This window comes from Culex pipiens, chromosome 2 (assembly GCF_016801865.2).
Source record: "Culex pipiens pallens isolate TS chromosome 2, TS_CPP_V2, whole genome shotgun sequence".
Classification (NCBI taxonomy): domain Eukaryota; kingdom Metazoa; phylum Arthropoda; class Insecta; order Diptera; family Culicidae; genus Culex; species Culex pipiens.
The window spans coordinates 76,126,102-76,266,621 of NC_068938.1; the positions used below are offsets into that span (position 1 = coordinate 76,126,102).

Here is a 140,520-nt window from a genome sequence, read left to right on the forward strand (position 1 = left end):
CTAATAACAGGCACAGTTTGGTATACATTTACGAAATATGCTGATTTTTGCCAATTTGCAAATATTTTATGAAGAAAAAAATGTACTGAAAGGCTCAGAAATATTTTCAAAATACTGCAAAAACTTTCAACATGTTTTCTTTTTGACCTTTGTTGATCAAAAACTGGGTTTCCACTATCACGTAATAAGCCTTGAACTGACAATAAACAATATTTAGAAAATAAATGGTTCGACTTTAAATGTTCAAAATTTAAAGATTCTTTTTCGTTCAAAGGAAATTTTATCCATTGATTCTTCAATATTTATGTTAAAAAAACCCTTTTGCCTATTCACAAAAAAAAACAAAAAAAGCAACAAACCATCCACTTTCACGACCCCGGGTCTTTTGTGGTCTCTAGTGCAAGTTTCTGCTTGAACCTAGGAGTCCAAAGGCTTGAATTGGGAGAGCACCTATTCAATTCCCCATATAAATCTCTATACAAATTTTGGGGCTGCCCAAACAAAATTGCTATGAAAACCATAAAAATGTGTCCCTATTGAATAAAATGTGAGCTTCCAGATCACGACTATCAATTTAAAAGGAACTTTATCGAATTTAATTAACATGTTAACGTTTTAGTCTTATTTATGGTATTATGAAAAAATGTTTTCCAAAATTAGAAAAAAAACACAAATGTTGCATAAGATTGCAAAAAAACTCAATTTTCAAAGTACCGTTAGCCAACTTGACATTTACAGGACATTTATTGTTTAATTTATTTTTCAAATATGCTTCAACCGGCAACATTTATATCAAGCTCATTATTTTCAAAACATGCATATTGAGGTAGAACACACATTTTCCATAAAAGTATTTTTAAGTGCTCTGAAAAAGTCGCGTTAATATCGTTGTTTGAAAATTCGGGGTTATTCTTACAAAGCTTAAAACACGGTGTGTTTCCTAGAACAAACCTAAGATAAAAAAATTGGCAAGAATGATATTTGCACCATGAAAGAAGGTCTCTTTCCCGACATTTTGCGGGGTCCGGCGAAATATTTCGTCGGGGGTCTAGAGCAACTTTTTTTTGAAGATTTTTTTTTCGATTTTATAGGATTTTTCTTCAGAAAAATCTATGGAAATCAATAGGTTTATGTTCATATCCATCAAATTTCTTATGAATGTGCCTCAAGCGACTCTAATTTACATATTTGACCTTAAATCAAAAGTTTCCAACCCAAATTTACCAGATTTCTAGCTTTCTTTGAAATAACCCCAACATCCAAGCTGTAAACCTGAAAACGACCAAATAAAAATCTTTTCTGTGTACAATTTGTCATAAAAATACATCAACAGATTGCCTGGATACAAATTCAAGCTTAAACCATTGCTAAACTTAGAGTATTTCATTTAAAAGCTGTTTATTATCAAAAAGGCTCCCAAAATTATTTTTTTTCAATCCTCTGCCATAAAACACTGAACTATTTTAAAACATTTTCGAATCAATCACATTGTAGAGAACAATTTTCTGAACAATTTCCATAAAAAAGTATCAGTTTTGGTTCAATATAAGCAGAGATTTACCCAATTCCGTAAAATAAAAAGTGACTTTCTCCAAAATTTCTGGATTTAATTCCCATTTAAACGATGAACACTGCCTACTGTGACATTTTTAAGGATGAAAACATTTTGCTTGCCGAATTTTTTACCCTTAATGTTCTCGGAAAAATAAACCGTGAAAAGTGTGAAAATTGAATTGATTTGCCAAAGGGACCATTGGTAAGATTGCTTTGATTTTCATTTGAAAAAACAGCTAAATGTTTCTTAAGTTTTAATAACATTCTTATAAATTTAAGTCAAAGTGATTTTTTTCCATTTTCATCAGAATAAGAATTTTTATCTGATTACCCATGTTTTTGACCAGAGGAGCGGCCGTGGCTGACTGGTTACGGTGTTCGCTTTGTAAGCGAATGGTTCTGGGTTCGATGCCCATCTACTCCCAACGAGAAAGTTAAGAACACATAAATTTGAAATGATGAATATGAACGAAAAATCAAAGTAGCTCAAGACGGGGTTCGATCCCCCGTCCTTTGGATTGGTAAGCAAAATGCTAACCACTAGGCCATGACGACTTGGTGAGCGTGGATAGGAATTAGGAATACTGTTACAGAGAGCGAGTTGTGGCGCTATAACCACGGCAAATAGTGTCCAGGGCATTCGTGGAAATACAATGTCCCATCCCAGAGGGTCCCGGAGTACCAAACCTTCTTAGCATGGTGCTCCCAACGAATACAACCAAATCACGGAGCGTATGGTGGTGTGTCCCCACGCTTCTTCCTCCCCTGTCGATTAAGAATTGTCGTTCGAACACTCAGTGCTCAAACTCAACCCAATTACGAGTCATCTCTGCGATACGGCTTTACGCAGTAGGCCTGGCCGCTTTAACGCTTGTGATGTTTCAATGCATTCTAATGCAATGGCGCACTGCAAATGTTAATAAATGACAAGAAGAGTGCTAGGCGTCATCTAACCTAAGGCACTCTCCAGGATCCCTTCGAAAGATTGGCTGCGCTAGGGTCTGATTAGATTAGATTAGATTAGATTAGATTACCCATGTTTTTGACCATCAACAATAATTTTGTAGCATTAATTATATATTTATTGCAATTCCGTCGTGAAACAACATACTTTTCCTGTCATTCTTGAACGACGAAATAGCCTACTTTTCTGTACCAAAAATAACAGAATCGAATAGCAACTCTTTTCAAAATAAATGCTAATAAATTCTACTTTTCAGCACAGAAATGGGTGCTGAAAAGATGAACTTTTCAGCACATGTATCGAAAAGTAATACTCTTCAACATTTTTTTTAAGTCAAACGATTTATTGACAAAATACATGAACATTTGACTTATAATTTCACTCATCGGGTGTTTTTCTGAAATGCAAAAAAATAATGTATGGAACTCGTTGCAAAACTTGTTTTTTTCAGCACTCATCGTATTTATCCAACTCGGTGAACCTCGTTGGATAAATGTACGACTCATGCTGAAAAAAATCCTCTAAAATGAAATTTGTTCAACTGAAAATGCCTGTAAATTTGAAGAAATTTTCAATATGGCCTCAAATCACTTTAATTTTGTAACGAATTTTAACTGAATCCGAAAATGGATATCCGCCAACAAGTTTTAAAATTATATTGAAAATGTCAAATGATCATAATGTCATTTGAAAAAATACAATTAGTTATTAATTTATTAGTACTTTCATTAGTAGTTTGTTCAAAATAAATGATAAGATCCAATTTTGATCAGATTGAATTGAATAATGGTAAATTATTAAAAATATAAATTTTCTGATGTCACTAAAACAAATGTGAAACCATGATTCAAAGCAATTCGGAAAGAAAAAAAGAAAAATGCACAAAAAAAACATGATCTACTAAAATATATCTGAACCTATAAATTTGAAGAAAATTTTTGAATTCTGTTTCAATAACACTTAAAACTTATATCTAAAAAACTAATGTAAACTGTTTTTAGTGTAAAATTTTCCACAGAATCCGATAATGCAGTTCGTGTTTCGACTTGAATTCATTTTCATGGGGTAAAACATGGCACTTTGAATGTATTTAAATAATTCTATTTATTGTTTGTTTTCATGATTAAAGTCAAATAACTTTCAAATTATGGTTTGATTGAGCATTTCAGCAGGATGCATAACTGTAAATACAAATAGTCGAGTTGTTCATTTTTATGCCGCTTTATACTTTTAAAACTTTTCAAAGTTTATTCAACACTTCTATATCAAGCACAGTACAGTTCGATACCATTCCGTTTGCATTTTATTTGTATTTTTCATTTTGATATCAAATTTATAACCTATAAATCAATCAAATATCAATGTCACACTATTTGGGATTTTCGCATAAAAAAATGAAAAAAGAATAAGTAAACCTTTAAAAGAGTGTAGCAACTTCTTTATGAAAAGTCTACATTATAACCTACAACTTTGCTAAACACACCAAATCTATCGGAAAATCCAGAATTTGGTTTTTCAATGACACTTATAGCTACAGGCGGAATGATTCAACACATCGTTCTTCCTGAAATGCCCTGCCATGCCCAAACACTAGCTATTATGGACTATGCCTGTAAAGGAATTTGTTTAGCGGACATTGAACCATAGACTAAACTATAACTTGAAAAACCAGACCATCACATTTGAGTGACTTTAGTATGTTTGTAACGTGCATTTCTAAAAAATTCTAGAAAATATCCTGATCTGTCATTCTAGCGGTGAGCTTCATGATTTTGACCACTTTTTGATTTTTGAGACGCCCTAATCTATGATTTTTTATACAACAATTTAGTGCTTAAAGTCCTTCAACGACATTTTCAATTTATCGAAGCCACAACACCAAATAAAAGGACTTACATTCCACTGGCCGATATTGCTTTCCAAGAGCTGGCATATTTCCAGTCACGTCTGCTGCTCTGCAGTGGGTGGTGGGTGGTGTTGGTTAGCATTAGCAAAAAAAAAGTGTATTGCATTGTTTTTCAAACTCGTTTGCTTACAGCAGGGCTCACATTCAATTCAATAACTTCAATTTAATGTTTTAACAGTGTGTCACCGAATAGAACGGTATTTTAAAAAGCTTCAAATTTTTATACTAATATTTAGAAGTTGTTCAGCTAAATTTCAACATAATTGTCCCCAATTTGTGAGTGAACCATTCATTCCCACGACAAAAAGGAAATATTTCTTCATCGGCACGTGAGGAAATGCCTCCCACTTCCAACCTCAACTTTGGGCACTTTCCCCAGCAAGAGGGTGGTGAAAAATAAATCGACCAAAACGGTGGCACACGTTGTGGTGGAGGATCGTCATGTCTGGGTGTCTACGGAACGGGCCTTGATGGAATGTGAAACGTGCCATGAATAAGTGTCTATGTGTGTGTGTGTGTGTGTGTGGTTCGGTCTACATGGGCTTTATCAGTCAGTCAGCTGGCCTTGTTCAGGTCGTTCAACAGAAGTGTAGCACCCACCAGAACCTTGCACTTTGGAAGGTCGTCCTGAAGTTGGCTCTTCCCGGCAATAAAGATGCCTCTGTTATATTGCAAAACAATACCAGGTCGCCGGAAGTGATGGGCATCCTTCGGCATTGATGAAGGTGTAAACTTTATGATATTACATGTTGACGACTTTCGATTTTTATCATTAATACCTTAATAGTTTTATTCGTTTCGATTATTGGCAATGGCGATTGTTAGAAATTTGAAAGATAACTGGAAATATGCAAAAATAAACTTAAAAGTCGACACCATGTATGCGTACTCCAACACACCTCACTGCAGAAGCCCCGAAGGATCTTTCCTGCCCGAGAGTCGATACGGTGTGCTGTCAGGATGAATGACGGTTGAATTATTAATTGTTGAATTTTCCGAACCCTAGTCTCGCACAGGGATGACAAATTACGAGGGCTGCTGATTAAATCACGGCGAGAATAAGAGGTTATTTTTAGTGCGCCAATATTCTCGAGTACCGGTGCGAAAGTGTGTGTGTGCGATGCTGGAGAAAATCAGTTGACGTGGGATGATTCAATTTTCCGGCTCGTTGATCATGCTGAGCGTCAGTTTGATTGCCAAAATGGGGCAAGTGATTTTGAAGGGGGAGGTCCCCAAGTCAGCAAATTGGACGCAAATATTGCGGAAAATAGGGCGAAAGTTGAAAGAGGGAGAAGAAGCAGCTCAAGAGGGGGCTGAAAGCCGGTCAGGAAATAATCTGTCTAGCTTACGATAAACGTAATTAGATTAGTCTAAAAGTTTGGGAGCAAATTGAACATTGAGACACTGAAGCAGATTGAAGTTTCCAGTGTTGAACAAATTATAGAGTGGTACTGAGATCCGAAAAAAATAACCCGGAGTATGATGATTTTAACACGATTTTCTATTTCTGGTTGTCGATCTTTCTTACCTCAATATTTATCCATCTGCCGACAATTTCTGCAGTTCCTTCAAACTTCATCAACTGCACTCAAACTGATTCGATTCGTATCTTTTAAAGGAATTTTTCGATCGGTTTGGTGTCTTCGACAAAGTTGCATTGATAAGGACTATTCAACAATAGTAAACGGAAAAAAATATTTTGTAATTAAACTTTTATTCACAAAAAAAAACAATTTCTTGAGATCATCTCAAACTCTAAAATTCCAAATTGGCTTAATATTGAATAAATAACCTTTTGAAATGTTAGTCTTGATTTCAAAATTTAAAAAATGTCAATTTATTCAAAAGGATCAGAAAATTTCCAAAGAATATGGACCATCAGTTTATAAATAATTGGATTTAAAAAATAAAAGGCTATTTGGATGAGACATAAAAAACCTAGATTGTCTTGTAACTTTTTCTTTTATTAGCTGTATTTCAGCAATCAGATGTCAAATCTTCAATGTCTCTTAGACATTTTTATTGTAAATTTGCTCAACTTTTCAAAAAAAAAATTTTTACGAGCTGACAATCGTGGACACTATTGGATACTTTTTTTTGCTTAAATTAAACTTTAAGCGGCCATATATTAAAAACATTGCCCTTTAAAAAAAATCGGTAAATTTCTTTTCGATTGCAAGTTTGATTTTATTTTAAAATCTGAAGTGATTTTTTAGGCAAATCGGTCAATCTCGGCGGCAATAATTTTGTTTATGCTTTTCAATGGCTCAAAGGTGGCGTTTTTTTGTCCCCTGAAACATATTAAAACAGCAACGTTTTTTCCTGGTACCATATTTTCTGTATAGTCCAGAATATCTTCTTACAACTTTGCCGAAAACACCAAACCGATCAAAAAATTTATTCAAAAGATACAGATTTTTGAAAATTTACGAACTATTATTGTATGGACAGCTGCCAAATAGTATGGAGCCTTGTACGGGTGACCCAACGACACAAAGTGAGTCATAAATTTACCAAAACATTCAAAGTATGTTTACATGACAGCTGGGAGTTTGTTTGCATCAGATTTGCTATCTCTCTCAAGCAAAAGTTTTTGGTCAGGCGAGTTCTAGCTGGTTTTATTTCACCGACCGCCCGATATGTCAGTCAACGCAGGGCTAAGACAGCTCGAGTTCGATTATTGTTTGCATCAAGACACTGTGACGAGAAGTTTATAATTTAAGGGTTAAATTATTACAGAGTGACCACTCAAAACTCATTTTCAAATTTCCGACTTTTCCCGACTTTTCCAGAAACTCAAAAAATAGGCATTTCTCATCTAAATAATGATTTTAAACAAAAAACTCTTTGTAAAAAAATAATATCAACCATAGAAAAAATCTAAACAAATTAAAAAAAATCAAACTATGTAAAAAATTTGAAAAAAAAATTCAACGACAAACTCATAAAAAATACATTAAAAATGGAAGAACTCATTATTTTGATTCAGAGTGTAAACATAAACAAATATTAGTCTTTGAAAAACAACCGAAAACTAAAAATACATATAATTTAAAAGTAAATTTCTAAAACTAAAGAATTACTGTACAGTAAATAAGTAAATTACTGAAGAAAAATTGAGTGAATTTAATTTGAAAATTGCACAAAATATGACAAAATTATTCAAGAGTTAAAAAATAATTTTCAAAAAAGTATGCTTGAAATTCCCGACTTTTCCCGACTTTTTGACAAAAAATCATAAATTTCAGACTTTTTCTAGATTTTTTGCGGTATTAGTTAGTTCCCGACTTTTTCTCGACTTTCCCGATTTCCCGACTTGAGAGGCCACCCTGTAAGTTAAATTATATTTTTCACTGGGCCTAGAAAGCCTTATTGCCTCTTTGGTTTTATGAAAGACTCGATTAAATGAATACAAATAAAATCCATTTTCGGTTTTTTAGAGAATTGCTTATCAAGTTTCTTTCTTGGCCAAAGTTGTAAGGAAAATAAGTGACGATTAAAAAGGATTGATACATTTGACAATTTAAGGTTATAAACAACAAATCATTTTGCAGAAAAGTTCTATTACTGATTTTTCTTATTTTGTTGGAGTTTGAGATATTTTCATGCAAGAGAAAAACATTTTAACATTCCCATCGCCTCAAAAATGTTCGAAAGGTAATTTCAACTTGCTGGGAGGACGATTCTTTTTTCAGTGACAGTGACCAGAACTTGATTTGATCAAATCTGTAATGAGTGCGATCAAAGCCATCGCTCCAACTATTTTTTTTTTGCGCGTGAATAAAAAACAATCCACGGAAGCAAGCGCGTCAAAAAAAGTTGTTGTTTTTGCAATTTGGAGAAAACTAAGTTTATTGAAAACATCGAGAGAAAGCAGAAAAAAATGGCGCCCAAAATTTGGTTAAACTACGCAATTTTGGAGGTTATTACATCAATATTTCCAGTTCCAGTGAGCAGGCTTGGCCGAATGGTTAGGTTAAGTCATTCCACGTATGGGAGTCATCTTGCTGCTATAAAAACAAACAACATACCAAACTAAGCCTGCTACGGTGGAATCGTTGCTAGCGGTTGGAGTCGCAATCCAAAGGTCGTCAGTTCGAACCCTAGGGTGGAAGGGTTCCTTGGTCTTTCCAAGGGCTTGGGTGCTTTCCCAATTCAAGCTTTTGGACTCCTAGGTTCGATCAGAATTTTGCAATAGAGACCGCAAAAGATCTGGGTCTCGTTAAAGTGGATGGTTTGATTTTGTTCCTAAAGCACTATTCACTGAATTTCAAAATCATTCAAGTATTTTCCAGGATTTCGTTACCGCAACCAAATGTACCTGATTCCAATCAAAATTCGATTACCCTACCTCTCTTTCCCGTTCCTCACCTTATTGGAAATCCCGTTGATGATTTCGGTGCTGTTGCCGAGCACGGACAGAAACTTGGACTTGATGGCACTCGGCGTTTTGCCCATAAAGGACTTTAGCTTGTTGGCCCGGACATCGCTGTTGGCGGCCGTCGCCGCAGCTGCTGCCCCACCGTTCATCGAGCCGGACATTTCACCGCTGGCACTGGTCAGGTCGTGGTGCGGTTGGCTCACCCGGTCCCGGTTGCGGTCCCGTGCGGCGGCCTTGGTGGCCATCGTCGATGCGAACGCGGCAATATCCATGGCCCGCAATCCCGGCGTGGTGTTCGCTTGTGTGGGGTTTAAAAATAGTTTGTTCCTGTTTCTTCTTTTTTTTTTTTTTTGGTTCAGCTATTCATTTACTGTAGTGTACACGAGACTGGAGTACCACGAGTCGCAAACCTTCACACTGCTTGCTTCATTCCGAAGGTAAATTTATGTAATCTACTCAAGGCTCATAACATTGAACTACTTTTCATCGCTCTTCATCACACTTTAGCACTTTTCCCTATGCTCTATTCTCACCTCTTGGCGCCCCAAGGGTTCTTCACACACACACTCACACAATTACACCCAGGTTCCAGCCCGTTCTTTTCGTCACCTCACGTCGCTATCATATTGATTTGGGATTAAGAATTTTCCGAAATAAGCTACCCTTAATTAACTCCCACCCTAATATCACACACCACACAAAACCTTGTCCAAGTACACTTGGCATCAAACAGAGCGGAAACTTTAACCAAAAGCCCTAAAACACCAAAAAACCTCCAAACAACCCCCCCGGTTAGTCTTGTTCCCCTATTAGTTTTTGGATGGACATTTAAACACACACAGAGCGAGAGATAGAGAGAATAAAACAACAAGCCACCTAACCTACGACAGAGCTACGGAAAAACTGACCCCACAATGCGACGTTTTCCTCTGCGGAGGCAGCCAGCGGTGAACCGGTTCTGGTGGAGGGTGGTGCTGAACGACCACAGCCGTGCGTGAAAACTGACTGTACGTGTGACACGGTTCGAAACGGGGAAAGTTGGGAAAGATTTTCCCGAAGACGATTTTCGACGTGGCGTAGAGTTGACGAGGTAGAGTTCGGAGCCGATTCGTTTAAAATGTGAGAAATAAAATAATTATTTAAATCATAAAATCAGCATAGTTATGTAATGCTCAGTATTGGGACTGATTGTTTATTTAACCAAACAGCCCGTAATTCCAATAGTTATGTAATATTAAATAAAATATTAACAACAAGTAGGTATAAACTGACCTATTTATATCTTTGTTGAATTACGTCCCATTTAAAGATGTTTATTGCGATGTAACAAAAATGAATTTTGGCGGACATTCAGGGGTTTGTTCCGGTGGGCATACTGAGCCCAAATCCCAAATATGAGCTTAATTGGACGTAACAGTAGCTGGTGCTTTGCATTTGAATTTTAATGGGATCAACCCGTAAAAAAGATTTTTTCAAAAATGACACTTTTTGAGGCATTTGGCATCTGGCGTGATGACCCTTGGTAGCAGCCTGTGCTAACTAACATTCCCGTCCCATTCCCTCGAGATCTACAAACTGACATGGCGGGCGCCGTTGGTGGCCAACGACTGTTTCCTATTCGCACCGGCTCTAGTTTTGATGATCGTGATGTTTTATCTTTTCAGCGCATTCATGCATGCTGTTGATAAGGGAAACATCATTTGATCGTTGAAGCGTGTGACCGGTTGTGCTGATGGGATATTATGGTCCTGTTCAGCAACGGAGAAGGACAACCATGGGTGGTCTCTCATGCTCATGCTCATTTGGCATCTGGCGTGATGACCAGATCCTTGCACATCTTTTGGTATACATAACATTGAAGTTTGGAGCACCCTGGAACTCGGTACAGTACATTTTGAAAAAGTCTTTTTAAAGGGTTAAACCCGATTTAAAATTCAAATGCAACGCGCCAGCTCCTTTTACGTCTAATTAAGCCTATATTTGGGATTTGGGCTCGGTATGCCCACCGAAACAAACTCCTGACTCCATTTTTGTAACACTCTAATTTTAATAGAACTATTCTAAAGAATTTCACTCCCGGACTATTTTTTTTGGTTATTTTTATTTGGCTAAAATTTGTCAGTCAAAATTTTTATTTTTCGCTTTTTGAGTGTTTTTCAATACCCTTGATTCAAGGCGGTTTTAAAAATACCCACACAGAAAAAAAGTCATGGTAATATTACATCTTATTAGATATTAGATCTTAAGTACATCTTTTATGTCAGAAAAAAATGTGTAATTTTAACTCTGAAAATGTGTAATTTTACCTCTGAAAATGTGTAATTATACCACTATTCTGGTGTAATGTCGCTTTTTCAGTCTGAATTGAGGTAAAATTACATCATAAAAGATGTAATATTCAACCTACCAAAATTGCACCTTCCAAATTTACACATTTTATTGGAAAATTATTGGACCTTTTCAAAATAACTCGAGAATAATTCGAGAAATATTATTGAACAATTATTGTTTATTTTGCTTGGATTAACCTTATTCCTACGATTCGTTTTGTCCAAATAAATCCAAATAAGTTTCTTTTTACGAAATTGGGGACATGCCTTACGAAAGTGCACTAAAAATATTCAAAATTTCATATATTGAGATGAAATAGTCTAATCTATTTAGTTTCTTGGTTAAAGTTGTAGCACTTCACAAAAATGAGATACCTAAAAAATGGGTTTTGCCTTCCTCCATTACTGAGGAAAGGCTATAAAATCACTCGAAAAATGAACTTCTCAATTAGACCTCCTAGACCCACCTTCATGTATACCTATCGACTCAGAATCAAATTCTGAGCAAATGTCTGTGTGTGTGGTGGGATGTTGATCAAAAAATTGTCACTCGATTATCTCGACATTGGCTGACCCGATTTTGTCCGTTTTGACGTCATTCGATCCGTCTTGGGGTCCCATAAGTCGCTATTAAAAATGATAAAGTTAATTTAAGTACTTCAAAAGTTATGCTAAAAAACGATTTTAACAAAAGTCCGGAAGATTGTAAAAAGGGTGGTTTTTGTAAGAAAACCCGTCATGCTATACATTTTTAGAAAGGTATTTAAAAGACCTTTTAAACGCGTCCAAGACATTGAAGATCTGACAACCCTATCAAAAGTTATAAGCACTTAAGTGTTATTCACGCACTTTTAGGAGGCCGGATCTCAGATATTTTGATGGAAACGTTGTCTGGATCGCTCATGCGACCTATCGCAGGATGGGAATTCAAAAGACATCTAACGCGTCCAAAATATTGAAGATCTGACAGCCCTATCAAAAGTTATTTACGCACTTTTTGCATTTTGGAAAGCACCCTTCAAATGTGAGGAAGGCGCCAACCACCTAAAGGTGGATTAAGTAACGTTTTTTAGATTTAAACGGTTAATTTGCAAAGTAAATGATCATTTGACTTATAATTCCACTCAAAGGATGTTTTTCGGAATTGCAAAATATGTTGTATGGAACTCGTTGCGAAACTTGATTTTTTCAGCACTCGTCGTATTTATCCTACTCGGTGAAACTGGTTGGATAAATGTACGACTCGTGCTGAAAAAATCATGTGTTTGCAACTTGTTGCATAAACTACTATTTTATCACAACACCAGATTTAAAAAAAAAACTTCGCCGTATTCTTTTATTTCAATTTGAAATAAAATGTGTTATGCCCTTTAAAAATTTTAGTCTTAATTTTGAAATTCTCATCTTTTTTAAGAAATTAATATGTTTTTTATGAATCGAATGAATTATTACCAACCTTTTTTTTGTTTACACTGTATAAAACATACAGCAAAATAATATTTTGGATGTATTTTCGAAGATTGAAAAACTAATTTTGAATTTTAATCCAACCAGGGGAATCCAAATTGTCAGCTCTTTCAATTTTTTGAAAACAAATAGGGTATTTGTCCCTATTTTGGCTCTACCAAACATAATTCAACGAAATTGAGCATTTCACCAAATCTGGCAGAAATCTGCCACTTGATAATGATACGTGCAGTCATTATCTTCATTTTGGTAGGCAAGAATTAGAATTAGAAATAAAGCAATAAAAATAGCACTCTTCACTTTTTTCTTGGAAAATCGCTAATTGCCCATTAGGGCGAAAATTTTCACCACTATTGCAAACCGCTTGTTGACACTCAGCGCCCGGCTTTCATCGCTCAGCACACGATTTAGTGCCGTCCACCGAATCTCCAACCACCGGCAATATGTTTTTTTTTTTGGTCCCGTTGAAAAAACAAACACCAAACTGCCACCAAATCAATAAAATAACTGATTAATAACTTCGTCCATTTCGGAGAGAATGGCTCTATATTCAGTCCATTTGACACTTCTACAAATTGTGACAGTGTGTGTGCGCTTTTCACAAGTTACAGTGTTTCTTGCATATTACGGGCTTGTTGTTTGGATACGCAACAAATGTTTTTTTTTTAACTCGTAAAAAATGATATAAATCATGTCCGAGCTAATTATGCACGTAATGCAAGTGAAATCAATCGTTCTAATGTTGATTTGTGGCTTAAACCATCACAATGATTGAGTATGTTTGCCGACCGAATTTGTGCGGCTGTACTGTACGAGCTGGGGCTGAACCGTACGTCAAAAAAGTTCGCCACGTGCTTCGAGATTTCAACCAATCAGAAGATAGGCCGAAAATATGTACAAGAAGGTCGTATGCTAGAAGCAATATCCCCAAAATAGGGACAAAAAATGTTTCAGTTTCTCGGGCTTATACAGAAATATAAAGTATTTTCGTCAAAAATGTGATTAAGTAAGAGCATTAGCATTAAAAACCAACTTATTCATGTAATAAAAGCAAGGCTGCCTATAGCAGCCTTTGAGAATACATCAAATAAAAAGAGCGCTCGGCTTATTAGGCCCAAAATAGGAACAAATACTCTATTTTTTTTTGGAAAATCACTAAATTTTGCTTGAAATTTGTTTTTTCTTTGTTTAAAGATGTTAAACTTTATTGGGAATCAAGAAGTATCTCAAAGAAATTTATGAAATTTATCACACTCGAATTCAACCATTCAAAAAATTACAATAGTGATTATGGTTTACTATGCCCAAGTCGGAAAATATCCTTTAAAAAAGAAAAAATATAAATAATGTGAGACTTCGGATAATCGAATCACGAAAAAAAAGTTTTCCAATTTTTTGTATTTTCTTACTTCAAACAACAAATTCGTGTTCTCGACCCCATTTCAGTCAAGTTTGAATGATTGATCGACTATAAAATTAAAAAATACATTTTTTCAATATTTCATCGCCGCCATTTGAATTTAAAAATTCTAAATCTGTTTAGAGTAGTTTAAGGGTCATACTAAATCTCAGCAGTCAAACATAAGACAACGAAAAAACATTTTTTTCGTGATTCGATTATTCGAAGTGAAATTTTGCCAAGGCCTTTGCATATTCGAGTCTGGACTGTAAATAAAAACTGACATTGTTAGAATATTGCTTTTTGAAAAGGTAACTTATCTCGATAACGGTAGACTTTATCACAATTTTCTGTATGTGATGATTTCCTATTTCTTTTATTTTCAAAACTATTGTGTCATAGCTCAAAAGTTGTCTTTTTCGATTCTCTAAAATCATGATTTTTGTTTCCTTTGGCGTCATCCCTAAAGTATTTCACGCTTAAATCGGCCAAACCAGAGCTCTTTCAACAAGATTTTTGTAAAAGACATTTTAGTCGCTTTAAAACTTCGGGAACTATCGACATAATGTTTTATTCGATCCCTTAAGTACTGCCCACAAAATAACTTACAACAAAGTTTAACTATTTGTACAATCAGATTGTTGCAGGATTTGGTCCGAAAGATTGACAGTTTCGGAATGAGAAGACAACAACTTCCTTTGGTTGCACCCTTAAATATCACAAAATGAAATACTAGGGAGATGAAACATTCATTTTATATAAAAATGAAAATTATGGACAGTTAAATAGTCACCTGATCACTGAAATAGAAGTCGTACAATTATCCATCGGGGTTTACCGAGTAGGATGAATACGACGAGTGCTGAAAAAATCAAGTTTTGCAACGAGTTGCTTACAACATTTTTTGAAATTCTGAAAAACGCTTTTTTAATGTAATTTTTTGTCAAACATTCATGTGTAAAGAAAAGTACCACTTTTCAGCACTTTTGTTGAAAGGTATTAATTTTCCATTCTGTTATTTTTGGCAGGAAAAAGTAGGCCGTTTCGTTTCTCTAGAAGGACAGGAAAAGTTGACAGCTTCACCGCGGAATTGCAAAAAGAACTTTAATGAGTTACCCCATCGATGAACGACCATGCGGCTCCGTCCTCTGTCGAGGAAAATCCGAAAGTTTGCTGGTGAAAGCACGACTACACCCGTACCCGTGAACCGGTTCGCTTGCACAATAATGTCAACGATCTCACTAATACACGCGCCCTCAATCCGGCTGGCTGTTGACACTGCCGACCGTACGCTCAGCTGTCAGAGCGGTGTCGAAATGCCGGTGGGTGGTGTGGGTGGAAAAACTCTAATACCAAGCACACACACACAGAAGCAGAGTACCCGCCAAGCTAACACCCACACTATCCGATCAACGGCGTGGGAAGTGGGACAAAAACAAAAACATTAAACCGATTGCACGTAAATGGCACACACTGATAAGCGTAAGAAGGCAATAAAAAGCCCAAGAAGCCTCCTCGTGTCGGCTGGGTGGGATTGGGTGGGGGGTGAAATCGCCTGCGGGAAAACTGTTGTAAATATCAACAGTGCACCACGTGGTGGCACGCAAATTGACTTCTGCGCCATGAACTCTCGGTGGAGCGTTTTACAAATCAGAGCTCTGATTGAAGCTGGTGGGCAATGTGTTACGGCAGCAAGAAAATGCAAATCGGTATCTTTTTACCTCACACCAATCCTTCGGAATTTGAAGTAGGGGTACGAAGGTCTCTTCGAAAAATATCACTCAAAGAGTAAGTAAGGAAATCATGTATTATGTTGATACATTGAGAAAAATGTTTGTATTTATTTTTTGATCTTTATTTTTATCATGACATTTAAAAAGGAGCAAAAAAGGGGATGACAGATCTAAAAAGAATTCATCATTGACAAAAAAAATACCATTCGTCTCCTTCAAGTGAGTATGACCTTGTTGAGTTCATGTTAGCAAAATTTTCAAGAGAAAACTTTGACAAACAATTGCCAAAATTGTAATCACTGGTAAACAGAAGTCTTACAAATTCATTTTACTTGACACACGAACACTACTTGATTTAAGTTCATTTCATCCATTTCGATACAGTACGAGCTTTTTCAAAAGAAAAACGTAAGCAAAAATGAAGTATTTTTGAAAAAAGTATTAAGCACTATTAAACACTGGCACAATCGACACGAAAGCATTTTAGATGAAACAAAAATGTTCACGGGTCATTTGGACCGTTTTTGAAGCCATTGCACACTTAATTTGAAATTTTTACTTGTTTGATTTATTCATTGTTGCGTTGCTCACGCGCTCACGCGCTCGTGAGCGCTAACTTTTCGCTCATTCGTGAGGAGGAGCGCTGCGCGAGCTAGCTCACGTTTGCCCGTGCTCACGTTTGCTCCGATTTTTTCAGCTCGCGTTTGCTCCACGCTCGCGCTCACGCTCATATTTCGCTCACGGAGCGCTCATTTTGGACGTGTCGCTAATCATTTAACGTTTTTGAGAAAGTTTTTTTTTCAATTCTAGATGGATTTTTTTGCGTAAGGTGCAGTAGGGCTGTGGAATATGACTTTGTGAACAAATTTTATGATATATGAATTGGAATAGCTCATTTTTATCAATCATGTTTTTAAATAAAAGGTTGGATTCGCAAGGGTCAAATAATTTTTAGACATACCGTTGAATGTATAAATATTTTTAGAATTTAAAGGCCTTATTGTAGCAGAGAGGGGAGGAGGGGTATAGACGCCTAATTAAAAGGTCCTGTAAACCTTAGAAAAACTTACAAAACAATGAATTGATTCAAGAAGATTTATGCTTTGGTAATTTCGATTCAAGGTTAAATGCTTGGTTGATTAAAATATAACATTAATCTGTTTTCTGTAGGGTAACATTTTTGAAACAGTTCAATTTTAAATATATGCCTCAAAATTCCTAAGGGTTGAAATAACCCTTTTGGCTCAAATCAAATGAATTGTCAACATTTTTCACCACGAAAAGGTTGGCTCTTCTTCCAACAAGTGGATTTTATTCAACACTTTCGCAACCAAACCTCTGAAAATATTCAATTACAAGTTATATATGATTTTTTGAACATGGATGATTGTAACTGTTTAAAAGATTATTTAAAAATTGAAAAAATATACATAAATTGTCAATATTTTTGTTCATAACAACAATACAATATGGATATGATTTGTGAACAAACAGTGCATCTCTTCACGCCAATGAATGTTTACATTATGAATTTAGTTTTTTGTTCCTTGTTCGAAAAATGTCTATATTTTAAATAGAACGTAAATTTCGGTTCTCTGATCAAATCCATTTCATTGCCTACTTTTGTTTGTTCGACCACTTTCTTGTTTGTTTTTGCTGCCTGTGCTGAGATAGTTCTAGAAACCTCGTTTCAAACAGGCAGATGCTTCAACAGGAAAAAACAAATACCTACTTTGGCTCACCAGCTCACGTGAGCGCAAAACGCTCCGGTGAGCGTGAGCGAGCACGAGCTACCTGATAAAAACTTAGGCTCCAGCTGGAGCGAGCAAGCTTTCCGTGAGCGCTCGCTCATTCGCAACCCTGGATTAATTTTGCGACTTTTCCAAAATGGTGCAACAAAGCACCATTAAGCATGAGAAGAACCAAACTTCTTGAAGGCTAATTTTTCAAAGTGCGATAAAATCAATAGATTTTTTGAAAATAAGTTAGAGGGGAGCGTTCTTTTACTACGTAACGCAAAACAAATTGTTTAGACCTCCACGTAACAAAAAAAAATGAATGAAGCGAAACACGGCCTCCGCATTTTTTCTATATTTTAGTTATGCTTGGACTTGTGTGCGAGTATAAAAAAAATCATTGAAATAAGTTTAACTAATTTTTTTATAATGAATAAATTGTAAGAAAAAAATGGTGTTAGAGGTAGTGCCAATCTGCTATATTAATTTTACATTCATATTGAATATTAGCCATGAAATCTTGTTTTTGAAAACATAGAATTTTTGCCGGTACAGAAAAAAAATCTTTGTTTTCCTGGTGGAACGCTCCAAATTTTAAAATTTTGCATGGATTCAATGTTTGAGGGCCAAAGTAATGCTATTCCGTTGATATTGGACCAAAATTTATCCATTTACTATTTTTTAACAGGTGGAAATCTCTGGGTATTAGAGGGTTAAGTAGAGAGGTTTATTTCAAAAATACGAACAATGTTGTCCCTAAACAATAAAATAATCTAAAAAAGTGAGCAATTCTCTACGAAATCGGTCCTGAATTTTCTGATCAACTTGGTGTCTTCGACAAAGTTGTAAGTATTGATGAGGACTTTTTTTTAAAAAAAAGGGAAGCGAGAAAAAATTACCGATTTTTCAATTAAGTTTTTAAAAGAAAATTATTTTTTTTTTATTTTGTTTTGTTTTTTTTTATATTTTTAGGGGACCAATAACTGCAACTATTGAGCCATTGAGTAGTATTGCCTAAAAAAATGCCACCGAGTTATTCTTTTTTTGAATAAAAAAATATTTTTTGAAAAAAATTAAATTTTGATCAAACAAATTTATTCACTTCAGTTTTGAGGACGCTGTATCATTTGACAGGAGGGTAACTAATTCTCCACCAACTCACACGAAATCGGAAAAAGTTGCCCCAACCCCTCTTCGATTTGCGTGAAACTTTGCTCTAAGGGGTTATTTTGGTTCCTGATCACGAATTCGAGGTCCATTTTTCGATATTTCGTGACGGTGGGGCGGTACGACCCCTTTCATTTTTCTGTTTTTTTACTAAAACACGTTTTTCTGTGAATACAAAGAGACGAGTTGTTCCTTTTAATTCCGCTATATATTTTTAATATCTTGACAGATACGTATTTCGTCTACTACTTGCAGACTTCATCAGTGTTCTGTTCTCGACTACTCGACGTTTTTCAGTGATTTGTAGCTCGCAACCGTGAAGAGATAGAAATTTGGTGTCAAATGGACTTTTGTGTAAAATTACACGCCCGATTAGATGGCGTACTCAAAATTCCGAAAAAAAACGTATTTTTCATCAAAAAAAAGTTAAAAAATAGTTTTAAAATCGCTGCCATTTCCCGTTACTCAACTGTCATAAATCGCGAGACATGTCATTTTATGAAAAATTTAATGTACTTTTCAAATCTGAAATAACTCAGAAGGGTCATTTTTTTCATTTAGAACAAAAATTTTCATTTTAAAATTACGTGTTTTTTAACTTTGCTGGGTTATTTTTTAGAGTGTTACAATGTTCTACAAAGTTGTAGAGCAGACAATTACAAAAAAAAATGATATATAAACATAAGAAGTTTGCTTATAAACATCACGAGTTTACGTGATTTTACGAAAAAATGTTTAGAAAAAGTTATTTTTTTTAATTAAATATGTCATTATTATAAGAAAGTTCAAAAAGACATATTTAATTTCAAAAAATATTTTTTTCAAAACATTTTTTCGTAAAATCGCGTTAACTCATGATGTTTATAAGCAAACCCCTTATGTTTATATATCAAATTTTTGTAATTGTCTTCTCTACAACTTTGTAGAATTTTGTTACACTCTAAAAAATAGAGAGGTTTATTTCAAAAACACGAACAAAGTCGTCCCTAAACAATAAATTAATCTTAAAAACACTAGATAACATTTAATAAAATCAAACTCATAATATTTTTAGAATTTCATACTTCTGCTTTCCAATACTTTTTGAAGACCAGAAATTTGTTCATTATTTAACGTCTTCGACCGGACTGAATAACATACAAACTTACTTGACAGTTAATAGTAAGCGATTCTCTAAGAAATCGGTCCTGAATTTTCTAATCAACTTGGTGTCTTCGACAAAGTTGTAAGTATTGATGAGGACTTAAAAAAATAGGGAAGTGAGAAAAAATTACCGATTTTTAAATTATGTTTTTAAAAGAAAATTATTTCCCAAAATTCGTAATTTTTTTTTTTTTTGCTATTTTGATTTGTTTTAGGGGACAAATAACTGCAACTTTTGAACCGTTGAGTAGTATTGCCAAAAATAATGCCACCGAGTCATTCTTCTTTTGAATAAAAAAAATGTTTTTTGAAAAACGAAATAGAAATATTAGTCAAACAAATTTATTGACTTCAGCTTTGAGGACGCTGTATCATTTGACAGGAGCAAGATAGCACCATACTTTCTTGGGGAAAGTTTTAGAGAAACTTTAACGGTACTGTGTTGGTTTGAAAATTCAATTCAAAATAAGAATTAAAGAGATCGAAATAAATGTTGGTTTTCCCATACAAAACTAAAACGAAATGTGCAAAGAATGGACGCAACCAATCTGTTCCATATTTTAGGGGGTTGTTTTGAAGCCGAAAAGGCACCAAAAGAACTTTGTTCTGGTTTGATTTGATAATTTTTTTTTTAATTTTCCATATAATGACGAGCCAGTCTAATTTTCCAAATATTTTCAAAAAACACATTTCGGCGTTGCAATGTCGCGAAATTTTTAAGTTTTTTTTGTAAGGCCGTTGCAAATATTTTTCAATAGCGATGGAGAATGGGCCAAAAATATTTTTTTCGAAAAGTTTAGAAAATTTCCACTAAATTTGCCCAGCAGACATTGAAGATTGGACCTCTGGACAATAAAATTTAAGTTTTTAAGTCTCATCCAAACATTCACACATTTCCTTATGTCAAAATCTCAGCAACTACAAAGTAAAGGTCCAATTGCCAAAAATTTTGGAATCAATACTTACTTTTCAAATTGGCGTAATATTGAATGTTTGGCCCTGTTTTCGTGATTTTCAAATATTTGCTTGATATGGAAAATTGGGTGGCAGTGCGTGGCCGAATGGTTACGCTGTCCGCTTTGTAAGCGGATGATTCTGGGTTCGATTCCCATCTGCTCCAATCTTCCATCGGATGAGAAAGTAAAATGTCGGTCCCGGCTTTGGTTGTTAGGCCGTTAAGTCATTCCAGGTGTAGGAGTCGTCTCTATGCCATAAGTACAAACAACACACCAAACCAAGCCTACTCCGGTGGAATCGCTGGCGGCGGTTGCTCTCGCAATCCGAAGGTCGTCAGTTCAAACACTGGGGTGGAAGGTTCCTTGGAGTAGAAAGAGGTTTGGGTGCTCTCCCCATTCAAGCCTTCAAACTCCTAGGTTCGAGCAGAAACTTGCAATAGAGACCACAAAAGACCCGGGGGTCGTTAAAGTGGATTGCTTTTATTATTATTATTATTTTTTTTTTTTTTTTGAAAATTGGTGTCAAAGAGACATTTATATCGAATTGGACGCCTGATTTGGTGGTATGCTCATAATATTTTGCATCGAAAAGAACACAAAAAATATTTTAAAAATTCTGCCGTTTTTCGTTACTCTATTTTAAACATTTTTCTGACATGTCGCAAAGGGTCGTTGTCCGCAATAACCCAGAAAGATTATTTTTTAAATTAGAACAAAAAATTTCATTTTAAAATTTCGTGTTTTTTGCAACTTCGGAGTGTAACAATGTTCTAACAAAAAATATGCCTAAATAGTTATAAACAGCAATTGGATGGATGGTGGAAATATGAACGAATCATTAATCAAACAAACACAAACTTCCTCAAGATCATAATACTTTCTTTTGGTTACATTTGAGTTTTTTGTATGACCCAATCTCACCCCTTAGACTTAATGCCACGCCTGATGACGGTATCTTTAGTTTTGACTGTGAGTTATGTCTTTTGCATTAAAAAAAAACTTTTAAATTTCTAAATGATCGATTGAATAGAGGTTGACGATTCTCGAGATTTTCAATTTCCCGGAAATCGAGAGTTGTATTTTGCTATTTCCCGGGAATTCCCGGGACCCGGGAGTTTTTTTAAAGTATGCAATAGTGTCAAAAATTTAACAGAAATGTAATAAATTTGTTACTTTTCAACCAATTCAGTTAAAATTAATTCAAACTTATTCAATGAAACGTTAATTTAAGTAGCCTCGTTTTCTGGTTCAAAGTTCTACATTCTGATAGATTTATTTTTGAATTCTGAAGCTTTTTGCATGAACTCGTGATTAGATTTTTAAAAAATTAAAATAAGCTTATATATAATTTCCCAGCATCTTTATTTTGCAATATGATAAATAACGACTCAAAACAACAGTTTAAAATTGTTTTTCCTTCTAGGGTTGACTGTAAATATTAAAATAAAGAGATATTTACCTGGAAAATATTAAATGAAGAAATTTTAACAGTTATCCAAAAACCAGCATTTTAACGATTGTCGGACCTTAACTTTACAAAGAGCTGCAGAATTATTTTTCTAAAATGTAATTTAATTTTGAGGTTGTTGCAAAACCGAAAACAATGATTGACAGGAAATTACCTTGATACAGCAAAATTAACTAACTTATAGAATAATAAAAACAAAATTTTAAGGTTTGCTATGCTCGAGATATGATATGAAAATTGAACTTATCTTGAAAAGGCTTTTCCCTCTTAGAAATAACATCAAAAAACCATCCATATTTAAAAAAAAAACTTGAGTTTTTTTCATTTCTGGGGCGTATCTGCTAAGTATGCTTTAATGTAACTTTTGGCTACACTTAATTATAGTTATTGGAATTTTTGACACTTTCTGAATAAGAAGTTTATAAAAGCATTGGTTTATTCAAACTTGAATATCGATCATTGAACACTCAATGTGCTGAAAAATTTCGATTTTTTCAAATGTTTTTCTGATTAGTTTTTTCATAATTACACTTTCATATTTATAAGAATAAAATTTTTCCCGGGAGTCTCGACCAAATTTCCTGGGAATCGAGAGTTCCAAAAATGATCGATTTCCCGGGAAATTTTTCCCGGGAATTCCCGCTCGTCACCCTCTAAATTATTAACCAAGTAACTCGTTTTCGTCAGACATTTAAACAACTTCATGATGCAATCCCACATTGCACTACTGTCAGATTATGTCAGCAGAAATTCTTGCACAACGAACCCGCCCTGGAATTCCACATCTGTCCCAATTTCCAGCCAACATAAACACGATCCCTCAACCACCACAACCATCACACACCGCCGGGCCGGAAAATCGCAACCAGAACAAAAGGAAAAATCGTCTCTGCCGGCAAACTGAACGAACGATCTGCCAGTTTTCAGCTCTTTCGACAGGGCCCACTCAACGATCGTCTTTGCACGACAGACAGATCAGTCAGTTTCGAGACGTCCGGCCGTGCAAACCGTTTTTCCGTCGAGCTCGCGCACGCGGTCCAAACCCACCGGGGGGTTATATAAAAATTTTCCTGGGGAAAAAGTCTGCTGAAACGATTTTGGTGGCCTCAGGCGGGAAGTTGACGGTGTGTCTTTTGGACCGTTGTGGCCACGTGCGTAGTTGGGCTCCAGTTGGGGGTGGAAATCGACTGGGAAAAGGGCGATCTAGGGAGGTTTTCCCAGCGATTTAGTGAGGAAAATCGGCGAAATAGGAAGAAAAAAGTTATTTTTATTAATATAGTGCTCCCGGGAATGTACTGCAGGTCTATAAGATGAGTGTAAGTGTCTCTGTGTGTTTGTTGTGTGATTGTGTGGGGTTTATATAAATAGAAAGGCGATTTTCACCAAAAAGACGGCGGTTTAGACGGCGCGCACCAGTGGAAAACGCAGTTTCAAGAGAGCTATTTTGCGGCGGCTCCCGTGGCCGTTCTGGAATTGAGATCTCAACCACGGCCACTCCCGGTTAGATAGGTTATGTTCGGTGGTGGTGCCGGAAAATTGCCGGACCGATCACATGTGCGAACGAGTATTGGGAAGAATTTTTACAAGAGGTGTGTTGAAACTGGTGGAGAATGCGGAAAATGTGTGTGTGTGATTCCCAATTGAGATGATGGAGCTATCACATGTGCACGATCGCGACCTTTGATCTCGACATCGAAAAATTCTTCACTGAACCGTGATGATCCGTGACAGCTGAACCAATATTGCATAATTTCGAAAAACCACCGAGATTGCGAAGCTACATATCTAAACCGAGAAGAAAGATGCACAGTTGGTTTCTTTTAGAATAAAATGCAACGAAATAATTTACCGAAAATAAGCAAAAAAATCAAGTCTCAACGTGTAACAATATGAAGAAAATTGCAATTTTGACCACTTTTGATCTATTTTTCCCACTGTGCGTCACACCGTAACGAGTTCGCCGGTAACCAATCTCACCAAGTAAAAAATCAACAAGAAACCCCCAAGAAGAGTATCGTGAAAATGCCATTTTCATCACGCCGAGGAAAATCGCCGGCAAGAGTCTGTGGCGAGTCCGCTGGCTGTATGTGCGTGAAATTATTCACGAAAATCGGCGCGACCAAAAACCCACCCAACTGGGAATGTGACAAAAGTCATAAAGAGCATTGTGCGAGTGACACGTCTGAGTCTGGTGACCATTAAGGCAAGGAGGAGAAGCAGCGAATTTTGCCAGAAGAACGACGACCAATTCTGCAGTTCGTCCAACCGTCCGGTGCTGAACTTCTGCAGCAAAGTGCAAGGTTTAGTTCAAACGAAAGATTGAGTGCGAGTTATGCGAGACCGCGATGACGGTGTCTGGCTCAGTATTGCTGATGTTGTGAAGAATGGCATGATGTGAACGAAACTGCTAAAATTAGGTGGTGAAGATTGTTACGAGAACACGTGGAATTGGCGGATAGTCTTAAAGATAAGTTGATGGATTGTTAGGAAACGTGACGCATAATTTGACAGATGAAGGTGCATATAAATATTTCTGATTTAAATAAATGGAAACGCATTGTAGATGATAATTCTTCGCCCATTTTGGTCGTGAGTTAGTGATTGATGACGTTTTGTTACACTCAACAAACTATACAACACAGAAAAAAAATAATGGTAATATTAAATCTGGGAAGGGGTATATCTTTTATGTCAGAAAAAATGTGTAATTTTACCACTATTCTGGTGTAATGTCGCTTTTTCAGTCTTATTGAGGTAAAATTACATCATAAAAGACGTAATATTCAACCTTCTAAAATTACACCTTCCAAAGTTACACATTTTTTTGCTGTGAAGATGATTAAACTGATTTTGGAAATTTATTAGGATCTATTTTTTTAAGCACATCTCTTGTTTTTGAAAACAGTTTCGAGAAGTTGGTAAAACCATGGTTAAACTCATCAAAATGTGTTGGCCATTTTTAGCCTCTATGGACAACAAATTGATTTTATTTATTATTCGTCACCAAATCCATGAAGATGACGTCCCGTACCCAAGTACAAATTACTTTAAAAAATGCTATCTTACAAGCGTTCCCAGATTTTATATTACGATGTTTTCACTGTGAGCATGACCATGAGCATGGTTGACTGCCAAATGAGTTGCTACACTCAAACCCCGATCGATGGTTTGACACCAACTGCTGTCAAACGAACGGGGTTACTTTTTAGTTTGACACCCCTTTTACACGGAGTTCACACACATTACCAAACGTTTGTTTTAATAGTGTGCGTGAGCGCCATGTAAAAAGTGACAGTTTATCACTTTTTAGATTGACTATGATCAACCAACGGGGTACAAACTAAAAAAGTGTCAAGCGGAAAAGTGACCAACCACCGGAGGTTGAGTGTACTCCGTTATTGCCAAATCAGCTGAAGTTAAACAATGAAGCCAAAATGAACAGTGGGAGCCAACCGTTCGTTCACTTATTACAATGTTTTTACTGTGCATAAAAAGTGTAGGGGAAAGTGGTCGTCTTTCCCCGCTTTCCCATACGCATGGATTCATAAACATCAAATTAACTTTTCCTTAAAAATAGAATTCGAATTTACCTTCAAAAATTTATATATAACTCATTTAGGCCTGATGTGTCATATACCCAATAATCAAAATTTTTAAAACTAGCTTATAATTTTCGCAATTCAATTTCCCATTATTAATTAAACAAATTTAGAGGCCTGCTTGCCGCTAATTACTGAAGTAAATTCTAGAGCAACTCTCTACGAAATCGGCCGATTTCGACCATTTTTATTTTTTGTATTTTTTGATTTGGTTCAAACTTTGTGGGGGCCTTCCCTATGACCAAATAAGCTGTTTTGCGTCATTGGTTCACCCATACAAGTTTCCATACAATTTTGGTTGCTGTCCATACAAAAATGGTATGTAAATATTCAAACAGCTGTAACTTTTGAGTGAATTTTCTGATCAATTAGGTGTCTTCGGCAAAGTTGTAGGTATTGTTGAGGACTATTGAGAAAAAAATAGGTACACGGAAAAAAAATTTGCAGATTTCATTTTCAACTTTTTTTTTACTAAAACTCAATTTCCCAAAATACGTATTTTTTATTTTCGAGATTTTTTCATATGTTGTAGGGGACAAAAATCCGCAACTTTTGAGCCATAGAGAAACATGGTCAAAAAATCTGCTGCCGAGTTATGAATTTTTGAAAAAATAGTGATTTTTGGAAAAAATCGAAGTTTTACGCAAAAACAAATTTGACATTATTTTTTAATGCAAAATTGAATTTGCAATCGAAAAGTACTTTACATATTTTTTGATAAAGGGCTCCGTTTTCTAGATATAGTCACCGAAAGTTTGATTTTAGCGAAATATTTGCAGTTTTTCAATTTTTAAAAATAGTGACCATGAGTGACCATTTCTAAAAATATATTTTTTGAAAAGTTCAGAAAATTTGCTATAAAATTGTCTAAGAGACATTGAAGATTGGACCTCTGGTTGCTGAGATACAGCGGCTTAAAGAAAAAGAAACACGAAAATTTGAAGTTTTCTAAGTCTCACCCAAACAGCCCACCATTTTCTAATGACGATATCTCAGCAATTAATGGTCCGATTTTCAATGTTAATACATGAAACAATCGTGAAATTTTCCGATCTCTTCGAAAAAAATATTTTGAAAATTTTAAAATCAAGACTAACATTTTAAAAGGGCCAAACATTGAATATTACGCCCATTTAAAATGCTAGTCTTGATTTAAAAATTTTCATAATATTTTTTTCGAAAAGATCGGAAAATTTCACGAATGTTTCATATATTAACATTGAAAATCGGACCATTAGTTGTTGAGATATCGTCATTAGAAAATGGTGTTTCTTTTTCTTTAAGCCGCTGTATCTCAGCAACCAAAGGTCCAATCTTCAATGTCTCTTAGACAATTTTATAGCAAATTTTCTGAACTTTTCAAAAAATATATTTTTAAAAATGGTCACTCATGGTCACTATTTTTAAAAATTGAAAAACTGCAAATATTTCTCTAAAATCAAACTTTCGGTGGCTATATCTAGAAAACGGAGCCCTTTATCAAAAAATATGTAAAGTACTTTTCGATTGTAAATTCAATTTTGCATAAAAAAAATAATGTCAAACTTGTTTTGCATGAAACTTCGATTTTTTCCAAAAATCACTATTTTTTCAAAAAATCATAACTCGGCGGCAGATTTTTTGACCATGTTTCTCTATGGCTCAAAAGTTGCGGATTTTTGTCCCCTAAAACATATCAAAAAATCTCGAAAATCAAAAAATTCGTATTTTGGGAAATTAAGTTTTAGTGAAAAAAAAGTTGATAAAAAAATCCTCAATTTTTTTTCCGTGTACCTATTTTTTTCTCAATAGTCCTCAATAATACCTACAACTTTGCCGAAGACACCAAATTGGTCAAAAAATTCACTCAAAAGTTACAGCTGTTTGAATATTTACATACCATTTTTGTATGGACAGCTGCCAAAATTGTATGGAGACTTGTATGGGTGAACGAATGACACAAAATAGCATATTTGGTCATAGGGAAGGCCCCCACAAAGTTTGAGTCAAATAAAAAAATACAAAAAATAAAAATGGTCGAAATCGGCCGATTTCGTAGAGAGTTGCTCAGGGGTCTTCGTATCGATTGAATTGATTTTTCGTTGAAATTTCGTACCAACCCGGAATTACGTCCACGATTCACATGTCAACATATGTGCCATCGTTTTTAAATACCTAGGTTAAAATGTTGTTATGGTTTCGTTTTAGCAACCTGCCAAAAAGGCAAAACAATGTATGGAAAAAGAAAACTTTCTGTAGTTTTTGTTCTCGTGGATCTAACTTACTTTTTGCTCAGGTATTTTAAAACGCGGTTTTAATAGTAAAATCAGATGTTTGGGTAATGCCCAAGGGGTGTTAATACTTTTTTACATATTTCAATGCTTTCTAAATTCTGTTGATTTTCGTAATAAAACTCATAATTAAAAAACTATCCAACTGTTGTTCATAATGGGCCCTATCTGAATGCAATTTCGAAGAGGACTGCAAGGGCACTGCTGATTGCTGTTTTGAAGATATTTATGACCCATTTCATTTGGTTAGAAAAAAGAGGAATTTAGTAGTAATTTTGATAATTGGTGAAGTTTTGCAATAGAATGGTGTAGATAAGGTATGTGAAACCTACCAAATGTCTCAAAAGTGTACTGAACAGCAGCCGCGGGAACATAAAATTTTATTTTCCAGAAATCCTTGTTGTAAAGTGAAACAAACTTTGTTTTGAAGTGAATTAGTTTTGAGAATGTATGAAAAGTTCACTTTATAACACAAAATGTTCCGACGAAACTAACGAAAAAGAAAAGGGCACATTTGAACTTTTTTGGAGTGCCCTTATATGTTTTTCATTTTTTTCAAAAGGAAATTGTCAGACCGATAGATTCAGACTGATAGATTTTTAGACGGCATATAGGGAGTGCACTAAAGAAAGAAATAGTGGAATAATCACGAATGTTTACATTTTGGTTTTGTGCCCTGATAAAATGTTTGGCTCGAAATTATGTAACTCAAACAACAAGACTTGTTTGACGCAGTGTTGTGTTTTGCAGAATATAAATATAACGATAGCAAGCAATCTGTTGAGTACAGAATATGATTCTTGATGAAAAGGAGACCCGAAAACATGCACGACACAACTCGAAACGCAGTTTTGAGGAAAATACAGTTACACCTACGAAGTTCTGTTTTTTTTTTTTTTTTTTTTTGCTTGCGATTACTAGGACAATAGTAACATGATATAGATTTTTGATGATCCCAGTTTTAAACACAAACAAGCTTGAACACACAAAAAAATCATATTTTGAGGCATAAATAAGTTTGGGTAAAAAACATGAAAACTTCACCTTCAATCAATGGGTAAATGTTGTCCGATTTTGTTCATTTTTGGCTCAGAATCCTATAATAGCTCAAGAAACAATATTCAGCTTGTGGAAACCATCAGGTGCTCATTGACTACAGATTGTTTTCTAATGGCTTTATTTTCTGATTTAAAAAAAGTAATCGTAGGTTCAATCTATTAGTTAACCAACAGCACCTTGATAAACAACAATAATATAAAAAATGGAAATCTAAACTTTTAAGAAGCTACGAAAGCTAAAAAAATATATATTCTGAAAACTGAAACTGTTTTTTTTTTTTTGGACAACATTTGTACATGGAACGACTATCTAAGAATATCAAAATGGATATTGTTATTTAAGGTGACTTTAACCTCTACATGATCATTCGTCACCGGAAAAATGGACGAGTTTGTTAAAATTGACCTAATGCAACCAAAAAGTTGAAGTTTACTTTCGTAAACATAACAGGACGAAAATTTTAGCTTTTCGTTTAGGAAATTTAATAGTTGTTATAAAACCGTCGTAAAACAATCAAACCTGATGTGTTTTAAGAAAACCAACATTTAGTTATTACAGCGATGTAATTAAAAATGATAGTTTTTTTAAACGGCGAACACTAAAACCAAAATCCTAATCTTCGGCTATCAAGACCCCCGCCACGCAATCATAGCCAAACTCTGCCTACGTCCGTTCGATTCAATCGTTTATATTTAAATCCGTTTGAATTCTAATTCAATCGAAAGGAAACCCTTAAAAATAGAAACGCCACCGGAAAAAACGCGCCAAAACAAAGAAGAAAGCGGTTCCGTTGTGTCACCACACTTTTAAAGCATAGTATAGTCGTGCCGGCCACTAAACGGATCATCACGTTTGTATCACGGCGAAGAAGCGCGGGAAAAGAAGAACTGAGAGAGAAAAAAGGAAAAAAAGAAAAGTTTCGTCAAGTTTTTCGTGCGTTTTTCCGACCACTCACGATCGGGTGTTTGTGTATTTTTTTCGTGTTTTTTTTTTTTTTGTGATGCCACTCGAGCTGGCGAAAATTGTAAATAAATGTAAACGATTGCCACACATCCGCAGCAAAATAAACAACTTTGAAGAGTGTACATTAGTGTAGGTTCGGAAGAGAGTGTGTTTGGGAGAGTAGCATCACGCGCGCATCGTCAGTTCCGATGGACAGTTGCCAATGTTTACGAAATGCTGGGCGGTGTCTCGTGTGCAGGTGTATTCCGTCGTCAACATCTTTGTACACGAAGACTGCACATCTCGAAAACATTTCGAGTACGAGACTGTAAACACACTGTTGATACTGTGGCTGCGTTCTCCACTGGTGCTCGAACCTCAACGAGCCGCCACTTGAAAAACTGCAAACGACCTTCCCATCGGGATCTTTAACTTTCAATGCACCATGTCCGCTCTTATCTCCCCCCCTTTCCCACAGGGTAACGTGCCGCTGCGATCACCAACGCCTCCAAGCATGGCCAACAATCTGGCCTCGTCCAGGTTCAGAAGCACCAGATCGATGCCATCATGGGTGGTTAGTATCGGGGTCACGTGGCCCATTAAAGTTGTACTATAACTACTTGAAACTAAAATGCTTCCCGATAATTGCAGACTGAGACTCACGATCGGGTAGGCCCGGAACCGCCACCACCACCGGGCAATGCCGATCCCGAGTACGAAGTCATCGATGTGGCCAACCAGCAGCAATATTCCAACGCGCCGCCACCGATTCCACTCAAGTCACCGGGTGAGTACCATGATTAAAAATCAAATTACATTATTTTCATTCAACACATACATACCAGCTGTTTTTTCAATTAAATTGCAAGTCTCTATAACATTTTAGCGTCCATACAAATATTCAAAAATCTCTATCTTGAGAACAAATTTGTTGATCGATTTGGTGTCTCCGGCAAAGTTGTAGGTACTATTTAGAACAGTTTCACTCTAAAAACAATTTACCCATTTTTTTCATTGGATTTATCGACGATAACTCAGCAAATGTGCATAAGGGTTTCAATTTTAATAATTAAAAACTATAAAAATTTTTGATCCCTCGAGAAAAAATATTTTCAAGATTTTGCAAATCAGCATCCGAAAATATCCAAAAACATTTGTTTGACCTAAAATAAATTTAAAAATTTTTCGAGAGTTCGCAGAATTTTAAGATACTTCTTTTTTTTTACATTGAAAATAGTTATCGTCACTTCAAAATTCAACGCTATTTTGGTGATGCATAGCAAACCTAGATTTGTTGTGCTGTTGTCTTCAATGCCTTTGAAACAAATTTATTGGAAATTGTCATAATCTATTCACAAAATATATTTCCAGAGATGGTAAATGTTGTTTATGACTTTTACTGGTAAAAAAAGTCACGATATCGACAAAACATATAGAGTGGATTTAACTCGTAAACTGTGCATAGTATTTAAATTTATCTAAAGTACTTTTCATTTGCAATTTTGATTTTAACATCTGACAAAATGCATGGTTGTTCTAAAATTTACCCAACTTGTGCCATAGCTCAAAAGATGGCATTTTTGTCACCTTAAATAAATTCAAATATTTCCAATGCAATCCAGTTGTGTGAAATGTCTCATAAAAGTAAGTACTTTTTTGTTTAGAGTGTAACTTTTTTTTTGAGTCCTAAGCAATACATACAACTTTGTCGAAGACACCAAATCGATCAGAAAATCCGTTCTCAATATACAAAATTTTGAATATTTTATAGCCTTTTTGTATGGACAACTTTCAAAATTGTATGAAAGCTTGCATGGACAAAATTAAATATCAATGAAATTTTCAAAATAAACACTTGTTTCACTTGTTTTACCGATTCAAGATCCCGAAATTTAAAAAATAATGTGAAAATAAACATTAAAAACAGTTTTTTTATTGCAAATACAAAACAATCGATTAAGCAAGTTTTTCAACGTAAATTTCAATTTTAGCTGCAAATAAAATTTGCAATGGCCTAAGTAATAAATGATTTTTGAAAAGTCTTTCCAAATGCTACTCAAAACCCGGAAAACTATTTCTAAATTGATTCTAAGTCTTTATGTCCAGGGTCACCTACGCCGTGTTAGGGTGGTCTGAAAAATTGCCTTTGCATCGATTTTCACAAAAACCACATCAAAAAAAAGAAAAATGTTCACTCCGCGCCATTTCAACCGATTGAAATTTTAAGGAATAATAGTTTGATGACCAAAAATTTAATAACATTCCAACGCCCAAGGCTCCACATAACTCACCCAATCAAGATGATTCTTTTTTTCAGTGATTTGTTAGGATGTCTAGATGATCCTAGAACTTTGCAGAACTCAATTTGATCAAATCTGTAATTTTTGCGATCAAAAACATCGTTCCAACTTTTTTTTTTCGCGTGTAAAAAAAAATCGCCAAAAATTCCGCGGAGGCAGTCTTTTTGAAAAAGTTGGAACGATGTTTTCGGTCGCAGAAATAACAGATTTGTTCAAATCAAGTTCTGCAAAATTTTAGGATCATCTAGACATTCTTACAAATCCCTGGAAACAAGAATCGTCCCGATTGGTTGAGTTATGCCCGAGAACCAGCGAGTTGAAGTTACCGTTCCAACTTTTTTGGGAGGCTTGGGCGTCCGTGTAAGTTGGACATGCGTTGGGCGTTCCAGTGATAAGAAATGATCTAATGAAACTTTAAAATGTCGTTTTGACTGTGTCTACATAGAAAAATGTTTAATTTTTGGATGGTTTTAATTTTGCTTGGTTGAATATTAACTCTTTTTTGAGTAATTTTACTCAAAAAATGTGTGAAAATGTGAACCTGATGAAAATTCATAAGAAACTATGGAGGAAGCAAACTATTTTAAATCGAAAACACCCATGGGAGATTTATACGATTTCACCTTCCTGAATTAGAATATGTTCGATTCTAAATATTCTACCGGTGAAAATTGCGTTTTTCAGAAAAAAAAAATTTCCCATATTAACTACCATGAGTGGAGGCGCATGGTGGTTCAAGTCAATTGTAATAATTTGTTAATAATACTTAGTATTATTAAATTCTTTTACCTTTGATTAGCAAAAACTTTCAAAAAATATATTTTTAATCAACATTTTTAAATAGAATCAGGCGTCTTCATAAGCATGAATAAACTTTTTTTCTGAAAACCGCAATTTTCATCGATAGAATATTTTGAATCGAACATATTTTTAATCAGGAAGGTAAAACACAACTTTCAACGTATAAATCTCCCATCCCGAGCAGGGGTAAATAACACGGGAATACCAAATTTTGGTATTACTTGAGCAAATAACAGCGACCAAAATGTGCCCTTGGTTGCCCAGTAATAGATGGTAAAATACCATGAAATCATACCAAAGTCTTGTATGTGGAAGGGCACAACAATACCAAACCATGTTATTCCAAGGGTAAAATAATACCTCAAAATAAAACCATTTCAATACCAAGTTGAGGTCTTCTGGATTTTTGAACATTGCTTGAATACCAAAATTTGGTATTGCCATGGTTTAAATTTTAGGTATTCCCGCACCATTGGAAAATCATATTTTGGTATTCCGTGGTCTTCCACATACATGATTTTGGTATGATTTGATGGTATTTTACCATCTATTACTGGGCAACCAAGGGCACATTTTGGTCGCTGTTATTTGCTCAAGTAATACCAAAATTTGGTATTTTCATACCATTTTTAGTGCAGCAGTTGCAGTTAGTGAAAAAACGGAAATGATCCATATGCAACAGCCAAATCTACTCACCTGATGATTCCATGTTGTTCTTAGTGATATTCTTCACCACACCGAATGCATTTGTCATTGATGAACGGCCTGTGCATGAAGTTCTTGAAGCTTCTGAAAAATAACAAGATTGAAAAATAAGTGTTATTAAAATAAAACTGGATTGAAATTCACCAAAATTCAATAATCTTTCGATTGACTCGTTTTTCAAAGTATTTGGTTTTTTTTTTTCAAGTCATTTTAGCGCAAAATTTATTATCTTGTCCAAATTGGTAAAAAAATCCCATAGTTTCAGAGAAAATTGATGAAACCTTTCAATACCAAAATAATACCAAAATGTGCCATCCTGACTTAGAAAATTTTCCACAATTTCAAGTCATTTCTGTAGGGGGTATATCAAAAATGTTTAAAATCAAGTTTGAAATTTCCAGTTTTCAATGAAAGCATTCGCTTTGAGACATCATTTTAGTGCAAAAATGATTATTTTGTCAAAATTGGTCAAAATTTTCCCATAGTTTCAGAGGAATTTGATAAAACACTTTAATACCAAAATAATACCAAAATGTGCCATCCTGACTTAGAAAATTTTCCACAATTTCAAGTCATTTCTTTAGGGGGTATATCAAAAATGTTTAAAATCAAGTTTGACATTTCCGGTTTTCAATTAAAGCATTCGCTTTGAGACATAATTTTAGCGCAAAATTAATTATTTTGTCAAAATTGGTCAAAATTTTCCCATAGTTTCAGAGGAATTTGATAAAACACTGTAATACCAAAAGAATACCAATATGTGGTGTTCGACCATTGACAAATTCTGCAATTTTGCAATATCAAAACAATACCTTAAATTGGTATGATACCACATTTTGCTCTTGCATAATCCTCAAGACAAATTTTAAAGGGTCCAGGAATACCAAAATTTGGTATTGATACCAGAGAAAGGTATTATTACGCATTTCCCTTGTTACTTACCCATGCTCGGGATGGGTGTTTTCGATTCATAATATTTTGCTTCCGCCATACCGTTCACCAATGTAAGTATATAAGTTCCATGATTGAAGTAAGTTATAGAAGTTCCATGATTGAAGGGTAGATTTCTCGAAATTAATAACGCTGACGAGTTGAGTTAGACTGTCCAAAACGTTCTGAATTTATTGTAATCGTAAAAGTACCCCAGAACCTCACACATGAGGTACTGAGGTTTTGCTTATTGAGCAATAATCAGGTTACTTGCTTTAATCGCGGCGAGGTAAACGAAGTTTAGCTTTGTTCGCAGTTTGGATAACTGGTGCCGGCTGTGCTGATGATGTTGGTGGCGTCGATCAATTATGCGGAAAGCAATTTCCGTAACTTATAATATTACGCTTGTTTTTTTTTCTTTTTTTTTTTTTTGATACAAAAAGAGTATTATGATCATATTTTTCTGTGTCAATATTTTGAAATTATTTTTTGGCCGATTTTTGCGTGACATACTTTATGGTAACGCCTAATTGTCTGCTCTACAACTTCGTAGAAAATTGTTACACTTAAGGAAAATAACCGTACAAAGTAACTAAACCACTTTTTATTTATAGTTGTTTTTTTTTTTTGGAGTCTGTAGCACACCGTCAAATTGAACGTATATTTTATTTATTTTATAAACAAATTTTCAGAACTGTCATGCTTTATGCTGTGCCGATCTGGACAAGCTGCTGCTTAACCTGGAAGAAAAAACTTCAGAGGATTCAGCAAAAAATTCTGAAAATGATTCTGAAACTTCCTCCCTGGTTCAGCACCAGTGAACTTCATCAATTAGCCGAAGTTGACACTTTGGATGCTATGTCCAATCAGATAATTGATGCATTAGGACAAAAATCATTGCTTTGATCCGCTCTTTATACAGTTTACAAGTTAGTTTGAAGGTATCCCTTTTGTACATCTAGGACCTTCTACATTTGAAATCACTGAATAGCGAAAGTTACAATATTTCATGAATAAAAAATTGAGGTGAAAAGTCATCGATTATGATTGGACACTCAATAATTTTTTAACTGAATGAATTTACATAAAAAGAAAATCTAAATGAATAAACGTTTATTTTATTTCAAATAATAGTCCCAATCATATGATGTTTCATCGCATCTTCATTTGAAGCTACAAATTGTAAAAAACGCGAAAAAATAATTAAAATTATCTTCAAACGATTTCGTTTCAACTGTTCCACTCCCCCTTCACAGATATCAAACGCATGACCGTGATGAAGTGCGACCTGTGCGGCTCCGGCCAGCCGACGGTCCGCTGCGAGCAGTGTGACCACAATCTATTTTGCGCCTCGTGTGACGACCGCTACCACCGTCATCCCAAGCGTCAAACGCACACCAGAACGGTAAGTTATCGTGTTTTCGAGGTTTTCCTGGACGACAAAAAATCGTTGCGCTTCATTCGCCTTTTACGCAAATCCACCAAGCTTGACCTTATTTTTTCGCAGCACAGAAACTGCCCAAGCCCATTTTGGCCAGTTGCAACGGATCATGGACATCCCTTGGCAATGAACTCACCTCACATTTTAAAAAAGGAAAAAGTGAAAAATTTGGCAAATTTTTTGTGCAGTTTTCACTGGATCGATCATGATCATCGTCCGCAACATTTTGCTGCTTGACATTTTCATTTCGAGTGTCGACACCATCGCTCTAACGCGGCGCCGCCAAGTCATACCATTTCGTGCTGCCAGATCGTGCTTCCGATGAGCATTTCGCCGGTTTCGTTTCACATTTCGACCATTTTAAGCGCTAAACTGCTCGCTGCCCGTAAAATTTATAACCACAGCAAGTGTTTTTCTTCTTCTCTTCGTCGCAGCCCGTTGAAGTTCCAAATGCCGCGGCGTCCACTCCGGCCACCCCTTCCGCCGTTAAGCCCCCGTTGCCACCGAAGGGTGAGGCCGGCGTGGGTGGACCGTTGCCGCCACCCCGGCGGAACAAACGTCCCGGTAGCTTCCACTTTCCCAGTCCCCTGCTAGGCCGCAAGCAGGACCAGGACCAGGTACGCTGCTGTAGCATATCTTGAACGGTTTCGTTTTTGACTTCAACTCACACCCTCAAACAAAAAAAAAGAAAGTTTTTTTTCTCTTTATTTCGTAACAATCTGTCTCGAACGCTAAAACGCATCATCTCTTGTATAGTGGATTCATTGCAATTAAGGAAATAAAAAAAAAGCATATACAATTTGCCAAAAGTAACTTTGCTCTCTGTCACAACTGCACAAAACTGCTTCCTAGGTAAAATGACCGTTAGAACGCTGCAACTCCCTTGCCTTTGTTTGTCTATGATTTCTTCTAGTTTAAGTTTGAGTTGGCAAATTGACCCCACTATATAACACTATATGAATAACTAAACTTACTTTGCTTTTACCGTGCAAATCGGCGCAACCAGTGTAAACTATTGTAAATTCGAGATTGTTACAAATATACGTTTTGTTCAAAACTAAACCGCATGTGTTTTATTTTCAAAACTCACCTTCCAAGCCCTTGTTTTGCTTTTGAGACTAACCGTATTTTTAAGGACAAAAAAGTAAAGGCTCATCTACTATATATAAAGTAAGACGCTTCGCAAATATTTTTAAAAGTGTCACACATTGACCAAAGCCGAGGGGGAACAAAAATAAATATAAAAACTTAAATTATTAGCACACAAAATAAATTTAACCATCCCATTAGCGATGGAAGAATCTTCATCAAAAGAAAATTATTTAACGCTCTTCAAGAGAGAAAATCGAACGGGAACTTGGCTCTCCTTTCTCGCGCACAAAAAATCGATAAAAGGAAACTGAAAAAAAATCACCACCAGGACAAATGACCTGTCACTGTTTGTAGATGAACAATGTTTGTAAATACAATTGTTTCATCTCCGCTCTCTTTCGCGAGTAAAGAAAGTTCGAACGCGAAACATATTTTTTGCGATTGGAAAACATTTGCATCGAAAAACTAACTTAATCCACCCATGTGGTTAATGCTTTCCTCACTACTTACCAAAAATGGGTCATACAAAAAATCCTGATATAAATTTCATCTGAACTATAAATGCTTTGGAAGTCACATCATAACTTGAGACAGGAATGCAAGATTTCCAAAATTTCATACTCGTTTCAAAAGTCCCTAAATACCTATCAAACGATAGCGGGAACAAAGCCAGAATTTTGGTCCAACAAGGAAGGGGAGGAGAAGTAGAAGAGTATGTTTTCTTCTTTTTATCAGTTGCAATTATGCAGAATGGAATGTCTCACCTAAAAAAATAAATAAAACCATTTAATAAAACTGTCTTTTTTAAGTGGTCTAAACGTCAAAGTTTTTAAAAGCCGATTGTGGAAATTGATTCCCTAGACAATTTTACATAAAAGTCTCCATATTGACCATTGTCCTATGTTTAAACCTCAAAATTTCAGTGTATTTTTTTTTCAGAAAGCCCGTCCAATTTCCTACAAATTTGTCTTTTACCACTTTTTGATACGATGCAACGGCTTCGAGATGCAGGAATTTTTATATTACAAAATACAAAAATATTTAATTAACTTACGCCCTTCTCAAATGTTATTTTCGAGTACAATTGGCTCCATATACATAAAAATGGCTTAGTTGCAATGAAATCAGAGAGGGTCGGGTACAAAAGTACGAGAAAAATTTATGATTTGAGCTGGAATTGCTCTTAAGTGATCATAACTTGAGACAGCGTTGCCGAATTTTCGATATTAAAAAAATGTCCTTAGCTTACTCTATTCATGCTATGTACCAGGCGTGCCTACAACTACCTTCACGAATATTATTAATAAAATTAAATTGATACAATATTGTTGATTTAACCTGGAATAAAAATTTCATGATTTCAAAAAGTTTTAAAAAGTATCTTAAATTTTTGTTTTTATTTTATTATATTTATTAAGAATTAAAAAATATAACCAGGTTAAAATATTCATTTTATTTAAAAAAAAATCGATGCTTAGTATCGCAAAAAACCATTTTTCGCTAAAATTTTTGGTTTCGTCGAGGGACAAAACTTTGAAAAATATTTGCATCGGCTTTATTATCGTGAGAACAATTGTTTACATCTAAGTGACACAATAAAATGAAAAAGAAAGAATTGACACTGGGGTTTTAATTTTTTTTAATTTTGGATTTTGATAAATCTTTTAAAAAAAATGATCAAAGAAGATAATATTGTTCTAAATGTAATAAAAATATGTTTGTTGTGTTAAGAGCATATTTTTATTTCAATGTTTTAATCTAATCAAATCTAATCGAACACAAGCGCAGCCAGTCCGAAGAAAGCATCCTGGAAGAACTTGCGGTTAGATTACGCCCCAAGTCCTTTCTTGTCAATATTAATGATTGCAGTACATCCGAGTTACCCCGATAGTGTATAGCAAAAATTAAACCCTCCTACTCCTTTCCCAATTTTTCCGATTTCCCATTCCTTAATCCCGATTTCCCCAACATTAAATTTCCCATTTCCACTTCCCCCTAAAAATATAATAATTTGCCAATTTACACTAACACACCACACCTAACTGATTCGGAGCGTTTGGTACGGTATGTCCACGCATCCTTCCTCCCCTGATGATTCTGTGAAATGTGATCCGTTCACAGAATCTGTCTCTGCGGTTAATGCAACGCAGTAGGCCTGGCATATTTTTATTTCAATGTTTTGGATAATAACTGTTTTTTTTTTCATGGATATTTTTTTTCCCAAGAAAATGTAAAAGAAAAATAAAACAAAAATTACAGTTTTTTTATCATTTCAAAATATTTAACAGAATTTTGTGAATCATGACACATAAAAACATGTAAATTTACATTCCCAGATGTAATATTACACGCTTTTTTATCAGGTTATTTTTAATAGATTTTCAGGATTTCTTGTTAAATTCTGGGCATCTAATTAAAGAAATTAAGTGACGCACTTCTCCTTCAAACCAGAAATCCAGAAATTCTTTGTAGAGAGATTACGAGCATATAAATCAAATTAATAAAAAAAATACATCGAGGATTGCTGGAAATTTTTATGTTATCCTTTTGTTTTTAGGATACTAAAAAAATCCTTTGCCAAAAATAAAATCTCCGTGTGTTAACTCAGATAATTTGTTACAACAAATCAGAACAGAAAGTAAATTGAAAAAGTTTCGCGAAAAAGGATCATGATTTCCTGAAAAGCCCCTAATTCTGATCCTATTCTGATGCACCTCGTGGTTTCATACAAAGGCCTGTATTTTCAAGGGGACGCATGGTCGTTCAGAATCGATGGAAAGTTTATGATACTGAAAAATTGTGGTTTTGGTCGAGCGTTTTAGCAGAATGCATTACTATGAATTAGAGCTGGGACTTCGGATATCCGGATAATTTGCAGAATTAATAATTCTATTAGAAAATGAACTAACTTATACAAGCCAGCTTTGTCAAACGACTGTGGGGTGACATAAAGATGAAACAAAATAATTTTACAGGTTTTCAAAAGACCTCTTATTTTGTATCACATGATTTATGGCCGAATACTATTATCCGAAAAACTATCCGATCCGTTACATTTTTATTTTTAAATCTATTTTGGGTTCATCAAATCTTTTTATCCAAATAATTTTCAGTTCTGATACGATTTTCGTAAATCTCTTTTGATTTGGTTTGATTAAAAAGATGATATCTGATTTAATATAGAAAAAAATGTAAATTATCCGGATATCCGAAGTCCCAGCTTTACTATGAATACATGCTCTTTGAAAAAGTTATTAAGTTAATTCTTGATAGTCGAAGACAAACTTAAAAAAAATGCTATAAATGGCTTAATGACCGAATACAGTAGTTGTTCGGTAACTGGGCGTTGTTTAACTGGGCTGCTTTTTAACTGGGCGCTCGATAACTGGGCCGTAGCCCAGTTAAAAAGCAGACAAACGTCAAAAAACCAAAACAAACCGAAAAGACCGAGGGGTTAATGGATGCAAAAATCATGTTCAAGAAATAAAAAATCTTTTTTTAAATTTTTATTTAATTTCAAATCACAATTAAAGAAATATGAAAAGTAAGCATTGCAAATAAATTTGATTAACTTTTATTGTTATATTTCATCTGGAAAATATTATGCATTGGTGGTCCCCTCGTTACTTTTCATTCAGCCCAGTTAGCGAGCAGCATTCGGTGACTGGGCTACGTTCTCAGCCCAGTTACCGAACAAGTACTGTATTCCTTGCAACCGCTTTTGTATGATTCTCAAAATTATTTTCCTATCATTATTTCAAATTATCTTTTAATGAATTCTGGCCTGAAAAGCTTCCCGCGAATTTCCCGGCAAATGCAAAAAACACCTGCATTTTGATTTACCTACTGAGCATTCACCCTAATTTATTCGTTGTACAGTTTAAAGTAATTAATGTTATTTTAATGATCGATTAATACTAATTTCTAAAAGCAAGTTTGACGACTCTCCCTTTCTATCAAACTCTATTACATGTTGCCGCAACAACTGCGCGACTTTTGACTTTTGTTGAAAACCAAAGACCCGGGTCGTTTTCGTTGGAACACCTCGGCGAAACGAGCACTATGTTGCCTGCTTTCTAACTCCCCAAAACAGCCTGCAAAGTGCTGTCTGCACTGACCAGACAGTAAGTAGATGTTGAAAGGGACACGCCCTTCTCCCAAGTCATGTGGATTCGATGACCGATTTTTTTTCTCTAAATTCTAACAAAACAGTTAGGTTAAGTCCGGTATGGCTTTGTTAGAGGAATCTCAAAATAATGCTCTTTTCTACACCCAGTCTATCTCCAGTATGGGGTCGCACGGATCGACAACTAATCTGCAGAAGCCACCACAACCTCCGCCAAGCCCAGCGCTATCATTACGTGACAAGATGAACTCCCTGAAGCGATTCATCCATCCTTCGAACCGCCCCCTGCCGGATCCTCCGGAGCAGAAGATTCACTGTAAGTTCATGATCATTATTAATCTTGGCAAGATATTAATGCCTTTAATTTCAGCGTCCAACTCATCTCTGGACACGATCTCCAAGCGATCCACGTCGGTTGGTGCCAACAAGTCCGTGTCGAGTACGATGGAGAAGATCCAGAACAACACGGCGGCCACGTTGGACCGCATGACCATGCTACAGCAACGCTACCGACAGCATCAGGAAACGATGAAATCCGAAGGCGATCGAAGCCGACGAGCAAGTCTCACGTCCAATGCCGATCTTCAGGTATGGTGTGATTGGTTGAGAGAATGTAGCTTTGTTTCAAAGAGTTCAAAATTTTATCTTGCTTTTTTACTAAATTGGATTTTTTGAGTTTAGGGTTTCGTGTTCCTTGAACTTGTCACAATTCGTTCTAATCTCTCATACTGCTTTTCCAGTCAGCGCAAAATATTCGCACAAAACCACCATCAGTCTCATCAACACTCCACCACCAACAGCAGTTCCACCAACAACACCACGCAATGCAATCGAGATGGATCGAACCGCCGACACCCAGAATAAGATCTGGCAGTGTTGCTTCGGGTATCAATCTGCTACCCCAAAGTGTTTCTTCCTCGGCAGGGATGCCTCACGAGAGCAATCCTCCCAGCAGCCCTATTAACCCCCCGTTTGTGTCCTCCTCGCAGCGTGCAGACTTTGGTAGTAGTCCGGATTCGGCCGTTGGCCCGATGAATCCTCGTAGTACCTCAGTCTTTAATCTAAACCAAGCCCATCAACAGCAGCATCAGCAGCAACCGCAGCCCAACATGTGGGGATTCAACCCGTTGCAGCAGGTAAGATCACCCTATCGTCCTCCAGCAAACTTGAAATCTCTAATCCCAACCCTCCTCTTCCAACGACAGGCTCAATCGATGGCCCACATCAACTTCAACCCGATGCACTGGAACCAGATGAACGCGTGGATGGCAGCGGGACAGTCCCAGAATGGGTCCAACATGAGCCTCAACATGCCCTCGTCGCAGGGTGGCTACCCGCACGATCACCCAGCTGCTGGTTATCCGTGGGGTGGCATGTACCCACCACCCTACCCGATGGGAATGATGCCAATGATGCCCGGTAAGAATTTATTGCATTCTTGGAATTTTTGGGATGATCACTTCTTGGAAAGGATCTTTTTATTTAGTAGAAATGTTTTCTACATAGATCAATTCTCCACAACAAGATTGTCAGATTTTCAAACTATATATTACTGACAACATATTATTTAGGGTTGAAACCAGATATTCACTGTTATTTGGTCATCAGGAAAAATGTTTTAAAAAAATTGTACATCGATTGAAATTGGAAATAACAATTGCGTTTTAAAATTTGAAAAAATAAGCGACGGAAATATTTGTAAAAATGTGGTTTGTCAGCACTCTGACGTTAAATTGAAACATTTAACATTCCAAAACTCATGGCTCCGAATTAGTTGGAACTGTAACTTCAACTCGTTAATTCTTGGCCTAATATATGACAAAAGGTAGAATGACATAAGATCGAAAGATATAAGGTCGAATAAACAAAAGGTCGAAAGACAAAAGGCGAGTGGATAAAAAATCGAAAGGGAAAAGAAATGTTGTTTTTTTTTCAAGTGAAGCATAATGCCAAAGTACAGCAGATATTTAATAGAAAAGAAATTATCACCATTTGTTCACTTGTCATCATGACTAAGCTAGAAAAGTTTTATTTGTTTGAACCAAGGGTCCTGATTGCTCCAAAAAAATATCACTCGCGATCACATATCGAACGCGACGAAAAAATGCTCTGACTGTTTCCTACCGTTTGTCACTTCTACACGAATCGCTACTGAATACTCTCTCTTTGCTCTTCCTCTCACTCCGATCGGGTAGTACATCGAATGGCTCAGAGAGACCGATTGAGTTCTATCGCTCAAAGCTGACTCGAAATAGTCGGCGATCGGCTTTGTTTTGCTTATTTATTGTTTTGCAATTTTGTTGATAACACAATATCAAAGACACATTTGACAGCAATTTCCATCATTCCAAATATAAATTCACGGTAAACTGTGATAGGCAGACCAAGTAAGCGCCTCGCTGCTACTTTGTTAGATTCTCTCCTCTCTGAACATATTCGTTTGCGACTCGGGTCAACGGACCGAGTAGGCTAAGAAATTCACGACGTATTTGTGTCACTGAGAGATGCGATTGAGCAAGTTTCTGGCGTCCTGAGTGTCGTGTTTGCTCGCGTCGTGTTTCGGGATCTCCGAAAAATCAGATGCTCATAATTTTTGAAGGTTGGAAATCTTCGCTAAAGGCTAACCGGCAAGTTTTAACTGAAATTCAATGGTAGATTTCAAGGTGGTTAATCAATAATGGTTATCGTTATCGTCGGGACGATAACGATAATCTAACGTTATTGTTATCGTTATTTCGATAATTCTATCGGCGATAATCGACGAAAAGTTATGATTAAGAACTTTCTAAAATCGACACAATTCGACCAAATAATGTTAAATTTTCAATGTTTTCACTAAGAAAATTTATTCTTGAAAATTTAGTAGATTTCAAAGTGTATTTACACATCAAAAATTGTTCACAAAATACCGTATTTTTTCGAAAGTACTCAAATTTTCATAATTTGCTTTATGGGTATCAAACGAAGCAAATTGTTTTATGCTTTTTCACTTCATAAGAATTTTTTCATTGAAAACTATTTTTTTTTCCGAAAATATAATTTTCACAAAATACCGTATTTTTTCGACAGTACTAAAATTTTTATAATTTGCTATATGGGTACCAAACAAAGCGAAATTTTGTATGCTTTTTACTTCATTTCAGTTCTTTTTGAAAAATACTAACAGTTTCACAAAATACCACAATTTTTCTAAAATACTCATATTTTTAAAATTTACCCCGAAAATGTATAGCAAAAATTAAAACGGCCAGGCCTACTGCGTTGCATTAACCGCAGAGACAGATTCTGCCAACGGATCACATTTCACAGAATCATCAGGGGAGGAAGGATGCGTGGACATACCGTACCAAACGCTCCGAATCAGTTGTGGTGTGGTGTGAAAGTGTAAATTTGGCAGATAATAATATTTAGGGACGGGGGGAGGTGAAGGGGAGGTAATGAGGATAGGAAAAAGGGAAGGTGGGAAAGGGATAATATGGATATATCATTTGATCAATAGAATATTATATAAAATAAGGGAATAAAATCATCTATCAAATAATGATAGATAAAATGGATAGATCTCACCAAATCAAGATTTAACAGCTCCAGCAGGGTTTGAACTTATCATCAAATGCCACTTGAATCGTAATTCTTCTAAGACTTCTGGACTTGAACAGGACTACAGTAATGTAGCGGGCAGCAACAATCAAGGTTCCAGCAGCGATCCTGGTACTGCTCGACCGGCAGCAAAGGCATAAGACGCCGCAAGTTTGTACTGATCACAACACGATGCACTTAGTCTGCTACTGCTGGCCGGATTGGTAGATTAGAACAGGAGCATGATGACCACTTCATAAAGTGCTCCAGCTGTTGCTGATCCTGCCTTCTTGTTCGTGTAATCGTCACCCCCTCAACCACTACCACCATTTAAATTGTACAGGAACTCCGGTTTAAAAATTGAAATCGAACTTTTTTTTTAATACAAATTCCACAGATATGACAGCGGAAAAAATATACGTCTGTTCACACTCCCAGATTACTTATTCGCTGCCAACTTTCAAAATTCTTTGGTATATAACTCATTCCTGTAATCGTAGTGCGCCTTTGCATTAGAATGCATCGAAACATCACAAGCGTTAAAGCGGCCAGGCCTACTGCGTAAAACCGTATCGCAGAGATGACTCGTAATTGGGTTGAGTTTGAGCACTGAGTGTTCGAACACAATTCTGAATCGACAGGGGAGGAAGAAGCGTGGGGACAAACCATCATACGCTCCGAGATTTGGTTGTATTCGTTGGGAGCACCATGCTAAAAAGGTTTGGTACTCCGAGACAATCTGGGATGGGACGTTGTATTTCCCCGAATGCCCTGGTTATAGCGCCACAACTCGCTCTCTGTAAAAACAGTATTCCTAATTCCAGTCCTAACTCATCAAGTCGTCATGGCCTAGTGGTTAGCATTTTTGCTTACCAATCTAAAGAACGGGGGATCGAACCCCGCCTCGAGCAACGTTGCCATTCAGCCACGGCCGCTCCCTCTAAGCACCTTTACATTTTCCTAGTGCACAAAAACGCAACAAATCACTAACATTCGAATCTCTTCCCTCTTTCCCAGGAATGGCAATGCCACCACCCCGCTCGCGAGCCCAATCGCGATCCCGTGCCGCCTCGCCAGCGCTCAGCATTAAATCTCGCAAGTCGACCATGTCGATGCGGAACCTGCAACGCAACAGCTACATCAACGACCTCACGGACGACGAAGACTCGGACGAGGAGTTTACCCGCTCACGAGGACGTCGCGATCGCCACCGTCGCGTGGACTCCAACAGCAGTCTGGACTTTGACGAGCCGGAACCGAATGCGTTTGTGCGTGCTTCCAGCGTGAAACACTCGCGCTTCAATCGGGATCGCCGCGGAGCTTCTTCGGCACGATCGTTGATTGATTATCCCACGGGGAGCTCAAACAGGCGGGATTCGATGCCAAGACCGCGGTATGATCGCGAAGAGTTACTGCGGGATCGATACGAGAAGATGTCGCTCTCATCGCCGAGGAAGGTCACTTCCGATTCGATGACGAATGATTCGGACGGGGAGTCTAACCGTAGATCGAACAGGTCAAAGTCGAACAACGAAAGCGTCAGTTCACCGCGCAAGATCGCGTCCGATTCGCTGACCAATGATTCCGACGTGGATGTCCAGAAGCGTCGACTCGCGAAGGGCAAGGCTTCCAGTGGAGTTTCGTCGCCGCAGAGAATTGCTTCGGATTCGTTTACGAATGATTCGGATGCGGAGTTTATGCGACGGAAGCAAAAAATGAAGGCAGCCGCGGTTCCACCGAAACGGATGGAGTCGGACTCGGTTACGGGTGATTCCGATGTGGTGAGAGAACGAACCAAATCGGTTGGTAGCAAGAAGACGAACGAAGCGGAAAAGTCTAAATCTGCAAAATCCAAGACAAGTAAGACGACCGCTCCGAAGAAAATTCCATCAGACTCTCACACCCCGGACACGGATGGAGAGCAGAAGCGTGGCAGATTCACTAGCAAGAAAGTTGTGAAGAAGAATTCCAGCACGGAGTTCCTGCCGACCGAGTCGGACATCGAGTTCGAGCGACGCAAGGAAGCTAAACGGAAGAACTCCAACATCAGTGGTCCGCCACCGGCAGCCAAATCTCCACCGAAGCAATCCGAGGACGAACAAGAAGAAGAGACACACGCCAAGACCGTCGAGCTGAAGAACCACATCAACGAGTCCAAGCTGGAAGACTTCGCCACGGAAGAATCACCCCCGCCATCGGCCCCGATCGTGGCCCCCGATTGCGAATGGGAGTGCACGTTCTGCACGTACGTCAACGAAGCCGGCGTCAAGATCTGTGCCATCTGCTGCAAAACCGCAACGGTGACCGCCAAGCTGGATGAGGAGCAGCAGCCCCGTTCACCGCCGCCGGACGTCGTCCAGGAGCCACCCTGCGAGAAGAGAACCGTTCAAAGTCCCGTCGAGGCGAAGAAACTGCTGCAAACAACCATTGCACCTCCTCCGCCGCCGCCCCTAGCCAAAGAAGTCGAAACCAAGAAGAAAGGTAGGATTCGCAAAATATCTTTTTGGCCCGGCACTAAAGCGAAATAGTTGTGTTGTTGCACCAAAGTTTAAAAACTTCCCTCCCTTTTTTTTGGTTTTGTTCTCGAAAGATCCACCTCACTCTGTATCTATATAACCATTTATACCTAGCCACGGGCTAAGAATCCTTCAGAACGACTTCTGTACAGTTACAAAATCCAATAAACTCCAAAATGCCTTTTTACCCCAAACCCAGAAGAGATTAGTTTCGTATAACTAGAGCGTGTTTGTGTTCCTCAGAATAACAGTCACACATTTTTGTTCTGTTCTGTTTTTTGTAATTAAAAAAACCCAAAATTTGTTTTGCAATAAAAATATTGTTTTGAAAAACCAACCCAACCAAACCCAGAGTTTTAATGTGCCGTTGTTTTTCTATGTTCTCGTTATAGACTATGATGATGAAGAGCAAATTGGTGTTGTTGGTGATGGTGGTGGTGCTAATCGAATAGTTGAACAATCAGAAAAACCAAGTAAAAATTATCAAGAGGAAGAAAATCAGTACGAGAACCATGAAATTCAAAGTGGCCCCGAACTCGAATGTCCGAAAGGTAGTGGTGAGATTAGGCAAAATCTAGACAGTGAAGTGGTCAAGGTAGTCACAAAGGTCGTTAAGGAACGGGTCTCCACCGGTTGTGGTCCGTCGCCACCGCGCGAGGTCGAAGTTAGTGGGCGGCAGGGTCATGATCAGGAGCCCGTCCGCGAGAATGATTTCCAGGAGAGCGGCAGCAGGCGGCAGCACTCCACGATTGGAACATCGCCCCCACCGCAGGATATGTCCACGCAGGTGAGTTAATGGTCTAGCGCTCGAAATATAATAAAGAACAGTTCTTTTGCATGGTGTATTTTTCTGGCACCATGACAGAAGGGCTCTTTGCCGATATTTTGAAGGGTAGTTAAAATAGGTCTTGGAAGGGTCCAGAGCAGCGGTTCTCAACCTTTTTCGACCAATTCCTCCCTTGGATTATGTTCAAGACCTTCATTCCCCTTTCAATCATAAATTTGGTATCAATTAACAAAAATCATAATTTTGGCTTTAATTTATGGAAAGATAAAACTTTGCATTACAATTATTTTGTACTATCTACCCTTGCAATAAAAGAACAAATTCTCAACGATTTGTTTTAACAATTTTTCATAAACTGCTCATGGTCCATGGAATGCAAATGTCTAAAAAAATTTAAACAGCCAACAAATCTTAAAGGAAAATCTCTTACAAAAAAACATTAAGATTAGCTCCTAACCGAAAAAACAGAACTCGAGGAAACTATAAAAAAATGCACTGCTCATTTTTGAAAGAATGTCAAAGAAATTTAGTACAGCGAATTTTTGAAAACTAAAACAAAAATATTCAAGAACTGTTCATGTTTCAAACAATATGAAAATTCAGAGAAATTTATTTCTTTGAAAAAAACATTCATAATTTTTAAGTTTTTGGCCGTTATATTTTAGACATTTTTAAAAATAAATCCGAAAAAATGGCAAGGAAATTCACATCTTCACAAGCAATTTAAAAATAATTAAACTTTGATGAAAGTGCCTTAGTTTTTTTAAGTTTAAGGCTGACTCAGAAACACGAATATCATGAAATTATTACCAGAAAATTTGATCTAAGGGGTCCCCCGAGCAAAAATTTACAACCAAAAAAATCACTTAAAGAAAAAGTGTTTATTTAATACGTTAAACTGCCTTACCCAAAGCGTTCTCAGTCTCAGATGGTAGTCTCAGATGTCCCCTACAAGCTGCAGGTCGAAGCGAGTTGATATCTGGATGGAACATTTTTTTATTTGAGTTTGAAAATTATGCTATTTTTCCACTAAAATGCCAATTGGGATGCTTTTTCCTGCATATTATTGCATTTTTTAAGCCCTTTCAGATGCATTTTGAATTTTGAAATTAAATTGAATTTTGCCTAAGTTATAGCCTTTTTAAAATTTTTAACGTTTTTGAACCACCAAACTTTGTGCCCCGATTTGCCCCACTTCCCGTTGACCTAGAGTGCTCATATTTTGGCCAGATGCTAGTTTTATATGTACAAACAACCCCTTATAATTTCAGGCAGATTGGTGAGGTCAATGCGAGATGGGTATGCCTTGCTCGTGGACTCGCTCTTAAGTAAAAACGTTAAAAACAAAGAATTTCTATTGCACTCTCATTCCCCTCTCATTGGCCCCCTTCCAGGAATGGCTAAATCTCATAACTTTTGGTAGGATTGACCAATTTGGATGCTTCCGATTGCAAAAGATCCAGATTTGTTTATAATTTAACTTTTGGATGGGGGACAAATATGGTCCACTTTTACCGGAGATATTCCGAATTCCGTTGGGGTACCACGGCCCTCCTGACTGGGGTTTTGGTAAATAGAACAAGAACCATTGCACAGTGGGAAAAAAGGACCCAAAAAATTACCGCAACATGATTTCGCGCAAACCATCGATTAATCACGGAGAAAAAAGCGTTCCTAAAATCGTGAACAATGTGCCACGAAATCTGGAACAAGGTGATAATCTACGGTACGAAAACGTACCATGAACAATTTCCATGAACAATAAGCAAATCGTGAACAGGTGTTCACGAAAAATCGTAACGCCAGCAGCATAACGCTTAGCTTGTTATCGAAATCATGAACACTGTTCACGATTTCAGGGAACAACGTGGGAATGTGTTCACGATTTAAAGAACACTTTTTAAATGTGAAAAAAGGATTTGAAGCTAATAAAAAATGTTATTTAAAAGTTTTCTGGATTGTGTGTTAAATGTTTTAAGCATATCGAACAGCCGTAGTGGGCAAAATGCAGTTTTTAACTAATAATTTTGGTAAGAAGCCGTTACTTACTGTGACGGCGGCTTAGGGATTGCCTTTATTTTTAAAGACCAAAAAGAATTAAATCAACCCATTTACGGTCATTATATTCACACTTAACACCATGAAATTTAGCAGAGTGTAGTTAAAATGCTACTGTTCAATTTGAATGTTCAGTCCAGAATGTATTTCGATTCTCAAATTGTTAAAAGGTCACTTCGATTGTCTTCAATCTTCAAATATTCCAGGCTTCTTCGATTCGGTATTTCTTCAATTATTATGTTTAAAAACGTAACGTAACGCTTTTTTACAATCGTGAACTTTAGTTCATGATTTTTATCACTTCTGTTCACGAAAACGTAATTTTTTGTTCATACAATCGTGCACGAGTTCACGATTACATGAACAAATATTTTACGCAAAAACATGCACATTTGTTCACGATTTTCGGAACGTTTTTTTCTCCGTGTTGCTATACACCAAAAGCTTCGTTTTTGCACCAGGAACAATAATCCGATGAAAAATCGCACTGCACGGACCGGTGGCCGGAGTACAGGCCACCGTAAGATACGGATTTTTTGGAAAGAGTGTCAGATTTATCCAATTGTGAACTGATAAGCTTTCTTCTACCATGAATAGTCATGCCAAACAATCCTAGAGTAATATTAAATACCATATGACCCATCCGAACTGGTTCCACCGATCTCCGGTGGCCACATCCGGAACCGCGTTAGGAAACAGCGTAAACTAGTCATGCGACGTATCAAACTTCTTGATTTTGCAGTTGCAAAGTAATTACAAATGTTCCAATAGAACAGTAAATCAGAAAAAAATAATTTGAAGTTATATTTTTTCCATTTTCAAAATTAGAACTCAAATGTTCTTGTTCTCCTCGGTCTAACAAGATTTCGGATGCTAAAACTTATATAGATATAAATTATATTTGATCATACAGTCCAGACTCGATTATACGAAGGCCCCGGAAAAAATCTGTTAGTACAATCAAATCTTCTGATAATCGAATCACGATTTTTTTATTGTCTTATTTTTGAGCTTATGGTCCCTAAACTACACTAAAGTCACTTAATCCAAGATGGTGGCCAAAATTTCGGTGATAAATGTATTTTGTTATTTAATTGGCAATCAACTATTCACGTTCTACTAAAATGGAGTCGCAGAACTTGAATTTAATTTAAAAACATGAAAATTTAAAAACGCGATATTTTTTTTCTTCGTGAATCGCTCATCTGAAGTCCCATACAAACCTTCGGATGATCGAACTACGTATATCGAAACATTGGATAATCGAGGCTTCAGATAATCGAGTATTGAAATTACCCAAAAACAATACTTTTCTGGTAAATAAAAAATTCCAAGTAAAACAAGAATCACTCAGAACAAAAAGTGATTTGGCTCCAATTTGGTTTGGCATCATGGTCAAAGACCAAACCGCATTCTGTACAAGCCCATGCGTTCTCATTACAGTAAGGTCAAATTTCATTTAGCTGGAGACGCATGGTGCTTATATTATTAAGTTTCTAGCAGCTCCCAAGGAATTTTTTACCGAAAAAGAAATATTGAAAATTGTGCGTAATGAGCTATTCTTACGCAAAGAAAAAATGCTTTTAATTCTTTCATAAGGAAAACCGCTGATAATCTTGCTAATAATAACCAATGCTTTTCCTCCCCAAACCCCCAGACCTACGACTCGTTCGAACAGGTGCGCCAAGAAGTGGTCCAGGATAAACCAACCAACAACCTCGCCCAACCCTCGATGAGCGGCAACTACCAGCGATCGCACTCGATCGCCACACCCCAGCTGCTCGAGCCTCGTCCCGGCAGCCGCCACAGCTTCTCGAGTGACACACAGGTTCGTTCAGAAAACCATCATATCACATCCTACCACCACTACCGCCACCGCTAAAGCTATTTTTGACCTCGAAATTCTTCCTTCATTCAGCTTCTGCTTGCTGGTGGGCAGTTCTCTGGGAAGTTGAGTTTGAATTGCAGTGTATTTCCTGTTTTTTCTGTAACAAAATCTTCACTTATGACAACCATCTTTTAGTACTTTTCGAAATAAAACTATTATTGAAGTTTGATGGTAAATATTTTCCAAACTATGAATGATAAAATCAAACTTTTATAAGCAACTGGTTCAACATTGGTTTGAGACATCTGGTAGGATTTGTTGAATTCAAAACGTCATAAGCTCACTTTAGACAAAAACCGTCGTTGCCACGTGAGAGCACACAAGCGACGAATATCAGAATTAGTTTGAGATAATCAGTTGAAATTTTGTCATTGAAAAATGCAATTTGACAATTCTGTTGTCATAGTAAAGCATAACATTCTCCCTGAATCCCAGAGAATTGCTCTTCTGCACTTAAAATGTATCATCGCTTATCTTTTTTCTTTGCTTCGTCACCCAATCTAAACAACCGCCAAAATCTGACGCCATCTTCATTCATCACCGCCACCTCTCTCGGCCGGTAGTTGCTATTACCGAACTTCAAACCACGCCAGCGACAAGTACCGAATAAGTTGCATAAAAAAAGAGATTGCGTGTCTTTCCTTCTAATTATAACATGTCGTGTGTGACACCACGGTAACATCCGCCGCGTAACACTCCCTCCTCAAGTCCTAATTATAAATTTGTGTCTCTCTGACTGATGTTTGTCCTTGTCGACGGTTGGCTAATGAGCTGACGTCGACGGATCAATGGGCGGATCGACAGAATCGATGACGGCACCACGTGTCAATTTGAGGAAATTATAACTAACGATTCGTGAAGAATCGTGTCACACGCCGGGTGATTATATCTGGCGTGGGACTATAAATTTACGACTGCATTACACCTAATTAGTTGGTCGTTAATGGTTCTGTGCTAGATTCCCTGTTGTGTAGTGTGAAAAAGAGTTCCCACTTGATAAGACTGAGCCTTTTTAGGGGCAATTACAGAGGTAGTGTGACAGGTATAATAATTCTATCAAAGTGGGTGAATAATCTGAAACTTTTATTTTTTTTTCTCTGAAATCAAAGAGGCAAATAAAAAAATCTTCCACTTTCCAATTCCAATATTTTAAAAATATTCAATTTTTCGCATTTTTTTATGTTGTGCTTAAAATTTAGAAGTATTTTTTTTATGAAAAAAGCAGAAACAAGAAACACTATAACAGTAGTCCGGTCAAAAAAATCTAAATAGGAAAATTTAAAGAAATTTTCTGATTATTTCAAAATATTCTAAAATAGCTAAAACACTGAAAATGTTTGAAAACTTTAAACTTAACATGAAACGGAGAACTCATTCGAAACAAATGCCAGTTTCAAATGCGAATTTGATTCTGTATGATTTTGTTTAAATATGAAACAACATATTAATTTGCTAACAATTGAACTGTTATCACTTAGACACATCAAATTAGAATGTATTTGAAACGTTTCTTTCAATTTTATATTAAATAATAATATTTTACAATAAATTTGATAATTTTTACGAAAAAAAAATTATTACTTAAATGATAAATAGTAAATTTTCATAATATCACTATATTTTGTATGGACAATTTTTTTAACAATTGTTTATCAGTTTTTAAGTACTTTCATGTGTTTATTTCCGAAAAAAATATGTCGTTGCAGCAATTCGTATTATTTTCCATACTAAAAACCCATATGGTACACTTGTCCCACCTGAACAAGATTTTTCAAAAGCTCTTAACAAAAATAACCAAAAGTTAAATCATACTTTATATTAGGTGCAAGTCATTGGTAGGGACACTACTGATCTAGGAATAATGGAATTTTGATAAAATGAGCCTTAAAACGAACTCTAAGCCTTATTTTGTACTATCCAAATATTATAAGAAAACAAAGGTTTTGAAAATAACTTCATTAAATCTTATGCCCCGTGGCATTTACGTCGTTTTGGCGGTTATGTGGTAGTAGAATCAGCTAATTGCACTGCTAGCAACAATTCCTCATACTGGAAATAATCAAAATTGTAAAAATTACGGCCGTACGAGCGATTGTTCCTCTTGCCCATAAGGTCGTCTTGCCCCACCTTCCCCTATCCTTTTTTCTGACAATCGATCAGAAAATTAATTTTCAAGATACGGATTTTTGACGTTTTCTCATTTTGTATGACTAGCTTTCAAAATAGTACGAAGAATTGTATGGAAAAGCATATGTTGCAAAAAGGCTTTTTTTAATGTTTTTAATTTTTATTGTTTTGCATGAGCAGTTTTAAACAATGCAAAAAATGCACATTTTTCAATCTGGAAAAATCGCAAATCGGAAAGAGTTAAAAACATATCAAAAAGAAGATTTTCACGAATTCGCAGATATTGTGAGATTTTTTGACCAGCAGCATAAAATTATTGATGTCTTGAGATTAAGGCTTGCACTCTGCACTTTTTTTTTAATTTCCATATAAACACATGGTGCCCTAACTTTGTTCGATTCATTTCTCTATCTCTTAGCAAAAGTATTGATTGAAAAATGATGATAATTGTAATTGTACGATTTTTTAAAAAAGGTATCATTTTTGATCCCATGATTTTTTTCATATTTTTGTGGACAAAAAAAAACAAGAGAACGATTTTGGATGAAATAAAACAAAACTGGAACAATCGAAAAATTTAAACAAAAAAACATCCAAAATTCGTTCCGATATCAATTTTACTTGCAGTTGATTTGTTTATTCTTAGTATAGAATATGTCAACGCTTTTTTGAAATTTGAATAATATTCTCTGTGTCTTGCTTGTTAAAGTTGCTGAGATGGCATTTCGTATATCAAAACGCAATTGCATTCAAAAATTGGTTTGCTATTTTTATAATGTTAGTCGTTATCTTGATTTTTTTCTGTGACAGAAAATGTTATCACTTTTAGAAAATAGCTTTTTTTACCTGCGACATTTTAAAGTTTGGGTAACAAAATAAAAAAATAATAAGTTATAAGCCATGGATTCAACATTTAAATGGAAAAAGTGTTTTAAAATACGTTTTATGCCAGTTGAGTTGTTTTGCAATTATCAGTTTGCATAATATATAAGAAAAGATGAAAAAAGCACTTTTTGCAGTACAGTTCAAACATGCTTGATATGATTAGTTTTCAGTTGATTAGAATTCTAATTCTATAAAAAAAAAATTGAAGTCTTTCGATTTTTATGAAGAGGGAGCGACATTAAGGGGTTACATACATGTAAATCGACTAAAATGTCAGAGGTTGGTATGAGCATACATTCAAACTTTTTTTTTTTAAATCTGTTTTCAGGGCATTAAAATATACATTTTTATCTATTACCAAAACAAGTTTGAGGACATTTGGTTGTATCATTGCCGGGATATAACTATTTGAAGTTAGCTGTTTCTAAAAACGGGTGCCAGAATATCTCAACATTGCTCTGACTTAATCGGCTTAAAATTTTGGTGAAGACTCGTTAAACCGATCCTGTGTGCATGACGAAGGCCGATTTTCAAAAAAAAGGATAAAAATATTTTTGATGTTTTTCGTATAAAAAATCGTCAATTTTTAATTTTTGTATTAAAATAAAAGCAAAATTTCAAAATCGGGCTTCGTCATGCTCACGGGATGTATCTTGAGCGTCTTCACCACAAATATAAGCCAATTGGGTCCTAAAATGAAGCTTAGATTGCTGATATTATTGTTTACAGCAATAAAGCTTATTTTTCTGAGTACAATGACCCTTTGTACGACCACAAAGAGTTTAAAAGGGATTTTTAAATCAATTTTGAACAATTAACCTCGCGGTCCTTCTTGACAGAAAAGTTCCTTCTTGACAGCTCGTTCCAAGGGGACCATAGTTGATTCATAGAAAAAAATGTAGTCTTGACAAAAAAATTGCATTAAAATGAAAAAAAAGTGATCAGAAATGGTTTTTAATCGTGTTTTTACCGTTGTTCATAAAAATTGACATAGGGCTTTAGTACCCAATATATCATGGCACCCGTAAATCAAATCGGTGTTTAGAGAAAACCGTTCACAAAGTTTGACAGTTCGCTTTGCGCATGGCAAAATTTTGAACTTAAATCGTCTCTAACTCAGCTCAGTCACGAAATATCTTCATGAAACTTTTAGAAGTAATTAAAATTCATTTTTTTTAGTAGATTCATTGAATTTTCTGTACAACCAAATTTTGTGATTTTCTACATGTATATAACCCCTTAACTATGAAAAATGACGCTTATCAAGAGAAAACAAAATCGCAAAAGAACATGTCTCTCCTCTCTCGCGCACGAAAGATCGGTAAAAGTAATCTAAAAAAATCATCGTCTTGATTATTCGGCGGAACATCTATTTCACTAATATACTTGTAGATGTAACGTCACACGTCGAAAAATGATCTGTCACTGTAGATGGGCAATGTGTGTAAACCTAGGGGTTAATCACTTCGAGTATACTACATACGCGTATCATACGCACATAATATTCGCATTGTCTGCATAATACTCGCGCAGTATTCCTTGACTGCATACCGTATCGACTCCAATATTGGCTTCATATTGGTGCAATATCAGAAGTGAATTGCCCTTTGGTGTTGACAAAACGAAATAAAGAAATTTAAGTGGTGCTAACATGGAAATTCACTAAATATCTTCAACTGATTGATTTTATTCGAGGAGTTCGGGAGTGATTTTTTTGCGTGTAATCGCCTTTTTCTTTTGGAAGTGAAGAAAGTTCGCAAACGAAAAAGATTTTTTTGCGATTATTCCATCCCTGGGATATTCTACTCTAAATATTGATTTAAATTACCTCCTTATGAACTTAGAAATATTTTCTGTTAAGAGCATGTCCTGCATCGCAAATGCTAACCTCCTTTTATAATGTTTACTGTTTTTCATCTGACCGTGTTCTCACTCGCCCTAATAACCACTCATCCGCACTCCGTAGAGTCTTCCACCGACTCCGCACGAGCTGAGCCCACAGCCCCGTGACTTTCACCAGGCTCCGCATGATCAGCAGCAAAATGTCCACCTTCATCAAAACGCTACTCCATCAACCGCCGCCGCAACTACAACCTCGACGCCACAACGCCCGCTTCCGTATCATGACGAGCACCTGTCCTACCTGGACCGTGCCATCCATCAAATCATTCAGACGGCCGCGGCCAAAACCACGTTCAGTACGGCCCGCCCGCTGGACCAGCACAAGTACCGTGCGATGACCGACTTGAGGCGGATCGACCAACAACCGCGCAACAACAGCAACGTCAGACCAGCGGTTTGTTGAATGTTGCTTTCTACACTTGCTGAGGCGTTGGGGATTTTGAGGGTTTTTGAGTTAAAAATGTGCTTGTTTTGTTTCAGACGACCAACATGACGGAGAGAGTTGAAGAAACTGCGCAACGGATGGAGAGTTTGGTCCTCTCGGAGCAGCAGAACTCGACGGATCCGGCGGTGATTCTTCTGAAGGTTTTTGTAATATTATTCAAAGAAGAAGATGATTGTAACGCTTGCAAATTCACAGGAAGCGGAACGCTACAAGTTTACAGCTGAGGATCTGCAAGCAGCGCTGGTGCACTGCAAGGACAAACATCCGGTGCAATGGCTGCGGGATAACTGGCTGAAGCTGGTCGACACTGTCCAGACGTTGGCCACCAAGTACGGTCACGAGAAGCGCGAGAACACGATCGGTACGATCTCGGCGACGGAAGCTCGCGAAGCGCTACGTCTGCACAAGGGCAACATCTGGCACGCCATTACCGAGTGTATCGAGCAGCGCCAGAAGAAGTACAATGAGATCGCCTCCAAGGGGAACTTTACCCGCGAGGACATTGTAACGAGCCTGACGGCACACCACGGTAATCTGGAAGATGCGTTAGTTGAGCTTAGCAAGACTCAGCTAAAGCCGTTCCTCATGAGGATCTGGGGTCCTCCGAACGGGGATGACAACGATTCGGGTAACTTGCTTCTGCAGCAGGCACTGCAAGAGGATCGGAGTGGAATTAGTAAGAGAACTCGCAAACACTAACAACAATGAACCCATTTTAATTCGATATACTCTTTTCTTCCCCCTTTCCGGAAACTCCTGCACACTCTACCGTCCTTGCCAACCTGCACCTGATCCCTTCCAGGCAGCGAGATTCAGGAGTTTATTAGCGCCCATGTCGAAAAAGAGCTTCTCTCGAACGGCAAGACGAACAATGTCGAGGAGGTGGAAGCGGTGAGTCCTCCAGTTATCGTACCGGAAGAAACTACTAACCACAGTGCGACGACGAACGGTCACCACGAGGAGCCGGTGCTCGAGGAGACGATTCCGTCCAACACCGTGATCCTTCGCGACATCGAGCGGCTCATCGATCAGATGGAGAAGAATCAGGCGACTCAGAACGAGGACGTGCTGAAAAACATCCAGCACCTGCTGACAAAGCTGGCTGAACAGAATGGCGTTTCCAGGCCGGCATCGCAAGCATCGGTACGTTCAGAATCATGCGAACGAATCATCGCCAAGAGTCCGATTCCACACCAACGATCGAGTCAGTCATCTGTCGACGAGACGCAACCCATCTACGAGGACATTCGCAAGTTCATGACGGAAAACATCCAGGAAATCCTACCGAGCCTGGTCGACCAGGTACAGAACGAGTTGAAGAACGCTCCCATCAGAACAGAAAAGACACTCGAGGACGACATCAGGGAGACGCTGATGAACGCCGAGTACACCGAGGACGACTACGCATCCATACATACCTTCCCATTCAAAAAAGACCCACCAAAGACGGAGACTTCCAACGAATTCCCCGACGCGAAGAAACGATCTTCGATGGGATACAAGGACGCTCACGAAGAGGAGAGCGAATACGCCAACATACAAGACTTCCTACACCGAGCTATACGAACCGAACGACTGACGAGCGAATTCGAGCAGTTCAAACACCAGAACTACCGAGTTGACAGCAGCTCGGACGAAGCCAGGATGACGGCGGAGTCCGATTACTACGACATTGTGGCGGTGAATCAGCGCATCCAGGACATCCTGGACAGACAGCGTGCGAAGCACGAACCGACACCAAACCTCCCGGAACCGGCAGAACCTCCACCGGAAACGGTGGAGCAACCTGAAGAAGCAATATACGTCAACACTGCAGAAATAGCCGCCATGCGGGCATCTGCCGAAGCCGCGGAGAAGAAGCAACCCAAGAAGCGACGTGTTTCTCGCATCCCCGTCAACAAGAACAACTATCTGCAGCGACGTCCGGTGAAGAGCTCGTCGGAGAGCGACTTTGAAGTGGTAGCGCAGAAAGACTGGACGCACGTCCCGGCGGCACACGTGGATCACGTAGAAGAGCTGCGACACGTCGTCGACAACATTGAAAAGATCGAGCACGAGCTGGAACTGGAAGCGGAAGCGGCTGAAACGCCAATCTATGACAACGTTACCTCAACGACTGAAGCTACCGTCGTTGAGAAAGTTCCTGTTGCGGAACAGTCACCGAACCAGCAAGAACAGGTCCCCGAAGATAGGGCAATAGAAACGCAAGTCGAAGAAAGTCACGACCAGAGCACCCCTAGAATAGAGGTTCCAACTAACGAAGTAGACGTAGTCCCTGCAGCTTCTACTGACGAGCACGTTCAAGAAGTAGCTAGAACTCCTTCCCCTCACAGCAATCCAATTGTTGAAGCACCACCCGCAACTAACGACTCAGTAGAGCCCAAGACAACCCCTACCCAATCACCTCCAAAATCCCCAGTTCATGCTGAAGAACCGCATCAATCTCCCCCGAAAAGTCCGACCATCATTGAAATCGTCGATTCCACCGAGAACCAGCAAGATCCAACGGCGGAAACCTCTCCAACCCAATCCCTGTCGTCGAAGCCACAGAACAACCTGTCCGACCTGGTGCTCGACACGAAGCGGCTGATTCAGCAGATGAAGGACGAAATCGCGTCCGACATGGCGACCATGGCCGACGAAGACGAAGTGTACGACGACGAGTACTACGAAGAGGGTGACGACTACGAAGACTGGAGCGAAGGGGACGAAAACATGGAAGAGTGGGACTCGAACGAGGAGTACGACGTCGACGAAAACGGCGAGTACTACGAGTACGAGGACGAGGACGACGACGGGTCGGTCATGTTCAGCGAGGTGGCGCCCGAGGATGTCGTACATCCGGAAGTACAAGCCGACACACCAGCCACTCCGAGCGGGGACAAAATCGTTGAGGATAAACCGGAACTGCCGAAAATGAACGCGGCTCTCGTGCGGGAGATCGAGCGGAACAGTGCCTCGGAAGTGAGCGACCTTCCGCTGGACAGCGACTTCAACGACGCACTCAGTGTGATCGAACAGTCTGTCGGTGAAATCCGAGACATTCTAAGCCTGGCGGTTGGTGCACTGACGGAAAACAATCCACCCACTGAGTACGACGAGTCGTCCAGCGCGGAAACCATGCAGAACAGCCCGGAAACGAGCGAGTTCAGCGAACTCACGCTGGTGGCCGACGTAAACGAGGCGACTGAACCGACACTGGTCGCGGAGGAGAACATGCCAATGACGATGAAGAACGTGCAGTCTTTGCTGTCGGCAAAGTCCGTCATTGGGGAGTTTATCAAAACTGCACAGTCGGTTGAGCATGCAGATGGCGATGTAATACCAGCTCAGACGAGTGCAGCGCAAGCGCCCGCACAACCACCAACCGAACAAACGGACGTGATCGACGCCGCGAAGCAGATTCTGCACGATGCTATTGAGATGCACGCCGAAAACGAAACCGCTACGGCTACGCAAGCGCTGGACGCGACAATCGAAATGTTGAGCACGGTAGCTCGCGAGCTGAACGAACAGCTGCGCCAGGTATCGCCGGTGCCACCGGTGGAGCAGACGGACGAACCTGCAGCAATTCCTGAGTATGCTACCGTAAACAAGAGCAAGGACTCCGGACGGTTGGACATTGCGCCAGAGCAAGCTCAAAGCAGTGTAGACGACGAAGGACCAGAGTACGTCAACGTCACGGAACTGCGAGCTATGATGGAGCAAGCCAACGATTCAGCGGAAGAAGGCGGTGCCGAAGCGTACATGCTCAACGGTTACAGCGAAACGGTTGATACCGCGGACGAACCTGCATTTAATCAATCTATTCCAGAGTACGCAACGGTTATTAGATCGAGCAGAAAGGGAACACCGAGCAGTTCTGCTGTGGTGCTGGAAACAGAATCGGAGGTTACAGGTGCGGATCAAGCGGACAATACTGAAACCGCTGCAACTGTGGAGAATGACGTACAAGGAACACATATCTTAGAGGAGGCTACGCCATCCGATGCTCAGCCTGCGGTAACTGTAGAACCAGAGATCGTATTGAATGTCAATACTCAGGCAACTTCCGAAGTTACGGAAGCAAGTACAGAGGAGCCGCTGACTGAAGCAACAACAACGGATATTGAGCTTGAAGTTGCTTCAACAGATACGCAACAGTTGGAGCCACCAAGCCAAAACGAACAGGGATCTGTTCAAGGAGTGCTACCGACATCAACTGAATCGACTGCAGTGGAAGTAGTCGCTACGCCTGTAGATAACTCTACAGATAGCCAATCTAGCGCCTCAGAACTTATCTCTACCGTCGAAGTACATCCTGCCCAGCAGGAAACGGTAGCGGAAGCCACCAGTGAAGCGAACGTTGAAGACACGGTACCACAGAATACGTCCGAAGAAATAGCTATTGAGAACCTTCCCACACAGCAAGTAGAACCAGCTACAACCACAGCTCCTGAAACACAGGAAGCTCCGACCGATGAGACCGTGACTACAGAACAAGTCACGAATCAGCAACCCATTACGAACGGGGACGCTCATCACTCATCCGAATCTCGCGAACCATCCGAAGAACCATCAAGTTTCATTGAAGTCCATCCATCGGATGTCATCGTTCATGCTCCTTCCACTGAACCCGGTTCAGAAGCACAATCATCCAACATCTACGAGAACGTAGAAATCGCTGCTCCATCCGCTCCATCATCCCAACTCGCCCTCAAGATTCCACCTGCTAACAATGCTGAACAACCAGTAAGTACTGGAAGCAAAAAGTCACCTCCATCCACACCCACCACTCCATCCGTAAAGAAAACAACCAAAATCGTAAAAACTAAAACCAAAGCCAAAACAACCACGACAACCACTGCAAGCACAACAGACACCAAAACGAAGAAAACGACCACAACCACATCCGATCCCTCTAGCCGCAGAAACTCTCTTCGCAAGAATTCCGTCGGCGGTGTGTTCGGCCCGGTCCAAACCAACACCGTCAAGAACATGCAGAAAGAGTTCCTCAGCAAGTCACAGAAAGAAGCATCCAAATCAGGCACCTCAACCACAGTCACCACACCGAAACCGAAGCCATCCAAGCTGGTCCAGCCGAAAGCGTTCACTAATAAGCTTACTACTAACTCACCCACTCAGCCGAACGTAGCGGCGAGCACAAGCAAGGCCTCGACCCCGGGACCATCCGCCGAGCCGGGCTCGTCCCGCTCAACTCCGGGCCCGAGCTCCTCGATCGGCTCGCGCGAAGGTTCCGTCACGTCCGAGCAGAAGCGCAAGCTGCGCAAAAAGTACATGGAGACTTGCTTCAGCGACGATTACATGACCTCGGATGACGACGAGGACCTCACCACGGTCACCGAAAGCGAGAGTCGCACGATCATTCGGTCGCTGGTGAAACCGTTCGAACCGAGCGAAGAACCGCTAGAAGTAAGTTTCGGTCGAATGGCGTATTAACCCCTCTATCTAGCTACAGATCCGCTTTGAAGACGATCATTGCAACGTCTTTTTGTTTCCCTCCCCAAGGTTCAAGCCCGTCGTCTGCTGGACAATGGACTGGTCCAGAGCTACCAGCAAGCGGAGCTTGCGGTCCAGCTGATCGAGATGCGCTACAACCACGACAACGCGATCTGGGCCGCGACCCAGTGCCACACCATCGAGGAGGCCAAGGATCTCCTCCAGAAGGAGTGCGAGCTGTGTCTGGGCGTTTACCCGATGAACGAGATCATCTCGATGCTCAAGTGTACGCACACGTGCTGCCTGGACTGCGCCAAGGTGTACTTCACCGAGGAGATCACGCACCGCTCGATCACCAACTGCAACTGTCCGTACTGCAAGGAGCCGGACCTGAACAACGCCGCCGTCACCGAGGACGACGTGCTGGAGTACTTCTCCAACCTGGACATTCTGCTGAAGAACATCGTGGACGAGGAGGTGCACGACCTGTTCCAGCGGAAGCTGCGCGATCGCACGCTGATGCAGGACCCGAACTTCAAGTGGTGCGTCGACTGCTCGTCCGGGTTCTTTGCGCGACCCCGCCAGAAGCGGCTGATTTGCCCGGACTGTGGCTCGATCACGTGCTCGTCGTGCCGGAAGCCGGTGAGTATGAGGGGACTGACTTGATCGTTGAAAATTACAAAATTACAAAATTACAAAATTACAAAATTACAAAATTACAAAATAACAAAATTACAAAATTACAAAATTACAAAATTACAAAATTACAAAATTACAAAATTACAAAATTACAAAATTACAAAATTACAAAATTACAAAATTACAAAATTACAAAATTACAAAATTACAAAATAACAAAATTACAAAATTACAAAATTACAAAATTACAAAATTACAAAATTACAAAATTACAAAATTACAAAATTACAAAATTACAAAATTACAAAATTACAAAATTACAAAATTACAAAATTACAAAATTACAAAATTACAAAATTACAAAATTACAAAATTACAAAATTACAAAATTACAAAATTACAAAATTACAAAATTACAAAATTACAAAATTAAAAAATTACAAAATTACAAAATTACAAAATTACAAAATTACAAAATTACAAAATTACAAAATTTAAAAAAAAATACAAAATTACAAAATTATAAAATTACAAAATTGCAATATAACAACATTAAAACTTTTTTTAAACTTGAATTTATGTCTAGACTCGAACAAAAACATTTTTTTTTTTTACTTTAAACGTCAAATTCGAGTTCTGCGACCCCATTTTGGTCAAATTTGAATGGTTGATTGCCTGTAAAATTAAAAAATGCATTTTTTCATTATTTCATCATCGCCATTTTGGCCGTCATTTTGGATTTAAAAATTCTGAATCACATTAGAGTAGTTTAAGAGTTAAACTAAAGCTCAACATTCAAAAATATGACAACGAAACAAAATCCCAAATTTTGATTATCCGAAGTGAAATTTTGCCAAGGCCTTCGGATAATCGATTCTGTAACTTACTTGAAATACCTATTAAAAATAGGAATTCTTAAAATACTTGAATTGTATTGTTAATTTCAAAATCCAACCCATTTAAATATTGGAGCAATTCTCTACGAAATCGGTCTTTTTATAATTTTAATTTTTGTATTTTTTAATCCGACTGTAACTTTTTTGGTGCCTTCGGTACGCCCAAAGAAGCCATTTTGCATCATTAGTTTGTCCATATAATCCTCCATACAAATTTGACAGCTGTCCATACAGAAATGATACATGAAAATTCAAAAATCTGTATCTTTTGAAGAAATTTTCTGATCGATTTGGTGTCTTCGGCAAAGTTGTAGGTATGGATAAGGACTACACTTAAAAAAATGATACACGATTTTTCCGATATGTTTTAGGGGACATCAAACGCCAAGAAATTTCCAATACCGATTTTTCAGAAAATCAAAATATTTGTCGCAAAAAAAAATCAACTTCATTTTTCGATGAAAAATTGAATTTGCAATCAAAAAGTACTTGAGTGAGATTTTTATAAAGTGCACTTTTTTCAAGTAACTTTTTTGAAAATAGCTATTATTTTTCAAACAGTGCACCTTCGAAAATTATTTTTGAAAAGCTGAGATAATTCTCAGACTAACATTTCAATAGGGCGCGTAATATTGAATGTTGTGCCCATTTCCCATTTTAAATACACAAAAACGATATCCACGGCGATCTACCGCAATCATTTTTTTTTTTTTTTTTGCGATTCCGTCATGGAACTAATTACTTTTCCTGTCATTCTTGAACGACGAAACAGCCTACTTTTCTGTACCAAAAATAACAGAATCGAATAGTAACCCTTTTAAAAACAAATGCTGAAAAGTTCTACAATTCAGCACTGAAATGGATGCTGAAAAGTTGAACTTTTCAGCACTTGTTTCGAAAAGTTATACTTTTCAAATTTTTTTGAATTAAACGATTCATTGACTCAATGCATGGACATTTATCCTATAATTCTGTTCAAAGGGTGTTTTCGGAATTGCAAAAAACGTTGTATGGAACTCGTTGCAAAACTTGATTTTTTCATCACTCATCGTATTTATCCAACTCGGTGAACCTCGTTGGATAACTGTACGACTCATGCTGAAAAAATCCTATATTCGCAACTTGTTGCATAATAGTAGTTTTTGCAACAAGTTGCAAAAAGAGGATTTTTTCAGCATTTATCCAACGAGGTTCGAAGAGTGCTGAAAAAATCAAGTTTGGCAACGAGTTCCATACAACATTTTTTGCAATTCCAAAAAACACTCACTGAGTGAAATTTTGTATCAAATTTTCATGTATTTTGTCAATAAATCGTTTAAATCAAAAAAATGTTGAAAATTGTTACTTTTCGAAACAAGTGCTGAAAAGTTCAACTTTCGGCACCCATTTGAGTGCTGAAAAGTAGCACTTTTCAGCATTTATTTTGAAAAGTGTTGCTATTCGATTCTGTTAATATTGGTACAGAAAAGTAGGCTATTTCGTCGTTCAAGAATGACAGGAAAAGTAAGTAGTTTCACGACGGAATTGGAAAAACTACTAACACTTAAAATTCTTAAGATATTTGAAATACTTGAAATTCTTAAAATATTTGAAATACTTGAAAGATTCTTGTAGTGTTTCAATACTTGAAATTATTAAATTATTAAAATATTTAAAACACTTGAAATACTTTAATAGAAAAAACTTGAATACTAACTTGAACAATATATACTTGAAATCATTAAAATACTTGAAATATTTCGTGAGTAAAGAAGCTATTACACTACGGCAAACAAACAAACAACCTCGCACTTTTTGACAGTTTGCCAGTTTGCCTGCTTGTTTGCCTGCTTTGTTCGTTTGCCTGGATTTGTTTGTACAAACGTCAGCCTGCATACATTTTGCCTTGTTTGCGAGTTTGGCAAACTGTCAAACACGAAAAAGTGCGAGTTTGTTTGTTTGCGGGAGTGTAATGGCTACTTAAGTGATCTTAAGATATGATCCATAGATCTGTACGTGATTGGGTTTCCAGGAGCATATAAAAAGAGAGATGTTGGTAACCCTTGGATACGATCCATATATAGATTTAAAACATAATAGAAGCAAGGTAGATAATAATAAGCTGTAGATCATGTTCAAGTAGCTTCAGGAAGTATTCCAGAGATTCCCAAGAAGTCACAACCAGAGAATCAAGAGCTAATTCCGAATCTTCCCCTTCCCCAGTGGGAATCCCAGCACGAGGGCCTCACCTGCGACAAGTTCGCCGAGTGGAAGGAGGCCAACGATCCGGAGCTGCAAGCACTCGGTGTGGCCCGCCACCTGCAGGCCAACGGCATCAGCTGTCCGAACTGCAACTTCAAGTACTCGCTGTCGCGGGGTGGCTGTATGCACTTCACGTGCACCCAGTGCAAGTTTGAGTTCTGCTTCGGGTGCAACAAGCCGTTCATGATGGGCGCCAAGTGCGACGTGTCGCCGTACTGCGCCAAGCTGGGCCTGCACGCGCACCATCCGCGGAACTGTCTGTTCTACCTGCGGGACAAGGACCCGCGCGATCTGCAGTCGCTGCTGATTGTGAGTTTGGTTAGGTTGGTGGAGTTTGGCCAGGTTTAGTAACGGAATTCTTTTGCAGATGCACAACGTGACGTACGATACCGAACCATCGGAGCTGTTGAAGCGCGAGTTCCTGCAGAGCGAGGCCACCTCCATGCGGTGTCCGATCCCGCTGCAGAAGGAAACGCCCGGCGGCCTGATGGACACCATCTGCAACGGGGACGTCCCCGACGGACACGCCGGATTGTGCAGGTAGAAGTTCTGTTTGCTTTGTCTTTGTTCCCAAATAGCGGTATAGATTCCGTTGACGGCTCAAATCTCAAATAATCGTGGTTTCCGTAAAGATAAGTTTGTTCCACAGGGTTGATCGCTACAGATCGTAAGGGGTTGATCTGTTGATCTTTTTAAGCGGCTCTCAAGCCAAAATTTTGTACAAGCTGGGCCAAACCGACACATTCTGAATGATCTGTATTTTGTTGCACGCGTCTGTTCTTCTAGACCCCATTACATAGAATATTTAAGCGCACTGGTGACGAACCACAGCATCGACCCGTTGACGATACTCAGCGCGGACGATCTGGAGTCGCTCGTACGGCGGGCTAACCGGCGCATGCCTCCGCGTCCCCAGGGCCTCGTGGACGGAATCTATCGCGACTATCTGGCACAGGTGAGCTACGGGGGTCACGGACCGCATCCACTAAGAGTGCGTTTTTCTTTCGATTACCTCTTCCAGAACGCATTATGTTGAGTATTTAGTCACGGCGGTATCCAAGGCACAGATCGATCCCCTGCCAATCCTGGACCTAACCGATTGCGTCCAGGAGTTGCGCAGGAGGGGCCTACCACTGCCGGAGCGCGGTCCCTGGGATACCGACGAGATCTACCGGGGAATGTGCCAGAAGGTGAGCGGACGGGGAACGGAGACTACCTGTCTGAGACTAACACCGACTAACCCACAATCGCTTCATCCCATAAACAAAGTCATTTTTGGACGCGTACCAGAAAACCGGAGACGACCTCGAAACGGTAGCGAACACAAACTAACCCAAATCACTAACACCGTTTAACAGAATGCGCGTTAGAAACACTAAAACAAGTAACGCCACCTCTACTATCTGGATGTACGACGCAAAACAAAACCGACAAGTAAGTCGAATGTTGAGACTAGCAATGCCTTTTTTCTGTTATGATGTTGTACGATTTGGAAGAAGAAATCCACTCCAGAAACCGTGACCAAGAAAAAGACGAAACGTAACGCCTGTAACGTCTTTGATCGTGAATAAAATTCTTTTATTCACGTCAAATGGATAAATGTCATTAAATAATATGAATAACATCGGTAGGATCAAAAATGCTGAATACGATTATTCACGATATCATGAACAAATGTTCAAGGTAGCTGGAATGGATTCATCCCGCGTAGATTTTCCACCAACTGACCATAACCTTTCTCGTTCACAGATCGTCAAGGAGCAAATCCCGCTGAACTAGGAGTGCGACTACGCCTTCGGGGAACCTTCAACCTTCGTTATCCCTAATTTTAAGCATTATCTAAGACTATTTATGCTGTCATCTCAATAAACTGTAGGCTACACACAGAAGACGCTCACACTCTGTTTGCTTGTTACCTTATTCGTTACATCATTTATTCTATATAACACTCATCATACAACACAGCGTTACACTTTATTACATCTTTACTCCGCTATTGAATCTCTTTAGAAAACCATCAGTGATAAACTTACTGTAGCGACTCTATCCACTTTAGTTTTTAAAAGTAAAGTAAATAAACTACTTTCCAAAAAAAACAACAATTAGTATCACTTTAACATGAGTTTCAACCGATCCACGGGTTCGCCAGCTTTCTTCTTCTTGAGTGCCGCAGCCAGTGCCTGGAGTTGGCTGGGTTGTTTCGAGCTGAACGTTGCGGGTTTGCCGGTGCCGATCGCCTGCGACATGTTTCCCTTCTTTTTGGGTGCGGCGATGGTCAGCCCAGCTGTGGGGTCCTTTTTGCGCTTCCGGCTCTTCTTGGAGGCGCTGGTAGGGGTGACCGGAGGTGGTGTGGCTTTGATTGGTTCGACCGTTGGTTTAGGAATAGCGTCACCTCCTTTTACCGGGATGCGCGTTTTGTACGAGCAGATCGTGCACGTAAATTTCTATAGAATGGAATTTTCTGAAGTTGTTTTACACAGTTTGGTAAATATAATATTCAAGAAAATAGTATCAAATTCTACAATTCCATCAAGTTGTTAACGATAAAATTATCGAGGTTCGATAATGATAACGATAGTTCTAGCAAAACATTGTAATAGGGCCGAAGCCGAAGTGTAAACAAAGAGTCTATCCTGCTCGTTCCAAATGTAAACATCAACTGACGTGAGCAGCATAGACTCTTTGTTTGCACGTTGGCTTCGCCCTATTACAATGTTTTACTTGAGTTCTATATCGTTATCGTCGGGACGATAACAATCGTTATTCCAATAATTATATCGGCGATAACGGAAGATAACTTATATTTCGAGCCAAACATTTCATTAGGGCCCAAAACCAAAACGTAAACATTCGGGATTATTCCACTATTCCATTCTATAGTACACTCCCTACATGCCCTCCAAGAATCAGATTGATAACAAACAATTTCCTATTGAAAAAATCAAAAACTCAAAAGGGCCCATAACAATGTTCACTCCGAACCAGTAAAAAAGTTCAATTGTGCCCTTTTCTTTTTCGCTAGTTTTTCGTAGTTGAGGAACTTTCTATGTTATGAAGTGCAGTTTTCATACATTCTTAACACTAATTCACTTAAAAACAACGTTTGGTTAACGTTTCACCAAGGATTTCTGCAGGAAAAAACTTCGTCGAACCACAATATTTAACACGGTCCCGCGGATCCTGTTCAGTACACCTTCGAAGAATTTTATATTTCACATGCCCTATTCTCACCATTTGATCACAAATCTTCACCAATTAACATAATGTTCGCTGAATTCCTCATTATTTCTAACTGAACAAAAGGTCCCATAAACATCATTCAACACAACAATCGGATGACAGCGCTTTAGTGCCCTTTCAATTCTCTTTGAAATTGCATCTAGAAAGGGCCCATTATGAACAACAGTTGGAAAGTTAAAAGGGCCTAATAACGATTTTTTTTTAAATTATCAGTTTTATTGCGAAAATCAACATAAATTAAGAAGCATTCAAGCAGAGTTGAGGATAATGATGTGTTTTATCGTATCATAAGTAAAAATACCATCAGTGAAGCTTCTTTTTAAAATAGGAATTGAAACAAGTTGTGCACTTTTTGCAAGCGATTTTCTCGAATCGCGGATTTTGGTTTTGTGCCCTAATGAATTGTTTGGCTCGATTTAATATATTTCTAAAATTTACTAAAACCAATAAAATTGTGTTGAATTATCAAGCTTCCTCTTTAGCAAATATTTTTTTGATAATATGGGAAGTTTCAAAGTATAAATACCAAAAAAAATCACAAAATATCACTGTTTTAGAGTTTTTTGAATGAAATACTCAAATTTTCACAAAATACCTTATTTTCTCGAAAATACTCAAATTTTCATAATTTGCAATATGGGTATCAAACGATTTAAAATTATGCATGCATTTTTACTGTTTTAGAGTTTTTTGAATGAAATACTAAAATTTTCGCAAAATACCGTATTTTCTCGAAAATACTATTTTTTTTATAATTTTCAATATGGGTATCAAACGATTTAAAATTTTGCATGTATTTTAACTGTTTTAGAGATTTTTGAATGAAAAACTAAAATTTTCACAAAATACCGTATTTTCTCAAAAATACAAATTTTACAATTCGCAATGATTCGAAGCGAAATGTTACCTGTTTTTTCACTGTTTTAGTATTTTAACATTCCAACGCCCAAGGCTCCAAAAAAATTGGAACGGTAGCTTCAACTCGCTGGTTCTCGGGCATAACTCAACCAATCAAGATGATTCTTCTTTTCAGTGATTTGTTAGGATGTCTAGATGATTCTAGAACTTTGCAGAACTTAATTTGATCAAATCTGTAATTTTTGCGATCAAAAACATCGTTCCAACTTTTTTTTTCGCGTGTAAAAAAAAAATCGCTGAAAATTCCGCGGAGGCAGTCGTTTAAAAAAAGTTGGAACGATGTTTTCGGTCGCAGAAATTACAGATTTGTTCAAATCAAGTTCTGCACAATTTTAGGATCATCTAGACATTCTTACAAATCACTGGGAATAAGAATCGTCCCGATTGGTTGAGTTATGCCCGAGAACGGGCGTGTTGAAGTTACCGTTCCAACTTTTTTGGGAGGCTTGGGCGTCCGTGTAAGTTGGACATGCGTTGGGCGTTCCAGTGTTAAAGAAAATACGGTATTTTTTAGAAATTTTAGTTTTTCATTCAAAAAACTCTAAAACAGTTAAAATGCAAGCAAAATTTCGAATCGTTTAATACCCATATTGCGAATTATAAAAATTGGAGTATTTTCGAGAAAATACGGTATTTTGTGAAAATTTGAGCATTTCATTAAAAAAAACAGTAAAAGTACATGCAAAATTTTCATATCATTTGATACCCATATCGCAAATTATAAAAATTTGAGTTCTTAAAAAAATACGTTATATTGTGAAAATTTTAATATTTACTTATCGTTATCGTTTCGACGATAACGATATCCGTTATCATTATCGTTAGACGATAATATTATCGACGATAATTCTATCGATTAACAACCTTGAATTCCATATTCTATGGAATTCTGTGGTCTTAATTATAGGTTGCTTAAGGTGAATCAGATCAACTCCTTAAAAAAATTAGCAAAATCTCAATATCTCAGCTCTCTGCGGCTACAATTTGCATGCGTGAAAACTGACCCTCCGAATTTCACTGTACTTCTTTCCATCCCAATTTCTTTCAGTGGCGAGAATCTCGTGGTTACACACTCCCGATTCATTCTCTTTTTCTCTCTTATTCATCACACTCAGCCGCTCTCAACCATGCTGAGAATCAGAAGACAAAGGGAGAGAACTCGCAAACTGTAGTGACGGTGTCTATACTATCTGATATTTTGGTGCAGGAATCGATAGTTTTTTCTATCACGTATTTACAACACTGATGAAGAGTCTATCTCTGCCCAATCATAATCAATATTGATGATTCTTGTTGCGTTTTATTTTCCAAAATAAGTACCAGCTCAAATATTTTTGTCAACGAGCATCGAGCATAGGGATTTTTCAATCAAATCCGACAGCCTATGTACGCTAGTAAGGAACAGCGAGATGAAAATCCCCAGAAAATCGGTTTCTCTCTTTTGATGCACTGTTTGTATAGAGTTATTTCTTAAATGACGTCATCGTTTAATACTTTTGTTTTGAAATGTATTTGTCTCTGCCCCTAAAGCACCATCCAAAAAAGGATTGTTTTAATGATGTTTGAAGATTTTTTGACAGATTTTTTTTAAATTTCTATAGAAAGTAAAATAAAAAACGGTTTGCTCTGTAGAGCTTGGCGGTCTCTATTCCATTTTTTTTTTTAATTTCCCCATAAAAAATATCCTGATTTCAATTTATGTATTTTTTTTTTATTTGTCTGAAACTTAGTCCATCGATTCCCTATATCTAAATAAGCATTTTAACACAATTTTCCATAGAAAAGTGCTATGAAAACATTCGAAAATCTTTACCTTGACAAGGAATTTTCTGATTGCTTCTGATTATCTTCAGCAAAGTTGTAGGTTATGATTAGGACCTCAACTCGATTTTATTCAATTCAATTCGGTTTTATTAGTGAATAATCATGTAACAATCAGTTCATTCGCAGTACAGAGTTTTGGAGTTCCTTTCAGCTGTGTGTTAAATCTCAATCCTCAATTTGGCACGATTATTGCTTATCACTTAGAGATTACCAAGAGTAAGAAAAAATTTAGAAAAAACTTACTGAAATTGCAAAGGAAAGGGGATAGAAATAGAAAAAGCTTAAACTAAATCACAGTTTTTTTTTATCTATTGTAGATGTGCTTAATCATTAGCTCCCCGAGGGCCAGAAATTGCTCCGCCTTGTTACGGCAGGTCCGAAACCGCGTCATCATCTCACCCGCTAGAGCAAAGAACTCCGGCAAGGTGAAGAGATCTTCTCCGGTAACTTCTTGCTGGGCCGCATCGCCGCTACCGGCAGCGACCACGCTGGCGAACGATCGCCCCCATCCAGGAGGGAACGCTGGGTTGTCCGCTGGAACCGTACGCTGTCCAGCTGCAGGAACGGTAGAGCTCGTATTCCGCTGAGAAGGGTGGGATGCTGCTGCTTTCTTCTTCCTCTTTTCCTGCTCCTCGAGGTAGGCCTTGCGCGCGACGCATCCGCGGTAATTACCGGTATGGTTGCCGTCACAGTTGGCGCACTTAATGCGCGCCTTGGTTTGCTCTGCCTTGTCCCCCAAGTCCGCCTTGCACGGCAGTGCACACTTCTCCGAGAGGTGTGTTTCACCGCACTTCACGCAGCGGGGCGGGAGGTTGCAGTTCCGCGAGCCGTGGCCGAACTTCTGGCAACGGTGGCATTGTGCTACGTCCATTGGGTTTTTGGAGTAAAACCGCCAGTTTACCCAAAAACCGTCTAACGCCTTAGTCCGACGCAGGTCTTGGATTTTGACGGTGCCGCGGTCGAAGTACAACAGGTACAGAGTGTGCGTACCTGTGACTGTTGTCTTGCGCGAGAGCACTTTTATCTCCCGTGGCGTTATTCCGGCACCCGAGAGGTGTCCCTTCAGGTCGGCGATTGGGCGGTCTTGGTAGCCCTGCAGGACTACCTTAACAGCGGTCTTCTCAACTGGATCGAATGTGTAGAACTTGAAGTTGCTACGCTTCAGTTCTTTCACCACCAGATCGAAATTCTTTTTGGTGAAAGTAATCACTTGAACTTTCGATTTGCCAATTTTCAGACTATATTGGAGGCCTTCCAGCAACTCGTCAACATCGTCCGCCAACGTATCCAAAACAAAAATTGGAGGTGGTCGCCGTTCCTTCGGAGAATTAACTTTTTTTGTCGTACTACCTTTTTTGCGTGCACGTCCATCGTCGTCGTCGTCATCGGTAGTGCTGCTACCGTCGGTGTTGTTGTTGTTGGTTTCCTCGTCACTCAGTCTCGCGAACTTGTTACTGGTGGGAATGTTGGCGGATGTTGATGCGCCACCGGTCGACAGATTGCCGGAAGTACCTGAGCGGAGTCTGCTTCTTATAGGGCTGCGATCCTGGACACGGTAATTAGCGTGTAATAACTCCGGATTGAATCCATCAGCGCACACGCTCCCCTGCGCGATGGCGGACGACGCGGCGGCGTTGGTTTGTTTACCTTTTTGCACTCGGCCGGTAGACGAACTTCGCGGGTTTTTCGAGGCCGCACTCGAACTGCCACGGCCACGGCCGGCCTTCGGCATGCTGGTGAAGCAAACTCGCGGGTAATCACGGTCGATTGCGGCGGAAAATTCGAAAAAACTTTTAGAGCTCTGAGCACTTCACTGCTGCTTGCTCTGGAGGATACACGCAGAATGAACTCGATTTTATCAAACTTTGAACGCTTCGTTTTCGATTTTGTTTTTCGATATTATAGAAAACAGCCAACTTAACAGACGTTTTTTGCCAAGTTACGATTTTTTGAAAAAATGTTTTTGAATGCATCGAAAAATTCTAAAAATCATTTTAGATGTAAAATTTAATTTTAAATTTAAAAATACCCTTGTAATTTTTGTATAAAATTCACCGTTTTTAAGTTAAATTCTTTTTAGGTTAAATTTCTCAACAAATTTGTTTTTTTATAATACCAATGTTATGCCCAATTGACATTCAATTTTCAATCGATAACGATCTTGGAAACCATTGATCAGGTTTTCACTGTTAAAAAGTGAAACTTGCTTGAAATTTTCTGAACTTTTTGAAAAAAAAAATGTTTTTATATTTTTGAAATCACAACTTACATTTCAATAGGGTCCAAAACAATTATTTATTGTCTTTAGTTTTGAACCTTTTTCAACAAAATCGATTTAAGAAAAATGTCATCAATTTTCTTTACAAAAAATTATGTTTCTAAATATTTTTATATGCTTTTAACTCATTCTAGCAACTCCAGAAAGTAAGTTTTAAGAGGATTTAAAGTTTAACTAAACCTGAAGACTACATCATTTGGTGAAGACCTTCCTTTTCAATACAAGCAATTCTTTAATTTATTTCGACATATTTTAAAAAATCATTAAAAATTAACCACACCAATTTTAGTGCATCGGTACGCAGAAGGGGGGTTCCCTTGGTCATTTGCTATGAGTTGTGAATTGCCTGCTTCTCTATTGAAGGGTCGGCTGGGGTGCATGTTTATTAATTTCTCGTTGCTCCACCCTCAGTGACGTGATGGGAGCAAGGCCGTCTATGCGAAGTGTCCCTACACCCGCTAAAAATACAACTACGGCGTTTGAGGAGGGAAGGTGGAAAACATGATGTTCTTTGTGCTGGTTCAGAAATTATTTTCCGTTGAACAGAGGTTGTCCAAGAACTGGCGTCTCGTTTCTTAAATCATCATGCTGAAATTTGTGCCCAGGATTGTAAATTAAGAAGAGAAGCCAGTTCCGGGCTTATTTTCAACAACTTTGTTTTCCGGAGTAAATTAATGTGGTATCTGAAGTTTCAGTCGAATCTATGGGTCGTAGTCGGTGAACCTTGCAGAGTTATAGATTCAGTACTTACCGCCGTCGTCGCCTTCCGGCTTTGCATGTACTCGTAATGCTTTCGTTGCTCCCGGCTTCGCTGCTCCACGTCACTATGCTTCTCAAGCAGGGCATCGTATCTGGCCGTACCGGCCACCTCGTCAACCTTGAAGCAACCGTGCATCCACAACGTCTTGCACTTCCGACACATCCACTTTTCGTTCGTCTTCCCAACTTCAGCCCTTACCGACGCGGTCATTCTGCGAATTCATTTGGGATTGTCATGATTGAAGGTAGTTTAACGAGTTGATTAACTTACGAAAGTGCCGACTTTAGGAGCAGCTGGAACCGGTTCTCACTCGGAAAGGCCTGCGCAAATTCCCACAGATATTCGTTCATGATTGTTCCGATTCAGTTCCACCGCGTAAACAAAAACAAACCGAGTGCACGTGCGACATCAAACAAAAAAGTTTGATGAATTATTTCAGGCGACGTTTCGCGCCGTCGCACGCACACAAACGTAGTGTGAAATGTTTCACGATGTGCGCCGCCAAGAGAACTGTCACGCTTCTGTCAGTGGGTGAAAAAACAGTGCGCTTCGTTCCCAGAACGGATCGTCGGGATTTCTTGTGCTAGCTCCCAGAACCAGGTTGAGAAAATCGTTCCCCGGTTCCCGTTTGGTGTGTGTGCTTACAGGTCTAGTCTGCTGTTGCGCTCCAGAATGTCGTTTATGGCACGTACAGTGGCCAGAAGCCTGGTTCAGGTGAGTGTCCAATCCGTCGTCGGAAGTCGCAAGGGGAAAAAAGTGGCGTTTATGTAACCACCTTTTTTGCTGGGGAAGTTTTCTGTGCGTTTTGTCACACGGTCGTCCTTGGCCGATACGGCGGAGGTCGTCGGTTTTAATGGGTTTGTTGCGTTGCAGGCTTCTTGCCGTGGGATCCACTCGACTGGAGCCGTCCAAACGCCACCGCCACCGGCTGCGGCGGTAAGTTGACTTGAGATATGACGTCCGCCTCTTGATTAATCGCTAATACAATTTGTTTATCCTCAGGTCAAGGATAGCAGCAAGGAGGGTCGCATCACCTGCACCATGATTCCCGGTGACGGCGTCGGTCCGGAGCTGATGTATGCCGTGCAGGAGGTCTTCAAGGCCGCCGACGTGCCGGTAGACTTTGAGACCTTCTTCCTGTCCGAGGTCAACCCGGTTCTGAGCTCGCCCCTGGAGGACGTGGTCCGTTCGATCAACAAAAACAAGGTCTGCCTCAAGGGAATCCTGGCCACGCCCGACTACAGCCACACCGGCGAGCTGGCCACGATGAACATGAAGCTCCGCAACGAGCTGGACCTGTACGCGAACGTCGTTCACGTGGTCAGCCTGGATGGCGTCAACACCCGCCACAAGGGCATCGACACGGTCGTGGTGCGCGAACAAACCGAGGGCGAGTTCTCCGCCCTGGAGCACGAAGCCATCCCCGGGGTGATCGAGTGCCTCAAGGTGATCACGGCCCAGAAGTCGGCGCGTATCGCCAAGTTCGCGTTCGACTACGCGACCAAGCACAACCGCAAGAAGGTCACCTGCGTCCACAAGGCCAACATCATGAAGCTCGGCGACGGTCTCTTCATGCGCGAGTGCGAGCGGGTAATTTGCGCTAATCAACCCCGTCAAGTCACGACTTCTCAAACGTTGCTCTCTTGCAGATTTCCAAGCTGTATCCGCGCATCGAGTTCGAGAAGATGATTGTGGACAACACGACGATGCAGCTGGTGAGCCACCCGCACCAGTTTGACGTGATGGTGGCGCCGAACCTGTACGGAAACATCATCGACAACATCGCGTCCGGACTGGTGGGCGGTGCCGGCGTTGTGGCCGGTTCCTCGTACTCGTCCGAGCATGCCGTGTTTGAGCCGGTGAGTACATAAGCGTCATTTGAAAATGGTGATTTCCAAGGTTTGAACATTGGGTAAAACCTACGTCTTTTTATCTAAAAGCACACTACGATCCAAGAATTATTTTATTGATCCAAAACGGTGCGTACTCGAAACGAACTTCCGATTATCTGACCAATTCAGTCGTGCGCGAAAAGTTAAAGCGATTTACGTTCTTAGTGGGTGTACTGCAAACTTGGGAAGCAGCGATCCTTGTTTCCAGAAAAAGACATGGATAATCTGACAGCAGTATGCTCTACGAAGATTCCAGAAGTCAAGCAATCGAATCGAGATTAAACAAAAAAATATTTTCATTTCGTGGATATTTGGACATTAGCTGGACAAATGCTTAGACGGTTGATTACAAAGAGTTATTAGAAGATTAAACAAAGTCACACATTCTGCCATAAATTTCCCAGCTTTTAAAAAGATGTGGGATGTAGTTGAAGTTTCAGGACAAAAGTGGCAGTGAGGGATTTGACAGATAATAAGACAAATGTTTATGTAAGTGTAGGTTCTAGAGAAGTTACCAAGCCTAGACACCAATTACGTTCCAAAATCAAAGAGTTAGTGTAATTTATGAAACACCTGTTTTAAAATAATTCAGGTACCTGAATTTTACGTCCGTGTTAGGGAAGCGCATTGTTGGAAATCGTTTTGTGGGATAGGTCCCCAAAACCAAAGCTAAAAACACGATATGCCATCTACATTCGAGTAGGAGAACTTTGGTGGAAGGTTACGTTTACGTTTTTGCGCGATAAGTGCAAAGGTGAGCTAAAACTTTTTTAAGATTTTTTCATGAGAAATGATCTTTTAGGCGAAATAAAGTGAACAGGAGGTAAGAAATGAAAAGCATTATCAATTGACTTTTTGAATTTTCTGCTATGTTGCCATTTTCATTGAAAATTCTGAGATCCGGATTTAAAACGCGAGAGTGAGGTTAGATTGCGAATTTTGAAAATCAATCCAATTAAAATTGTTTAAAACAGAGTTTTGCTAAGATGGCAAAACTGATTTTACAAAACATAAGTCCACTTGAATAACATACTTTCTCAAATAATTAATTAGATTTTGGTTGATTGAAAAAATTCTAATCAATGACAGTTTAAATCGACCATCACAAAAATATTTTTGTTTATATGAATTAAGCTGTTTATTTCTTACCTTAAAATGGTCGATTTTACGCGGGGGGGGGGGGGAGGGGGTTCCTTTTCGGATGAGCCAATATACCAGGGTGGCCACTCCTGGAAAAAAATCGACTGACAAACCTGAAAAATTATAATTTAGTTGAGCTAAGTTAAAATTCAACAAACTTCTCTAATCTAATCTAATCTAACACAAACGCAGCCAGTCCGATGAAAGCATGCTGGAAAGTCTTGTGATTAGATTACGCCACAAGCACTTTTCTTGTCATTATTAATAATTGCAGTACATCCGAGAACACCCGAAAATGTATTGCAAAAATTAAAGCGGCCAGCCCTACTACGTTGTGTTTACCGCAGAGAGGATTCTGAGAACGGATCACATTTCACAGAATCTACAGGGGAGGAAGGATGCGTGGAAATACCGTACCAAACGCTCCAGTTTACAGTTTCATATGTGTTTTGCCTTCCTCACCTCACTGAGGCAAGGCTATAAAATCACTCAAAAAAAATAACTTCTTAAATACGACTCCTAGATGTACCTTCACGTATACCTATCGACTCAGAATCAAATTCAGAACAAATGTCTGTGGGGATGTGTGTAGACATGATTTTTTTCCACATGATTATCTCAGAACTGGCTGAACCGATTTTGGCCGGATCCGCCTTATTCTGTTCGTTTTGGGGTCCCCTAAGACCCTATTAAATTTTATTCTGTTTAGTTAAGTATTTAAAAAGTTATGAGAAAAAGATTTTTGTAGATACAAAAAAGGGTGATTTTTTGCCTAACCTCAAAAGGCCGGGTCTTTTTGTTTACGTGCAAGAGTCGCGCCAGATGCGAAACGCCTGGTTGCCACATTGCTTCAAATGAGAGTCTGCATGTTTTCTGGAAAAGTCTGTATCAGGTATATATTTTTTTCATAAACTTATTTTCATTATTACTTTGTAAATGTGAGGAAGGCACCACCCACCAAATGGTGGATTAAGAAACGTTTTGTATAATGTGTTCAGTGTAAAATAGAGTGGTTATATAATCAATTAAATATAACAATGCAATAAAATGACCATTTAATAAAATCCCTTCACCTATATATAATAACCACGCAACGAATATAAAAATTTAAATTAAAAGCCTAAGTTTCAACACTTGGATGAAAAAAGTGTTTTAAAATGCATTTTACACGCGTATAGTTGCTTTCCAATCATTAGTTTTCAAAATATCGAGATATTGACGGATTTTTTTTTTTCGCGAAAAAAAAACTTTTCGTTGGACTGTACATTGGTATTTAATGAAAATTTAAAATATTTTCAAAGGAAGCCAAACATGCTAAATATGGTTATAAACGCAGGAAAATGCATTTTAACTGGTTTTCAGTTAATTAAACTTTAATTTTCCTTAACATTTAAGTTTTTTGATTTTTTTTTGCCCCCCTGATTATTCAGGCCGACTTTGGAGAGGGGGGGGGACATAAACTTTAAAAAATATTTGCAACGGCATAATTTTTTTTTAATTTTTTAATTTGTTTAAATTTTTATTTATTTTTTTTCAACTTTTTTAAATTTTTCAATTTTTTTTTAATTTTTTTTAAGTTTTCTTACTTTTTTTAAATTTTTTGCCTTTCTTACTAATTTTTTTTTTTCATCTTTTAAATTTTTTTAAATTTTTTTTAATTTTTTTAATTTTTTTTGTTTTTTTTATATTTTTATTTTTTTTAATTTTTATTTTTTTTTATTGTTTTTATTTATAATTTTTTTTAAATTTTTATATATTTTTTATTTTTTTTATAATTTTTATCCCTTTTTAATTTTTTAACATAAAAAAAACAATAAAAAAAAGTTTTTTTTTCGTACATGATTTGATTTTCCGTACATCATTCCATATGCCACGGTAGCAAACCAGCAGAATAGCGGGTAGCAAAGTGAAATTCCGAAGAACTGAGAGCAAATTTGCTACCGTCGGATGCAAATTTGATTTGCTTCGATGTTTGCTACCCGCGCTGGAGATGCACTTAATATGCATTTCCTGCTTTCCGGTCTAGTGGCCACCCTGCAAAGTTCTGATCTCATGGAGAGTTCAAGATTGAACTCGTGTTCAATGTAGCTGTTTCATGCTCAAATTTTAATGTACATACTTATTTGTTTCTTTTCCCGGTTAATAAATAATACTCTCTGTTCCCCTCTTCTCCCACAGGGTGCGCGCCACACGTTCGCCGAGGGCGTCGGCAAGAACATCGCCAACCCGTGCGCGATCCTGCTGTGCTCGTCCAAGATGCTGCGCCACGTCAACCTGCTGCACTACAGCCAGATGATCTTCCAGGCCGTGCAGGACGTGCTCAAGGCCGGCAAGGTTCGCACCAAGGATCTGGGCGGCCAGTCCACCACCAACGAGTTTACCGCCGCCGTCATCCACAACCTGCGATAAGCGGAAGCACCCTGGGAAACTCCGAAATTCAAGCGAGCCATTGTACTTCCCTGTCCCGCGCCCTGACGGATGTCCCCCTCGATTGTATTAGATTTTCAATGCAGCAATTCTGCAGCAGCATGTATTCTACCCCGCCTATTTTACGTTTCTCTAGCCGCCCGTTCTCCGCGAGTTCATCAAATATTTATTAAAAATCTAGCCAAAGTTCGACAAAAAAAAGTAAGCGTTTCAATAAATTCCGGATTCGAAGCAACCGACAACTAGTTCAATTACTCTCGATATTATATTTGTATTTGTTGGAGGAATCCCTCAATAAAAAGGAACACGCGACTATAAAATACGTTTCTACTTCTTGCCCTTCTTGCTGTGGTCCGGTTTCGGTTTGGCCAGTTCCAGAATGCGATCGCTAGCCTTGGCCTTCAGGGCACGCTTCTCGACGGTGAACGGATTCTCGCGGTACTCGTTCTTGACGTTCTTGTACACCTTCGGTTTGGACAGTTCCAGGACCCGCTCGGATGCAACGGCCTTCAGCACCTCTTCCGGCAGGCCGACCTTCTCCACGATCGGTCCCTTGGCCCGACGTCTTCTCTCCAGCGGGACGCACAGCTCCAGCATGCGAGTGCTCGCAACTGCCTTCAGCGCAGCGGGCTTGACCGCGTAGTAAACCAACATCTTCCGGTTAAACTTCTTCCCCTCGGACCGCGGCATCGCCAAATCTCCAATCCGATCCATCAGCACATCCAAAGGCGCCCTTTTCCTCGGTTTCACCTTCCTCACCTTGGCCACTTTATGCTTGGCCCTCAGCGCCAACCATTCTCGGTGACGCGCCCACTGTTCCGGCGTCATCTTCGCCGACTTTGGCGGGCCCACCTCCGGCAGCTGCACGTTCGCCAACCGGCTGTAAACGGTGAACATGCTGCGCTTGATGCGCTTGCTGAACCGATCATACCAGCACCGATTAATAAACCGCTGGTACTCCTCCCGGGCGGCCACCAGCTTACGCACCTTCGGCACCGACAGCTGCTGGATGCGCGTCGACGCGTACGGTTCCCGGTACGCGTCGATCTTCTGAATCACGCGCCCGTACTGCGTCACCGGACGAGCGTGAAATTTGGCCGTTTTCTGGCGCGGCTTTGCCAGCTTCCGGATCCGGCGGGACGGTTTTGGGCCGGAACGCTTTTTGACTTTTTCATCTTTCGCCTCCTCGTTGAAGGTGCAATTTTCCACCGGGCAGTTGCACGGCGTGTACAGGAAGGACTTCCGGTAGGGACTAAAATTTGGCACACGCACCGGCTTTCGGTTGGTCAAACAGGACACCATTTTTCAGGCGGGATGGAGAAGGAGGGGAGAGTTCTTCCGACTTGCACGAAGTAATTTTTTTAGGCGAGTGACAGGTGAGTTTTGCAGTGATTGCTTGGATTTTTTGATAAGATTTTTTTTATTCTTAAATCCTTCCATTCCTAAATTTTTAAATTCTTAAATTCTTAAATTCTTAAATTCTTAAATTCTTAAATTCTTAAATTCTTAAATTCTTAAATTCTTAAATTCTTAAATTCTTAAATTCTTAAATTCTTAAATTCTTAAATTCTTAAATTCTTAAATTCTTAAATTCTTAAATTCTTAAATTCTTAAATTCCTAAATTCCTAAATTCCTAAATTCTTAAATTCTTAAATTCTTAAATTCTTAAAAAAAATAAAATTTCTGAAATGTTATATTAATGATTTTAAATATTTTCTTGACTTTTTGATTGTAAAAATTTCCATTAAAAAAATTATTTTTTCTATTTTCTTATGTAGGTTGTATCCAGATTTTTAAGCGAAGATGGCGTTCGAATGGTGAACGCCCGAAATGTCAAAATCACGCAGTGGTACCAACATTACGAAAAAAGTGTGCCATGGCATGACAGCCATACTTTTTTTCTAATGTTGGTGTTACTGCGCGATTTTGACAATTCGGACGTTCACAATTCAAACGCCATCTTCGCTTAAAAACCTGGATACAATCAAATTCAAAAAAAAAATCGATTCCAAAATTATTTATTTTTTTGTATTTCTAAATTTAAAAATTGAAAATTATTTTAATTATTTCAAATTTAATTATTCTCAGCTTTTTCTGTTTTTTTTTTCAGCTGCGTACCGCTGAAGAAAAATCTTTCGTGACCCTTTCCTTGACCGTTTCTTGGGCATTTTTTCATATGGAATTTTGCGTTCTTGCCGAGCTCCGTACCAGTTTTCATGTGATGATTTTCCTAAATAGGCTGCCTAGGAATTGATCATTGTAGATAAAACCAATTCGGATTCTCAACACCATGACAGCCGTCCATTTACGGGAATGTTTTGATGCTCCACTTTTTTGAGGGGACAAGGGAAAATCTCCGCGGTATCCCCAGAATAAGTTTCGCTTGGAGTTGGACAGTTTTTGAGAAGTCTAGGAAAATTTATAATTGTGTTATGTCATGGAGTTTCTTTCAAGTAAGAATAACTCAACCAGGGATTGTTTTAACAAAGTTTCGTTCATTTATATTACACAAAATGCAACAGAAAAAAAAGTTGGTGGACATTACAACTAAAGATTACTGGCGTTACTACACCTTGCGAAATGGGACTTTAATGTGACAGGCAGGTATTTCTTCTCGTTTATCAGGTCGATGGGATTAAACAAAAACAAAAAGTAATAATAAAAGTAAAAAAAACCTTTCCTAAACTTACCAACTACGCACGGATTGTCTTACTTGCTAGCATAAAACTTCTTCGTCGAGTCCTTCGCCATGTCGACCAGGGTTTGCGCCGGCTGGAATGGAGCTCCGTACAGGTCGGCGTACGACCGCATCTTGTCGACTAGCTTGCCCGCGCCGTACTGGTCCACCCAGCGGAACGGTCCACCGGTGAACGGTGGGAATCCAAGTCCGAACACGGCACCGACGTCACCCTCCAGCGGGCTGTCCAGGATCTTCTCCTCCAGACAGAGCACGGCCTCGTTCACGAACCGGGACACCATTCGCAGCTGCATGTCCTCGACGCTGTTGGCACCACGCGATTGCAACGCGTACTTCTGGTTCAGGATGGCGAGGGCTTCGTGGTTGACCTCGCGGTTCTTGCTGCGGCCACCTTCGTACACAAACACTCCCTTGCCGGACTTGCGTCCCATGAAACCGGCCTTGACCATGTCTTCCATGACGCCAAGGTTGCCACCGCTGAAGCGATCGCCAAAGGCCTTGGCCAGATCAACCGCGATGTGAGCACCGACGTCGATTCCGACCTCATCGGCCAGGGTGGCGGCTCCCACCGGGAAACCGAACGATTTGGTCATCTTGTCTAGATCCTTCGGATCAACGCCCTCCTGCAGGAGGCGGATCGCTTCGGACAACATCGTGGACAAAATACGGGTCGTGTAGAAGCCTGGTCCATCGCCGACGGTGATCACAACCTTGCCCTGCTTCAAGCCAACCTCGACGGCAGCGGCGGCCGTTTCCTTCGACGTTCCCGGGTGGGTGATGATCTCCAGCAATTGCATCTTGTCTACCGGGGAGAAGTAGTGCATTCCGACAACCTTGTCCGGACGCGAGCTTCCCGCGGCAATCTTGGTGATCGGAATCGCCGACGTGTTTGTCGCAATGATGGCATGCTTCGGGATGACCTGCTCCAGCTCCTTGATCACCTTGTGCTTGATGTCCAAGTTCTCAAACACCGCCTCAATGACAATGTCCACATTGCGGAACTCGTCGTAGTTCAGCGTAGGGTTCAGGTTGGACAGGATCTGATCGCGCTCGATCGCGCTGATCCGTTTTCGCTTGATGGCGTTCTGCAGACCGGTTTGGACCTGTCCAATACCGCGGCCCAGACCCGCCTCCGTGGTGTCCTTCATCACGACGTGATAACCCTTATCGATACTCACTTGCACGATACCGGCTCCCATCAGACCCGCGCCCAGCACGCCAATCTAGAATAAACGTTAATCGTATCAGTTCAAGTTCTTTCAGTTATTCCCCAGATAAGCAGTCACTCACAGTCTTTGGCGGATTGGCGGGCTTGCCAAAGCGGTTCTTCTTGCACTCAGTCTGACCGCGGAACAGCCCGATGAGACCCTTCGATTGTGGAGTCTGCGACAACTCTCCGAATCCCTTGCGTTCCGCCTCCGAACCAACCTCGAAGCCCTTGTCGACGCCGGTGCGAATCACGTCCAAAATCTACAATTAGAAGCGCGATCAGCATCTAAAGTGCCAAACACCTAACAAGAACAAACCTTCAACGGCGCCGGGTACAATCCACCGGACATCTTCATGACCTGCTCGCGCGCCTTGCCAAACACCTTGTCCTTGACCCAGTCAATCGAGAAGGCGAAATCCATGACGCCGTTCACGAGCCCACCCTTCTTGCGGTTCACCTTCAGCTTATCCGAGGCAATGTCCTTGGCCGCCTGGATGGCAACCTTCTCCAGGTACTCGATCGTGCTGTCTTCGGAGTTCTTCAGTCCCGGACCCAACGGATTCACCAGCAAGTCCACAATGCCCAGCTTCTTGGCCTTGTCTGCCTTGACGTTCTTCCCGGTCAGCGCCAAATCCAGCGCCGTCGGAATCGACGACAACTTCGGCAGTCGCTGAGTTCCGCCCGCCCCGGGCAGCAGACCCAACATCACCTCCGGCAACCCCAAATTCGTCTTCTTGCTCTTAACCGCAATCCGGTACTGACAGGCCAGCGCCAGCTCCAGCCCTCCTCCCAGACAAACTCCGTTGATCGCGGCCACAATCGGCTTGCGGCTCTTCTCCATCTTGTTGAACTGCAGCTGGCCCTCGTGCGAGATCTTCGTCGCTTCCTCGACCGTCTTGCACTTTTCCAGCATGGTAATGTCGGCCCCCGCGATGAAGCAGCCCGGTTTGGCCGAAATGACCACCGCAGAGCTGAGGGCGGGGTTCGTCTCCAGCTCGCGGAACACGGCATCGAACTCGGCCTGCACCTCGGCACCGAGCGAGTTGACCTTGACGCCGGGCGAGTCCAGCGTCACCACCAGCACGCCGTCGACGACCTTGGTCTTGATGTGCTTGGCGGCGGGCGCACTGGCCAGGAAGCGGCTCTGCATCAGCGGGGAGGATCCTAGGTGGGGGGTGGGGGTTGGTGAGAGAGAAATGAAAATGTTGAATAAAGCAACTTTTTGTTCATGTTATACATGTTTCAAGAAGACTTTACATAGCGTTGCATCTTGGAAGGCACGTCGTCGAAAAAAAAGATAATTTTGGCTGATTTTAGCGTGACGTACTTTATGGATGAAGCCTTACCACAGAGATATATATGTATTTCGGGATTCGAGATTCGATCATCGAAAGTGATGAAAACAAAGACGTGTGCAATCAGATGTAAACTATGTAGGATACATTAAATAACATTCATTTTTGTATTTTTGTTGAAATAGCACATTTTAAAGTTTTTTACAATTTTTAAATCTTGGAAGCCCGAATCAAAATTCAAAACATTTGAGCTTGAAATTTAGATTCTTTTATCCTTTGTTATGATTTTTTCCTCTGTTCATTCTGACCACTCTGGCTTTTGATTTTCCGCCCTTCTAGATTTTTAAAATTAGTTCTTATAAAGCAACCAAGGAAGTTATTGTCTTCTTATTCAAAAATAATCAAAATTACTGACCCAATCCTGTAACAACCAGATTGTAAAAATCCGTAGTAACAGTTCAATTCTGGAGTTTTTTTTTGAAAAGGTCCAATAAACCAAATTTCCAGTTTTTGCATTTTGGGTGTTTTTGAAACCGCCTTGAGTCAGGGGTATTGAAAAACACCCAAAAAGCAAAAACTGAAAATTTGGTTTATTGGACCTTTTCAAAAAAAAACTCCAGAATTAGGTTATACGCCGACTCGGTTTTGAGGTTAGAAATTTGACAGCTTGGCTGCACTGTTTACATTTTTTGCACGTGTGTCTCTGTAAAAATGTGTGTGCGTGTGCGCTCGTGACGTCATGCTGTAAAACCTAATAGGGTGAACAAGCAGCCTATCCTTTATGCTAAAGTGACAGTTCACGCCAAGAGAGTTATTGCGTGTATTGCGTATACGTACACGAAAAACATTGAGGTTAAATTTTGTACCCGCCAGCAAAACAAATCGTGTGCAAGTGTGCGTGAGAGCGGGCTTAGATAACTCTAGTAAGAGGGGGATAGACTGCTTGTGCACAATCGCAGATTCGCCCTATTGAACTGTGCTACGGAAATAGTCAATCTAGGTACAGTATTTGTTCGGTAACTGGGCTGAGAACGTAGCCCAGTCACCGAATGCTGCTCGCTTACTGGGCTGAACGAAAAATAACGAAGGGAACACCGATGCATAATATTTTCCTGATGATCAAATTTATTTACGATGTTTACTTTTCATATTTCTTTAATTGTGACTTGAAATGAAATAAAAGATGGAAAAAAGTTTTTATTATTTATTGAACATGCCTTTGCATCCATTAACCCCTCGGTCATTTTGGTTTGTTTTGGTTTTTTGACGTTTGTCTGCTTTTTAACTGGGCTACGGCCCAGTTATCGAGCGCCCAGTTAAACAACGCCCAGTTACCGAACAACTACTGTATATTGATAGTAATTTTGTAGACTTTCGGGGATGAATAAAAGAAATATATCGATAGTTCCCGTAGTTTTGAAGATACTAAATGTTTGTAACAAAAATCTTGGTGCAAAAGCTCTGGTTGATGTGCAACGTTAAAAATTTAAGAACTTGAGCATTTACAGCATTACAAAATGTGATGAATTTCAGAAAACATTTTTTTAATTATTAACCAAATAATTTAAGAATTACAGAATTGAATCAATTTTGGAATACAAAAATTAATAATTTAATTACTTAGGAATTTATTAATCTATGAATAAGAGTTTAAAAACTTTGGATTTTATAAAATATGATTTATGGAAAAAATAGGAATAAAATAATTTAAAGAATTTAATAATTTTCGAATTCAATGATGTAAAAATTATGGATTTAAAAAATGAAAAACTCAGCAATTACAAAAAAATCAGAGTTTTTGAATGTTGAAACAATTTTATTTCAAAATTGTTAGATTTTAAGAATATATTTTAGAATTTGGGAATCTTAAGATTTTAAATATTGAATATTGTATCAGATACAGTTCCGACTCGATTATCCGGACGCAACGATGCCAGATTATTTTATGAGAGATCTGTATTTTCCTAAAAATAAATCTGTATTTTATCTGTATCATGGAAAATTCGGAGCCATTGAATTGTGTTTTTTTTATTTTCAGCGACAAATTTGAGCTGTGGGTCTCGTGGCGCAGGGGTAGCGGCTTCGGCTGCCGATCCCGATGATGCTATGAGACGCGGGTTCGATTCCCGCCTTATCCACTGAGCTTCTATCGGATGGTGAAGTAAAACGTCGGTCCCGGTTTCTCCTGTCTCGTCAGAGGCGCTGGAGCAGAAATCCCACGTTAGAGGAAGGCCATGCCCCGGGTGGCGTAGTGCCAATAGTTTCGTTTTTTTTTTGAGCTTTTTAATCATTTAAATGCATAAATTAATAACTAAATTGTTGAAATTTTCAAATAAAATCACTTGTAAAAAATATGTATACACAGAATTTTGTGATTTTTAGGATCAAAAAACGAATCACAATTTTTTTTTGTCTTAATTTTTCATTTTCTTGTTTTTAACATAAAATTTGAGCCCTGTGACCCCATTTTAGTAAAATTTGTCGTTGATTGCCTATTAAAAAATAAAATATATTTTTTCAATATTACATCACCGCCATTTCAGCCGCCATCTTGGATTTAAACATTCTCATTCATTTTAGCGTAGTTCAGGGTTCATACGACAATAAACACCTTTTTTTAAAAGGTCCAATAAACCAAATTTTCAGTTTTTGCTTTTTGGGTGTTTTTTAATACCCCTGACTCAAGGTGGTTTCAAAAAGACCCAAAAAGCAAAAACTGGAAAATTTGTTTTATTGGACCTTCAAAATAAAAACTCCAGATACAGTAGTTATTCGGTAACTGGGCTGAGAACGTAGTCCAGTCACCGAATGTTGCTCGTTAACTGGGCTGAACAAAAAATAACGAGGGGACCACCGATGCATAATATTTTCCTTATGAAACATACAAATAATAGTTACTCAAATAAATTTACAATGCTTACTTATTATATTCTTCATTTGTGACTTAAATTTGAAAAAAAATGAAAAAAGGTTTGTGTATTTATTGAATCTGATTTTTGCATCCATTAACCCCTCGGTCATTTCGTTTTGTTTTGATTTTTTGACGTTTGTTTGCTTCTTAACTGGGCTACGACCCAGTTATCAAGCGCCCAGTTACCGAACAATTACTGTTAAGGAGGTATTAGACTGTCAAACACGAAAAAAAGCAAGTTTGTTTAGCATAATCTAATACCTCCTTTTGTCTTAAACAGAATTTTATTACCCCTGAACGATTGGTTGAGTGAAAACCTAACGATATCGGTAAAATTCAACCATAATTCGGTAATAAAGTTCGTTATTGTTTGCAATTTTCTACTTTAGCATTCGATAAAAAAAAATCGTCAAAATTTTACCTTCAGCTTCCATTTTAAACACTGTCAGTTTCAACACTAAAGGACTAAATGATTTTCTGTCTACGAAAGACCCAATTTTGGCTCGATGTTTACACTGTAGAACGGTATAATCACACAACCTTGCACGTTTCGAGTGATAATGAGCAGGAATAAGCTTAAGCCAAACATAATGACCAGCGTTACATTCGAATTCGACTGCACTAGAAGTAACCCTCGTTAGTAGGTGTGATTTTCCTTTTTTCATAAATTCACCAGAATGTCAACGAGTGAATCACAAAACACAAGGAAATTTATGCACAAACCCCCATTTCGATCAAGCTAGTGCTCTTTTAGCGGAGAGATCATTCTATCCGTATCAAACAGCGTTAAAGCTCTATTTGGTTATGTCACATTGAAGCGATTTGTTGTAGAGCTGCTGAGTCAATCCTGGAAATTGCTGAGTCTAAAAGTAAAGCCTTCACGTGATCACCTTGCTGATAACTTTCAATCAAAATAAATCCTTATCAGGCTGTTCTTTTTCTTTTGCTAAATTGTATGCGAATTTGCTTTCGTAACAATTATAGCTGTAAAACATGAACCAACATTTTCTTACGGATTTCCAATTTGCTGGAATCATTTCTCAGAGTGCCCCAACATGTGCTGTCTCATCCTCGCCAAGACATTCCTTCTCACTTGCACCTATTATCAACTTTACGCGGCGCAACAGACTTCGTCTCTTCTCTCCATACCCAACCCCCCTTTTTCGCCCCATCCCAAGTCCACTGCCGTCACCGTGCCGATGTGCACCCCCTCGGACAAAGTCCAACTCGGCTATTTTGCTTTTCACCGGACCGGACTTACTGATACAAAGATTAAGTCAGCGAGCCCAACTCAAATCCTAGCCGCAAGCTAAGGAACGAGGCTGATAAGAAGTTGCCCCAAAATCCTTCCCCGGACGAGAGAGCCAGATTCCAGATTGACCGGTGGCCACTTACCTCTGAAATTGACCGACCGGGCAAAGGTCAGTTGGCGCTGCAGCGACGTCCCAATCAGTCTTAGGCTGGCCATTTTCTCTTCTCGCACTCACTTACGGGGGGGAGCTGCAAAATCGAAATGAAAGTTTGAACAATCTTAAACCCCAAAGAAATTTTACTTACAGAAACGGAAAGGCACTTTAATCCGAGGTGAAATTAAACTAATAAAAAAAAACTAAAAAATAATTAAATTGATGACGAGATGCAGCCACTCAAATGGAACGCGATTAGCACATCCGACGACGACGACTTGGACTGTCTCGGTAGGCGACGATGCAACGAATGTCGACGACGGCGATGACTTATGACATTTTTGTCTTTCACACTTCTTTTGTCATGTCGGTTTTGTTGTTGTAACACTGTAAAGGTCAATCTGACGTTAAAAGTTGTGCTTTTTCAACGTGTTGTGCAATTTAATTTGAAATCGACGTTAATTTTCAATGTCTGAATTGGTACATTTAAAAAACAGAAAAATAATACACAGAAAAAAATCATGGTAATATTACATCTGGAAAGGGGTACATCTTTTATGTCAGAAAAAATGTGTAATTTTACCTCTGAAAATGTGTAATTTTACCACTATTCTGGTGTAATGTCGCATTTTCAGTCTAAATTGAGGTAAAATTACATCATAAAAGAGGTAATATTCAACCTTCTAAAATTACACCTTCCAAATTTACACTTTTTTTTTGCTGTGTACATTTAAGGGAAACATAATTCAAAAGTCATAAAAAGTTGAAAATTGTTGGTTGGAATTTTTCGCTTACAAATCCAAAGGACGGGGGATCGAGACCCACCTCGAGTGACTTTGATTTTTCATCCATGTTCAGCTTTTCATGTATTTCAAGTATGTCCTTAACTTTCTCGTTGAGAGCAGATGGGAAACGAACCCAGAACCATTCGCTTACCAAGCGAATACCTTAACCCTCTACAACCTAACCCCGCCTTTAGACGGGCTTCGATCTAAAAAATCGCCAAAAATCAATTTTCCAACCGATTTTTGATCTTTAAAAAGCATTGGAAAGAAGAACTCTTAAAATTATAGATAATTTCAGGGTTGGAAGTTTAACTTGTTTTATGTGACTTTGCCAATGTTTTTAAAAATGCCATTTTTTTAGGGGTCAACTTTGGCTGTGTTTTTTACTAACATTTCCTATATTTTCAGTAAAAATAAGTATGCAGTAATTTTTGTAGTGTCCCAGACTATGCCTCTACGCATTTTTTTGCAATTTAAATGATGATGGTGCGATTCTATAGCAGAAAATGTGAAAAACATGCAAAAAATTGAAAAAGTGACTGTAAAAACATGAATAAATTAGATAGGCGAAATGTAATTATAATAGGTGGTAGAGTAGGCCAAATACTACCAAAAACAAGCATAAACTAAACAAGATAAATGCTAATTAAAATACTAAAAATGAAACAAGAAAAACATAAAACAAGAGAAGTAAAGTTTTTCGTAGAACAAAAGTTGCTCAAAATGACCTCCTGAACACGTGAAAAATAAATATTTTCGAAAAAAAAATTTGGGCAGTAGAGGGTTAATCAGCCAACCACGGCTGCTCCATTGTTTTATTTTAAAATACAGTCCAGACTCGATAATCCGAAGGCCTCGGAAAAATTTCACTTAGGATAATCGAACCACGAAAAAAAACGCTACGCTAAAGTGATTTAGAATTTTTAAATCTAATCCAATATGGCGGTGACGATACATTGAAAAAAATCATATTATTATTTAATAGGCTATCAACTATTCAAATTTAACTAATATTGTTTCGCAGAGCTCAAATTTGATGAAAAAGACAAAAACGAAAAAAAAATTGTTCGTGATTCGATTATCCGAAGTTCCATACAAACCTTAGGATAATCGAGTCTGGACTTTTATAGTCAAAGCCAAAACTAAAAACACTTTTTCAGAAAAAAAAGTTTTCCCAAAACTGCACACTATGATTTTTTGACCGAATTCGGTAATGTTAACCGAATTTTCAACTGCTGAGTTTGGTAAACTGAAAATAACCGATTTCGGTAAAAACAAACCGAAATTAACTAATGAAGTTTATTATTATTTATCGTATAACCGATACATGGTAAAATATTGTAAATTTTGCCAAATAGTTTGCCGATCTAAACTTTACCGATTTTTCAACTTCCGAATTCGGTAAAAACTATCTAAGTGTGTAGTTATTTGCTAAACAAACTGTCAAGGAGGAAACTGTCAAATGCAACAAACTCACAGAGTTACTTTTTCCTGAAAACTCTTTAAAAATTTGAGAAACCGCCATTTTCAAAAAGGGTGCAAAAAAACATTGACTTTTAGATACTTTATAAAACAAATGTTTTTCAAACACTACTCTATTTTTAGAGTATCTCTCAAAAAAGTTTTTTAAAACTATATTTTTTTCAGCAAACTGCTTTTGCTCAAAAGAATGGAGAAACTAAATGAGCAAAAAAATAAAAAAAATATAAAAAAATAAATAACAAGTCAAACATTTTAGCGAAAAACGTTACTTAATCCACCTTTTTTTTCCTCCTCTCTAGAGTGATTCTAACCCCCCTAAAGTGTCCACATGGTTTATGGATCTCCCCTAACGTGATCACAGCACCTAAGAGGTCCTAATAAAAAAAAGTGATGAGTAAAAAAAATAGACTACATACAGACTTTTTGTCAAGATTATACAGACACCGCCTTTGAGGAAAATGGCATCCCTCTACACGGCTTTTTCATGGCGATCAGACCCGACCATTTGAGGTTATGTAAGTTCAGACCATTTTTTAAACTGCTTGTAATTTTAGATAGCTTTCTAAAAATTTATAATATGGCAGGTTTTCATGCAAAAATCAACCTTTTTTGCAAATTGTGAAATTTATATGCAGCAGTTTTTTAAGCATAACTTTTGATGTGCTTTACTAAATCTTATAAATTTCAATAGGGACTTATGGGACCCCAAGACGAATCGAATGAGACCAATACGGTCAAAATCGGCTCAGCCAGTAACGAGATATTCCAGTGACATTGATTCGGTACACATATGTACACATTTGTTTGTTGTCGACAAAAAATGTGACAGGTTTATTTTTCCAGACTTATCCATTTATGTTTTGTAGTGAAACCAAAGCGGAAACATATTTATTGAGAAATTAATTAGAAGTTTGTTGCGCTTGAAATCATGTTGGGTGCATGTTTGATTTCAAGTAACCGAAAATTTCACCATAATGGTAACATTTTTGCAACATATTTGTAACATTGTTGCAACACCATCAATTTCTCCTACAAATATTAGCATCGCATAGGAAACATTGCCGCAACATGTTCACAGCTATCTGGCTATTGTTGCCAATCGCGTTATTGTCGTGCGCTTTTTTGTCACCAGGAGTGTTGCGTAGGGTATTTTAACCATTAGTGGACCCCCTAGTGGAGCCGAAGCGCATTTTTCACAAATTTTCAATATTTTAAGCACTTTTTCATAACCCTTTGTACAAAACAATGAAAATTGAAGTCTTTTGAACAATTTTGACTATTTGTTTTATCAGTTTAATTATTTTAGAGCAGAAAAATAGCCATTTGAAAAAAAGTTTTTTTGCCTTGTTATGGACCCCCTTTTCCTATAGTGGACCCGGGTCCATAATCCGATTGTGGACCCGGGTCCACTATAGGCAAACTGTTATTTTTATATCAAATTTAACCAATATTTGATGTTTTGATGCATGGTGTAGGTATAATGATAGATATAATGAATAAAATATGGATTTTGCTCACTTTTCATCATAAACAAATATGTTTTGTTAACAAATTTGGCTTTAAACAACAACAAAACCTAACAGACGTTTAAAAACATTTATTTCCGAATAAGATCAGAGAAAACGTTTCAAAAATCACTGTAAACATAAAATAATAAAAAAAAGTAATTTTGATGCACATTTTTTCATATTAATTACATAAATGTTTGACCGAAACTAAACAATAGATTTGTTTACAGTTGCTCATAAAACCACGCATGTTTATTTAAAAAAATGTGTTGTTCTTGATTTATTATTATAAAATATCATTTCAAACTGCAATTACGATGCTTCAGTTTAGTACAATTGACTGTAGTTTTGATTAATTATATTTTTTTACGGCTTCAGCATTTTTGGTACTTTTAACATGAAACAGCTATATTTATACTCATAATTGAAAAAATATGCGTTTAGGTTGATAACAACAAGCATTTATTGTATATTTAAGAGAAACTTTTGCTTAAATACACAGTTTTCTTCATCTTTGAAGGTTTAATTAACAGGGGTCCACTTTTGGAAAAGTTTGGATTTTCGTTATCCTATATCCACCCTAATTTCTGCTCGAAAATGATCAGTTCTTCGCTTTATTTTATTAAAGTTCCTTAAACTTGCATTATTTCGACTTGCTGAAGTTAAATAATCAGTCAAAAAGTGATTTAATAGTTAATTCAATCATAAAATATAAATGCAGTTTTGTTGTGAAAATGCTAGTGGCCATGGCTGATTTCAGATGTCGAACTCAAAACACTTATTTTGGTGAAAAGGACAATTCAATATCAGTCAACATTGATTTAAATGATGCTGAACATGCCAAATAAAAGATTTGTAGGCAACAACACGCTTGAAATTGTGATTTTATTGAATTTTTCATCAAAACCCCTTCAGAGGGTCCACTATAGGAAAGGGGTCCACTAATGGATAACGTACCCTATTGAAAATGAAACATTTTTTTTGTAATGTAATGCTTTTTTATTATTTGTTTTAGTTGTCGTCCAGAATAAAAACAGCGAGTTTTTTTAGCTTTTTCCAAATAAATTTTAAATAACTAAGTTTGTTCAAAGCATAACTCTTTTTTTATCAAACATTTTATCTAAAGATTTTTCACCCCCTCTTCAAATTTTGCACAAAAAATCTGGGGCATTTTTTTAAATTACTTTAAAATTTGAATGGAAATTAAAGTGCATTCCGCTGAAAACAATTTTAAATACATTCCCCTGCGTTTAGAATCATTTTTAGCATGTTTGGGTTGATTTAATCTCTTGATTTTTTTTAATTTTCGATGTTTAGTACAATCCAGTCTCGAGTATCAAAAATGAAAATTTGCCAAGGCCTTCGGATAATCAAGTCTGGACTGCATCGCACAAAGTTTTTTTTTTGTCTTCCTCACCTTACTGAGGGAAGGCTATAAAATCACTCGAAAAATGAACTTTTTAGTTAGACCTCCTAGACCTACCTTCATTTGTACATATCGATTCAGAATCCCAAGCTGAACAAATGTCTGTGTGTTTGGCTGTATGTTAGATATCCCAAGCAGCATTTATTGTCGCCAAGCCTTATTTGCAACTAATTCAAAACAATCCAATATTGCTCAGGCAACATGTAGGGTATTTTAACCATTAGTGGACCCCCTAGTAGAGCCGAAACACATTTTTTACATTTTTTTTAATATTTTAAGCACTTTTTCATAACCCTCTGTACAAAACAATGAAATCTGAAGTCTTTTGAACAATTTTGACTATTTGTTTCATCAGTTATTCGTTTTTGAGCAGAAAAATAGCCATTTGAAAAAAAAAAGTTTTTTTTCCTGTTATGGACCCCCTTTTCCTATAGTGGACCTGGGTCCATAATCCGATTGTGGACCCGGGTCCACTATAGGCAAACTGTTATTTTTATACCAAATTTAAACGATTTTGGATGTTTTGATGCATGGTGTAGGTCTAATGATAGATATAACGAATAAAAGATGGATTTTGCTCACTTTTCATCATAAGAAAATATGTTTTGTTGACAAATTTGGCTTTAAACAACGGAAAAATCTAACAGACATTTAAACACATTTATTTCCGTAAAAGATCAGAGAAAACTTTTCAAAAACTACTGTAAAAATAAAAATAAATTTAAAAATGTTTTTTTGATTCAAATTTTTTCCATATTTATTACATAAATGGTGGACCGAAACTAAACAATACAGTTGCTTTACAGTTGCTGATAAAACCACGCACGTTTATTTAAAAAAAAATGTTTTGTTATTGATTTATTATTATAAAATATCATTTCAAACTACATTTATGATGCTTCAGTTAAGTACAATTAACTATAGTTTCGATAAATTTTAAATTCTTACGGCTTCAGAATTGTTGGTACTTTTAACATGAAAACAGCTATATTTATACTCATAATTGAAAAAATATTCGTTTAGGTTGATTACAACAAGCATTTATTGTATGTTTAAGACAAACTTTTGTTTAAATACAACGTTTTCTTCATTTTTGAAGGTTAAATTTACAGGGGTCCACTTTTGGAAAAGTTTGGATTTTCGTTGTCCTATATTGGACCCCCCTAATTTTTGCTCGAAAATGAGCAGTTCTTCGCTTTATTTTAGTAAAGTTCCTTAAACTTACATTATTTCGACTTACTAAAGTTAAATGATCAGTCAAAAATGATTGGATAGTTAATTCAATAATAAAATATAAATGCTGTTTTGTTGTGAAAATGCTAGTGGCCATGGCTGATTTCAGATGTCGAACTCAAAACACTTATTTTGGTGAAAAGGACGATTCAATGTCAGTCAACATTGTTTTAAATGATGCTGAACATGCCAAATAAAAGATTTGTAGACAACAACACGCTTGAAATTGTGATTTTATTGAATTTTTCATCAAAAACGCTTCAGAGGGTCCACTATAGGAAAGGGGTCCACTAATGGTTAACGTACCCTAATGTCAGACATTACCATTCATCCAACTCCTTGTTTAAAAACAAAAGAGACTTGCAAAAAGAAAAAAAATAAATTAATTTAAAAAATATTTGATTTTGTTTTTTATTATCAAATAAAAAAAAAGCCAAAACTTTACAGTTATTATTGTGTCATAAAATTACAAAATGTATAGGAATTAATGGGAAAAAATCGATTAACCAAATTTTGGATCCTAAAAATGCTGTGGCCCAGTTAAAGCGAAGACAAAGGTAAAAAAAACAATAACAAATCAAGTCAGTGGATGCAAAAGTTAAGTTCAATAAATAAAAAATAAAATTTCTAAGTTCATGAAATTTCATGTTGTGAGGGATGCCAGATGGTTTTTTAAAATGTCTGTAAAAAAGTCTGTGTATGTCTGTGCACTTGTCTAAAATTCAAATATATCAATTTACAGTCATTGAAATCCATCAGAAATTGCGTTTTTAAGCATTTGAGAACTAACTAAATAAGTTTCGGTTAAAATTTTTACAAATTATTAATTTAATGAAGTTTTTTAAAAGTCTGTGTACCTCAAAAAATGTCTGACACAAGCCCAAATGTCTGTGAAACACAGACAAATCTGTGCATCTGGCATCCTTGGTTGTGATCGAAGGTTATTCAAAGGGTACTACTCTCTGGAAGTATTTTTTTTTAATTATGTTTATTTCTATTTTTGTTATGAAAATGTAATGCATCGATTTTCCCCCTCGTCATTTTTCGATCAGTCCAGTTAGCAGGCAGCATTCGGTAACTGGTCTACGTTCTCAGCCCAGTTACCGAACAAGTACTGTATATTAACTTTAAATTTTGAGTTAAGTGCACATAACGTTTTAAGTGCAAGAACTGTTCATCAGTTAGAAAATAATTTTCAATAAAGTATGCTCCGAATTTGCGATTTTTTTGTGGATTTTGGCGAGTTCTCGAATTTTTCCCGTATCCCCAGAACTGTAGAATTTCTTTTATAACTTTTGTTGCAGTAAAGTGTGGGAACGTGTGGGATTCTGCTGCAGAACCGCTGCAAAATTGCACGATTCTGCGGTACTGGAATAAACCTGTTGGTTTGGTAAACGCTGAATTTCCTTGAAAATTTCAGGTACAGTACTTGTTCGGTAGCAGGGCTGAACGTAAAATAACGAGGGGACCGCCGATGCATAATATTTTTCTGATAAAAAAAAAGTTTCTCAAATTTTGAACAATGCTTACTTTCCATATTTCTTCAATTGTGACATAAAATTAAATAAAAGTTTGAAATTGGTTTTTATTTATTGAACATATTTTTTGCATCCATTAGCCCCTCGGTCATTTAGGTTTGTTTTGGTTTTTTGACGTTTGTATACTTTTTTACTAGGCTACGGCTCAGTTTTTTTGTTCTACATTTTAATATCTCCCGCTATTGACGGCCCCCTATCAATATCGACAACGAAAGAGTCCACTCCATCGGCTTGTCGGCCGATTTTTTCTTGGAATGGCTCGCGAGCAGGATAATTAGTTCCGTTCGTTCTGCTGTTCGCAAAGCATTTGTTTTACTTGAACATTATTTTTTTGGAATCGTGGAACTGAGTTTCAGGAAATTCGGTAGTTTTAGAGCTAAATTGACAATAACTTAGAATAAGCGCCTAACGTATATTAATATGAATTATGTGCAATACCGTAGAGAATATATATGATATATTATAACTTTATTTATAAGAATTCTAGTAACAGTACGTACCTCAAAGCCTCAACTTCTTGATGTCCTCCATTCTAAAGTCAATCCTGCAAAAAATAATCACATTAATTTTATAGTTTTGAAAAATAAAATCCTCCCAAATCGTCACCTCAACGCCAGCACGGTCCGCACCTCGCTCGGCGTCAACCGCCACGTCGCCGAAGACGACTCCCAGTACTCGGGCAGCTCGGACACGCTCTCCAGGTTCAGAATCGTGGCCAGCTGCAGCAGCTTGGCCAGTTTATCGCGCACCGACCAGGAGGTGGCCCCGGTTAGAAACGATGCCAGGGCGCGCGCCTCCTGGTCGAGGACGAGTCCACCGAGTCGGTTGAAGGTGGACTTTTTGATGGCGCGCTCGAGTCGGGCGGTGATTTCCGTCGTCACGATGCTGACGAGGGCGTCGTAATTGCGCGGGGTGAGGGATGCCTTGAACATGGTCAGCATACCGTCGATTTGCACGATCAGGAACTGAATGAAGGTTTCTCCGGCTTCGTACGTGGCCAGTTCCTCCTCGGTGAGGTTGTGGTTGTGGGCGATGAACTGGTCCACCCAGGGATGGAGGCGCGGTTTGATGGCGGCGGTGCGGAGTTGCTGCAGGCCAAAGTCGACGAGGGCTTTGAGGGAGTCGCCGACGGATTTCAGCAGGGACAGACAACTTTCGAGCTTTTCCTTTTCGCGACTCGTCATGGCGGGGAAGTTGAGCTTGATTTCGTCGGCCATGGCGGAGTGAAGGGTTTCGATGAACTCGGTGGACATGTCGGCGTTGTTCAGCGCGGTTATGAACTTGGTACGGGCTTGATCGACGTCGCTGGTTTGGAGTCGGCCTTGTTGGATTGAGCTTTGCAGAGCGGACTGGGCCAGGTCCATGTACCCGGTGGGATAACCGGCTTTTAGGGGGGATTTGAGGGCGTTGAGGAAGTCCTGCTCCAGACAGCTGGCTGCGTTGTTGATCACGGCGCAGATTCCGTCCAGCGATTGCGTCCCGTTTGACCTTCGAATGCACTTGCGGATGATGAAGAACACGTCGTCCAACATGCTGGAACATTGCTGGCCTTGCTCCAGATTGTCCAGGGCGATCGCTTTCAATACGCTTTCCTCCATGAAGTACCGTTCAAAGAGAAGGTAGGTTCCAAGAACTTCCTGCATTTGCGTGCTCAGACGGCTCTTTTGCAGGATTTCGTTCAACTCGTTCAGCTTACCGTCTTTCGCCTCCTGGTCGAGGGAACTCTTGTCCAGGTCGTTTGCGCATCTCCGCCGGATAAACTTGACGTAAAGCTCCGCCCTGGAATGTATGATCGTAATCTCCCCAATCAACGCATCGATGTCCTTCGCGTTCAGCTTGTCCATCGAACCGCCACCCGACGGCTTTCGATAATGTCCCATGGCCGCCGTATTCCCAGAATTTTTGATAAAGTCGTTGATCTGCGCCACTCGCCGGCCAATCTGCCGATTCTTGTTGAACTCCAACACCAACTTGACGACCTCGTCGTCGCATTCGCGCTGCAAAATCGCAATCACCGGCACCAACCGACCCGCGCCGTAGCAGTTCTCGATAATCGCCTGGTTGACTTCAACTACGCGGGCAATGTTCTCCAACAAAACGGTCAACGTGTCCGAATACGCAACCGTCGTCCGCTTCTCGGCCTTGGCAATATCCATCGAAGAGCGCAGCTCCTTCTGCGCTTTCGCCTGCAGCTTCGTACAAATATACGTCATAAACTTGGCCAACCCCTCGTCGTGCATCCCGAGCAAAGGAAATATCTTAAAGAACCGCTCCACCGAAGCCAGATCGTCCTTCTTAACCGCTTCGTCAAACTTTTGATTCACGACGTGCCGAATCTGCGTCGCCGCCTGTTCCAACGTCGAAACCGCCTTACTGACCGACGTAATCGACCCCGACACATCATCCGCCGTCTTCTGCAGCAGGTTCTTATCCATCGCCAGGAACCGATTCACGTGCACCGCCCCCTTCTCAAAGTCCTCCTCTTTAATAGCCGTTATGACGCCCTGGCTGCACAGCTGCAAATCAATCAAATCGTGCACCCGCTGCTGGCACTCCGAAACCCGGCTGCGAGCCTCGTCCAACCGGCGCACCTTCGCGCTGACCTTCTCCGCCAGCTGGGACGTGTGGTCAATTTGCGTGGACAGATTGCGCGTTTTGTCCCCGACCACGCCCAACCCGGCCAGCGCCAGCCCAATGTTGCGCATTTTACCCTCCAACTGGCACTGCTGGGACAGAATCTCCTCCAGCCGGCAGTCGACATCTTTCTCTTTGGAAGCGATCCTCCGACAGGCCTCCTCGATGCCCTCCTGCGTGCTTATGTCACAGTCTTCCACGAGCGATTCCAGCTTGATCATTGCGGCTAGGATTTTGTCCTTGATTTTTATTCGCTCAATTGCACAAAGTTAGAACCGGAAAAATGCGATTTGTTTACGTAGAAATCTTGAAAAATCATTTGACTTGTTGGCAAATCAAAAAATCACAACACGCAACTGTCAGTGCGGAGCCAAAACATCTGATTGCACGCTGAATAAATTTAAGTTATTTTTGGGTAAACATCCGGTGAAACATTTCGAGTGCACAGTGAGAAACAAACAATGCAAAAATTGGTCAGAAAAATCAAAAATATTTGCTATGTTTCATTTTGATTTATTATTTTCTTATAATTGGTGAACAGCATGTAATTCCATCGAGGATCCAATGTTGGCATATAAGACCATTGATATTCTTTTACAACTAAAAGATTCAACTGAAATTGAGTCAAAAAGTAGGCAAAGTGTCCAACTTTCCATCGAATGTTCTGCCTTTTAGCAAAATAATTTATTCCAATAGGGTCCTAAAGCTCTATGTAAGTTTTAATGTACAACGGTAAAAAACATGACTAAAAACAATTTCTGATCACTTTTTTTCAATTTATTGCAAAAAAAATAAATTGACTAGAGAACATCTGGAGTTTTTTTTATTATTATTATTATTTAAAGGTCCAATGAACCGAATTTTCAGTTTTCGCTTTTTGAGTGCTTTTAATACCCCTAACTCAAGGTGGTATCAAAAACACCTACAAAGCGAAAACTTGAAATTTGGTTTATTGGATCATTTCAAATAAAAACCCCAGACATGTTTGCAATGGATCAACAATGGTCCCCTTGGGCCGCGAAGTAATTTTTTCAAAATTGATTTAAAAGTCTACTTTAACTCCTTGACGGGCGAACAAAGGGTCGTTGTACTCAGAAAAATAAGCATTATCGTTGTGAAAAATTAGCATTAGCATTAGCAATAAAGGTCGCACAATCCCGGATGGCTGCACAACGCTTATCTTGCTGTTTAACTGTAAATAAACGTATGATAGCACTAGACTCTCATCCGAGGGCTTTTGTTAATTTGATTTGGTTAACCGCGGTGGATTTTCTTGAAATAATTCGAACTGTCAAAAATCCACCAAAGCTTCTACCACATGTGGTAGAGGTGGTAGATGCTTTGGTGGATTTTTGACAGTTCGAATTATTTCAAGAAAATCCACCAAATCAAATTAACAAAAGCCCTCCGGTTACAATATTCGGGAGATACCATGTTTTCATCTTTAGATGAGCGTGTAATACTATCCAGTAAGATAAGGTGCTCCTGGCCAGTACCTTACTAACCTCGGGGATTGGAAGGTATGTCAGTAAACATCTATCTAGAATGCGCAGAGATCTCTACGTCACCTAGTGGTATAGATGTTTGTAGGGAGGTTTGGACTCAATGTTAGTAAATTGAACGTTTGTTTTTTTTAACACCATCACCACCACCACCAAAACCAATATCATTACCACAAAAAGCCATGCTAGGTTTTAATACAAATACATTACAAAACAAACACGACAATAAAACCATCTTCCTGGACCTGCTGCCCACACGATACTGACGCGCAATAATATTCATTACCACAATGACCCCCCACTGCATGCATGAATTGAACATGAACACGAACACAGCACAAAGAGAAAAAAAAAATAAATAAATAAAATCCACTACGGTTAACCAAATCAAATTAACAATGCAACTCGGGTGTGATATTTTAAAAATGTATATTTTTTGACATTTAAATTTTTAATTTGCATGCATTTGCAGTTAATTAACATTTTTTAAATTTTATTTTACGCATAATTTGCAGAGCATTCTATGGTAGATATAGAGCGAACTAGCTAAAGGAATTGCGAAATGAAATGTCTGACAGTTGTCAAAAGCATGACGTGGTTTGAAGAAATTCGTCAATCAATGGAGTTGAGTGCTTTTTAGTTAGAAAACATACGAATTTGTGTGCATTTGAATTAGCGGACATTCGAAGTAGCGGAATTCGTATTAACGAATCAACTCTGTATCTCCATTCAAAATTGAGAATTAAAATAATCTTATCCGGAAAACTGATTGCGATCGAATGATTATCCTCCCACTGGATATGTACGTTTTATAACGGGATTAAAATGTATACATCAGTTTGACGGCAATTATTTAACGTTCAATTGATTTTTAATCCGAATACATTTAGATTAGCAAGCATTCAGATTAGTGGATGTTTGGATTTGTGACATTCAGGTTGTAAAATTAGGCATGAATTCTGATATCAATTAAATTTTTAAAAATCACTGCTTTTAACTCTATTAAATTTATTTATTTCCATCTGTCAATTAGTTTTTGGGAGATATAAATCAATTTCATAATATTGAACAAATATTGAATCAATCGAATAATGAGTCAATCCTCTTCCAACAGAAGAAGTCTCCTGGTGTTTTCCAGGAAACATAAATCCACGAGAAAGACAACAATACCTCACCTAGTTTCTCGAAGCCGATTACTGACAGCCGACCCAGGCAACACGTGTAGTTGCGGCATGAAACAAAAGTGTAAGCATTTTTTTATCGCGCTTCCGTCCTAACTCTATTTTGATGATAAAATCACTCTGTGCTGCGAATTTCCAACTGGTCTCTTCCTAGAGGCATGTTATCTTGCCCAGCGGTTTGGGTGTCTTATCGTAGAAACAAAATGTAGCGAAAACACGGTCTCTCCATATGCAGATGTTACTCAACGCTCATTTCGATTTTAGCCTTGCTGGCATATGGTTCACTCACGTTTTCGGGTTGAATTTAAATTTTAGGCATTTTTTAGTTTTTTGGGCATTTTGAAGGTTCTAAATACCACATCGTTCAGAGTTAATCTCTGTGAGCATTATAATAACATTGCAATAAAAGGTAATTATATCAGTAAACATATTATATTGTCTTGTTTTTAACACTTTATCTGAAATTTGTTTATTTTAGGAACTCGTCACAGACAATCTGTCGGTAAAAGATCGTCACAATGGGAACAATGGACTTAATAACAGTGATTTGGTACGTCGCCACCCTGATTGCGCTGATATCGTTCTTCGTCGTCATGGCGTGCGCCGATTCAACCAGATGCTTCTCAACAAAACCACCTGATGAAGAGATACCACCGCCGCCAACTCCGGCACCCTCGTATCGGTTGTTTGCGCCACCGAGCTACGAGTCGGTCATCGCGGCGAAGCAAAACAACATTTTTATTATCTCCGTAAACGCCGGCGAAGGCGGAGAGCAGCGTGGTCACATGACTGAAAATTTAGTGACAAATCTCTCGAGTGTGATAGAAACCAGCGAGGAAACTAACCGACCAGTTAGTCCAACATCCAGTGCACCGGCAGTGTGTCCAAGGTGTTCTCGAAGTTCGCTATCAGTGAATGTGTAAATTAGATAGAAATTACTATAATTAGCTAGATTAGATACTTTTAAATTTGATACTGCTTCAAGCAGAACTGTGATTTTAAGCTGGTGGTCTATTATTCGTAATATTCAGCGATAACTTCTTCGTGAAACAGGTGTATAAATTGGATAGAAAATGATTCAATGATGAATTTACAATTCGCCACCCTAAATGTGAGATATCGCAAATCATACTTAAATGCGGTATATTTTGTGCGCATTGTGATATGAATCGATCCAGTCCGATAATCGGGCTGGATTTACCATCAAATGTGTCAGTGCAATAACGTAATTCTGATAAGAGTTGTGATGCAGACTGAAAAGATAAGAAAACTAGTATTGTGGTTGTTTGACAGAGTTTCCTCAAGCTTCATTCATTCTGGGGAGATAAGAGCAACACACCCTCTGCAAGTTTACGTTGTGAATTTTTGTAAAATTATTTTATTTAGTTAGATAAGCGCTGAAAAATAAATTTATATAATAAACGACAAATTGTTCTTTCTAAATTATGTGCCTTTCGTATTTTCATCTGAATCATCTTATGCGATACAATGGTCAAAATTGTGAAGAATGTTTACAGCAAAGTTCGCGAGCACCTGTAGACAAATCACCAAAAGTGGCGGCCATTATCGTTACGAGTTGGACTCATCACCCGGTTTCGCTTTATCTGACAGACGCTTCTTCATTTGACGTCATCGTAATTTTGATTAGTCGAATCTATCAAGACAACCTGGCCTTGCACACGTCGTGTTTGTTTGTCTACGATATCTATGTCACCGTCTAAAGTAACAATGCCAGAAGATTCGATGTTTGTTGGCAGCGTCAGATCTAATCTTAATTGGGACCAGGTGAAAGTGAATTGTAAATTAAGCACAATGGACTTGTCTGCCAAAAAAAAGAGATACGAAGCGTTGTTTGCGGTAATTTAAATTAAATCTCCCACGATACGTCCACATCTCGTACTTCGAGTGATGGAATACAAACAAAATCATCGCTTATTTTTATCACGCCCCTATCTACTGTTATTTTTCATTTAGTAGGATCTCTCAGGTAAGTGCTAATTAAACGATCACAACACATTTCAACATTCCTAAACAATTAAGGCAGTGAGTTGTTAAGATGTAGTATGTTCATTTGGGAAACAAATGATCAAATTTCTATTTTTAAGTCATGTTAAGTCTTCAAACAACCTCTAAAATAAGGTCTATTGTGTTTAGCAAAAGATTGACACAAAACGAATTAAATTTGAATGGAATAGTAAAATCATCATATTTAAAAAAGAGCCATAATGGGGGAAACAATTCACTGCCCACACTGCTAAATGAATATGGACGGTTGCCAAAATTGTATGGAGACTTGTATGGACGGACTAATAAATTACTTTTTAGGTCATAGAGAAAGTACACACATAGTTTAAAAATTGCAAAAAATAATTGTTGCCTGAAGTCTCACACTTAATGACACTTTATATGACCAAAACATATTTAACATGTTTTTAGGCTTAGTTAAAAAATTAAGCTTGCGGCCTTTTGACAAAAAGTCTCTTCCCTGCCAGCTTGTTCCAAGGGATCCATTGGAAAACGTCCAGTTCTAGAGTTTTTTTTTCTAAAATTCCTATAAACATATGAAGGACAGTAGCTTATAGGACCGTTTAAAAAAACTCTAGAGTTGTAAATTTTCTTCTTTTTATTAATTTCAATAAGGCCGTAGATGGTGTATTTCACTTTTGGGGTAATGACTGTTAACGATGGTTCTGACTTCAGGGTCTACAGATTGTAAATTGAAATGAAAAAATAATCACTATATGTAAAATGCTTCTACGTTGTTTGAAAACCTTTTTTTGATTGAATCATTCTGAATCAAGATTTGAATGTTTTTCTAAAACAAACATAGTCGCCAAATGGTCGATCGGGAATGATGCCGTTCAGAGGGAAAAATGCAAATTATAATTATTATATAATATAACAAGCTAAACCCGAAAAACTTCGCCTTGTATTTTTTCCGTGTCTTGACGTTTTTAGCTAGTTTGCTTATTCAGCCTTCAGTGATCAGAATTTGATTTAACGCCACTTCCCACACAATATGCAGATTTTCCGGAATCGGTTCCAGAGTGACCAAGGTTATTGTTGGAAATATCACGTATGTTTAATTTGTTGGCATCAAAATTCGGATCAATAGTTGCAGAGATATCAATTTAAAATAGAGATCTCCAAGGTTTCTCTCACGCACACCATCATTCTGTGTTAGTATTTGTATTTGAAGTATTGTTTTGGTTTTGAACGATTGTGATTGGCTGAATTCCAAGCAGCTGATTTTGTTTACACTTTTTTTACGCAGACATAGGCAAATCGAGTAGATCAATCAACCAGCTGTTTACCACGTGCTCGTGGTATAACAAAGGACACAGCTGATTTTGACAGACGAATCATTTTACTCGATTTGCCTATGTCTGCGTGTAAATTTTGTTACAAACTAACACACTCTCGCGTGTGGATATCTCTATTGAGTGCTGTTTTGGTGACAACCAAAATACCCTAGGGCTTTTGTTAATTTGATTTGGTAAACCGCGGTGCATTTTCTTGAAATAATTCGAACTGTCAAAAATCCACCAAAGCATCTACCACATTGATCGCACAAAAATCTGTGGTAGAAAAGTATCCACCGGTAGATGCTTTGGTGGATTTTTGACAGTTCGAATTATTTCAAGAAAATCCACCGCGATTAACCAAATCAAATTAACAAAAGCCCTCCTATGTTTCCTAGTTGTTTAAAGACGATTAAACCAGAGGCAGCGGAAACCAACGGGACGACGAGTAGCGGAGGAACAGTGGGGCGCGACCACGAAAAAGAACGGAGAAAACATCTCCTCGAAGCAAAAATGAATGAACTTTTGGTTATATTACGATAATTCAAAAATATACGCGTTTAAAATTTAAATAAACTTTTGTTTTCATTCAATTAAAAATAAGAAAGAAAAAATTGTGCGAACAACAATTTATGTTAATATGATCTCCATGAGCATTGCCATATATTCTGTACACAATTCCATCTATGAATGTCATAAGATAACTCAATGGAAATCTTAATTGACGGCTTTGTCAAATTTCCCCTCCCAGCCACAAGAAAATCTTATGACATCCGAATAAAATCCTGATGTCGAAAGGTCATAAGACGTTCTTATGGATTTTGCCAGTATTTTTGTCTGAGTGTAATCTTCAGTTTCTGAGTAAACAATATCTTATTAAATCGTGAGAGAACAGCATAAAGATAAATTAAATCGTGCATCTAATGTTGCCATATCAGCACTTTAACGTTCAATTACAGCTCATAAAAAGCGTTTTCAACTAAAATCGAGTGATTAATAGCTGAATAGGAAATGAGCTAGCAAGTTTCTATGTATAGTTTTCCAAAAAATTTAAATAGTAAAAACCAGTTAATTGGAAGGAATTAGGAGCGAGGGCTCAATCTGCCAAACAAACGAGAATTTTCCCTAATTGTTGAAGTTTTTGAAAAAAAAATTAGACGTGAATAATCCTAAGCACTTTTTGGATAAAAAAAAATACAGAAAAAGAAATAAAGGTATATTCGACATTAACTGGAAAAGATTGATTTTTCTTTTTGAAAAAAAAATGCTCGTAACCTTTTCACATTTTGCACATTTTTGACGGCAACATAACTGTAGATTTGCCTTAAGCATTTGAATATGGAATATATTTTTTCCTGTTCACTAAAATTTAACTAAAGTTAAAAAAATGTCAAATTGATTTAAAATAAATTCCATTATCCGTGTAACCTTCCAATTTTGATGAAATGTTTCAGCACATAAACAATTCGAAAGATTCCGAAGGGCGACACGAACTGTCACATTCACGTGCACGTGCATGCGCTGAAATTAAACTCCGATCGTTTGTTTACGACCGGTTTAGCTCGTTTGTTTTTTTGAAAATAGTGCAAATTTCGAGAAAAATCCTAAAATTTGTGAATAAAAACTAAGATTAGTCCATCAAAATGTTTCAAAATTCCGCCAAACTCATCTCCCGGATATGTAGTCCCCTAATTCAAACCAGCATCCGACATTACCGTGAGTATTTCCAACTTATGTAACATTCGGCAAACTTCAAACATTTTCATCATCCTCCACAAAAAAATAAAACCGAATGGACTTCACCATACTAATTCTAACCGGTCACCCCCGAACAGCGGCCCCGGTAAAGCGCTTCTACCGCAAAACCGGCATCATCTCCAGCAACGGGCGGTACGAAATTACGCTGGACCAGCGCAAGCTCAAGACGCCGAAGGGAGCGCCGTTCTACGTCGAGAGCGAACCGCTGGCCGTGGCCGTCGCCACCGAGTGGGACGCCCAGAAGGAGACGATCGACCGGTCCAGCATGCATCTGGTGAGGAGGACGAAGGGTTGAACTTGATAATTTTATGATTTTATAATTTGTTTCGTTTTCGTTTTAGGCGGCCCTCAGCAGTACGGTTCTGGACAATCCGAGCGGGTTGAAGAAAATGGACATTGTTAATTATCTTGTAAATTACATCAGCACAGACGCGATCCTGTACCATTCGAGTGTGAGTTGCAACAGGAACATAACTTAGTTTTAAATAATAATAATGAAAATTCCAGCACGAACAACGCCTGAAAGAACTTCAACTGGCCGAGTGGAGTCCGATCGTCGACTGGTTCAACAAGCGGTACGACGTGGAACTGAAGGCCACCGATGGGCTGGAAGTGCCCAGCTTCCCCCCGGGCACGGCCATGAACATCAGCCGCTATCTGTCCTCCTACAACGAGGCTGCCCTGAACGGATTTATGTTTGCCGTGGACACGATCAAGTCGGTCGTGCTGACCTGCGCCTGCATGGATCGGTTCATAAGTGTGGAAAAGGCGGTGCTGCTGGCCCGGCTTGAGGAGGAGTACCAGCTGGGTCACTGGGGAAGGGTAGAGTGGGCGCACGATATGCAGCAGTTGGAATCGCAGGCGCGACTTTCGGCCGCGGTCATGTTTGTGTACTTTAACTCGAGTAATGCGTTTGTGAAGCAGAAGATTGCCGGCGGAGAGATTTAGACGGAATAAAGTTTATTGTGCAAAATCAAAAAGGATGTTTAACTATTTTTAAATGCTTCAACTGAAAAAAATGCTTGGACCCTTTTTTAAGAAACTTTAAGGACAGTTTTGTAAAAAAAAAAAACCGAAAAAGATTAAGAGTATTTAGATACAATGGCGTCACAGAACTCAAATTTGACGTTAAAAGTAAGAAAATAAAAAAAGGAAAGAATAATTAAAATTCAAATCATGTCAATTTCTAGAATTTGAATTTACAAACAAATCTTTATTTTTAAATTATTATATCCTTCAATTCTAAAATTCAAATAATCCTCTTTCTCTCTCTCTCTCTCTCTCTCTCTCTCTCTCTCTCTCTCTCCCTCTCTCTCACCCTCTCTCTCGTTTCGGTGACCCATTTCTACGCTAGCTAGCCGAGCTCAAGGTACCTCACCTTTTATCGACAAGCCCCGCCCTGAAGAACGTTTACATCATTTGGTTTCAAACGTTATTGAGAACTTTCAAACTCCTGTTAAATAGGGGGATGGCGTCGCTTTTTTTTGTCCACGTTTTCCACTTTTCTTCATCTAAACCAACTACTTTATTGACTTCAATTTGCTGGGCGAGATAGGACGCCGTATGTTTTTAGACGATGACTCAGCACTTTTCCGATTTTGCACACTTGAAAGAAACTAGATGGCAGCTCGATGTAACGCCACGTCCCTATGGACAATGACCCAGCGCCTATTTAGTTAGTAGTAACAGTATTCTTAATTCCAGCCATTGCTCACCAAGCCGTGGTGGCGTAGTGGTAAGCAATTTTGCTTACCAATTCCAAAGGACGGGGGATCGAACCCCGAATCGAGCGACTTTGATTTTTCGTTCATGTTCAGATTTTGGGAGCAGATGGGAATCGAACCCAGAACCATTCCGCTTACACGGCAAACACCGTAACCAATCAGCCACGGCCACTCCTTTCTTAAATTCAAAAAATGTACAATTATAAAATATCAAGAATTGTATTTTTCCAATCCTTTAAATTTAAATTCATAAATTCTTAAATTCTTAAATTCTTAAATTCTTAAATTCTTCAATTCCTAAATTCTTAAATTCTTAAATTCTTAAATTCTTAAATTCTTAAATTCTTAAATTCTTAAATTCTTAAATTCTTAAATTCTTAAATTCTTAAATTCTTAAATTCTTAAATTCTTAAATTCTTAAATTCTTAAATTCTTAAATTCTTAAATTCTTAAATTCTTAAATTCTTAAATTCTTAAATTCTTAAATTCTTAAATTCTTAAATTCTTAAATTCTTAAATTCTTAAATTCTTAAATTCTTAAATTCTTAAATTCTTAAATTCTTAAATTCTTAAATTCTTAAATTCTTAAATTCTTAAATTCTTAAATTCTTAAATTCTTAAATTCTTAAATTCTTAAATTCTTAAATTCTTAAATTCTTAAATTCTTAAATTCTTAAATTCTTAAATTCTTAAATTCTTAAATTCTTTAATTCTTAAATTCTTAATTTCTTCAATTCTTAAATTCCTCAATTCTTGAATTCTTAAATTCTTAAATTCCTAAATTCCTAAATTCCTAAATTCCTAAATTCTTAAATTTCTTAAATTCTTAAATTCTTAAATTCTCAAATTCTTAAATTCTTAAATTCTTAAATTCCTAAATTCTTAAATTCTTAAATTCTTAAATTCTTAAATTCTTAAATTCTTAAATTCTTAAATTCTTAAATTCTTAAATTCTTAAATTCTTAAATTCTTAAATTCTTAAATTCTTAAATTCTTAAATTCTTAAATTCTTAAATTCTTAAATTCTTAAATTCTTAAATTCTTAAATTCTTAAATTCTTAAATTCTTAAATTCTTAAATTCTTAAATTCTTAAATTCTTAAATTCTTAAATTCTTAAATTCTTAAATTCTTAAATTCTTAAATTCTTAAATTCTTAAATTCTTAAATTCTTAAATTCTTAAATTCTTAAATTCTTAAATTCTTAAATTCTTAAATTCTTAAATTCTTAAATTCTTAAATTCTTAAATTCTTAAATTCTTAAATTCTTAAATTCTTAAATTCTTAAATTCTTAAATTCTTAAATTCTTAAATTCTTAAATTCTTAAATTCTTAAATTCTTAAATTCTTAAATTCTTAAATTCTTAAATTCTTAAATTCTTAAATTCTTAAATTCTTAAATTCTTAAATTCTTAAATTCTTAAATTCCTAAATTCCTAAATTCTTAAATTCTTAAATTCTTAATTTCTTCAATTCTTAAATTCCTCAATTCTTGAATTCTTAAATTCTTAAATTCCTAAATTCCTAAATTCCTAAATTCCTAAATTCCTAAATTCTTAAATTCCTAAATTCTTAAATTTCTTAAATTCTTAAATTCTTAAATTCTTAAATTCTCAAATTCTTAAATTCTTAAATTCTTAAATTCTTAAATTCTTAAATTCTTAAATTCTTAAATTCTTAAATTCTTAAATTCTTAAATTCTTAAATTCTTAAATTCTTAAATTCTTAAATTCTTAAATTCTTAAATTCTTAAATTCTTAAATTCTTAAATTCTTAAATTCTTAAATTCTTAAATTCTTAAATTCTTAAATTCTTAAATTCTTAAATTCTTAAATTCTTAAATTCTTAAATTCTTAAATTCTTAAATTCTTAAATTCTTAAATTCTTAAATTCTTAAATTCTTAAATTCTTAAATTCTTAAATTCTTAAATTCTTAAATTCTTAAATTCTTAAATTCTTAAATTCTTAAATTCTTAAATTCTTAAATTCTTAAATTCTTAAATTCTTAAATTCTTAAATTCTTAAATTCTTAAATTCTTAAATTCTTAAATTCTTAAATTCTTAAATTCTTAAATTCTTAAATTCTTAAATTCTTAAATTCTTAAATTCTTAAATTCTTAAATTCTTAAATTCTTAAATTCTTAAATTCTTAAATTCTTAAATTCTTAAATTCTTAAATTCTTAAATTCTTAAATTCTTAAATTCTTAAATTCTTAAATTCTTAAATTCTTAAATTCTTAAATTCCTAAATTCTTAAATTCTTAAATTCTTGAACTTTTAAATTCTTAAATTTTCAGAGTTTCAAAGTCTTCATTTAGAATTTTAGAATTTCTATTTCTTAAATTCTAGAATTTTTTTTTTTTTCAATTTTTAAATTTTGGAGTTTTGGGTTTTTAACTTCAAAATTTCAGATTTTCAAAACCTGCGAAATTTTTACTTGGGATTTATGAAATCTTGAATTTATAAATAATTTAATACATAAAATAGCAGGCCAAGGGTGCATGATACTGATGATACTCGTCGGTTGACACCCAGGCGAGGAACATCCCTTGCAAGTGTCCTATTTTCTTACCTCCACGTTGGCTTGGTTTAGTCATCATGATGACAAGGTGTAACCTAGCTGGTGGCCTGTGGAAACGACTCGTAAACCTTTGACCAGCGAGGGTCAGAGTAGAGACGGCTAGAAGAAAGGGGCGCGTCAATGTGGGAAAGGGAAGTAATTTGTGATTGTAGACGGTATTGTTTTGATTCGCAGTATGTTGAGTCAACTGCTGTGGATGTACCTGAGCATCGCAGAACGGGGTTTTTCTTCTTTCCATTTCAGCTAACAGCTATCTTCTGTTTATTTTGTTTCACTGATTTTCTAAAACGGCTTCTGTTAACTATCCTCCATTTGATTTAGATTTTACTTATTTGATTCGCCTATTTCTCAACGCTTTTTTACTCTGTTTTACCAATTGATGCTGCTGTAACAAACTGTCTTCTTTCCCTTAATTTGGCAGCGATGTCAATTTTGTGCCTTTCTTTATTTATCTATTTGAATAATTTCTCATCTTCCCTGTAAGTTGCCCTCAATACAATCTAAGCTTGTTTGTTACCTCTATTTATTAACTATTGTTAATTTCTTTATCTACTTCATAAATTACTATCTTTCTTTTACTATTGATTCTTTACATAGTATATTTCCTTCGCTGTCCATTGTTTTGAAACTTCACCTTTTTCTTAAGCAAGTGAGGTTCGAGCCCTTACTCAATTTATGGAATGATTAAAGATTAACACAAATATTACTATTGTACTTTTGGTAAACTTTTATAACATGCTTAGGACCAAAAATTGTAACAAAACACCGCGACAAAAGAAATAGCAACAGATAAACACGACTCAACACTATGAAAGATTTCAGGAGAAAACAAAACACAGTTAAATAACAACTAGTTTTTGAATCCAAACTTAAAATAAAACAGTTTTTGCTTTAATGAAAATTGATAGGCACACTATAAATGGTTAGGCGCTTATACTTACATCAAACCCAACATAATGTACCACCTCCGGCCGAGTTAAAATGCGTAACCGGAAAAGAAGGTGTGCATGCCTGGCACGAACACTCAAAGCGTGTTCTAGCGTGTTGCTCGTACTGACTCAGAGCAAGGGTGAGATGCAGGTGTAAGGGCAGTGCGTGTTCGTCGGGAACCTGGTGCTTAAGATCGGTCAAGGCCCGTTCTTACACTGAAAATTGCGAATTGCGAATTTAATACATAAAATACAATTGAATTCAGCATATGTGTAAGTTCTAAGTGTAAATATGGGTATCCGGCACCGTCGTGCCGTACTCTCGAACACTTAGGATTCCAGGGCGGTGAAGTCCTTGTCCTTGTCCTTGGAAGACACTAGTGGTTGGTACTAGCAATGGTGGCCAATAGCTATAAAATCAACTTGAAAAAAATCTTCATTTCGACCAAAAAACTAAATCGCCCTTTTAATTTCAAGATTCTGCATTTTGATTTTCGGCCGTATGAGGCTATTCTAGATTTTCAATATTACAAAATACAATACAAAATTATTTAAACGTTTTGCAGTTTTGTAGTCGCATTCAAAAAGGATTTTTTTTTTTATTTTTACATCAAAACATATTGCAAACAAGCACCACGCAAAGAAGCGTCAAACGCCACTTTCCGTTTCTGTAACTTTTCAGCTGCATTTTCGTGACCTTTTTCTCCCGAGCTCCGTATCAGTCTTAAATACCAAACATGTTACAAGATAGGGCAAGTTTGGTGTGTCGACCTTGCAATCAACAATCAATAGTTTTTTTTTCTATACAAATTTCTATATCAGAAATGGCTTTCTCTACACATTTCCCAGAATCTACGCCAGTCAACTCTCTTGAAACATGAATATATTTTCAAAAACTACCATTCACTCACCCCACCGCTCCTCATCAGCTCGCCTGCGCCTTCTTCCGCCGTTCCTTCGCCTCGAGCCACTCCTTCACAAACAGGTCGTACTGCCGTTGGCTTTTGCACACCACAATCAGCGAGCGCGGCCGGCAGCCCAACTCCTCCAGGTGTGCCATACGCTTCTTGGTCGTTTGCAGGCTGTGCATGAGGATCCGCGGATTGAGCGCGATATCGTGCGGCGAATAGCCCATCTCTTCGAGCAGGAAGTCGATCACTTTTTTGACCTTGGTGATGCGGACGTTCCGCACGGAGGGGGTTTTGAGGAAGATCGAGTTGGTGACGTCCCGGTCGAAGCCGAGCCGGCGGCCAAAGTACTCAACGATGGTTTCGTTTTCGCCGAGGAGGGCGCCGTTTTCCTTGGTGATTTGGAGGGACTTTTCGAGGACGGTGTCCGGGCAGCGGACCATCCAGGGCATGAGCTTCTTGCCGCGCACTTCGCGGGCTCGGGCGATTCGCTCGGCTACGACGGCGGGGGAGTACTTGAAGGCCCACAGGTCGGCGAGGACGTCGTCGCGGTCCATGTGGGCGATGAACTGGTCGAGGTTTTGCATGAAGCTTTCCTTTGGGACGCGGAACATGAACATGCGGCGGGAGAATTGGGCGGCCACTTTGGCGGGTTCGATGCCGGCTCGGTCTGCGAAGTGGTAGATTCGGTTGGTTCCGTTGGGGAGCTCTTCGTTGTTCATGGTGCGGACGATTTTGGCCACTTGGAACGGTTTTAGTGCGCAGAGTGGGATAAGATCGTTTAGGTCGCGCAGACCGACGAGCTTCTCGAGGGTTGCCACTTTGCTCGCAAGTTCTTCTTTCTTGGCCGCCAGCGTGGGCGCGTTTTGCAGGATCGTGTCCTTCCGGATGTCCTTTTGCCACAGAAGTTCGATGTTGTCCAACAGAGGAGGGGCTCCTTTGGCGGCGTCAAACACGTTTTTTGCTTCTTCTTCCGTGCAATCCAGCACCCCCTCGATCCGCTTAAGAACGTGGTTCTCGAACCACAGCTCCGTGAGGGCATCTTTAAAGCTAGGATCGGAACCCTTTTCAAGCACCTTTTCGAACGTCTGCTCCAGGGCAATGTTCGGAACTCGAATCATCCACGGTTTGACCTTCTGCAGGGGGGAGTTCTTCAGCATTTGCAATCGCTCAACGATCGATGAGCTGGCATAGGCCAAAATGGACAAATGCTTCACCACATCCAGCGGTTCCAGGTGGCGCAAACAATAGTTCAAATTTTGCTGGAACTTCTCCAGCGCCACCTTGTACACCCGGATGCTGGTTGCCAGATAGCGCGCAATGGTCTCAATTTCCACCCCCGTTTTGGCCCGAAGATAATACAACCGATTCCCATGCTCGATGTTCTCCTTCTGGGAAATTGCAACCACGTTCTGAAGCACGCTCTGCTGCAGGTTCAAAAACGGCGCCACATGATTGATGTCCTCCAGAGCGTTCAAACCCTGCACAATCTGCAACCGAGCCAGCAAGTCATCTGCAAAAGAAGCAAAAAATCTGAAAAATTCTTCCCAAACCTCCTTCAAACCATAACTTTACCAGTCCCAATCGACAGCAGCTTCGGAAAGCCAAGTATCACCCGCTCGCTAACCCCCCGCTCCAGCAGCAGCGCAACATTGTCCGTAATCGCCTTCGGCGGAATGTTCCGCAGCGTCTTCCGGTTCACCTTGTAGATCCGCTCCAAATCCTCCGCACTGCACGGCATCAACCCGTTGATCCGCTCCAGCAGTTCCTCCTTGCGCCACAAGGCCGTCGCCGACTGGACGGCCGTCGCGTCTATTACAGTCTCACCCGGCAGGTGCAGATCGTCGCCGCGGTTCGCCCGCACCGGTCCCGTCCAGAGCCGATGACGCAAGCCACATGACGCGACGCGACCGAGCGAAAGACCCGACAGCAGCCGGCACAGGCCGGAGCTGGTTTGGACTAGTTTGTACATTGGCGGAAGCGAATTGGGATCACTTAATTGAGCATTTTTTTGGGAAAACACGTCGGAATTACGAGAGGAATCTGTAGAATCGATTTGAAAAAAAAACTCGCGTGAGCCGCGCGCGGGGTTGAAATTCGAATTTTGTCTTTCAAACTCAAATCGTAAATAAACCCTTTGGGAATGTAGCGAAAGGGGTACTTGGGGTAAAATGGGTATATTGGATTTGGTTAGGGTTTACCCAAATTTGGTTTCGTTCTAGTCACTTTTGAAAGGGTATCGTAAAATTAAAAGTAACAACTTGTACGTTGCTGATTGGACAGCTCATTTGATGTAATACATGACGCAATGGAGCACCGGATTCTATTTTGAGGTGACATATATCAGCCACCGTCTTAGCTTTTCGACAGCAATGGCACCGCTTCCGGCAGCAGTAGCAGCAGCGGCTTCCTTCTAAGCGTCAGAACCCTTTTTAGCCAGTTCGGTCTTGAGGGCAGCGGCCAGATATTTTATGCCTCCTTCAGCAGCTTTCCTGCTTTCTTGATCATGCCGTACAATTTCTCCAGGTAATCGTGGTTGAGGAAGACACGTCAGTCGAGCTGCACTCATGCGGTTGCCCATCTTTCCCGTCCGGTTTAGGTGGTCCTCCATGCTCAGCAGCACCAGTGGGTGCGGGTTTCTGACAGCATCCTGTTCCGGGTTGGCTACCTCGGTCAGTTGTAGCAGATTCAGGCAGGATTTGGCCTCAAGCTTTTGCGGATTTGATTTGATTTAAAAAGCATGTTTATTTTTTCTCGCAGTTTGACATGCTAACACGCAAAAATTAAATTAACATTAATTTTAGAAAACGCGGAATCATTCCACCATCATTCTGGAATAAACGGAATGATTCGATTACAAATATTCGATGTGTCAACCGCCTTGGACTGTAAGCGGTTGTGGTGGCCCTGGTTGGGTAGTTGAAGGTAAATTGGGTCCTAAAATGAAGCCTTAAATTTGTGATTTTATTGTTCACAACGATAAAGCTTATTTTTCTGAGTACAATGACCCGTTGTGCGACTGCAAAGGATTTGAAATGGATTTTTAAATTAATTTTGAAAAATTAACTTCTTGACAGCTCTTGCCAAGTAGAGTACCTGGTGCTTATTAGAGATCAGCCGTCTCAAACCAAAAGTATCAATCGAAGCAAGAGAACTGTCAAATAAAAGTACCAATCAAGCAAAAGACAAAGGATCCGTTTGACAGTTCTCGTGCTTCGATTGGTACTTTTGGTCTGAGATACCGTTTTATTCGCTAATTTCGTAAAAAAAAATCAAAATTTTCAAATTCTACATGATGATTTAAGGCTAGTATGGAGATCGGAAGGAAAGGGGTCAAGAAACAGCTTTACGAACAGCAGAACAAAGGAGAGGGGCGATTTCTTGGGGCTTTTCTTCACCCTCTCTGACTTGCTTGCGCTGCCGCTGCTGCCCACTTGATTTTTATCTTGACCGGTTCCTTCCGAAGTGCGTATACCGCTTTAACAAAATATGACGTAGTTCTTCAGACCTATTACACTCAAGCCCCGATGGTTTGACACCAACTGTTGTCAAATTATTATTTATTATTATTATTTTAAAAAACTTCTGCAAAACTTTTTATGTTGATAAACAAACGACGCCATATTGCCAATGTTGTTCGGTAGCGTTTGTCAGCTCGTCACTGGGGCCCTTATACCAACAAACTGAAACTAGGAAAATATTATAAAAAGTGCAAAACAAGGTGCAAAAACCAAATTTAATTTGCCTTTTTATGTCATATTTCGACGGTAACATTTCAAAAGGCATCATGTACATTTTGACACTTTCTGGGTTATTGCATATTCTAAAAGTACTCCTAATAAGCTTCCTCTCCACCAAAAATGAGCAAAAGTTACTTCAGTTAAGTCTGTTTAATCATGATTTTAAATAAAGTAACATAAACAAAATCTCTGCCATCAGCAGTCCCTGTATATATAGCCCTGTCAACCTGTCAAACAAAAGACTACATAAACTGTAACGAGGCTGCTGAAGGTCACAACAACAACGATCTTTTCGAGGTCAAGGGTTCGGAGATCAACACCACTACCGATGAAGATCATGCAACGCCGGGGCTGGTCTTCGTGGGACGTGTGAAGACTCGTCAGTCTAAGCCGAGAGCTAAGAAGAAAGCCCACGGCAAGCGTGGAAAACGTTGAATTTATACTGTTGTTCGATTTGCTAAATAAATAAATTTAAATAAGTAACTTTTTCGTGTTACAACTTGGGGGCTCAACCGGGATAGATCCCAGCTACAACAACATGAGCTACAGCAGATTCAAACCGTGGTTTTGCAAGCCGTGCGCACCTAAATTCAACGGCAACATCTTCAACTACCCGGCGGTGGAATTCATTCAGGACTTCGAAGACTACATCGAATTGGTGCAGTTCAACTTCCGTGTAAATCAGTGGACTAAGCGAAGTGTGTTCTTATCCTGCCTTGAACACGATGCGAAAATTTGGGCAAAAGTTTTCGGGAACAAATATCGGACCTACGAGGACGTAAAATTGGCCTTCTTGCGGAGGTTCTGGGGCGACGATGTGCAGCGACACGTGATGGAAGAGTTTCTGTACGGAACGTATCGACAGAAGGGCCAATGGTCGAAAATGGCCCTGTACTTCATCGGGATGCTGCGCCGAATGTCATTTGTGATACCATCACTAGCTGACTTATCATTTCTGGACACTATTGGGTACCATTATCCACACCACATCCAGCAGCAATTAATTAAACAGCAATCAAACGAAGATGCTTACTTGTATTTGCTGGAGGTCGACCGATCGCTGAACAAGGCCACGCAGATCTTCAAAATACGACGACAGATGCAGCAACTGTCTTACTCTGCTGGTCGTCATTTGCCAGAATATTGCAAGAACAGTGACTACAAATACCATGAAGCCTCTACAAATATTAGGAACGAAGGAACAAGACACGATTCGCCTGATCGAGATACCATAACTACTGTTGGACCCGACCTCGGACCCGACAGCGATGATGTGTTGAATACAACTGCTATCACTCCAGAGTCGCTTGGCAGTTCTAGCGGGGGAGATGTAACGAGGCTGCTGAAGGTCACAACAACAACGATCTTTTCGAGGTCAAGGGTTCGGAGATCAACACCACTACCGATGAAGATCATGCAACGCCGGGGCTGGTCTTCGTGGGACGTGTGAAGACTCGTCAGTCTAAGCCGAGAGCTAAGAAGAAAGCCCACGGCAAGCGTGGAAAACGTTGAATTTATACTGTTGTTCGATTTGCTAAATAAATAAATTTAAATAAGTAACTTTTTCGTGTTACAAAACCTCGTGACGAAAAAAAAGCATCATGAACAAAGCGCCATGTACATTCGGCGAAGAAAAACGAATCATAACAAAGCGTCCCCCTCAATGACAGCAGGGTGACATAGACGTTGGTGATTTCAAAAGAAATTATGTTTGTTTTTCTTAAATAAAACGACGGAAATAATGTTTTATTAAATTTGGATGTTCAAGTATCAATGAAAGCAAGGTTTTTCATCGTTTGTTATCATTAGAACATCTTATTTTGCTTTTATATTGTTGGATTATCGAATAAGTAGAAACTGTAGTACGCAACCAACAAATTAAAAGTTTATTTTCAGAAATACAAAACGTGTGCGTCTACTTGCTAGGGTCGAACAATAATGATTTCTCCACTCGAACTTCCGGCGCGGTTGACGTCTATCGAGCTGACAGATGTCAGCGGATGAGTCGCCGCGTCGTAATAGGGACGTTCTCCCAACACCTCCCCCTCAATAAAGCTGGTACGGTTCATACCTCACCGGAGCTCTTCGGAATCTTGAAGAGTGACGAGTAGAAACCGGTTGTTGCTGTGGAGTAGCGTTTTCAGGGCGGCGTTTTGTGCGAGGAGGGTTCCTCGCTTGTTGTGCACCTGGTTGTGGAACCAGTGCGGGGGCACCTGGTGGAAGTACCAGTGCCGGGGGAGCACCTATCTCAGCGACCGGTGCGGGCGCATCAAGAGCTGCTTCAGTTGACTCCGACTGTGTTCCCAGACCCCAGGACTCGAGCAGGATGTCGAGCGGAATCTGCACCGACTGGGACGGCTTCGCCGCAGCATCGTCGTCCGACTCACACCGTTGTTTCATCTGGTTACAGTGAGATCGGATCAGGTTCTGCTTAGTCGGCAGCCAGACGTTGTAGATGACCCGTCCAACACGCTCGAGCACTTGACCAGGTTGCCAGCTCCAATCGTTGTTTTTGTACACTTTGGCCCAGACCCGGTCCTTTGGTTGGTAGTGTCGGGCCTTGGCACCGTGTTGCTGATTGAACTGTTTCTCCTGCTTGCTGTTCTCGATCCTGTGGAAAGGAGTGGGCGGCTTGAGCAGGTCGAGCGATGTCCGGATTGGTCTGCCCAAAAGTACTTCAGCCGGTGTTTTGCCTTCTGGTGCACTGCGACAGGGCGTTGAACGGTAACACAGCAGGAACGTGTCGATCGCCTGGGCGAGAGCTTCTCCCCCCGCTGTGATTTTCTTCAGCGTCCTCTTGAAGGTATCCACGAAACGCTCCGCAAGCCCGTTGGACTGCGGATGGAACGGCGGCGTTTTCAAGTGGAGGATGCCGTTGCTGTCACAGTGACGTCCGTTGTCACTCACCAGCGTTTCCGGCATACCAAATCGCGCGAAAATTCCCTGGAGGATGGCCAAAGTCGCTGCAGTTGTGATGCGCTTTGTCGGGACGACCTCGGGCCATTTGCTGAAAGCGTCCACCAGGATCAGGAAAAACCAGCCATCGACTGGTCCGGCGAAATCGATATGCACTCGTTGCCAGGGTTTCTCCGGTAGCGGCCAAGACTGCAGAGTTGTCTTGTTGCTTGTTTTGGCAACCGATGCACAGTCGGTACAGGTGCGGACAAGCTGCGCGATGCTTTCGTCGATTCCAGGCCAATACGCGTAGTTTCGGGCGATCGACCTCATCCTCTCGACACCAGGGTGACCCTTGTGCAGCAGTTGGAGAACGCGTTTGTGGAACTTCGACGGGATGACCAGCCGTTCACCGTAGGTGAGACAGCCGGAAACTGCAGACAGTCCGTCTCGGCGAAGGTAGAACTGCTGGAGCTGGGAGTCCTCGAGATCCGCCTTCCTGTTTGGCCAGCCTTCCTGTACGTACCGCGTGACTTGCTTGAGAACTGGATCCGCTTCAGTGCCGGTCTTGATCACCTTGAAAGTGAGCGGTAGACCTTCCAAAGACCGTTCGACGATGTGCTGCATGGTGTTCTCGAGCTGGATAGCGGCGATCACGTACTCCTCGTCCGGCCGGATGTGCGTGTTGATTAGCCGGGACAGCACGTCGGCGTAGCCGAAGCTTTGGAGTCTGTTGGCAGTATAGACGGGTATGCCTTTTTTGGATCCGAAGATCGAGAGCAACGGCTTGTGATCCGTCTCGAGCTGGAAGTGTCTGCCAAACAACATGCGATGGAAGCGCGTGACGGCGAAAATCAGAGCGAGACCCTCCTTCTCTATTTGGCTGTAGTTTGATTCAGCCGGGGTCAAACTCCGAGATGCGTGGCTGATCGCCTTCACTGCCCCGTCTGGAAACCGATGCGCGATCCTCGCACCGATGCCGACCGTTGAAGCGTCCGCTGATACCACAATTTCCAGCTTGGGGTTGTAGTGTGTGAGTACCAACGGTGATTGCAGCAGCTCCTTAAACCGGTCGAAGGATTTTTGGCATGCGTCGTTCCAGTCCCACTTTGTCCCCGCCTTCAGCAGCTGGTCCATGGGGTATCGCAGCTTCCGCATCTCCGGAACATACTTGGAGTAGTAGTTCACGGCGCCGAGATACGAGCGGAGTGAGGGAACATCGTGCGGAGCGGGCATGGAGGCAACGGCGGATGTTTTGTTTGGATCTGGCCGAATACCGTCGCCGTCCATGATTTGGCCCAGATACTTGATCTGACGCATCGAAAAGCTGCACTTCTCGATTCTCACCGTGAAACCGTACTCCTGCAGTCGGCTCAGCACTCGGTGAAGGTTGCTGTCGTGCTCTTCCTGCGTTCGGCCTGCGACCAGGATGTCATCCAGATAACCGCAAGTTGAGCTGAGTCCGCAAAGCATCGTGTCCATCAGCTGCTGGTAGGCGCCGGGAGCTGACTTGATTCCGGGCGTCAAGCGGGTATACTGGTAGAGCCCCTTGTGGGTGTTGATGGTGAGAAGGTTCTGGGAATCTGGGTCCACTTCCACTTGAAGGTAGGCATCGGATAGGTCGATGTGACTAAAGACCTTGCATCCGGCCATACTTGCGAAGATGTCTTCTGGTAGTGGTAGTGGATGTTGGTTTGACTCCAGAACGCTGTTGAGCCCCGTGGAAAAGTCAGCGCAGATGCGGATGGTCCCGTTGGGCTTCCGCACAACGACGATTGGCGCGGCCCAGTCCGAAAACTCGACCGGCTTGAGGACGCCGATGTTGGTGAGACGCTGCAGTTCCTCTTCGACAGCACCTTCCATGCTGTAGGCAACGGGACGTTTCGGCCGGAACACAGGTTTCGGGTTGCCCCGAAGAGAGAGCTTGACTTTGGTCTTGATGCAGAGTCCCATTCTGCTGGTGAAAACGTCGGTGTACTTAGCTTGAAGCTGACCGACATCGAGGCTGTGCTGGGGTTGAGAGCACACCTTGCTGCAGAACGAGCTGATGGGTACATCCCACAGACCGAAGTTGTCCATCCAGTCCGTGCCCAGCACGAACAAGTTGATTCCGGGAACAGCGACACGACACAGCCCTCGTTTTGAAACGCCTTGGATGGTCACGTCACACCAGAACTCCGAAGCGAGCCCCAGCGGTTCCCCCGATGCGGTGACTGCTTTACAGGACGGCGGGCCGGCTTTCGGCTTACCGATCTGCTTCCACATCTGGTCGGTGATGATTGTAATGTCCGACGCAGAATCCACTTGTAGCCGAACCGGAACGTTGTTTATCTGCACCTCCGCGTACTTCCTTCCGCGGCTGACGTTGTGCACGGCGACGACCTTGGTGGCTTTGGTCTTCTTTGCGCCGTACTTTTTCTTCCCTGCAGGCTTTCCGGAAAAACAGCTACAGTAGCCCTCTTTGTGGCCCTTCTTGCCGCAATCCCGGCAGACGTGTTCCTTAAAGTTGCAATCCGATGAATAGTGCATGCCCCCGCATGACCAGCATGCGGAACGTGGCTGTCCAGCACTTTGTTTACTTCCACCCGCCGGCGCTGACTGATGCTTGGGCGGCGAGAAGGTTTTGTTGTTGTGCCTGACAGCGTGCACCGCTGACTGCTTCGGTTTTTCGACCAGGACGTTGTCTCGCTTGAGGCTGACCAAGCTCCTGCAGTCCTCGACGACCTTCGTCAAGGTGATGTCCGCCGCCTCGTTCAGCCGTGTGATGAGCCTCATTCGCATGTCCGAATCGCCCGAGGACCGCAATCCACAGACGAAGATTAGGCATTTAAATTGTTCTTCGGACAGAGCGGACAGTTTGAAGTCCACACAGGCTCTGTTGACGCGGCACGAGTAGGCGAGAATGTCCTCCGAATCCTCCTTGGTCACTTGGAGACACTTGTACCTGCGATGGAACACCGACACCGGAGATCCGAAGAGGGACATCAATTGTTCGACGGTCTCCTTGAAGGAGAGCACGTTGGGCTTCTTTGGCAGGATGAAACTTGTGTAGCGTTCATGCGCTGCCGGGTTGAGTTTCCTCATCAGAAGTCGGACTTTCGCGGCGTCGTCGAGCTTTGCGGCGTCTTTGTCGAAAAGGTCCGAGTAGCGGGAGAACCACGTGTCGAACGTTGTCCCCTGCTCCGGATCGTGGTTGAACTCGACAATGTTGCTCGCAAGCGCGTCGAGTGCGATGTCGTCCCGGGACAGCTCCTTCAGGCACTTCTGGGTGGCCGCTTGCGAAGTTGTCATCTGCTGCGTCACCTGGGCCATCATCCGCTGCTGCTGTTGTAGTAGTTCAAACAGCATTTCCTCGAATGTGGGCTTTCTCCCGTGCCCAGAGTGGTTTCCGCGATTTTCAGTCGACATGCCAGCTAACCTCCAAATTGAGCGCCTTCAAGAAAATCGTCCAGGAACAGATTTTGCGCGTAACTCGACCGATTTCGCGATAAATCCAACAACTTCTTCCTCGTCGCCACAATGTTGGATTATCGAATAAGTAGAAACTGTAGTACGCAACCAACAAATTAAAAGTTTATTTTCAGAAATACAAAACGTGTGCGTCTACTTGCTAGGGTCGAACAATAATGATTTCTCCACTCGAACTTCCGGCGCGGTTGACGTCTATCGAGCTGACAGATGTCAGCGGATGAGTCGCCGCGTCGTAATAGGGACGTTCTCCCAACATATATTAAAATGGGAATTGAAAATGAATGCTCAACATTCAAATGCGTTTTTCTCAAAACGCATGGTTTGTATTGCGCGTATTGAGAAATAATCAGTTTTGGTGATTATCTTGAGAGGGTCTCAATTATAGGAGCGCAAGGAGTTTTTCAATTAATCGCAGCAATCGTTTTGATTTACACTTTACATCGCTGTCAGTTCAGCTCAACTGGTTATGCTATTTTTTCGTCACGATAATTTTTTATAAGATGGTGATCGTTTTTGATAGAAATAATATTTAATATTGAAAATATAACTTCTTCCTTCTGTTCTGTTCTTCCTTCTGTTGATATGAAATTGTATTTCCAACCAGAAGCTTCTTCGCAACAGCGTTCTTTTATTATGAAACGCAGTTAGGGGGATGTGGTTGAGACTTTGTTAATGTTTTGTTTGCCAAAAACGGATTCCGGATGTGACCACCGGGGAATATGGGAACCGGCCAGGAGAAAAATTTACACACTAAAGACACTCTTCATTCAAAATCAACTAGTTTTATACGTCGCATGGCCAGTTAACCGAAGCGTTAACGCTGTTTCTTAAATAAGGTTCTGGATGTAGCCACCGAAGATCGTGGAACCGGTTCCGATGTTATGCATAAGATTTCATGTTAAAAGATATGAAATTGAAGTCAAAATTCTTGACAAATCTGGATCTTTCGGTGGACCGTATCCCGGCCACCGGTCTGTGCGGTGATTTTTCATTAGATACTTAAACATAGCTTTTGATGGTTTACGTGGAACCAGAGAGAAGCACTCGTTGGTGGAACCATGTTTCGGTATTGTTTTGATTTTTTTCCCACATTCAGCCATCATCATCAAAATCAAGGCCGACATCTATCAGGCCGCTGACCTTAACCGTCAGGAAGTGTCCCCTTTAAGCATGCCCGGATTAGCGTATGACTGGGTACCAAGTTCTGCAATTATGGGAACGCCTGCCCGACGGAGCCAACAATGCCCGCTTTGCGTCCATCAGACCCGGTACCCAGTTCCATAAAGCCGGCCGCTAAGGTCTCAGAACCGTAGATTCCGCCACCGGAAACCAGACAACCGCAGCCAAAACCAACCAGCAATCGTCAGCCAGCAGAAAAAGTCCCTACGAACATCTCAGATTGACTGTCAAAATCAAGGTCAAAATTATTTTAAAAATTTGTCTAAGCCTACTTTCCTGCTTTCTCTAGGTTTTCCAGGGCTTTCCCATTGCGACGATATCTTTCTGCGGCGATTATTTGGAGCGCAGGATTCTAATTTTTCTTGAAATTACATGATGCTTTTTGAAATGTTGGCGTCGATTTCTGTGAAGTGAATTTCTTAACAGTTTTCAGTTTCCGTGTACCCCTTCAGGGATCTAGAAAACAAACAACCGCCCATGAAACATTTCCCCGCAACGTTTCACTGTCACAACACCGCGTAGTCCCACGTCAAAATCGCACAATCATTCCGCGATTTCACATCAGTTTCCCTTTTGCTCTCTTCGATCACACTTGTTTCGTTTCGCCACACCTTTTTCCCGCGGCGCGCGGAGCCAAAATAAAGACAAAACAGTGCTAAATTCGCGGCAAAAAGAAAAAAAAAAGGATTTCAATTTTATTCTATTTACGGTCTCGAATCCGCGAACACGATGGAGGACACAATCTACAACAACTTCAACGCGACCCGGTGCAACGTTTGCTTCACCCGCGCCACCGAGCACCGGCTGACGCTGGTCGGAATTAAGCTCCGGTACTGCAAGGGTTGCCGGCTGATTGGCTACTGCGGCGAGCAGCACCAGAAGGAGGACTGGAAGCACCACAAGGACTTTTGCCGCGTGGTGACGAAGGTGCTGACGATTCGGAAGATCGACCACATCCTGGACGTGCGGACGGAGTGCCCACGCATCGTCGGGGGAACGCGGCGCGATCTGGAGTGCGCCATCTCGCTGGCCGAGTGCCTCATCATTTCGATGCTCCAGCGCAACCTCAAAACGCACGAGTACATGATGCTGCGCTTTCCGAACATTTGCCGGGTGTGTCTCGATTACGACACGACCAAGCTGAAGGCGTGCGAGTCCTGCCACCAGGTGCTGTACTGTTCCGAGGAGCACCGGCTGCAGGACGTGGACCGGCACGGCCGGTGGTGCCAGCTGTACCGGGTGAATTTGCTGCTCGATGCGGGTGAGTGTTTTGATGATTCGGCAAAACTTGTCAAACTAACCTTGATTATTCACAATCGAAATTCTCCCTTGCAGATTTCCCCGCCCGCCTCGACACGATCGGCTACCCGAAGCTTAGCCCGGCCCAACTGGTCGAGTTTCCCCGGAACTCGTTCGAGCTGGTCAACCGAGCGTACAACATGAACATCCCGATGGTACCCAAGGCGGTCAAAGATTTCAACGATCTCAAGTTCGTGTCCAACTACTCGCACGTCAGCACCATTCTGTACGCGCTGAACGTGACCAACATGCACCTGGAGCTGCAGCAATCGTTGGTCATTTACGTGGTCGGCGTCGAGGAGGAAATTTCCTTCTTCGACTACAACAGCTGTTCGGTGATCTTTTCCTACGTGCCCCAGATCCGGCAGGTCGTAATTCACTTTATCGGGCCGGAGGTCGGCTCGATCAAGGACGAAATCGAGCTCAACTACGAGGGAAAGCGCTCGATCAAGATGCACTACCACAAGGCACTGTTCCACTGCCTGGAACCGACCGAGCCGATGGACCGGCCGCAGATCATCGTGAGCTACAACTGTGGCTTCCACGAGCACATCGAGACGCAGCGGGACACGTGGTCAACCACGCTGGGCCGGCTCATCCGCTACGTCAACATTCCGATCGTGTTCACGTCGTACACCCGGGACGAGGCCTGCCAGGACTGTGCCATCATCTACAGCACCAGCAAGCGGGCCGCCAAGCAGCGCGATCTGGTGTTTGTCAAGCGCGCCGCCAACAACCCGTTCAAGGACTACAAACCGCTGCGCAACATCACCATCACGGACGAAGGCGACGAGCTGTACTACTCCAACGGGTACGTCTCGATTGTCATTTCCAGGATTCCCTAGAGAGCGAAAACGAAAAAAAAAAAAAAAGAAACGATACGCACATGCCAAACCCACATTCCGTTTAGGCCATTGTTGCAGGTACAAACAAAAGTGGCACAATTTATTCAGCGCATTTATGATTTTTGAATGATTTTTTCTTTTATTTGGTGAAATAAAATAAATTATTGAAGGGCGAGGTTTCGATACAACAGTACTTGAAGGGAGCTAGTCAGAGTCGCACAAAAAAAGTTTGTTAAGTTGTTTTTTAAATTGATTTCATACATTCGTTATTTGACGAAACGTTCTGCATTTATATTCGAATTTGTTAAAAATAAATGTGAAACTAAACTGAACATCTTTAATTTTCTGATCCGAAACTATCCTACTTTTCTCCTTTTTCACTTCTGTATTTAATTAACATTTCGTCATTTTGACTTCCACAAATCCACAAAATTCGCTTTCAATCTTGAGTTATAGGGGAAGATGGGGCAAGCCGAACTATCGCTCGTAATTTTCGCAATTGAGTAAAATTTGACTGCTGAAATTTGTTTTAAAAAATTGCGAAAATGTATTTGGTAGAATAATTGAACGTCATTGTGCTTATATGTCAACATTAGAAGCAACTCTGGAATGAGATGCCGTTCCCCTATTTGAAAGTAAATACAGTGATTTTATCTCAATCCAGCCTTGGAACTAAAGAGCTCACAGCTGAAATCCATTAACCCTCTACTGCCCAATTTTTTTTCGAAAATTTTTATTTTTCCCGTGTTCAGGAGGTCATTTTGAGCAACTTTTGTTCTACGAAAAACTTCACTTCTCTTGTTTTATGTTTTTCTTGTTTTATTTTTAGTATTTTAATTTTCATTTATCTTGTTTAGTTTATGTTTGTTTTCGGTAGTATTTGGCCTATTCTACCACCTCCTATCATTACATTTTGCCTATCTATTTTTTCATGTTTTTACAGTCACTTTTTCAATTTTTTACTTGTTTTTTACATTTTCTGCTATAGAATGGCACCATTCTCATTTATATTGTAAACAAATGCGTAGAGGCATAGTCTGGGACACTACAAAAATTACTAATTTTTACCTAAAATATAGGAAATGTTAGTAAAAAACACAGTCAAAGTTGACCCCTAAAAAAATGACATTTTTAAAAACATTGGCAAAGTCACATAAAACAAGTAAAACTTCCAACCCTAAAATTTTCTAAAATTTTAAGAACTCTTCTTTCCAATGCATTTTAAAGATCTAAAATTGGTTGAAAAATGGATTTTTGGCGATTTTTCAGATCGAATCCCGTCTAAAGGCGGGGTTAGGTTGTAGAGGGTTAACATGGACCTGCACTGCCCATGTGCGCATAAATGTCCCACATGCAAAAACAGCAAGCTGAGAAAAATGCAAGACAAGTTTGTCTACGTGTTAAGTTTTCACGAAAAAACTGGGTTTCCTAAAGATTTCTTAAATAACATCCAGTACGTTTTACGTACGACGAAAATGTGTATTAATCGAACTTAAATTACCATGCATCTCCTTCGAAATGCATCCCCAGTTCATTTTGCTGGAGACGCATGGTGCTTTATTTTCAATTAATGTAGGGGGTTCTAAAAAAGTTGTGCAAAATTGACTCAAACTCATTGTAGAAACAAAGAAAAAAAATTAAAAATGTTTCGATTGAGTTACAATCTTGTCTAGCAAAAATGAGTGAAATAATTGAATATTTTTTGCGACATCTGTAAAGTTTTCAATAGTTAATTTTAAAGCTTTAATTTTTTCAAATAAAACAAATCATGTTTCTTTTAAAATCTTTTGAAACTATACCTTTCAAATATAAAAGCAGTAAAATTTTTATAACAGCGAATGAAAATATTACTAAACATAGTAAGTTTCTAAAAACATTAAAAAATCAGAACAATTTTTCAAGTGTTTCATATCAAGCTTTTCAATTCAAATCTAATAAAATTTACTTAAATAGTCTGTATGGATGAAATATTTATTATGTTGTTATTTTGAAAAACAAACATGATTTACTAACCCTATGTTAGTTATTGAACATAGGCATTCTCTCACTTAATTCTATACTAGTTCATAAGATTATTTTTATTCCTTTTTGAGTTAGATAAATCATTTTGAGAAAAATCGTTACAGTTTCACACAAACATAAAATTTCACGGGATTTCACGGAAAAAGCCAAATTTCACGAATTTCACGCTGTCCGCGAAATCGTGAAATTTCACTAACCCTAATGATTATCAATGCAGAAAAATGCATTTTAGATTGTTTTCAGTTGATTTAACTTCTATTTTCATCGAAATTTTGATTTTTTTTTTGAATTTTTTTTTGTTTTGGCAATATGGGTATCAAAATTCGAGGATTTTGATACTGAACATGAAAACGGCCATTTCGACAGTGGTGGCCGGTGCCCTCGAAGCAGGTTCCCCCGGGGCCTGGGGGGACTTTTAAAGAACCTTACGAGTTGTGGCAATATGGGTATCAAAATTCATGGTTTTTGAAAATGGCAATTTCGACAGTAGTGGCCACAACCTGGAGTGGCCGGTGATCTCAAAGTAGGTTCCCCCGGGGCCCGGAGGGCCTTCTACAGAACCATACGAGTTTTGGCAATATGGGTATCAAAATTCATGGTTCTTGATACTGAACATGAAAATGGCCATTTCGACAGCTGTGGCCACAACCTGGAGTGGCCGGTGGTCTTAAAGCAGGTTCCCCCGGGGCCCGGAGGGCCTTCTACAGAACCATATGAGTTGTGGCAATATTGGTATCAAAATTCGAGGTTTCTGATACTGAACATGAAAATGACCATTTCGACAGTGGTGTCCAAAAACTGGAGTGGCCGGTGCCCTCGAAGCAGGTTCCCCCGGGGCCCAGAGGGCCTTTTACAGAACCATACTTGTTTTGGCAATATGGGTATCAAAATTCGTGGTTTTTGATACTGAACATGAAAATTGCAATTTCGACAGTAGTGGCCACAACCTGGAGTAGCCGGTGCCCTCATGAAAGGTTCACCTTGGGGAACATTCATGACAATTTTGCCGACAAATCTATGAAACAAAATAAAATAATCTTATTCTAAATGTCACTAGCAATCCAAAAACATCAACAATCTCATTAAAATTGTTTGGTCCTATGTCTTTCGGTTATGTCTCTGACATACCAACTTGAACTTTTTGATTTTCATTTTTTTTACAATTTAAACGATAAATTCCAGAAAAACCCGATTTAATCCCACCTGGGGTGAGATAGAGCCTTTCTTACTAAAGAATATAACGATGGTAGAACTTCTTTCAATTCATAACATTGACTTTGTTTAGAAGAAGAAGAAAGTCTTATGATAAAAGCAAAGTATTATAAATGGTATGATTTCCAAAAGAAACAAAAAAACGCCATTTTCACCAAAAGAATATTTTTAATCGTACATATTCTTAATCAAACAAGCGTTTATGACAAACGCGAGCATAGCAAACATGCGCCAGTGACAACGCACACCGCGGTAGGCGCAAAGAAAAACCGAGGTATAAGTGAACCGCGTGTGCCGCACGGTGCAGGGAAGATAGCAATTTAGCTTCTACGGATGTGACAGAGTCAGAGACAGCTATTTTTACAATTGCACCACTACACACTCAATCACGAGTACCTTAGGTAGAAAGCCATTGGCGTCGCCAGCATTGAAAACTTTGAAAACGATATAAACGATGAAAAGCTTAGAAAGCTCCTATTGGAATCCAATGAAAAAAAAAAAAAAAATTAACCCTGTTGAATAAACTTACGAAATCACGAAAAAATTGAGTCTACTTTTAGGCGATTTTCGGAGCCCACGGAAAACAAATAGATTGCAGCCGGATGAATGTCCTATGTCACAAAAGTTTTTATATAAACATTGGACAGTTATGCAAAAACAAACAGGGCAAAAGAAACCGAAAAGCTACGATATCTTACATGTTGTAGGAAACATCGGTAGACAAGCTACTACAAACGAGTATAAGTCGAGCCAGCAAATATATGCGCCAGCATTCTCGCGCCAGTATTCGAAGCTCAACTTGTCAACTTGGCGACGAAGCGTCGAAAATCGATGCAAAGTGATTTTTTGAAGATTTTTCCGATTAAAATTCATGCTGAATCGACATATTTACGAAGATGGAAATGACGTCCTGGCTTAAAGTAAAACCTATACACTCAACCCCCGGTGGTTGGTCACTTTTTCGTTTGACACTTTTTTAGTTTGTACCCTGTTGGTTGGTCAAAGTCAAACTTAAAAGTGACGAACTGTCACTTTTTACACGGCACTCACGAACACTATCAAAACATACGTTTGGTAGTGTGTGTGAACTCCGTGTAAAAGGGGTGTAAAACTAAAAAGTGACCCCGTTCGTTTGACAACAGTTGGTGTCAAACCATCGGGGTTTGAGTGTACCTTTCTTTAGTAAGAAAGGCAAAAAGTAAATCGTTCTAAAAATTGATCGGGATTGCCGATCGATGTCGAATTTGTTTCAGATGCTCACTCATGGTCTGTACTATGAATGTAGCAAGAAATTTTGAATAAAATCAGAAATGAAAAATGTTGGCGAAGGTCACCAGGTGGGCTTTTACCTTTTTTTAGGGATTTTTTTTTTCTTATGGTAGGTCAATCAAACGGCTCTAACTCCAGAACCATATTATGAATCTGGATGAAAATTTGGGAGGTTGTAGGGCTCGAAAAATGCAATTTTTGAGATAGATAGAAGATATGAAAATGAAAAAAATTTACCATATTTTCATTTGAAAACTGTGTATTTTGTTGAAAAGTCTGGCCGCATCCGAAAACAGATGGATATTTCGAAATTTGCGTGGCAACTCGCCCAGGTTCAGCACGCTAGCTTTCATCTGCATTTAGAAGAATCGAAATCGGATAAATGAGAGCTGAGAACGGCGCGACACAAAATTTAGCAAAATTTTACCACATACGAACATCACTCGACCTCCACGGAATTTATTTTCTCAAAATTCGTCGACAAAGTGACGTTCGGTTGAATAAACAAGCGTCTGCGTTGCTCTGCCAATTTCGAGCGATTTTGTCAGATTTAAAAGTGATTTAGTTATCGAACTAACTGCAAACTTAGCTAAGGACAGTACAGTGGTGTTTAAATAGTTTCGCAGTCCCAGTGGGCCACCAAAAAGGGCCCGGGCCGAAACCATCCGTGGTGTGCTCCGCAAAGGAGAATACCTAACCTAGAAGAGACAACAAACCAAAGTGTAAACAAGTGAAGAAGAACTGTAATTTTTGCCAAAGGAAGTACACAATCTCAGCCTTCTGAGTGAATTGTCCGCCAAAGAGGCGCCCTCCGAGGGAGAGGCGGTCAACATGGCTTCGAGTGGAGGGGGAATGTACGCATTCCCACCTACCCTTGACCCAAGTTGGAGCTTGAAAGGTTCATCTCGTTACGTGACAGTACAAGCACCGAACAAAGGATCTCTGGCCACTGTAAACATCTTCCTGGTTACCAAATCTATCCGGGCATGTGCCACCGTCGAGGACATCCGCAAGAACTTCAAAGCCGGAACGTACACAGTCAAAGTACCAAACGAAGCACAGGCTAAACAGCTGAAGGACAAGCTAACTGTACTTGGCGATCAAATAACAAAAGTAGAAGTTGTGGACGACGAGTTCCGAAACACATCAAGAGCAGTGATCTCATGCCGGGATCTAATTGGTGTAACGGAAGAGCAGATCGTTGAAGAACTGTCGGAACAAGGGATCAAAGCTGCACGACATCTGAAAAAAGGTGTGAATAAAGTTGAAACTGGATCGGTTGTGATAACCTTCAACAAACCCCACCCGCCGGAAAGAGTACAAGTAGCATGTCATTCGGTCGCGGTCCGTCCATACTACCCCCCACCAGCACTGTGCTACGGATGCTTTGAATATGGCCATATCAGCAAAAATTGTAGAGGTGCAAAGGCCTGTGCCAACTGCTCTGGGCCTTTCCACGGCGATAACATCGACTGCCCAAACCCAGCAAAATGTAAACACTGCGGAGAAGGCCACGCTGCAACAAATCGACAGTGCCCAAAAAGGAAAACCGAGGAGGAAATAGTGAGAATCAAAATCGACCGAAACATCCCTTACCACGAAGCGAGGAAACTCCTTGAGAGCAGGACGAACGCCGGAAACTACGCCAAAGTCGCTGCAGCCGGCTCTATGAACACGGCTGAGCAAGTGAACATTGAGGAAGAAAAAAACAAGTGGTTAAGTGAAATAAAGAAGAAGGAAGAATCGCTGAAAGTGTTAGAACTAAAATATGAACAGAAATTCGAAGAAATGCTAAAAAAGCAAAGTGAAGTGGACCAAAGTTACCTAAAACTACAGAAGTGCTTCGAAAAAAGTTCCATGCAAATCGAGTACCTGACCAAAGAGCTGGAGAACAAGCAGCACTACATCACCCTCCTGGAGCAGAAAGTGAAAACTCTCACCAGTAATAAGATGACACCTAACGAAGAACGCCGCCCTATGCCCACCAAGCGAGATAGATCTTCGGAAGCCAAGAAAAACGACGAATTAGACTCTGACGACAGTAACCGATCCCGATCTCCAGCGCCGAAAACGCTGGCCATCGAGACAACAACGACCAGCAAGGACGATCTTATTTCTCTTTCCGAGACCATCTACGTGGAGGTTGAATCTTCCAGCTCTATGGAGTTCGACCCGAACTCCATCTCGCCAAATTCCTAATCCAGTGGAACTGCAACGGAGTGCGATCCAAACATGCAGAAATTCAACTTCTTATTAACAAACACAAACCAACTGTAATCGCACTGCAAGAAGTAAAACTACAACACCAAAACTACAGCATAAAAGGATTCAGCATCTTCTCTAAGCTGCGATCAAATCACGGCGGAGGAGTGATGCTGGCAGTACGAGATGGAGTAGACGCAGAACAAGTTACCCTGCAAACGACCCTAGAAGCAGTAGCAGTAAAAATTGACATCCCCGTCAAAGCCACAGTGTGTTCAATTTACATTCCACCGAACGAGGAGATCACCAGATCCGACATCGAGGACCTTCTAGAGCAGCTTCCAGGTCCAGTTATCTTGGCAGGGGATTTGAACGCAAAAAACGAACTCTGGAGCAATGACGACGACGCACGCGGGCGCACTTTGGCCAGCACCTTCGAAGAAACGAACCTGGTTGTGTTAAATGACGGAGCTGACACTTACCAACCTCATCAAGCCTGCCAAAGCCCTTCTACGCCAGATATCACAGCATGCAGTGCACCATTAGCCAGCCGACTAAACTGGAAGCTCGCCGAAGACGTGCACAGCAGTGACCATTTTCCAATACTTGTCGGTTTCTCAGGAGTGTCTGTCCCCGAAAAAAGAAGACAAAGTTGGATAATACCCTCGGCCGACTGGAACAAGTTCGAACTGGACGTATACAACAGCATCAATCCAGAGCAGCAGTATACCATAGAAGAACTGACAGCAGTAATCATCAGCGCCGCCGAGGCCTCAATCCCAAAAAACCAAAGAGGACATCCACCCCCGCTCCGTCCCGTGGTGGAACGAACGTGTAGCTGAGGCCGTCAAGCAAAGGAGACGTGCCCTACGTCAGCTCCAGAGCGTAAGGAAGCAAAGGCGCGTAAATGAAACTCTCATTCAAGCAGCACATGAAGAGTTTAAGCAGGCGAGGATGAAGGCAAGAAAAGTGATCGAAGAAGAGAAGTCTCGTTCGTGGCAAGAATATGTATCAACAATCAATGAAGACACGCCCCCATCGGAAATGTGGCGAAAAATTCGTTCAATATCGGGCAAAAGATCGTCCACTCGCACCTGGTCAGTCAAAGTCGGAGACCGACAAACATCCGACTCAAAAGAAATCGCAGAACATCCAGCAGAGTTCTTCGAACAAAGCTCGTCCGACTCGTCGTATCCTGATGACTTCCGTACCCGAAAAACCAGAGTCGAAAGGCGGCCGTTCTCATTTCCGGGAGATCGAGGTGCAAATTACTTACAAACATTCTCAAAGGACGAGCTACTAACTCAGCTGAACGACCTCTCTGGATCTTCTCCTGGACCCGATGGAGTGCACAACACAATGCTACAGCATCTGCCAGCAATCGGAAAGGATAAGCTTCTCGACGCTTATAACTCAATCTGGACGAGTAATACTTTCCCTGCCACGTGGAAGGAAACTATACTGGTGCCAATCCCAAAGCCCGGAAAAAATCCGAACATCCCTGGAAATCTCCGCCCGATTCACCTCTCTAGCTGCGTCCTGAAACTCTTCGAGCGAATGATAAATCGGAGGTTGATGGATACGCTAGAAGAGCGAAACGTCTTCGGCCAGCACCAGGCTGCGTTCCGAAAGGGAAGGCAGACATTGGACACGCTGGCAAGTATAGAAAGTTACGGCAAGAACGCGATCGCAACGAAAAAACACGCAGAATTTCTCTTTCTGGACATTGAAAAGGCGTATGATCGAACATGGCGTCGGCTCATCCTCGAAGGACTCGCTAAAGCTCGAATTGGCGGACACATGGCAAGTTTCTGTTCGAGATTCCTCGAAGACAGACGTTTCCGTGTGCACTTCAACGGTGAAGTATCTTCATTGAAGGTGCTTCAGAATGGCGTACCCCAAGGTTCAGTACTAGCCGTAACATTTTTCCTGCTTGCCATCGACAGCATTAGACAGTACATCGACAGAGACGTCTTCCTGGAACTGTTCGCCGACGACATCACGTTGGGAGTCTCGGACGTGAACGTACGTCGAGCTCGGCAAAAACTACAAACTGTAGTCAACGCGATCGCCCGTTGGAGTAAAGAAACTGGCTTCAAGGTAGCAATCTCCAAAACAGCTGCGATGCACGTGTGCTTCAAACGATTCCACGCGAAGAAACAACCAACCCTTAAGCTAGAGAACCAAGAAGTTGAGTTTGTTGGATCCCACAAAGTACTTGGCGTATGGCTAGACTACCGTTTATCGTTCAAAAGGCATCTAGCCAAAACGAAGGCTGAATGCAGGAGAGGCCTAAATCTAATGAGATGTCTTGGAAAAACAAAGTTCGGAGCTGACCGTGTCACCATGATTCACCTGATTCGAGCCACCCTTCTACCAAAACTTTTGTACGGTATTCCAATCACCAGCGGCGCCGGAGAGAGCGAGTACATGAAACCCGCACCAGTCTACCACGAAGCCATCCGTCTCGCAACTGGAGCCTACCGATCTAGCCCAATAGACAGCATCCTAGCTGACTCTGGGCTGCTACCTTTCAACTTCCTGGTTGATGAACATCTGATTCTCTACTCAACTCGTCAACTCGCTAGGAACAGGATTAACAGAAACTACCCGGTGGCCCTGCGGGCCAGGACCACCGCCACCAAACTGAACGTCAACATGTCACAAGTCATCGTCGCTGACGCCCCGGCTCCAAACGACTGGGTCTTGAAGCGCGGTACATGCAGAGCTGACCGTTTTGGATGTGAACCACCCGCGGTTCAACGAGCAGTGTTTCGCCAAACTGTTGGAGAGCTGTATCCGAACCACGCACAAATCTTCACTGACGGATCGTTGAACGAGACTGGCGGGGTAGGCTGCGGTGTCTACAGTTCGTCAACATCCAGAAGTATAACACTGCCTTCGCAACTGACTATATTCTCCGCTGAAGCCTACGCAATCCTGGAAGCCATCGAACTCGCCAAACGCAACCCGCATCAAACCGTTATATTCAGCGACAGTAAGAGCGTCATATCAGCAGTTAAGGGGAACAAAACGCATCACCCGTGGGTTGTCAAAATCCGTCGAGGACTCGCTAGGCTTCGTGACTCTGTCGAACTTTGCTGGGTCCCAGCACACTGTGATATTGACGGTAATGAAAAAGCGGACGAGCTAGCAAAGACCGGTGCCTCCTCGACACAAAACGCTGAACATGAGGAAATACCATTCCCGGACTTCAAGCTTTGCTTAAAAAAGTTGCTGCGACAAAGATGGAATCAACTTTGGTACAGCTGCGACACAAAACTTCGCAGAATCAAAGAAAGCAGTACGGAATGGCTGTCCTCCAGAACACTAACCCGTCGAGACTCCAGAGCTATCACCAGACTACGTATTGGCCATACGCACCTCACCCATGGACATCTAATGGCAAACTGCGATCCAGAACCCTGTGAGACTTGTGGAGAAACAACTACAGTTCAACACATCCTAGTAGACTGCCGAAAGTTCGAACACCAAAGAGAAGAAAGTGGCATCGCAAACTCACTCTACGTCGCCCTAGGAGACAATCTCGACGAGATCGGAAAAACCCTGGAGTTTTTAAGGATATCAAATTTGTACTGCTCAATTTAACGCAAACCTCACTTCGGACCCGAATGACTCTTGAGTTAAGTGGTCCTTAAACGCAAATAAATAAAAAATAAAATTCTCAAAATTCGAGGGTTGGAGATAGACGAGTTCTGTCAAGGTGAATCGATAGAGCGTCGAAAATCGATGCAGTGTGATTTTTTGACGATTTTTCCGATTAAAATTCATGCTGAATCGACATATTTACGAAGATGGAAATGACGTCCTGGCTTAAAGTAAAACCTATACCTTTCTTTAGTAAGAAAGGCAAAACACGTGAATTGTGTTGCTGATGACAAATTTTATCATATTCTTGTAGATTCCATCCCAATATTTGCTGAAAATTCATATCGAAAAAAGTGATTTTTCTGTTTACCTTTTTTTGCTTTTTTTTTCTTTTGGTCGACAAAACAGTGCGCCCGTACACTCAGAATCGGCATTACTCATTTTCCAGTTTGCTTTTACACATTTGCATGGGACTTTTGAGTTCAACCAGGATAACACACTTCGTGTAACCATAGTCATATGTATAAGACTGATTGACAGTGTTTGTTTTCTGAACTTCCAAGATGGCGTCTTCTTCGCTACCCCCTGAGCGTAACACAGCGTTCGACCCCCCTCCCCCTAACTGTGTTACGTAGGGTACGTTATCCATTGGTAGACCCCTTTCCTATAGTGGACCCTCTGAAGGGTTTTTGATGAAAAATTCAATAAAATCACAATTTCAAGCGTGTTGTTGTCTACAAATATTTTATTTGGCATGATCAGGCATCATTTAAAACAATGTTGGCTGACATTTACGTGTCCTTTCAGCCAAAATAAGTGTTTTGAGTTCGACATCTGAAATTAGCAATGGCCACTAACATTTTCACAACAAAACTGCATTTATATTTTATGATTGAATTAACTATCCAACCATATTTTTTTTCAACTTCAGCAAGTCGAAATAATGTAATTTTAAGGAACTTTACTAAAATAAAGCGAAGAACTGCTAATTTTCGAGCAAAAAATGGGGGGTCCAATATAGGACAATGAAAATCCAAACTTTTCCAAAAGTGGACCCCTGATAATTTAACTTAGAAAAATAAAGAAAACTGTATATTTAAGCAAAAGTTTATCTAAAAAATACAATATTTTTTCAATTATGAGTATAAATATAGCTGTTTTCGTGTTAAAAGTATCAAATATGCTGAAGCCGAAAGAATTTATAATAAATCAAAACTATAGTCAATGGTACTTAACTGTGTGAAAAATGTGCTTCGACTCTACTAGGGGGTCCACTAATGGTTAAAATACCCTAATAAAAGAACGTTTCCTTACACATAAGATCCTCTTAAGAACCCTTAGCTTTAAGAAAAATGGAAAAGGACCTAATAAAAATATTTTTATGAAAAAAGAGCGTTTTATCACTTTGAACATTTTA

The 140,520-nt window shown here is 39.4% G+C and overlaps 13 protein-coding genes across 23 annotated transcripts in view; 6 read left to right on the forward strand and 7 right to left on the reverse strand.

Annotated features, from left to right (window-relative positions):
- LOC120413520 (uncharacterized protein KIAA0513) overlaps nt 1-9,765 on the reverse strand; it is an 18,119-nt gene extending 8,354 nt beyond the window's left edge. Inside the window, exon 1 of the mRNA XM_039574392.2 lies at nt 8,796-9,765. Within this exon, the coding sequence (XP_039430326.1) occupies nt 8,796-9,077 (282 nt within the window). The 5' untranslated portion in view covers nt 9,078-9,765. The remainder of the gene's footprint in view (nt 1-8,795) is intronic.
- A 13,406-nt stretch (nt 9,766-23,171) lies between these two features.
- LOC120413519 (E3 ubiquitin-protein ligase lubel) lies at nt 23,172-68,967 on the forward strand. 9 transcript variants are annotated; one of them, XM_039574391.2, is made up of 23 exons: nt 23,172-23,520; nt 30,553-30,648; nt 30,726-30,861; nt 36,067-36,215; nt 36,686-36,868; nt 41,363-41,467; nt 41,620-41,785; nt 41,840-42,057; nt 42,210-42,605; nt 42,675-42,888; nt 46,066-47,529; nt 47,957-48,351; nt 52,067-52,237; nt 57,276-57,605; nt 57,692-57,796; nt 57,852-58,332; nt 58,459-59,834; nt 62,781-63,068; nt 63,165-63,737; nt 66,833-67,180; nt 67,239-67,411; nt 67,893-68,061; nt 68,621-68,967. In XM_039574391.2, exons 1-23 carry the CDS (start codon nt 23,515-23,517, stop codon nt 68,648-68,650), a joined length of 7,572 nt encoding a protein of 2,523 aa, XP_039430325.1. In that variant the 5' UTR covers nt 23,172-23,514; the 3' UTR covers nt 68,651-68,967. The 9 variants fall into 9 exon arrangements, with proteins under 9 accessions (XP_039430325.1, XP_039430318.1, XP_039430317.1 ...); XM_039574384.1 differs by lacking the exon at nt 67,893-68,061 and adding an exon at nt 67,658-67,826 and having other exon boundaries at nt 58,459-63,068; XM_039574383.1 differs by having other exon boundaries at nt 58,459-63,068.
- Nucleotides 68,772-76,317, reverse strand: LOC120413524 (uncharacterized). Its single transcript, XM_039574395.2, has 3 exons — nt 76,162-76,317; nt 75,883-76,102; nt 68,772-69,315 (listed from the first exon to the last, which is right to left on the reverse strand). Exons 1-3 carry the CDS (start codon nt 76,239-76,241, stop codon nt 68,980-68,982), a joined length of 636 nt encoding a protein of 211 aa, XP_039430329.1. The 5' UTR covers nt 76,242-76,317; the 3' UTR covers nt 68,772-68,979.
- A 105-nt stretch (nt 76,318-76,422) lies between these two features.
- Nucleotides 76,423-81,601, forward strand: LOC120413522 (isocitrate dehydrogenase [NAD] subunit beta, mitochondrial). Its single transcript, XM_039574393.2, has 5 exons — nt 76,423-76,605; nt 76,765-76,827; nt 76,894-77,481; nt 77,541-77,750; nt 81,102-81,601. The coding sequence occupies exons 1-5, from the start codon at nt 76,564-76,566 to the stop codon at nt 81,330-81,332; spliced, it is 1,134 nt and encodes a 377-aa protein (XP_039430327.1). The 5' UTR covers nt 76,423-76,563; the 3' UTR covers nt 81,333-81,601.
- LOC120413523 (uncharacterized) lies at nt 81,437-82,735 on the reverse strand. The gene has a single exon (XM_039574394.2). The coding sequence runs from the start codon at nt 82,650-82,652 to the stop codon at nt 81,678-81,680; it is 975 nt and encodes a 324-aa protein (XP_039430328.1). The 5' UTR covers nt 82,653-82,735; the 3' UTR covers nt 81,437-81,677.
- Nucleotides 82,736-83,826: 1,091 nt separating this feature from the next.
- LOC120413536 (trifunctional enzyme subunit alpha, mitochondrial) lies at nt 83,827-91,163 on the reverse strand. Of its 2 annotated transcripts, none has more exons than XM_039574410.2 (5): nt 91,023-91,163; nt 90,861-90,965; nt 85,576-86,423; nt 85,340-85,519; nt 83,827-85,272 (listed from the first exon to the last, which is right to left on the reverse strand). In XM_039574410.2, exons 2-5 carry the CDS (start codon nt 90,931-90,933, stop codon nt 84,061-84,063), a joined length of 2,313 nt encoding a protein of 770 aa, XP_039430344.1. In that variant the 5' UTR covers nt 90,934-90,965; nt 91,023-91,163; the 3' UTR covers nt 83,827-84,060. The 2 variants fall into 2 exon arrangements, with proteins under 2 accessions (XP_039430344.1, XP_039430345.1); XM_039574411.2 differs by having other exon boundaries at nt 90,861-90,974.
- LOC120413537 (conserved oligomeric Golgi complex subunit 4) lies at nt 91,120-101,831 on the reverse strand. Of its 2 annotated transcripts, XM_039574412.2 has the most exons (3): nt 99,450-101,831; nt 99,344-99,387; nt 91,120-91,258 (listed from the first exon to the last, which is right to left on the reverse strand). In XM_039574412.2, the coding sequence occupies exons 1-2, from the start codon at nt 101,696-101,698 to the stop codon at nt 99,345-99,347; spliced, it is 2,292 nt and encodes a 763-aa protein (XP_039430346.1). In that variant the 5' UTR covers nt 101,699-101,831; the 3' UTR covers nt 91,120-91,258; nt 99,344. The 2 variants fall into 2 exon arrangements, with proteins under 2 accessions (XP_039430346.1, XP_052563436.1); XM_052707476.1 differs by lacking the exon at nt 91,120-91,258 and having other exon boundaries at nt 99,236-99,387; nt 99,450-101,830.
- Nucleotides 101,832-104,301: 2,470 nt separating this feature from the next.
- Nucleotides 104,302-105,589, forward strand: LOC128092863 (uncharacterized). Its single transcript, XM_052707853.1, has 2 exons — nt 104,302-104,569; nt 104,639-105,589. The coding sequence occupies exon 2, from the start codon at nt 104,679-104,681 to the stop codon at nt 105,081-105,083; it is 405 nt and encodes a 134-aa protein (XP_052563813.1). The 5' UTR covers nt 104,302-104,569; nt 104,639-104,678; the 3' UTR covers nt 105,084-105,589.
- Nucleotides 105,590-108,970: 3,381 nt separating this feature from the next.
- On the forward strand, nt 108,971-110,205 carry LOC120413547 (ATP synthase mitochondrial F1 complex assembly factor 2). The gene is made up of 4 exons (XM_039574427.2): nt 108,971-109,178; nt 109,298-109,494; nt 109,562-109,672; nt 109,728-110,205. The coding sequence occupies exons 1-4, from the start codon at nt 109,106-109,108 to the stop codon at nt 110,166-110,168; spliced, it is 822 nt and encodes a 273-aa protein (XP_039430361.1). The 5' UTR covers nt 108,971-109,105; the 3' UTR covers nt 110,169-110,205.
- Nucleotides 110,206-115,318: 5,113 nt separating this feature from the next.
- LOC120413560 (uncharacterized) lies at nt 115,319-117,432 on the reverse strand. The gene is made up of 2 exons (XM_039574439.2): nt 116,936-117,432; nt 115,319-116,873 (listed from the first exon to the last, which is right to left on the reverse strand). The coding sequence occupies exons 1-2, from the start codon at nt 117,330-117,332 to the stop codon at nt 115,378-115,380; spliced, it is 1,893 nt and encodes a 630-aa protein (XP_039430373.1). The 5' UTR covers nt 117,333-117,432; the 3' UTR covers nt 115,319-115,377.
- Nucleotides 117,433-121,172: 3,740 nt separating this feature from the next.
- LOC120413508 (uncharacterized protein K02A2.6-like) lies at nt 121,173-125,403 on the reverse strand. The gene is made up of 2 exons (XM_039574367.1): nt 121,357-125,403; nt 121,173-121,313 (listed from the first exon to the last, which is right to left on the reverse strand). Exons 1-2 carry the CDS (start codon nt 125,401-125,403, stop codon nt 121,173-121,175), a joined length of 4,188 nt encoding a protein of 1,395 aa, XP_039430301.1.
- Nucleotides 125,404-127,154: 1,751 nt separating this feature from the next.
- On the forward strand, nt 127,155-129,121 carry LOC120413563 (uncharacterized). Its single transcript, XM_039574442.2, has 2 exons — nt 127,155-127,906; nt 127,981-129,121. Exons 1-2 carry the CDS (start codon nt 127,375-127,377, stop codon nt 128,787-128,789), a joined length of 1,341 nt encoding a protein of 446 aa, XP_039430376.1. The 5' UTR covers nt 127,155-127,374; the 3' UTR covers nt 128,790-129,121.
- Nucleotides 129,122-134,123: 5,002 nt separating this feature from the next.
- On the forward strand, nt 134,124-135,491 carry LOC120413509 (uncharacterized). The gene has a single exon (XM_039574368.1). The coding sequence runs from the start codon at nt 134,124-134,126 to the stop codon at nt 135,489-135,491; it is 1,368 nt and encodes a 455-aa protein (XP_039430302.1).
- The last annotated feature ends 5,029 nt before the right edge of the window (nt 135,492-140,520 follow it).

Excerpts from the sequence above, each read along its gene's own strand:
- LOC120413519 (XM_039574384.1), top strand. Across the intron at positions 47,530-47,956 it reads AGTCGAAACCAAGAAGAAAG|ACTATGATGATGAAGAGCAA; the intron begins GTAGGATTCGCA and ends TTCTCGTTATAG. Across the intron at positions 58,333-58,458 it reads AGAGGATCGGAGTGGAATTA|GCAGCGAGATTCAGGAGTTT; the intron begins GTAAGAGAACTC and ends GATCCCTTCCAG.
- LOC120413524 (XM_039574395.2), bottom strand. The coding sequence starts at position 76,241 with ATGAACGAATATCTGTGGGAATTTGCGCAGGCCTTTCCGAGTGAGAAC. Across the intron at positions 76,103-76,161 it reads CTCCTAAAGTCGGCACTTTC|AATGACCGCGTCGGTAAGGG; the intron begins GTAAGTTAATCA and ends ATGAATTCGCAG. Across the intron at positions 69,316-75,882 it reads GCCGGAAGGCGACGACGGCG|AAATTTACGTGCACGATCTG; the intron begins GTAAGTACTGAA and ends TCCATTCTATAG.
- LOC120413522 (XM_039574393.2), top strand. The coding sequence starts at position 76,564 with ATGTCGTTTATGGCACGTACAGTGGCCAGAAGCCTGGTTCAG. Across the intron at positions 76,606-76,764 it reads TGGCCAGAAGCCTGGTTCAG|GCTTCTTGCCGTGGGATCCA; the intron begins GTGAGTGTCCAA and ends GTTGCGTTGCAG. Across the intron at positions 76,828-76,893 it reads CACCGCCACCGGCTGCGGCG|GTCAAGGATAGCAGCAAGGA; the intron begins GTAAGTTGACTT and ends GTTTATCCTCAG.
- LOC120413523 (XM_039574394.2), bottom strand. The coding sequence starts at position 82,652 with ATGGTGTCCTGTTTGACCAACCGAAAGCCGGTGCGTGTGCCAAATTTT.
- LOC120413536 (XM_039574410.2), bottom strand. The coding sequence starts at position 90,933 with ATGGCCAGCCTAAGACTGATTGGGACGTCGCTGCAGCGCCAACTGACC. Across the intron at positions 86,424-90,860 it reads CCGGTCGGTCAATTTCAGAG|GATCCTCCCCGCTGATGCAG; the intron begins GTAAGTGGCCAC and ends CCCCCCACCTAG. Across the intron at positions 85,520-85,575 it reads TGTACCCGGCGCCGTTGAAG|ATTTTGGACGTGATTCGCAC; the intron begins GTTTGTTCTTGT and ends TTCTAATTGTAG.
- LOC120413537 (XM_039574412.2), bottom strand. The coding sequence starts at position 101,698 with ATGATCAAGCTGGAATCGCTCGTGGAAGACTGTGACATAAGCACGCAG. Across the intron at positions 99,388-99,449 it reads CGGACCGTGCTGGCGTTGAG|GATTGACTTTAGAATGGAGG; the intron begins GTGACGATTTGG and ends TATTTTTTGCAG.
- LOC128092863 (XM_052707853.1), top strand. The coding sequence starts at position 104,679 with ATGGGAACAATGGACTTAATAACAGTGATTTGGTACGTCGCCACCCTG.
- LOC120413547 (XM_039574427.2), top strand. The coding sequence starts at position 109,106 with ATGTTTCAAAATTCCGCCAAACTCATCTCCCGGATATGTAGTCCCCTA. Across the intron at positions 109,495-109,561 it reads ACCGGTCCAGCATGCATCTG|GCGGCCCTCAGCAGTACGGT; the intron begins GTGAGGAGGACG and ends TTTTCGTTTTAG. Across the intron at positions 109,673-109,727 it reads CGATCCTGTACCATTCGAGT|CACGAACAACGCCTGAAAGA; the intron begins GTGAGTTGCAAC and ends TGAAAATTCCAG.
- LOC120413560 (XM_039574439.2), bottom strand. The coding sequence starts at position 117,332 with ATGTACAAACTAGTCCAAACCAGCTCCGGCCTGTGCCGGCTGCTGTCG. Across the intron at positions 116,874-116,935 it reads GCTGCTGTCGATTGGGACTG|ATGACTTGCTGGCTCGGTTG; the intron begins GTAAAGTTATGG and ends CTTCTTTTGCAG.
- LOC120413508 (XM_039574367.1), bottom strand. The coding sequence starts at position 125,403 with ATGTCGACTGAAAATCGCGGAAACCACTCTGGGCACGGGAGAAAGCCC. Across the intron at positions 121,314-121,356 it reads CTCTTGATGCGCCCGCACCG|GTGCCCCCGCACTGGTTCCA; the intron begins GTCGCTGAGATA and ends TACTTCCACCAG.
- LOC120413563 (XM_039574442.2), top strand. The coding sequence starts at position 127,375 with ATGGAGGACACAATCTACAACAACTTCAACGCGACCCGGTGCAACGTT. Across the intron at positions 127,907-127,980 it reads GAATTTGCTGCTCGATGCGG|ATTTCCCCGCCCGCCTCGAC; the intron begins GTGAGTGTTTTG and ends TCTCCCTTGCAG.
- LOC120413509 (XM_039574368.1), top strand. The coding sequence starts at position 134,124 with ATGGCTTCGAGTGGAGGGGGAATGTACGCATTCCCACCTACCCTTGAC.